Here is a 144,179-nt window from a genome sequence, read left to right on the forward strand (position 1 = left end):
CACCTGCTTTACTATTTCCTCCATTTTCAAAGTAGCTCACAGTAAAAATTTGCAGAAAAGAACACAAAAAACCCAGAACATGAGAGAAGAACAGAAGACAAAGGAAGGCTTTTACGAACTGGTGACGATAGTGGGGATTTTAGCTTCGAACTTGCAATATTGAAGACAACATGTAAGATTTAAGAACACTGACATGGCCGCTGCAGTAGCAGAACTGCAGGAGTATTAAAGGAGAACAAAAATATCCTGCCCCCATTTAAAAAATGGCTGTATGTTCTTCTATATTAATAGGTAAGGAAAAATAAGATAGTAAGTTATCTTAATATTAAGTTGTGAACAGCTTTTGTAAGATTTTTTGAATTATAAAATATTTTCTATAAGATTTAATTTTAAGTTAAGAACCTTGTATTTTATCATGGATCGTCATTTCATTTTACCCTAATTTCATACCCCTAAATACGTTCCACCACTCATATCAAAACATGTGTCGTAATGATTAACACCAAACTAATAGTAGAAGTTTGTTTGTCATTGTTGGAAGCTTTTCTTCTTTTTTTACTTTCCACCTTAACGTTCTTGGGTAAAGAGTAAGTCAACGTTGGATATATATTTTTATTTTTTAAGTATTTCAATAACATTTTTTCAATTTTAATGAATTTACTTTATTTTTTTCTTCTAATTATATCTTTTATCTAAATTTAAAGTGTACTTAATTTTTTAAATTTAAATAATTTATAATAATTTAATTGATTGGCTTCAGTTTTTTTTCATTTAAATTTTAGGTTATAATTTTAAAATTTATTTTCAGAAAATATCTCTAACTGTTGATTATTTTTATTGAATTTAAAATTAATTATTTTAATTCAAAATGTATTTTCATAAAATAGATTTATTTATTAATTATTTTTTATTTAATTTAAAATTAATCATTTTGAAAATATTTTTGAAAAAAATTGAAACTTTATTGCATAATATTTAAAAGCATATATTAAATTTATTTTTATTAAAAAGAAATTAAAAATATAACTCTAAAATCAAAATGAAAAAGAACAAATAAATTTAATCAAACTGAATTAGCATAAATAGTTTATTTAAAAAAAATCAAATTTATTCATAGATAAAAGAGATAATTTAGAAAAAAAAATGGTAAATCAAATAAAATAAATCCACTAAAATTGAAAAACATTATTTAAAAAATTTAAGAAAAAAATTATTAAATGTGCATTGACTTTTTTCTTCAAAAAATTAAAAATAATTTATGAATAAAAAGGAAAATGAAATAAATTAATTGAATTTAAATAAAAAATAATGTTGAAATATTAAAAAGGGTAAAGTACAAAAATGGTCCTCTGACTATGGGGTATTGTTTTATTAAGTCTCTCGATTATTAAAAGTTATAAATTAGTTCTCTAACTATATATTGTTACTTTTTGAGTCCCTTGACTATTAAAAGTTACAAAATAGTCACCTGGTGTTACACCCCAATTTAGGGGCTAAACTTTATTAATTTAAAGCATCGAATTAAAGTTGTAATAAGGGAAAAATTTAGGACCAAATTGTAAAATTTTAAAACTTACAGGTTAGTTTCGAAACTCTGGGAAGTTTAGGAATTTAATCATGAATTTTCTCATTTTTCCTTTATAGTGAAAAATAGCAAAAATCTACAAGTTGCAACTGTGGGGTCTAAAACCCCTGACCCTTGCCTCAAGGGAAGCCTAGCTATGCCCTAACCATTTACGCTAAGGCACTGTTTGAGATATTTTTATTAAATATATAGTATATTAGATTAAACTCGGTTAACTCTAAAAAAGCCCTTAATCAAAACCCCCAAATTTCTTCCCTAGTAGAGCCTGAGCCATCGCACTTGATTTCGCCTTCGTCCGGCCACCGTCGTGTACGCCGTTACCATCATTCGACTCCTCATCGGCCGGTGACCAAAGCCCAAGTTATCGATCGTTAAGATTCACCGTCGATCGTCGTGGAGAGCCTCGCGAAATCTCGTCGAAAAAATCCAAGACCAATTGTTTTTTTGTGATTTTTGGTCGATCCCGACATCTGTTTGTCTCACCGCCACAACCTTTGTACTCCTCGGTGTCTCATGATAAAAAAATCAATCGATGGGTTGCTTCACCGTCGTTTTTTCACCAATCGAAGTTGGGTAAGTTTCTGAGCACTTTTTCGGTTGTTTTCACGGTGTTTTGGCTGGGTTTTTTATATGTTTTTAGTTGATATTGGTGAGTGCTTGAACAGGGAGTAATTGGTAGCAGTCCCTCGACCCGTCACCGTCGTCTCTAGCCACCACGCCCCATTGTACGTGCGTGAGGCTCTTCCCCAGCTAAGGAAACCTTTTGGAACCGATTCAAATGGATCGAACCAGCCCAACCATGTCTCAACTAGGTCAGTTTGACCCAAACCAAGTTAACCTGACCTGAATTTAGTCAACCCGACCCAAATAGTTGACTTTGACCTGACCCGTTGACCGTTAACTGGTCTGACCGTTGAGATTGACCGGTATGACCGTTGACTTTGACAAAAAAAGTCAAAATTTTCAAAAATTATTATTTTATGTTTTTCGACGTCTTGAGTCCGAATCCGAAGTTCGTTTTGCCAAATTCATACCCGATAAACCATTTATCAATATTTTATCTTTGGATTCAATTTGGTTTTTCGATTAAGTTCAGTTTCTTACGTAAATTCGTTTGCTATGTATCCGAGAAATTATTGGACGTTGAATTCAAGTTCGAGGGCGATCGAATGGAGTTTAAATGTTTGATTGGTGGAGCATAAAAATTGAGGTAATACTCTACTATCTTTTATATGCTTTCTGAAACACATTGATAATTGGTAAATACATGAATGAAAATAGTTGATCCATGAGGTGTATTTAATTGTCAATTGGACTTAAATTGAATATGGAATAACGACAAAACACTACAGAAGACTCAAACTGCTCGCAAAAAAATTGGTTGACCGATCGAAAATAATTTTAAATCCATGAATTATGAAATAATAAATTGATCTCAGAATCCAAAATTTTGATTTATTTATTTAAAGGCTAAATGCGGGCAATACATGATTAAGAAATTACTAAAATACCCTTATGAGGTAAAAATGACCAAAATACCCTCAAACTATAAAATGACTATATTATATGACCAAGTTGAACTAAATGGAAGTATCGTAGGTTTCTGAATTATGGAAATGACTAAATTACTCTAGAAACACCGAAGTGACCATGATAACTTGGCTACTAAATGACCTAAGTACCCTCAATGACCTAGAATTAAGCGAGTATGTAACACCCCCACCCGTATTCGACCCAGATCCGAGTCCGAGGTGTCACATCAACTTTTAAAACTTTTACTTATTTAAAAGAATGAAAATTTCTCGTTAAAAAAACTTCATATTATTTCATCATAAAAGTTTACAAACTTATCAGAGCATATACTATTCAAATCATTTATATTACATGCCAACTATATCTAAAAGAATCAAATACATATCAAACATTTCTTTTCTGATCTGAAACATTGTGAGGAAGATGTTGACCTGTCTTGCTCCTCTTAGATTCTCTTCTCGCTTCTGTAACCTACGTGTGAAACAATCACACGCTAAGTCTATGACTTAGTGAGGCATAATTAAATTTACTATAACATACCATTTCTAATTGCTATTATGCATACTTCATAAACTATGGAATGCATTATGTATCAAACATAACTACAGACATATGCATATCAATTCTTTATTTTTATTATAATTCTTATCATTATCATTGATTTCTTTTATCATATTACCTTTTACTCACCATGCATTCACATCATATAACACATATATAACTATACCAATTAACAAACGTATCATCATGAGATTTCTGTAACACACTTAACATTACCAAACATACATATCACATATAGTGTATTTGTTATTATCTCTTGACTAGCCCATGTACACTGTGAGAACTATAGATATGTGAGTCTATTGAGGTTGTGCACTAATGCTGTCACCATAGCTCGTATAAATGCACCGAAGTGCCACATAGAATTGCATCGTAGTGTCGCGTAGAAATATACCGAAGTGCCATATAAGATTGTCCCTAAGGACCACGTAGAAAATTCCTTAATAACCATATACATATACCAAGGATCAAGTATGTGTCTCAAAAGACCTCACACATGTTCCAAATAATACATATATGTCCCAAAGGACCGCATAGACCCTCGACTCTTGGCATGCCAACTATACCTCTAGCTCTCATATCACATAACATTGGCAGTAATAGTTATGTTATCATACATTCACATATACACGTAGTCTCATAGTTCTTTCACATAGCTCATTGTCATATAACTCACATATCACATATACATATAGACACGTGTACTTTCTCTTTCATATATCTCATATCACATAGCTCATATTATTCATTCACCTATCATATGTACTTTCTCTTTCACTTACACGTAGAATATTTTCATATGATTCACCTATCATATGTATTTTCTCTTTCATATATCTCATATCACATAGCTCATATTATTCATTCAAATCATATCACACACATACAATAACATATAGCTCAGACACTCATAGCAAATACATACTCAGCTTCATGAATTCATGCATAACACTATAGGAAATAGACTTATCGCAAGTCTTATTTCCATTAAACATCATATGCTATCTAATATGCACTCACATTGGCCTCACTAAGTTCCAATCCACTTTTATGATTTCATTTCTTTCGATCGAATCATAACTTGATAATCGTTCTAGAACTTGTTCGTGCTCGATATCTACATAAATATACATTTTAAGGTAATGATCATATATCTACACCTTGTAATTTGATGCTAATAACTTGAATGAATTTAACAGACCAATATTCACTTTTTCCTTTAGGGGTGTACCGATGCACTATAGGTGCATCGGTACACAAAATAGCTTCGAAATTACCATGCATCGATGCCTTCCAGTGTGCATCGATGCATATTAAAAATTATTCTTAGTGCATCGGAACACATTCATAGTGCATCGATGCACCTTCCCAGAATCGGTTGTTTTTACCCGAAAATTATCAACACTTCACCCAATTTTCCAATATTAAGCCCTAGTTATGCTACCAAACTTAACTATGATCACTTTAACCAACTTCTATCATTCCAACATCTTATTTTCTTCCATATATTTCCCAAATCCTTAAAACCAAGAATCTTACCCCATTTTCCATATTATCTAAACTTAATTCTAATTCTTATAACTTCTTATTCTCGTAGATGACAAGTCAAAATCGACTTCCAAATTCATTTAAAAATTCTATTTCAATAATTCACTTAAAAACTCATTTTTCTTAATCTCTCATAACTTCTTCATTCTTTGATTTTAAGATGACTTAAGCTTTCCTTAAGCTTAAGTATCACCTAAGGCTCAAAACCTTCTCTTAAAATCAACAAATAATCAATTACCCATAAAATTTACCTTTTCTTTGAGCTCTCACGTATGAGGAAGAAAGAGGGAGAAGAAGAAAACTCTGGAATCAACTTGGCATTTCTTTCCTCTTCCACGTGAGTTAATTCTTTATAAAAGAATTATAAAAATCTTCCTTGAAAAATGACCATACTACCCTTATTATTTTCAAACTTCATTATTAAATCCAACATCAAAATTCTTCAATTAAATCTGTGAACTTTCAACTTATTTCGAAATTGAGCATTAAGTTTTCAAAATTTGCATTTAAGTTACTGACTCATATTTTGGGATGTTACAGAGTAACTTGGATAAGTCTAGAAACACTGATGAACTTACATAATGTACCGTCTATAAGGGTTATGAATCACGAATCAAGCATGCCGACATTTCTTGATATCGTTGCAATATAGAATTGAGATAAATACCATTGGAATTATTTGTTCGTCTCCCTAAGATCCATTCAGCGATGATTCTGAAGATGATCAGTTCGATAATAGTTAACAATATTAAAGTGTAAATACCTTTAAAGTACAACAATTTGACCGGTTGACATATATCACCGTGCTAGGATTGTTCAGCTCCAGTTAACTTGATATCCTGATAAATCGACACTAATCGTAAATACCATGGATCATCATTTTCTTTTTATTAGATCAAATTACTAAGAATCCTCCAAGAACCTAAAGTCCAAGTTGCCCCTGATTTCTTGAATAATGGAAACACTTCTGTCAGATCTAAAATCACAAATAACTCTTATGCATAGGATTCTGAATACCTTTCTGATTACATAGCGCCTTCAAAAAATATCTGAATAATTTATGATCCTGATAAATCATGTCCCAAATAACTGATCAATTCGTTAGCTATCAAACCCTTTTATAGTGATCTCATTTATGAATTTAACCAGTTTACAGAAGTTTCATGGCTCCCTACCTGATAAATACCAAGTACCTTCGAAAAATAAATGGATCCTATAGTGTGTTCCCTACGTACTACATGATTGTTTTATCGGTTTTGAAAATATGTTTCACCGAAGTTTATGATTTACTAATTTACTGATTTACTGACTTATGAACTATGGTTACATGACATGGGCTATCTGGTATCCTGTTTTCACTAGAAAATATAATCGTTTTTGATTTATGAATCATGAAATACATTGGTTACTACTTGAACTATTTTATTGGGACATTATCTGGGTAGGATATTGGAGTATGAAGGTTCAACTCAGTCAAACTGGTAATTCCTTATATAGGTTCAGACATATCGAGCTGGTAATTCCTTGCGGATCTAAGGTGACCATTGGGTAGGCTCCGAGGCTTGAAAAACTTTCTTGGGTAGGGTTTAGGCTCCAATGAGCTCCCTTGGGTAAATCATGAGACTGCATATGGTGTATGAGTGAGGGCATTTATGTAATTTAAATAACTACATGATCATTTTTACTATATATACTGGATCATTATTTTGATAATAAAGTTAATGTTTAATCTGATTTCTACTGAGTACTGTATGGGAGGACTAGAGTATGCAGATTCAGATCGGTCAAACTGGTTATTATTTATATAGGTTCAAACCGATCAGCTGGTAATTCCTTACAGACTTAAGGTGACCATTGGGTAGGCTTCGAGGCCTTGAGAAACTTTCTTGGGTAGGCTCTCAGGCCCCAAGGCACTCCCTTAGGGTGGATTTTTTGCTGTGTGCTTAGGGTAAGTCTTTATGGATGCAGTTCTGGGGAAACTGCATAAAGGTGTCATGTTTGAGGGTTCTACTATGGTTTTTAAAAATATGTTTTAAACTGTTACTTTTAAAAAAAACTATATCTTTCATTGGTTTTTGGTTGAAACACACTAGACATCCTATTCTGATCTCCTGAAAACTTGGTACTCTGAATGTTTCCTATGAACATAAATCTTTATGGCTTTTACTCGATGAAATATTAGTGGAACCTCATCTCATTACGAAAACATGCAGACGACTAAGTCAATAAGGAAAATTTATGATGTTCCTTTTATTTGTATGTCCTTTAGCATCACTCGGTAGTTCTATATTACTGAACTTCCCAAAGCTTACTCTTTTAGTCACCATTTCAGGTTATAGAATCATGTCATTCAGCTATCGACATCAGTAAAGGAGTTCTACCAGCGTTGCTTGCGAAGTACGGTGCATATGTTTGGGGGCATGTATATGGTATTATGTTTTTATATCAGAGTATGAAACATATATGGTTTTAATTATGTTTTTAGTATATAATGATTTCTGAACTTGTATTTTAAGTATAATTTGTTTCATAATTTTACACGTTATAACAAAAATTTAAAATTTTTCGGGATTTTACTATGGGTCGCTCCAGTGGCCCTATTGTGACACCTCAAATCGATCGGGTCACAGCATCAGTCTATTGGTGTTACACCTAGCTATTCATTATGTTCTAAACTCGTCCCTTTTGTTAAAAAAAATTAAATGTCATATGAGCTGACGTTAACATGATGATTGAGATATAATAGTTGTTTGAGATTCTAGGATCAACTTTTATCATATCACAATCAATAGGTTAACGTTAAGCTCATATTATTGTCAATTGTTAACAAAAATGGACGTTTTGGAACATAATGAATAGTCAGGTGACCATTTTGTAACTTTTAATAGTCAAAAGACTTAATAAAGTAACACATTATAGTTATATGACAATTTTATAACTTTTAGTAGTTAGAAGACTAAACAAATCATCACTATATAGTCTAGAGACTATTTGTATACTTTACCCATTAAAAATAAAAAATATTAAATGTTTTTTTGGATAAATCGAATTTTATTATCCAAAGAGCGGAGTTCTGCTACAAAAACAATCAACCAATCTGAAACAAAAGAACTATAGACAACCTACTTACAAAAAAACAAAGATTGGTTAGACTATACCCAAAGTATTGCAAAGGTTATCATTAGTACTATCAATTCTATTAATGTTTATACCCTTAAGTTGGATCCCCACAACTTCTTTAATAGCATTTAGCATGTATTCAATGGTTCTATGTCGACCTTGGAAATTCTGCGATTCCTTTCCTCCCACAATATGTAGATATATGCAGTCCATGAGATCTTCAAGATTGTGGTGAGTAGTGACTTTCCTTTCCATGTTGAAGTAGCCGGACATATCTTCCAAGTTAAGGATACATTCTTCAACCCGTTGAAGACAATATGGAATTCCAGAGCCGAACAACAAGAGGACATTGAGAGAAAATATGGTTTATAGTTTCCTGTTCGATGTTGCAGTCAACACAAGTCCCTTTAGAGATGATTCCCATTTTGAGTAACCTATCTCTTGTAGGAAGTCTATTTAGTAAAGTCATCCAAGTGATCAAGCTGAATTTTGGAATGTGCATGGGGAACCAGATAAGTTTATGCCAGGAAACTTTCTCCCCTTTAATTCGGATTGCATCCTAGATTTCCTTTAGGTTTAACGAACAAGAAGAAGAAAAGAGTGAGTATGCAGTAGCATGCATTTTAAAAATTCTGCTTACAGTCCAACTCATGTTATAACCTGCAACATAATTCCAGACTCTTGGTCTTTAAGAACATAATTATTTAACCAAGAAACCCAAATAGATCCATCACCTGCAAGGATTTTCTTAATAAGGTCAATAATACACGCTTTATTCCAATTTTTAGTGTTCTTCAGACCGAGCCCTCCTTCAGCTTTAGAAAAATAAATAAAATCCCAGCTGGCTCGAGCACCTGCAGCTCCCTTATCTTCACCTTTCCAGAAAAATCTGGAACAAAACTGGTCCACCTTTAATAAGATGGATTAGGGAATGATAAGATGTCTGCACCAGTAATATGAGACATTGAACAGGACTGATCAAATGAGTTCAAGTTTGCCTACATAGCTTAGATTCCTTGAAGACCAATTATGAAGCCTTTGTTTAATTTTATCAATTAGAACTTGACAGTATTTCTCAGATAGTTTACGAGTAACAAGAGAGATACCTAAGTATCTCACAGGTAAACTCCCTTTTTTGAACCCAGTGATTTGTTGAAAAAAGTCATTAGTTCTTGAAGAACTACCAATAGCAAAAAACTCACATTTAAATGAATTAAGATGGAGCCCAAAAATTTCATAAAACTGATCAAGAACACTTAAGACACCCAGAATAGAATCAACATTACCTTTACAAAATATCATTAGATCATCAATAAAAGAAAGATGTGTAAGGCCAATCTTCTTGCATTTTGGGTGGTAACCAAACACTCCTTTTTCAGCAGCCAAGTTTAGCATTTTAGAGAGAACATTCATTGCAAGAACAAATAAAGAAGGTAAAAAGGGATCACCCTGTCTTAATCCTCTTACTCCCTTAAAATAGCCAATAAGAGAGCCATTGATTTTGGAGGAAGAATAAGGGCTTTGAGAATAGAAGATGAAACCCCAATGAAGGGAATCAAAAGCCTTGTGAAGGTCAATTTTCATGGAGCATCTAGGGGAGATTGATTTCCTGCCATAGCCTTTGACAATTTCTTGAGCTAGGAGGGCATTATCAACAATACTCCTACCCTTGATAAAAGCTGTCTGATTTAAAGAGATAATGTCTGGAAGAAATTCTGACAATCTTTTAACTAAAATTTTAGTAATTGTTTGTAAATAGCATAACAGCAAGAGATGGGACGAAAATCTTTAACAACTCTAGGATTGGGAACTTTAGGAATAAGAGAAATGATAGTGGAGTTAAAGGCTGGATTCATGTAAGATTTATGGAAGAAATACTTGATAGCAAAATAACATCTTCTCCCATAATAGACCGGGCTTTCTTGAAGAAACAGGGAGTGGAGCCATCTGGTCCGGGAGCTTTTTCATTTCATTGGCTGAAAATGGCTTCTTGGATTTCTTTGACAGTGATTCCTTAACTAGGCTAGATAAAGCTTCTGGTGACTGAGAAAAATTCAGTAGCTCTTTAAGAATATTAGGATCAATGTTCTTGACTCTGCTATCAACAGTTCCTAGCAGATTACTAAAAAAACTGGTTATTTTCGTAGCCATAAGATCAAAGGATTCCAATCTGTTGCCATTATCATCAATAAGGACTCGAATGATATCTCTCTTATTCTTAAAAGCAAGAATACAGTGGATGAATTTAGAGTTTTTATCACCATTTTTAATCCACTGAACTTTGGCCTTTTGTTTAAGGAACAAAGTTTCAGCTTCTTCAAGAGTCCTCAAATCATTCTAAAGGATGAGCTCTTTTTCAATTCCTTCCTCGCCTTTTAAGGTAAGGAGTTACTGAGATTCCGGCTCTATTCTTTTAAGATTCACTCAGTCAAGAAGATTACTATAGTAGTCTTTGTTAAACTTCTTGAGGCTAGTCTTGAGTCTTTTATGCTTAGTAAAAAGGATAGACATTGGGTTGCCTTGCACGTTGAGAAGCCAAGAGTTCCTAACCACATTCAAGAAGTTACGGTGAGCAGACCAGAAATTGAAATATTTGAATGGTTTAGGTCTGTTTGCAGGATACTCTTTGGAAAGGGAGACAATAGCCATGCAATGATCAGAGATACCAGGGGCAGTGAATTCAACAAAAGAAAGAGGAAAGGAAGTAGCCCAGTTAGGATTAATGAGCACCCTATCAAGCTTCCTTGCAAGAAAAAGATCTTTCTGCTTGTTACTCCATGTAAATGTTGGACCAAAAAAGGATGATCAAGCTTTCCTAGCTCTTGGGTAATGTCTTGGAAGTCTTTCATAGCAGGAGTAAGATAATAACCAAGGATTTCATGGTCAGAACCTTCATGGGAATACAAAAAGATATTAAAATCTCCTTCTAAAATCCAAGGGAAGTGACTGACTATAGAACTCACATCTTTTAATTGCTGCCATAACTGTCTCCTTATAATTCCTTGGTTGCTACAATAGATAGTCGAGATGAAAAAGGGGAACCATTATAGAAGCTCTTAACAGTAATAATTTGGTTAGAAGTATAATAACAGAGAAGTCAAGACCTTTTCTCCAAAGTAACCAGATTATTCCATTAATAGCAAAATCATAGTTAGTACTAACATTCCAATTCGAGAATTTTGATTTGAATAAAGTCTCGAATTATCAACTTTAACTCTAGTCTCCAGTAAGCATAAAACATCAACATTGCTATGAGTAGCTCTATAAATCACTTTGTCTTGTTTGTGAGGACTGTTAAGTCTTCTTATATTCCAGAAACTTAAGATCATTGGGATGGAGAAGTTCCCAGTTGACCTTCAACATTAAGACTTTTATATATCTAAATGATACTTCTTTTTTGATTTCATTTCATTCACCAAACTTGCTACTCCCAAAGAAGCATATCTAACTTTCCTTTGCTGTTTTTCTAAGCTATGAGGGTTGTCATCAACAGAGTTAAGGACATCGAATCTATTCTTTGAACCAGTAATAGGGGCTTTAGAATTATCCTTACTAGGTCTACCTCTACCCCTTTTAATAACTGTTGGTTGAATATTTTCAACCTCTGAAGTATCTTGAACATTGACAGCATCAGGGTCATTAGGGGAAATAAAAGTAGTAACAGGGATAAAATGAACTGACTGAGCTTCAAAGTTAGGACAGACTCTGTCCCTATTAATGACAACAGAAGGAGAAGAATCATTCTGTAATGCTTCTGAAGACTGAAGTGTATTTATATTATTTGCAACATCAGAATCAATAGGGGTAACAGAGTTAAAATCAGGCACAATATTCTCTATCTGGGATTTACTGTCATTAGAAGAAGTAAGATCCCCAATTTGATGAGAAGAATTAACAACAACATTGACTTTATGAGAATTGTCATTACTAATCAAAAGGTCAGTGGTAACTGGATCTTGTAAAGCTTCAATTCTTTCAACAATAGAGGCTAAAGAATTAGAGATAGAAATTCCCTTTCTTTTCCATTCTTGGGAAACTGTATGAGTATGTTTTGATTTCTGAACACACCATTTTTCACTGTGACCAAATACATTACATTTCCTACATGATTGGGGTAGCCATGGAACCTCAACAAAGATCGAGGTAGTAAGACCATCTTTTAGCACAACATCAACATAATTAGGAATAGTATCATTAGCCCCAATTTCAATACAAACTTTTGCATACTCAAGTCTAGATTTAGACGCAGTATAGTATCCATAGATATGGGAACACCTGTGGCACTAGATACGTAGCTAAGAACAACTCTAGAAAATAATTCCAGTGGTACATTGAACAAGTGAATCCAAACATGAATTTTAGACAAATTAAAACTAAGGCTTTTGAGATTTGGTTCCTATTTTCTTAAGATAAGGGCCTTATTATGAACATTCCATGGGCCATTTTCAAGCACCCAAATCTTAGCAGATTCAGAGTAGAATGAGAATATAAACAGGTTACTTCCGGCTGAACTAACCTGCAATCGAGAACTCATCAAAGCTTTACTCCATAAGTTGTTGACGATCCTTTGAATTGAAGCAAAACTAGGAGAAACGCCAAGAAATTGTCCAACAAAAGCTAGTTTCCATTCAGAAATTATAGCTTCTAAGGTCTTCGAAGGAAGGAGTATAGTCGGGGTTCCTTCGCGAGACTTAGGTGGAAAATACTGTAGGTCATGACCTTCTGAGCAGCCAAATAACTTTTTCCAGTCCATCAGATGGAGGAATGTTGGCTTACTGCTTATACAAAAAAAATAAAGAAATATTGAAGTGGAAATAAAGTCGAAAGTAAATAAAGAAGATAAACTTCCAAAAACGATCAACTTCGGTTAGTTTGTTGTTAAACATTATGACACGTGTTGTGGTATGAGTGGTGGGACATATCCAGGGGCATAAAATGGGGGCACAGGAATTCCACTCATTAAAGAAAAATGAAATCTACAATCAGTCGAACGCTTGAAATAATTATTGTCTTTATATATTTTATGGGTAAATTGATATTGGTTACTAATGTTTTATTGTTTTTCACTTTTGATCACTAATTTTAAATTAGTTATTTTTTGATCACTTATATTATCAATTTGTTATTTTATCATTAGATCGTTAGCCATATGTATCTCAGTTGATGTGATACGTTAAAATGAATAATTTCTAATTTGACCTATAATTTTAAATGAAATATTAATTTAATCCTAATTTTTATCTATTTTTTTCTTTATTAATTTACTAGTATAATCTAAAACATAAATGTTGTCGTCTATCACCAGTGTTGTTATCCATCAACATTGTTTTTTTCACCACAAAACAGTGTCTATTTTTCCCCTGTTATCCAATAGCTAAAACTCAAATTAAAAAAATCTACGCACAACAATCATCATCGTTATTAGATTTCCTAAGAACCATTTGAAAGATAATAAAATTAAATCAAAATTAATCATTGAAATTAATCAACGTGACACGTTTATAATTAATAATTACAAGCGATTAAAACTAAAATATAAGCGACCAATCTTATAGTTTACCCATGTTTCATTTGGCTTTAGAGCTTAACAAATGTCACCGTTATTATTGTCTATCTTGTATACCATATTCGCAGGAGTATTTAATGTGAAATTAAACAATAAAAAGATCATTCTAATACAATTTGTCACGCGTCTATTATTTTCTTTCTAAATTATATATAAATATAGATTGTGAAGCATACCCCTTGAAAGACTTCTAAAGCCAAATGAAGCATGTGAATAGTTACAAGTGTTGAAAATATAATTAATAATTACGAGTGATGAGAATATTTTGTCGTTTAAAGCATTTGGGTCGGTTTTAAAACGAACATGTTTCCTAAGAATTGAGAGGGGAAAAGAGTGAGATGCCTAGCTTCAACAGCCATGGATTAGAGGAAAAGAAGGAAGAAATGATAGCGTTTTTGAGTTGACTTTGCTTCAGCTTTTATGAAGGGTGAAATGGAAGAGAGAAATAGAGTGGTGGTGGGGTTTATTTAGAATTCGGTTCTGTTCGGTTTAAATGAAAAAATAGATTACATTTATGAAGCTTTCGAAGAAGAAGGAGAAAAGAAGAAGAAGAAGCACGTGCAGAGGAGGAAGAAGAAGAAAGAATGGAAAAGGAGAAGGGAGAGGAAGAAGAAGAGGTGGATGGTTTTTTATTATTTTAAAATTGTCACATCACTTAAAGTTGATAAAGGTAGATTATTTTATTATTTCAAATTGTCATGTAATCCTATCATTAATGGACTAACGGAAATTAACGTCTTATGAACTTGAATCAAACGGACTGATAACGTTAGGGATTAAACGCACTTAATTAGAGAATAGGTGACTAAAATTGATCAGACCGAAAATATAAGAGACTAATGCATAATTTACCCTAAAAAATAATATCATTGTTAAAGAGACTAAAATCATAAATTGACAATTTTTGAAGGGTAATGGTTAAATAATACCATCACCTTCTAATATAATCATTCTTCACCATTAAAGCTGGAATCAGCCCACCAACCTATGGAATGATATGATGCGTTCTTAATTAATGGGAGACAAAGGCTCTTTTTGTATTCCACCAACAACCTGCTTTCACTTCAACTGCGAAATGATTGGTGAAGTGAACGGGACCCACGTGCTGATATTTTTGGCGATTTGATTAATACATATTAATGATTATTTACTTTTTAGTACAGTTTAATATATATTTCTCGAAGTAATACTCTTTCGGTTGAGTTGGCGAAAGGTGAGTCCCTAGGGATGCATTTACCCGTATTTTCACCGAGTTTGATACCACATGTGGAAGGCGCATACCCGGGGATGCGCCTTTCCTGACTCGACTGCCACGTGTGGAAAGCGTATCCCCGGGGACACACTTCTATTAAATGCCATAAATGCCCCCATCCGTTTTTCTTAACTACCCCTCCTCCTCCCCTATATAAACCCCCTCAACCCTCACTCATTCTTTACACCAAAATCATATTCTCCTCTCTTATATAACTCAAATTCTCCAACTATTTAAGTTTTAAATTTGTTATTAGTGGTAAGAAATTTATTTTTATGATAGTATTTTTTTAAATAGTTATTATATTTTATATTAATATATTTATGTAAATATTATTTTTTTTATTAAAATAATATTTATATAATTATTATTTATTTAGAATTATTAATTTTTTTTTGCTAATTATATTGTTTTGTCTACAGTTAAAATGGAAAATGAAATGCTGTTGCGATTAGATATTAATCATATCTCCAGACATTTTAGCGATATGGTAATATTTTTTATAATTAATGTTAATATTTAAATTTATTTTTATTTTAAAATTATTATGAATTTATATTAATTTTTATTTTTTATAATGTATATTATTTAGGACACTGATCGTATTTTAGAGACTTTTATTAAAAATCCACGTATACCGACACCGAAACGTATTTTGCCATATTTTGCTTCTGCCGGGTTCGGGTATATTGCAACAATTATTGGCGGTTGCAAACTCGAACATGTCCTAATTTCTGCACTGATTGAGAGGTGGAGGCCCGAGACACACACCTTTCACCTTCCATATGGAGAGGCCACAATTACATTAGAGGATGTCTCTATGCATCTGGGGCTTCCCGTCGACGGAAATATGATGTGTGGTATGGCGGATGGTGATTGACAGTCAATGTGCATTGATTATCTTGGAGCTGCTCCACCAGAGTTTAATGGAGGTAGAATAGCTTTATCTTGGTTGAAAGCTAATTTTGAGGTTTTAAATGAAAATGCTTCAGAGGATCAAGCAAAGGCATGTGCTCGGGCATATATTCTACGAATAATTAGAGGAATATTGATGTCCGAAAAATCTCGCAACCAGGTGCATTGTATGTGGTTGCGACATCTGATCGATTTTGATGAAGCTGGAAGATATAGTTGGGGCATTGCAGTTTTGGCATTTCTCTTTAGAGAAATGTGTCAGGCGACGAATTATAATAAAACTGCTATCGGTGGATGTCTCCTGCTTCTACAATCATGGGCGTGGTTCCGCATGCCTTTCTTATGCCCGATCGTGAATGAACCATACGTATTCCCCTTATTGTTGAGGTAATTTTCGAACTAAATTTTGATTTAAATATTTTCAATTAAATACGGTGATATTTAGTTTATATTATATTTCATAGGTGGTCGATGAAAAGAAAGGACCATAAAAGTATACCTACTGGGTTAGAGGAAATTCGTTTACTTATTGATACGAAAGCTGGGTCTGAGGTATGTTTTTAAATTTGTTTAATTATTAATATTTTAATTTAAAATGCTAGATATAATTAGAATATTTTATTTATTTGAATTGTATATTTATATTTCAGTTTCAGTGGATACATTATGCGAGCGATGAAGTGAAAGTTTGCATCCCACCCCACCTTAGTGGGTCATTAGAGGTATGGATATCGGTTATACATCTTATATGTTATGCTATTATTGAGTGGCATCCAGTTGATCGAGTGCTCCATCAGTATGGTTGTACGCAATATATTCCTGGAGCACGTAGGAATTTAGACGACGTGCATAACATAGATAGACGAGGAAAGAAAGATGTTAACTGGGTGGTGAGACACAGAGATTGGATTGCGCTTTGGGAGAACCGATATACACTGTTGGTCCCTCGACAATATTACACTGAAACTGGTCATATGGTTACGGATAACTATATGGAATGGTTTAATGAAAATGGGAAGCCATTTCTACTTTCAGCGGAAGCACGAGGGGTTAACATTCCTGGGCGCCAAGAAAGACGTCAACCGTCTCAATATCATCGTCCCCCGACGCGTGGACGGAGAGAATGTGCTACCAGTTCTGCATCAGTCCCACCACAATATCCTTATCCGTCGATGCCGTAGGGGTACATGCCCAGCCCTCCATTTATGCCAAGCCCACCAGTTCATATGCCATCTCCGTAGGGTTACATTCCGAGCCCGTAGGGTTACATTCCGAGCCCGCAGGGTTACATTCCTAGCCCGCCAGGTTACATGCCTAGCACGCAGGGTTTTATACCATATGGAGGTGCATATACGACTATGTTTAATGATCCAGCATATGGTTCATATGCATCTTATTTGGCTGGTGGTGCTTCTCCGCATACACCTCAATCTCCATCTGGATCACAGACATCGATGCCAATGTTTCCATAGTTTTCACAGTTCCCGGGGAGCGGTGGGATTGTTACTAGCACTCCTCCAGGGTCGTTGTTTTATACAGGCCCTTCAGCCCCTTTAGCGTCATCTACACCAAATGAAGAAAATACTGCTGATGATGATAGTGAAGATGAGGAGACTGAAGAACAAGTTCCACGAAGAAATCCACCACGAAATAGACAACCACCGCCATGTGGAACTCATTCGAGAAGACGACATCGGTGATCCAATTGTATTTTAATGTTATTTAAATAGTTATATTTCAGAATTTTATGTAATTTGGTTATGTTATTTAAATGTTTCATGGTTTTTACATACATATTTTTAATGTTATTTTTTATTCACATTTAACATTAAATGTTTGATAAATGTTTTTAAAATACAAATTATATTATTCGAAATTTAAAATAAAAATAATATTATTCGAAATTTAAAATTAAAATATAAATTATAGTATTCGAAATTTAACATTAAATTTCAACTTAATATTCCAATTGTATTCGAAATTAAAAGTTATATTCCAATTATAGTTCACAATACTTAAATTGAAATTAAATTTATCCATACATATGATTTTATCATTAACATATATATTAAAACGTATACATTAAAATCAACTTATCACTTCACATTTATTCGTAAAAACATCTCGATGCTCATTCCATACAATTTCAATGTCACAATCAACTTATCACTTCACATTTATTCAATTTATCCATAACATTTTATCTAATTTATTCAAACTTCACATAATGTTTTAATTTAAGTTATGAACTTAAATTAATCTATATGTATAATTTATTCTTAACTTGCTGAACTTTCAAAAGAAGTTAAATTTTGGTTATAATTTACCTGATTTCACAATCCATCTAGTGTCCCCGAGGGACATGAGTGACATAATAGGGCAATGATAACATATTCTCTGACAAAATAATGGAAGGTGCGCCCCCGGGAACGCGCCTTCAAGTCCCCTGAGAAATAATAGGTACTGATATGAATAGTGTCCTCGAGGGACATGAGTGACATAATAGGGCAATGATAACATGTTCTTTGACAAAATAATGGAAGGGGCGCCCTCGGGAACGCGCCTTCAAGTCCCCTGAGAAATAATAGGTACTGATATGAATAGTGTCCCCGAGGGACATGAGTGACATAATAGGGCAATGATAACATATTCTCTGACAAAATAATGGAAGGCGCGCCCCCGGGAACGCGCCTTCAAGTCCCTTGAGAAATAATAGGTACTGATATGAATAGTGTCCCCGAGGGACATGACTGACATAATAGGGCAATGATAACATATTCTCTGACAAAATAATGGAAGGCGCGTCCCCGGGAACGCGCCTTCAAGTCCCCTGAGAAATAATAGGTACTGATATGAATAGTGTCCCCGAGGGACATGAGTGACATAATAGGGCAATGATAACATATTCTCTGACAAAATAATGGAAGGCGCCCCCCCGGGAACGCGCCTTCATGTGAATAGTACTCCGATTATAGACACTATTATATGCAACATATTATAAACTTTTAAAAAAAACTTCAGTTCACAAGCTTTCAAATTCTCAAATTCCCAAACTCTAAATTCTCAAATTCTCTGAAAATGAGTCATCTTTCTGCTGTTGTTTTGTATGATAGAGAAATTAAGGAAGCTGAAGAGGAGGTTGTTTTTGAGTCAGATCATTATATCCCCTTAACCTTGAAGAGAAACATCACAATTGAGTAGTTAATCACAAAAATTTCGTTAAGGATTCGTGTAGCAGGCCAGAGAAGACTATCTTCACTTCAGTACAGATTTCCTACTGAACTTTTTCCGCTCACGTATACATTATTTCAGCTTTCAAATGATGATGATGTTTCTATGATGGTTGATGCTCATATGGGGAGTTCACAATCTCTTATTGAAATGTATGCCACTTTTATCGAGGTTCGTACAACTCGTGGTCTCTCATATTCCTCTCACTTTGACATTACATATCAAGCTGATCAAGTTGATAGCCCGACACAACTGATCTGTAATGATTTCACATTATTAATTGCGGATCCAACGCCAGATACCATGCCATCAAGTTCAATAGGAAGGCATTCATCTGCAACTGCTTATGATCTCAACCCACGTGGCTTCACCAATAATCCATATGGCAACATCTCTTCTACTTCAAGGGGCAGACATTCATCTGCCAATGTTTTCGACTTACATATGGAAATGCCAACGAGACGGCAGTCTATTCATATTCCACATGATACAATGGCCTCAAGTTCAAGGGGAGGACACGCAAGCGGGAACTTATTTGACCTCAACATTGGATTATCGGAGGAACCCTCATCTCCACCAGAAGAACCTCTTTGGGAGCCAGGTGCAGATGGTGCTGAAACGGGATTATTCGTTGAACCTGACTCACCACAGTTTAACGTACATTCTGATGATGACGAGGATGACGTTCCGATAAATACAACACCAACCAAACTTCCTGCACATATGTATGAGGCTGATTATGATGCAATGTATGAGCCTGAATTTCCAGATCTTCCTGATGTTGGCAACTATGGACTTCAATCATTAGTCAATGACGGTAATTTACATATTGGAATGGAGTTCGCATCGAAGGAGGAAGCAATGATGGCAATAAAGAGTTACAATATTCGTAACTCAGTTAAGTCTCGAGTTGATCGATCTAACACGGAGAAATATGTCTGCTACTGCGTCCAACGTGACAACGGATGTCAATGGATGGTCCGTGTATCAAAGAGGAAAAGGAAGAACAACTTATGGGAACTAACCAGATACAACGGTCCTCATACATGTTGTGCAACATGTATAAACCAAGATCATCCCAACTTGGACTCCAACATTATTTGCCAAGCAATCATGCCCATTGTGAAGCAAAGCTCTCATATAGCTGTTGCAGTGTTGATTTCTTCTATACAGTCACAATATGGGTACATTGTCTCATATAAAAAAAGCGTGGTTGGCAAAACAGAATGCCATTTGCAAACTTCATGGCGAATGGGATTCCTCTTACAACGAGCTGCCCAGTTGGTTTCATGTTGTGCAAAGACTTAATCCCGGGACAATTGTTGAGTTTGAAACTCAACATCATTACGTGAATGATCGAATGGTTCGTGATCGCTGCCAATTTTACCGTGTCTTTTGGACTTACACTCAGTGTATTAATGCATTCAAGTACTGTAAACCAGTTGTCCAAATTGATGGTACTTTCTTGTATGGGAAATACAAGCAAGTTTTATTATTGGTTGTGGTCCAAGATGGAAACCGCAATATTCTTCCTGTTGCGTTTGCCCTCGTTCAAGGAGAAGACATTGAGTCTTGGTCTTTTTTCCTTAAAAATTTACGTTTACATGTTGTCACCAGGGAACGAGTATGCATTATTTCAGACCGAGGAGCCGGGATAAAAGCAGCAATGGACTCTTTGGGTACAATGTATAGACCTCCACACGTTCAACATCGTTATTGTGTCCGTCATATTGCTGCAAACTATTACGGAAAATACAAGAAGAACGATGAACGTCAGTTAGTCGTGCGGATGGGTATGTTACTTTTTCCCAATTTTTCTATCAATTTCTTATTACTTATTTATACTTCATATTAACTATTACATATTCCTAATGGCTTAGGTTACGAACTCTTACCTCAAAGGTTTGAGTCGATGCTACAAGAGCTGTTTGGCAAAAATAAGAAGGGGTGCGAGTACATTATGGACATCAGTAAAGAAATGTGGACAAATGCATATGACGGGGGGTATCGTTATGGTCATATGACAACAAACTTGGCTGAAGCAATAAATTCAACCTTAAAGGGGGCGAGTCATTTACCAGTCACGGCGTTGGTTAAAACGACTTATTTTCGTTTGGGTTAACTCTTTGCAAAGCTCGGTGGACAAGCTCTTACTTGGATGCAAAACGGCCATATTTACCACCCAAGACTAGTAGTTGATTTACAGAAAAAAGTGGCTGCATCAAATGGGATGTTAGTTACAAATTTTTCTCGCACCCGTGAATTGTTTCGTGTAACCGAAATGCCACGTCCGCTGCAAGGGATTGGAGCTAACTCTTTCAGAGTTAATCTGCAAAAGAGGTGGTGCGATTGTGGTTTCTTTAAAGCACTCAAATATCCATGCTCTCATGTCATTGCAGCTTGCTCACATTCGCATTTGGACTACAAAAATTATGTTAATCCCGTATACCAACTTTCACAAGTATTCAAGGTATATGAATTTGAGTTTCCGCCCATAGGAAACGAAAGAGACCCAAATGAGATTCAAACTTGGCTTACAATTGTACCAGATCCATTGCTATTGAGGGACTCAGGTCGTCCAAAATCTACTAGAATACATTGTGATATGGATATTCGGGAGAAGTCAACAGAACAAAAACGATGTGGGCATTGTAGAAACATTGGGCACAATAGAAAAAAATGTCCAGCTCTGTTATCATCATATAACCGTTAACTCTTATGTAATTAATATTGTATTTAAATGAATGTTTTTGTTTCTAATAATTTAATGTTATTGCATTTATATAATTTGTCAATGTATGTACACCTAAATAATTTTTTTAACTTTTAAATACATAAATATTTTTAATATATTTATTTAATATAATAATTAATATTATTAGTTATAAACTTTTTTAAAATATAATAATAATTACACCTTCTAAGTAGAGAAAAATATTAAATTAAACAAATTAAAAGTTATTAAAAAATTTATGTATACGATGACACATTTCATGTTCTGATTGGAGGATTAAATTTATTAAATTAAATTTTCAATAAGACTAATTTCATAAAATATGCAAGTCTTGAAGATTAAATATGTAATTATACTAATTTATTAACTTATGCATCAATATTTTCGTTAAATATTGATAAGAGATGACTAGATTGATAACATTTAAATAATTAACTGATAAAATTAATAGATCGATAATCAAAATCAAAAATAATAATATAATCATATGTGTTATATTATAATTTCATACATTTTTCCTATAACTACAATAAAATCAAAACTTGTATTGTTCTATTATATTAATGTAGATAATTCACTACACCTTTAACACACATTAACAAAATACATTTAATAATTCTTACATTATAATCGAAACACTTTACATAATATATTATTAATTTATAATAATAATAAAAATAAAATATTTATTATTAAACAAATACGTGACAGTCGAGCTGGCGAAAGGCGCGTCCCATAGGATGCGCCTTCTACACGTGGCATCCAACTCAGTGAAAACACAGGTAAAACGCGTCTCCAGGGACGTATCTTTCGCCAACTCAATCGAAAGGATATAACTTCAAGAAATATATATTAAACTGTGCTAAAAAAAAAGTAAATATTCGTTAAATATGTGTCTGGTCAAATCGCCGATATTTTTGAGCAGGCGTTACCAAAACATTGTTGTATCTGCCAGCAAATATCTGATCCACTGTTTCCACCAAATATCTGGTAGGTACAACTTTCCAATTCATAAGTAGGGTCTAGTACGTATCCAAAATGTCTACTGGTAGAATGGGTTGTTCTAGAGAGAGAGAGAGATTACTCTGACTTTTTTTTCTAACTTTTTTCTCTTTGGATTGATTCCCCTTATTTATGACATCTAAAATATCATCATTAAAATTATATTTTTGTCATAATTTATATTTTATGATGTTAAAATTAATATTAAGGTGAACATTACCTTAAGTATATCACTAAATATCAAATGTGATGATTTATATATTTTCGTTATATATTATTAAATATAGAATGACATAAACGTATAACATCATCTTATAAGTTGTATTTAGTGATAATTAATTATGTCATTAAATAATATAAGATTTCATAATTAATTATTCATATTGTCACTAATAATATAATAATTTAATATTATCAATGACGAAATAATATTGTCATAATTTCTTTATTAAAAATAAAAATCATCAAATTACAATAAAAGAGAAAATGTTTTAGAATTTATAATAAAAGTTTAAACTTTTTAGAATTTATAATAAAGGACAAATTATAATAAAGGATTAAATTTGTTATAAATTGCAATAAAGTACAAAACTATTTATAAATTATAATAAAGTACAAAACAATTTAAAATTACAATGAAATAAAAAACTATTTATAAATTACAATAAAGGATAAGACGGTTTATAAATTATGATAAAAGGAGACAATTTTTTATAAAATACAATAAATTTAGCATAAGAGGTAACCGAAGGTTGATGCATGGAAGGCTCTGCTTAAGAGGGAATTAAATGTTGATGCATGGAGGGCTGATGTCCTAACGGCTCCTGGAATGATTTCTGGAGCTAACTTAGAGTGACTTTGACATTTCCTTGGAATGATGTCTTATTAAGATCAACCTTACATAGGTTGCACACTTAATCTTTCATGGGATTCGTGCTCAAGGATCACTATTTTCCATGGAAGTTGATTGAGATCTTGCCCTATCATCTTCCTAACCAGAAAACAAACTTCCTCAACCAATATCTAACATAACTCGTCTCATTTAATTTATAGATATATTATCTCCTGAAATTAAAAATTCATGAAGAAATAGGAAAACAATGAAATTTAACGAATTTGAAATAAAATAAACATTGGTTTGTAATGTATGGTGAATAATGTTCTTTTTATGTTGGCCTCTCATACATCTGCAAGCACAACAAGAGGATCACTTGAACTTGTAGAAGTAATATTGGCATTTGGCCTCATTGCCTTTTATATTCCAACACGTAGCTCTTTATTCTCACCTCTATAAAATGATTATAAGATTTGGATTAATATTAAACCCTCGCATTTCAAGTTAATGTCTTGTCCACGTTTAAGTGAAATAAACAACAAACCAAATGTGATGATAATTTTTAAGGAAGAAATCTAACCTTAAAAAAACAAATGTATCCAACGACAAAATACCTCCATCCCGTAAGTGCCTTCTTGGTTGACCTACAATTCCCAATTTTATGTGATCCAATTCCTCAAAATAAGAAAATAATTTACTTAATGTTTAGATCCGAGTCTAATATTATTGGTATTGTAAGTATTAAAGACATGCTGAAAACACCACTCGTTCAGAGTAAATCTTTGACAACCAAATCTTGTTTTGGATTTTGCATTGACATGTCATGTGATACAAAAAGTTCAGAATTATTAGACCAAAGAAAAAGGTAGGAAAATTAATATAGAAAGGAAAATGACAAATATTACTTTTTAAACATTATAAAACAACAAAACAAGGGGTTATTAAACTGAAAAACCATAAAAGAAAGGGGTTACTGGATCACCATGGTGGTGATGGATACTGGGAATAGGACACTGATGGAGCACCATAGTGGTGTTATCGGGGTGCCTTGGTGGCCTTGGACAAGGCTGGAGGATACTCAGCGGGGTGGAGAAGGGCGAAGGATGTTCGAGGGGTTTACGATGTGTTGCTGAATAGTGGTTGGTTTAGCGGGGGAAGGTGATGGCTCTAGTGATCGGGCGATGAGAGATGGACGATGATAATGTTGGATGACTAGAGGACGAGTACTAGTCGGTTGATAACGAAAAGGAGAGCAATGAACAAAGATGGCTTTATGAGGACGAGTTGTGGTTGGCCGATGAAAAAAACAATGGCACCTGCTAAAGAATGGAAGAGTTCTAGTGCTGCTGATAAAGCAAACGATGGCTAGGGCTTTCTCTTTGAAAACCTAGCCAGTTGCCATAATATATATATATATATATATATATATATAAGTATTTATGCTTGCTAAATAATATTTATTTAAAATAAGTTATAGTGAATTAAAGTTCAAAAGGTTTTATTGACTTGATGGCTTCGCGGAAGTTTTGGTAAATGATTTAAATTTTCTGAAACATAAGTCAAAATGGTGAAATTTGAAGTTTAGTACTTGATTAATCTAGAGTTTAAATTAATGGCAAAAAACTTTCAAATATTATGAATTGATCACAAGAACTTTACGATTTCCTAATTTAATCTGAATTTCAGAATTAATATATTAAAAGTAAAATTTAAACCCACAAATTCTTTGGCATATATGATTCTATTATTAGTACTCAATTTTAACATGGTCAATTAAAAATTATTTTTTAATGACAAAAGGGTCTTAAATTTACATATAAATATAAAATATTTTTAAAAACTCCTTTTTAAAATATAAGTCAAAATAGTTAAATTAAAGTTTCAATCCCCGAGCAGTCTATAATTCACTTTACAAATTTTCAATTCAATATGAATTTCATAATTAATATCTTAAAATCAAATTTAAACCCAATAAATTCTTTTAATCTCTTTTATGTAGCCAACATATATTATTATCTTATTAGCGATCGACGTTGACATGAACAACGAAAGATTATTTTTAACGGTAAAAAAATCTTAAATATGCATATACATATAAAAACATGTATTAATCAAAACAATCATAAATGTATATATACATATAAATATATAGAACAAACAAGTTTGATAAATAAATAAAAAACATTTGAAGAATAATCACTAATAAGATTTCAAATGAGTGGCATATCTAAGATGTCATTAAAAATTTGCCTCACAAATCCTTTATTTTATTTCTTTGCATAGTGACACAATCTCATGACGTCTTTTATAATCGTCATAGAAGATAAAAGAGGTTGTGAGAAATAATTATTTTCGTCATGTTAAAATTATATTTCGTGACAATAATAAAGCATCACATTTTTTGTGTTATAAAATTTGACGAATCAAATTGTCACGAATAAAATTTATCAGTGACAAATTTACAAAGTCAACAATTAAAATCAAATCCTCATTATAATGAATTGTCACTAATACTGCAATTCTATGATCGGATGCTTATAATCGCATACTAATAGATCACTCCAAGACTACCTCCAATACTACTCGGTAAGCTAGCTATTTTGGAGATCTTATGCTTGAGGACAATTTTATAACGTCGCCATTTTATCTAAATATTGTTAAACATTTTCCCTCGAAATAATTTTGGAGGGAAATTTTGACTCCAAACATACAGTGACAAAAATCAGTGACCATTTTCAATATTTTCATAAAGGATATACCATCAATCACTAAATGTGATGAAAAAATGTCACGTTTATAGTATTTTTGTGCCATTATACATAACGTGATATAGAATTTTTGTCACAAAATGAAAAATTTGTTGTAGTGAAAGGTCATTGATACATGCACCATACGCCCTAAAGCTAAGGATGATGATTTTATTATACCAATTGGCCCTATCACACGAGGCCATACCAAACTTCTTAAAGACAAGCTTCAAATCGCAGTTCAAGCATTCATTCGTAAGGGTTTAATAGCAGCATATTTACAACAATTTTTTGAAGGGGATCCAATTGTTATCCAGTCGACATGTCTTCTGGAGATACAACCTTCTGTCTCTTATGTTTTCAACGATTCTCAAATCGCATCAATCCGATATTGAGAACTCAATATACATTTATTTTATTGAAGATAACGCATGCGGAAATTCCTATACGAGATTAATACGTGATTTTGTAAATATTATGAATTTTCAATATTTATATTGATTATTTGTAATATAATTTAATATAGGATGATGCATTATCTTTTAGGATTAGAGTTATTATTTTATTAGGAATTAAGGTTAAGTTAAAACATTATTTTTAATTATTATTATTTTATTAGGAATTAGAATTAAGACAGTTTAGTTTGTTATTATTTTATTCATTAGTTATTTAAGACCTTTAGAACTCACCCCCTATATAAAGGAGGCTTCACTAAACTTTGTAAATCATATTTCTTTGATTAATAATAATACAACGAGAGATTGTTTTTGTAAGTGCTGATTGCCTTGTGCCTTCGAAGCTTCTTCTCCTGAAGTTCTTTCAAGTTCTTGTGAGGGAGATTAATCTTCACACTCCAATTTGCCTTTTCATTGCGACTAGGAGGGTTGGTTAGAGTCATTTATCGAGTTTACCTTTTCATTGCAACTAGGAGGGTTCGATAAGACACTTATCTATTTATTTTTCCATAAATCTATCCGCACCATCAATCATTTTTACCTTCCACCTTCATAAGGGAGATCTTTTGATTTTTTTATTATCTTATTTTATTTTCAATTTCTTTATATTTTGTTTATTTTGTTCTAATCTTATTGCCTTTATTCCAGCACCTAAAATAAACCCTAAAGAATCCTAGTTGTTGCCGCCACCTTCCCCTATTCACCCCATTTGTTCTTCATCGAGTCTAGAGCTTTCTAGGTTTGATTCTTCAACAAGAGAAACATTCATTAATCCGCCATCACTTCCCTATCAATTGGTATCAGATTTGGTCCGATTCTTGGAAAATACAAGTAATCTTGCTTGTTCTTTCACACAAAATTGTCAAGGTACCCAACGGAGGTAGTTCACAAAAGATTCATCGTTTCAGGTTTTTTTTATTTAATTTTAATTTAGGGTTGATTTTCTTCAGATCTCATACTCATCCTAATAGTAATATCCAGTTAAAATTTCACCCCAATCAGAGTTCATTAGTTCCTTCAAATACATCATTAAAGTTTCATCGGTAGATTCAGTCTAGAATCTTGTCGAATTTCTTGAAAATTCAACAGGATAGATTTCGTGGTGAAAATTTCCAGATTAAAACTGTATATATTGAAGATCATTCACACAAAAAAAGAGAAATTTTGGAGATCAAGAACACCTTCGAACAAAGTGATCACAAAAAAATAGATTGTTTGAGGACTCATTGTTCAAAAGAGTCTACTGGATACTACTGAAGGTATTTGGTTTTGAAATTTTACAGGTAGTTTTAAGATGCATTGAAAGACATTTAATAATGTTTCAAAAAAATTTGGACATCGGTAACCCCCTAAAAAATCTTGCTCAAGTTGACATAGCGTTTTTTAGGTTTCTGGTTTGGCTCTTTTTTTTTCTTTGACTCTTAGTGCTTTAGGTTCTTTTGTTTTCATTTTTATTGTTCTTTACATTATCTAACACAATATCTTTATTGTGTTAGTAGGATTAAAGAGTTTGCATACTTCTTCCTTTTTTGCATTCTCGTTCTCTTGGAGTCTAACCCTTTTTTGGCCTATTAGAGTTTTTAGGTTTTCTTATCACCTTTGTTAGTAATCAAACTCCGATACGAACTGTGGAAGACTACTTGGTAAAGTGAGTTTTAAAAAGTACAAGATCGGCTTACTTGCCTCTCGTTGTGTTACTTTCTTGGAGTGATTTGTGAGGCTTTTTGTTTTGTCGAATTTTCTTTCTTTTATTTTTATTTTACTTTAAAATTTTCTTTTGAGTGTTATGATTTCAGTATGGGCGACAATAACAACGAGACACTCACGACTATCTTAGACATACTTGAACGACTCACAACTCAAAGTTCACGTTTTCAAGCACCTGAACTCTTTGCAAAACCAAAGTTCACGATCCCGTCTTTCAAAGGAGACAAGGATTCGAATAAGTACATCGACTGGAAAGGAAAAAATAGATCTCATGTTCGCATACCATAATTTCCCCCAAGCTGAACAAGTTCTCCTTGGAATTCGAAGGATATCCTCACACTTAGTGGATACAAACAAGGAAAAAGATCGACAACTTCCAAATTCAACCAATCATTTCTTGGACCGAACTCAAACACGCTATGAGGAACCGATTCCTACCGACACATTATACACTATCAGTTAAACAACGACTACACTGACTTCGACAAAGTGAAAGTGTAACACCCCAACCCGTACTGGATACGAGTCCGAGATGTCACATTGACATTTTTAAAACCTTTATTCTTGTAAAATAACTGAACATTTGAATTTATATTAAGAAAATATGATCATATATTGTTCAATTGTATTTGGTATAAAATTTTGAAAATAAAAGCGTATTTATGAACAGTAAAATACGGTATGAACAATACCGTATGAACAGTACCCAAATGTTAAAATTTCCAGATTACAAATAGAAAACCAATACCATTTACATATATATATATATATATACGTTTCAAAACTCGATCAGAGTGTATCCAATACAAATCCTTTTAATTATTACATGCCAACTAAATACTTTCTAATAAAATACATGTAATTCGATCTACATTTCTGATCTGATCTTTGGTAAGGAGAACTGACTTGTCTTGTTCCTCTTTATTTCTCTTTTCGCTTTCCATACCTACGTGTGAAACAATCACACGCTAAGTCGATGACTTAGTGAGGCATATAAAACATATAATATAACCGTATATCATTTCTTATAAACAAAAGGCATACATCTGCAAGTACTATCATTAATCCCTTTCACTTACCATATGCTCATCATGTAATTTCTATAACATATACTCACATGTACATATATCCTTGCAATTTAACATCCTTACATAAATCCTGTGATCTATTACATATAACAAATCGCATATACATATCATATTCAGTATACTTATTAAATCTCTTTATTAGCCCATGTACACTGTTGAGAACTTAAGGTATGCGAGTACATTGAGGTTGTGCATTATTATGCTGTCACTACAGCTCATATAAATGTCCCGAAGGACCAGTCCATAGATTCCGAAGAACCTAGGTAATCAGTCCATATGTCCCAAAGAACATAGGTAAACAGTCCATATGTCTCGAAGAACTTAGGTAAACAGTCCATATGTCCTGAAGAACATAGGTAAACCCTCGACCCTTGGCATGCCAACTATACCCTAGCTCTCATATCACATAACATGGGCATTGTAATTTATAACAGTTCACTTCACTTATTAATATCATTTCCTTTCTGTCACGTACCACATGTACGTGTAATCATTGATCTTACAATCACATATTTCATATAGTCACTTGGCTTATTTCATTTCACATTGGGCATGTCTCATAGCATATATCACACATGCATATAATCATGAAACATATATAATAACCTATATCCATTTCATGTATCCATGTACATATCAAAATCATAAATCAAATAACATTTTAGGTGTCACTTCTTACCATAATAACTCCAATACTGGCTCATCGCAAGCCAATGTTCGTTCAATAACATAAGTACAATTAAAATTGCACTCACCTTAGCCTTGCTTTGATTCGATTATAATCCTTTGATTATTCCGGAACTTGTTTAGGCTATATATCTACATATATATATATATCATTTCAAAACAACTATAAGAAGCCTAAACTTTAAACTTGATGTTAATAACTTAAACCGGTTTAATGAATCAAATTCTATTTTTTCATTTAGGGGGAATCGATACCCCCCAGGGGGAATCTGTTCCCGGGGAATCAATACCTCCCCAGGGGGGAATCTGTTCCCCCTGCACATACTGGAATTTTCGTCCAAGAGGGGGAATCGATTCCCTTCATAGGGTATTGGTTCCCTCTATACAGAAATTGTATTTTAACCCCAAAAAGCATCAATTCTTCACTTAATTCTTCTATTTTAAACCTCTATCATGTCATTAAACTCAACTACCATTACTTAAACCAACTTATATCTCTAAAAATCATCTATAACTTCAAAATCCTATCCTTCATATGTAATTCAAGAATCATACTCAAATTTCAATATGTTCTAAACACAATTCTAACACTTCTATCTTCTTATTCTCATAGATGACAAGTTAAATTCAACTTATCAACTCTATTCCATGATTTCATATAACAACTCGTTTTCTTAAATCTCTTATAACTTCTTCATCTTTTGATTTTAAGATAACTTAAGCTTTCCTTAAGCTTAGTTATCCTATAAGGATCAAAACTCATGCTTAAAATCAACAAACAATCAAGAAATTAGAGAACTCACCTTTGCTTTGAGTTTTCACGTGGAGAAGAGAAGAAGATGAAGAAGAGAATTGCTTTGAAGCTTATCTCTTCAATCATTCTCCACATGGGTATTATAATACCCATTAATTATTATTTAATTATTTTCCTTGTTCAATTACTCATTTTCCCTTTGACTCCTTTAATATTTACTAACAACTTTCAGGAAATATCTCCACATAAATCATTAAACTATTCAACTATTCTACTTTAATCACCATATTCTGAAATTTTTACAATTTAGTCACTAACCCGTATTTTGGGATGTTACAAATCTCTCCCCCTTAAGAAAATTCATCCTCGAATTTTCATTGTACAAATATATGGGTAATTGTATACCCATATCTTATTTGCACTTCTTTGTTATACTACGGATCTACCTCTAACTTATATATCCTTATCATATCTACTTTTAATTCATTTATTAATCAAAATATACAACTATATTCAAATCCACTTCATATTTGATTATCATATCCTGAAAATATCTTAAATTTTACTAATTCTAATATATTTTTCATCTCATAATCTTGTTAGCCAATGCTAACTTTTTCCATCCAGAATGCAAACTCTTATCCATAATTTTACTTATACACAATACTATCCTTTTTCCTCTATGCTTTTTCATGCATTCCATATCATCTATACTTATCATTCTTTATTTCTTTTTAAATTTCTATCAATCCTTAATTTTCGTCAAACATTCAAATCCTTTAACTTTAATACACTCACTTACACACTACTTTATTATCCAACTTATTTCTTTCAATCAAAACATAAACCTTATATATATATATTCTTTCAGTCAAAATAATTCATTAGCTATTTCCTTCACTTATCAAACCTTCATTCTCACTCATCCCTAATACAAATTCTTTGGTTCGAATTCAACCATTCCATTTTCCTTTGTCTTATAACTGATCACTAATATTCATATTCATATTCTTAAACCCTTCCTTGGTCTTTTAATATTCTCCAATTAACATTCATCTCTTTCACTTTATTTTGTCCATGTTGTAAAGAAACTATTCTATTTCAGAACGATAAAGTTCCTTTAATACTATAATTTCCAATCCGTCTGAACGGATTGGCTCAATTCTCTAGCGGGGAATACAACTAATTCATATATGGTTTTAAAGGTGAAAACCAGTATCTCTATCTTTCTTTGATGATGCTTAACTTTATGAAGCACTAATTTTCTTAATCATCTGAGATTTATGTTCTCTAATCCTTTCATTCTGAGCTCTTTCTAGAGCTTTAACATGATTTACCATTTCTTGAAATAAGAACAAATTTAAAACAGTAACACTATTTTGATTTAAGGCGCAAGCCTTAAACAACCAATCACATATATTCTTCTTAATCGAAATCATTTCAGCAATAAATCTACTTAACTTATTAAACTTATACACATACACATGCACGTATAATTTTCTTTCTTCAAGCTCATATATTCGAGATTCATTTGTCTTATGAACTTATTATCGATTTACTTATTCTTGAACTGTTTTATAAACCATAACCACGTCACTTGATCTTTTAATATTCTTATGGTGACTTTCATTCACCATATTTTATCTTTTTCACGTAGTAACGAAACTTCTCAATTTAATTTCTCATCTTTGGAGAAATGAACACCTTCTAGCATTATCTTCATATCATTTATCCAAAGGTCTGTAACAACAGAACCTTTCTCAAATTCACCCTTGAACTCGGGTGCACTTAACTCTATTTGATACATTCATTCTATGAGTTAACAAAGTATACAATTTAAAACACATCAGAATATCATTCAACATCATGAATCATTCTCTAATCTTGTACATGCATTCCCTGAGGTTTTCGCTCTTCTCCCTGCTTGGCTAGGGCAGGTGAATGCTATTACCTTCAGGTTTATCGCCTTGTGCTTCACTTTGGAAGCTCTCATATATTCATGTACTCATATCATTACTTCTATCACATATCACATGTGCATATGATCATCCAATTCATATCATATAACATATGTCATTTGTATATGTTCACATATCATCTATCATATTATATAAACATATATATCTCTCATAACTCATTCTCAGTATTCACTTATCTTATATAACATAACAATTTAACTCTATTAACAAGACATCACACTCCTTACCTTATCAGATCAGAAAATTTTTCACTTTGTGTTGGCATGTACACTTTTTAAAACACTTTCGACTTCGTTTTTAGCCTAGAATCGGCTAAACCGTAGCTTTGATACCATTAAATGTAACACCCCAACTTGTACCCGACCTGGATACGAGTCCGAGATGTCACATTGACATTTTCAAAACGTTTATTCTTATAAAATAACTGAACATTTGAATTTATATTAAGAAAATACGATCATATATTGTTCAATTGTATTTGGTATAAAATTTTGAAAATAAAAGTGTATTTATGAACAGTAAAATACGGAATGAACAATATCGTATGAATAGTACCCAAATGTTAAAATTTCCATATTACAAATAGAAAACCAATACCATTTACATATATATATATACGTTTCAAAACTCGATCAGAGTGTATCCAATACAAATCCTTTTAATTATTACATGCCAACTAAATACTTTCTAACAAAATACATGTAATTCGATTTACATTTCTGATCTGATCTTTGGTAAGGAGAACTGACTTGTCTTGTTCCTCTTTATTTCTCTTTTCGCTTTCCATACCTACGTGTGAAACAATCACACGCTAAGTCGATGACTTAGTGAGGCATATAAAACATATAATATAACCATATATCATTTCTTATAAACAAAAGGCATACATCTGCAAATACTATCATTAATCCCTTTCACTTACCATATACTCATCATGTAATTTCTATAACATATACTCACATGTACATATATCCTTGCAATTTAACATCCTTACATAAATCCTGTGATCTATTACATATAACAAATCACATATACATATCATATTCAATATACTTATTAAATCTCTTTATTAGCTCATGTACACTGTTGAGAACTTAAGGTATGCGAGTACATTGAGGTTGTGCATTATTATGATGTCACTACAGCTCATATAAATGTCCCGAAGGACCAGTCCATAGATTCCGAAGAACCTAGGTAATCAGTCCATATGTCCCGAAAAACATAGGTAAACAGTCCATATGTCCCGAAGAACATAGGTAAACAGTCCATATGTCCCGAAGAACATAGGTAAATTGTCCATATATCCCGAAGAACATAGGTAAACCCTCGGCCCTTGGCATGCCAACTATACCCTAGCTCTCATATCACATAACATGGGCATTGTAATTTATAACAGTTCACTTCACTTATTCATATCATTTCCTTTCTGTCACGTACGACATGTACGTGTAATCATTGATCTTACAATCACATATTTCATATAGTCACTTGGCTTATTTCATTTTACATTGGGCATGTCTCATAGCATATATCACACATGCATATAATCATGTAACATATATAATAACCTATATCCATTTCATGTATCCATGCACATATCAAAATCATAAATCAAATAACATTTTAGGAGTCACTTCTTACCATAATAACTCTAATACTGGCTCATCGCAAGCCAATGTTCGTTCAATAACATAAGTACAATTAAAATTGCACTCACCTTAGCCTTTACTTTGATTCGATTATAATCCTTTGATTATTCCGGAACTTGTTTAGGCTCAATATCTACATAAATATATATCATTTCAAAACAACTATCAGAAACCTAAACTTTAAACTTGATGTTAATAACTTAAATCGGTTTAATGAATCAAATTCTATTTTTTCATTTAGGGGGGAATCGATACCCCCCCAGGGGGAATCTGTTCCCCCTGCACATACTGGAATTTTCGTCCAAGATGGGGAATCGATTCCCTTCATAGGGTATCGGTTCCCTCTACACAGAAATTGCATTTTAACCCCAAAAATCATCAATTCTTCACTTAATTCTTCTATTTTAAACTCCTATCATGTCATTAAACTCAACTACCATTACTTAAACCAACTTATATCCTTGAAAATCATCTATAACTTCAAAATCCTATCCTTCATATGTAATTCAAGAATCATACTCAAATTTCAATATGTTCTAAATACAATTCTAACACTTCTATCTTCTTATTCTCATAGATGACAAGTCAAATTCAACTTATCAACTCTATTCCATGATTTCATATAATAACTCGTTTTCTTAAATCTCTTATAACTTCTTCATCTTTTGATTTTAAGATAACTTAAGCTTTCCTTAAGCTTAGTTATCCTCTAAGGATCAAAACTCATGCTTAAAATCAACAAACAATCAAGAAATTAGAGAACTTACCTTTGCTTTGAGTTTTCACGTGGAGAAGAGAAGAAGATGAAGAAGAGAATTGCTTTGAAGCTTATCTCTTCAATCATTCTCCACATGGGTATTATAATACCCATTAATTATTATTTAATTATTTTCCTTGTTCAATTGCTCATTTGCCCTTTGACTCCCTTAATATTTACTAACAACTTTCAGGAAATATCCCCACATAAATCATTAAACTAGTCAACTTTAATAACCATATTCTGAAATTTTTACAATTTAGTCACTAACCCGTATTTTGGGATGTTACAGAAAGTTCAATTGAAGATTACTACAAGGAGATGCAGTCCTTACTCAATAGGGCTAACATAACCGAAGAAGAAAAGGACACCATGTCAAGATTCGTCGTCAGGTTAAACTCAAACATCACTGATCTTCTTGATCTACATGGGTACGAAAACCTTAAAGATACACTAAAGAAAGCAATGACAATCGAGGCATAAATCCAGAGGAGATTTTGACTCAGAGAACATTATCAAGGTACTTCATTCTCTTACCAAGGTAATCCTTCAAATCTTTCCCCATCTTCTACTCCATCTTCTAAAAAAAATCGAGAGATGACAAACCCAAAAAGGAGAAACAACGACCAATAAAGAATGACATACTTCCAACTCCTAAAGACGACACCAGAGTAAGAGACATCAAGTGTTTTAAATGCTTAGGAAGAGGCCATATCAGTCATAATTGTCCAAACACGAGGACCCTAACCATACTAAGTGATGGATCTTACAATTCTGACTCCGATGACGACATCCCCGACATTCCAGCACATATCGAAACAAAGAAGATAGTGATGACTATGGAAGCGATGAGTACAATGGCACAGTCTTGGTGATCCGTCATACCTTGAACATCCAAGCATCCGACGAATCTCACATACAACATTCCAACATCTTCCACACACGCTACCTAATCAAGGAACAACCATTCTCCATCATTATTGACAATGGTAGTTCTGTCAATGTCATTAGCTCCAACGTTGTTGAATCATTCAAACTTTTTTGCTAATGACATTTGAAACCTTATTGCTTATAATGACTTAATGAGAGTGCCGAGATAAATGTGGTTAAATAATGCCTCGTTAGTATAAACATGGGAAAATATTATGACGACGTATAATGTGATGTAATTCTGAAGCAAGCATCCCACATCCTCCTAGGACGTCCTTGGAAATACGACAACGATGTCATATATTATGGCCAAAAGAACACTTACACAGTTTCAATAAAAGGTAAACCATTCCGACTTAACCCTCTACCCCCAAAGAGATTCTCATTGATCAACAACAAATTCTCAAAGAGACAGGGAACTTGAAATAAAAGGCAAAAGAGGTCACAACCGATAAAAGCCAAACAAATGACCCACGGGTGGTGAGTGACCCTCAATGTGAAAATAAAAGAGTGTCTCAAAACATTTATGCGAGTGCAAAAGACAGAAGAAATATCAATTCTCAAAATAAGTCGTGCATTATAATCTGTTTCAAGGACTCCATTTTATCAACTATCACTAACATCACAGATTTGCCTAGAGTATTTTCTTCTTTATTGCAGGATTTTCAAGATGTCTTAAGCAACCCACTGGGTGATTTACCACCTACAAGAAGAGCCGAGCATCAAATCGACTTCATCCCTGGATCGGTAATACCAAACCGCCCTGCTTACCGATGTAATCATGAGGAAACGAAGGAATTGGAATGACAAATAGATTCATTGTTAAAAAAGGACACATCCATGAGAGTCTTAGTCCTTGTGTGGTTCTCGTCATCCTAGTTCCAAAGAAAGATGTCACATTCCGAATGTGTGTATGTAACATCCCAAACTACGGGTTAGTGACTAAATTATAAAATTTCATAATTTGATGATTAAAATAAAATAGTTGAATGGTTTAATGATTTATTTGGAAATATTTCCTGAAAGTTGTTAGTAATTATCAAAGGAATTAAAGGGCAAAATGGTCATTTGACAAGAAAGATATTTTCCCTTTTATATGAATGAATCACATGAGGGGAAGAGAGTTATATTCTTCTTCTTCTTCATCATCATACGAGAGAAAAAGAGTCAAGCTTGCAAAGGTAAGTTTTCTAATTAGTTGATTATTTATTGATTTAAAGTTTGGGTTTTGATCATTAGATGATAACTAAGCTTAAGGAAAGCTTAAGTTATCTTAAAATCAAAAGATGAAGAAGTTATGAAAGATTAATTTCAAAGTGAAATTTTAAATAAGTGTTTAAATGAATTTGGAGATTGAATTTGACTTGTCATATATGAGAATAAGAAGTTATAAGTGTTAGAATTAAGTTTGGATAACATGGAAAATGTGGTAAGATTCATAGTTTTAAGAATTTGGATGAACTATGGGAGATTATAAGGTGTTGGAACGCTGTAAATTAGTTATAATGGTTATAGATGAGTTTAATAGCATACTAAGGATTTTATACATGAAAATTTTGGTAAAGCATTGATGAATTTCAGGTGAAAATAGCATATTCTGGACATGTGCATCGATACACTATGAATAGGTACTGATGCACTAAGACCAATTTTGAAGGTGAATCGATACATTAAGGGGTGCATCAATGCATAGAAATTTCGAAGTTATTTTGGGTACCGATACATACATAGTGCATCGGTACACCCTAAAGGAAAATTGAATTTTGGGTTCATTAAATTAGCTCAAGTTATTAGTATCGAATTATAAGGTTTAGGATTCTTATAATTGTCTTGAAAATTATATTTATGTAGATATCGAGCCTAAACAAGTTCCAGAACAATTGACAAGTAAGATCGATCGAGGAAAAGGCAAAGAGATATAGGTGAGTGCATATACATAGCATGAATATAGTATTATAATCAGTTCTAGACTTGTGATAAGTCTAGATTCAATATTTTGATACATGATCACATTCTATATTATGATACATGACATGAATTCATATTATATGTATTATGTGACATGAATATGCAGGAAAAGTTATATGAGCTATGTGATAAAGGTATGGAAAATGATATGTCTATGTGATAAAGGTATGAAAATAATGTCTATTAAATACACTATGTGAATTGTGAAAGCCCATGTTATGTAGATGAGAACTATAGGTATAGTTGGCATGCCAAGAGTAGAGGGTCTACGTGGTCCTTCGGGACAATTCTACGTGGTCTTTCGGGACATATATGTATTCTTTGGAATATGTATGAGGTCTTTTGAGACACCTACTTGATCCTTGGTATATGTATATGATTCTTAAGGAATTTCTATATGGTCCTTATGGACAATTTTATATGGAACTACGGTGCAATTCTACGTAGCACTTCTGTGCATTTCTACGCGGTCATTCGGGACAAATTCTACGTGGCACTTCGGTACAATTTATACAAGTTGTGGTGATAGCATAGTGCACAACCTCACAGTACTCACATACCTCAGGTTCTCAGTATTGTATCATGGGCTATTGAACTTATTGATATGAATTCATGATGGATAATTTAATAAGATCATGGGTAAGATACATTGATTGAATATATCATTTCATGATATTGCATTTCATCATGACATTTTCAATATATTTTATTGTCATTATTATTATGCCTCACTAAGTCTATGACTTAGCGTGTAAGCAGTTTACACGTAGGTATCGAAAAGCAGAAAGATCCATTATAAGCTCAGCGGAACAACAATCTCCACTTGAAGATCAGATCATAAGTAAATTACACAGTATGTATTGTTATGTGATAAATAGGTTGGCATGTAAGCAAAGTTTTTAAATTAAGTATTTATGCTCTGATCGAGTTTGGTAATGTTTTAAACATATTTATGCAAATGGTATTGTATAATGATTAACTGTTAAATTTTTATGAGTTTTATATGTTTTATCGAAAGTTACTGTAGCAGTGCATCGATACACAATTTATATTCGGTGTTTTTGTGCATCGGTACACTGTAGCAGTGCATTGGTACACTGTAGCATTGTTCATAGTACTATTCATTACTATTCACGGTAATGTTCATACCATATATTACTGTTCATAAAAAACGTATTTTTCCTTAAATTGTTATAACGAATATAATTCAACAGTATATTATCGTATTTTCTTAATATAAGTCGAAACATTTTGATATTTTGTAAGAATATTGCTTTAAAAAGTCAATGTGACATCTCAGACTTGTATCTGAGTCAGGTACTGATTGGAGGTGTTACAGTGTAGATTGTCGACCTATCAATCGGATAAAAATTAACTATAGGCATCCTATTCCACGCCGAGATGATATGTTGGATGAACTACATGGTGTAAGTATCTTCACCAAAATTGACTTGACGAGTGGTTACCATCAAATTCGAATGAAAGAAGGTGACGAATGGAAAACAACATTCAAGACAAAGTTCGGCTAGTATGAATGGCTTGTTATGCCCTTTGGACTCACAAACGCTCCAAGCATCTTCATAAGATTGATGAATCACGTTCTTAAGGACTTTATAGGTAAATTTGTTGTCGTTTACTTTGATGACATTCTTATATACTCGTCTTCTCTTGACTCTCATGTCATTAACGTTCGAATGGTTCTTGAAGTTCTTCGACGAGAACATTTATGTACTAATATGGATAAGTCTGTGTTTTTCAGTGATAAACTTATGTTTTTAGGCTTTATAGTTAGTGTAAAGGGTATCCATGTAGATAATGAGAAGGTCAAGGCAATTCAAGAATGGCCCACGCCTACTTCTATCACCGAGGTAAGATCTTTTCATGGTTTGGCAAGTTTCTACCATCGCTTTGTCAAAGATTTCTCAACCATTGTCGCACTATTAACCGAGATCATCAAAAAGTCGGCTGAATTCAAATGAGGACCACTACAACAAAAAACTTTTGAACTTCTTAAAGATAAGTTATGTTATACCCCTATTCTTCGTTTTCCCATTTTTTCAAACACATTTGAGCTAGAATGTGATGCTTTAGGCATAGGCATTGGTGCCGTCCTCATGCAAGAAAGACAACATATCGCTTACTTTAGTGAAAAGTTAAAAGGTGCACAATTGAACTACTCCACCTATGATAAGGAACTTCTTGCACTCGTCTGAGCACTCGAAGTGTGGCAACACTATCTTCTCCCTAAAGAGTTTGTCATTCACACAGACCATGAATCACTCAAATGGTTAAATGGACAAGGTAAGTTAAACAAATGACTTGCTCGATGGGTTGAGTTCATTGAATATTTTCATTACATCATCAAATACAAACAAGGGAAAGATAACATCATAGCTGATGCATTATCACGACGATACACACTTATCACTCAAATGCATGCTACTGTTATGGGTTTTGCACATATCAAAGAACTTTATCCTAACGATCCAGATTTTTCTGAGATTTATACACAATGTGTAAAAGGTGCTTGTAATAAGTTTTATCTTGTAGATGGCTTTCTTTTTCACATGAACAGGTTGTGTATACCACTAGGCTCTTTGCGAGAGTTCTTGGTTCACGTGTCACATGCCGAATGACTCATGAGACACTTCGGTGTTCACAAAACACTCGATATGGTCATGGAACACTTCTTTTGGCCATACATGTGCAAAATAGTGGAAAATGTTCGTGCATCACGTGCAAACAAGCAAAGTCAAAGGTAAATTCTAATGGTTTGTACACGCCTTTGCCGATTTCTTCTTCTCCATGGATCGATTTATCGATGGATTTTATACTTGGCTTACCCCGCACTAAGAAAGGATGAGATATTATTTTTGTGCTTGTGGACAGATTCTCAAAGATGACACACTTCATTCCTTTCCATAAAACGAATGATGCCACATATGTTGTTGATTTATTCTTCCGAGAAATAGTCCGTCTTCATGGCATTCCTCGCACCATTGTGTCCGATCGTGACATTAAGTTCATAAGCCACTTTTGAAAGGTATTATGGGGTAAGATTGGCACAAAATTTCTCTATTCCACCATTTGTGATCCTAAAAACCAATGGATAAACCGAAGTAATAAATCGAATTCTAGGATCTTTGCTAAGAACTGTGGTAGGTAAGAATACTCGTAATTCGGAAGAATGTTTACCTTTTGTTGAGTTTGTTTATAATCGATCTATTCACTTCACAACAGGTTATTCTCCATTCGAAATAGTTTATAGTTTTTAACTCATTAACTGCTTTGGATCTCATTCCCTTGCCTTTAGATCATGTTGCATGTTTAGATGGTGAAAATAATGTTGCCCTTGTCAAAGACATTCACTCCAAAGACAAACTCAAGATGGAGAAAACCCACGAGGCTATTGCAAATAGAGTTAAAAAGGGCCGACGATATGTCACCTTTAAATTAAGAGATTAAGTTTGGGTTCACATGAGAAAAGAGAGGTTCCCGACACAAAGGAAATCCAAGATAGACCCATGAGGCGATGACCCATTCCAAGTCCTTGAACGAATCAATGACAATGCCTACCGCATTGATTTTCCCGGTGAGTATAACGTGAGTGCATCCTTTAATGTTTCTGACTTATCTGCTTTTGATATTTCAGATTCGTAGATGAATCATTTTAAGAAAGGGGGAGATGATACATGCACCACACGCCCTAAAGCTAAGAATGATGATTTTACTATACCACTTGGCCCTATCACATGAGGCTGGACCAAACTTCTTAAAGACAAGCTTCAAATCGCAGTTCAAGCATTCATCCGTAAGGGTCTAATAGCAACAGATTTACAATAAATTTTTGAAGGGGATCTAGTTGTTATCCGGTCGACATGTCTTCTGGAGATACAACCATCTGTCTTTTATCTTTCAAAATGTTCTTGAATCGCATCAATAAGATATCGGAAACTCAAGATACATTCATTTTACTGAAGATAACGCATGCATAAATTCATATATGAGATTAATACGTGATTTTTATAAATATTACGAATTTTCAATATTTATATTGATTATTTGTAATATAATTTAATATAAGATGATGTATTATATTTTAAGATTAGAGTTATTATTTTATTAGGAATTAAGGTTGAGTTAAAATATTATTTTTAGTTATTATTATTTTATTAGGAATTAGAGCTAAGACAAGTTTAGTTTGTTATTATTTTATTCATTAGTTATTTAGGACCTTTAGAACTCACCCCTACATAAAGGAGGCTTCACTCAAATTTGTAAATCAGATTTCTTTGATTAATAATACAACGAGAGTTCGTTTTTGCAAGTGCTGATTGCCTTGTGTCTTCGAAGCTTCTTCTCCTGGAGTTCTTTCAAGTTCTTGTGAGGGAGATTAATTTTCATACTCCAATTTGCCTTTTCATCGGGACTATGAGGGTTGGTTAGAGTCATTTATCGAGTTTGCCTTTTCATTGAGACTATGAGGGTTTGATATGACACTTATCTATCTATTTGTCTTTTCATCGCGACTAGGAGGGTTGGTGAGAGTCATTTATCGAGTTTGTCTTTTCATTACGACTATGAAGGTTTGATATGACATTTATCCATATATTTTCCATAAATCCATCTATTTTCCATAAATCTATCTGCACCATCAATCATCTTTATCGTCTACCTTTATAAGAGATATCTTTTGATTTCTTTATTATTTTATTTTATTTTCAATTTCTTTATCTTTTTTATTTTATTCTAGTCTTATTGCCTTGATTCCAGCACCTAAAAAAATCCTAAAGAATCTTAGTTGTTGCCACCACCTTCCCCTTTTCATTCTCTTTGTTTTTCATCGAGTTTGAAATTTTTTAGGTTTGATTCTTCAACAAGAAAATCGTTCATTAATCCGCCACCGCTTCCCTATCTGTCTTAGACGGGCTATTTGCAGGGAAAAATATAGCGGTGGAATTGTTAATTCATTTCGATTTCAGTTCTGTGGAAAAACCATGATTCATTTGTCTCATGCTTTTTTTACTCACTTCTCTCTAGATTTTTCTCTTCGCTTAGGTTCTTCATTTCATTCAGGTCTTCTCCTTTGTTTAGCCAAAGGAAATGGGTTGTTTAGGAACATTCCGAAGTTTGGTGAAAAAGTTTACGTTACAAACCAGTAATTTACAAGAGGAGCCCACTTGTTCTTTCATTCCTTGAACCATTCCACCTTCTCCTGGAGGCTTCAATGTTGTGTTTCAAGACAAGGTAAGGTTACTCAAGTTTTAACACTTTTACTTTATTGTCTTTACAGGATTGCTCCAGAGATTTCATTTTGAAAACGATTAGAGAGAGGGAAAAGTTGTATTCGATGGTTCTACAAAGAAAGTAATGAAAAAATGGGTATGCTAAGGGTTTTAAGAAAATCGTTGCAGAGGATCAAAAAGAAGAAGTTCAACAAGAGACATGGGATCCATCTACACGAAGAAAGGAGATCCAGATCGAGAGCTGCCATTTGTTAAATGATTCTGAAAAACCGAAAGTTCAAAAGAGCTCGGATATCATAAAGCTTCATAACCTTGCTGGACAAAAGAACATTTATACTTTTAGAAATTTAGAGGAAAATGCTAGCTAGTCAAAAACAGGTTGACAACCAAGTCAAATCGACAACGCCAAAGGTACTCTAGCGTGTCTTACACTCCAAAAAAACAAATGGAACAGAAGAACTCAAATCGCGAAAAGGAGAAGTCTCATCGTTAGGAAGTACGCGCCAAAATTAGCTAAAAAAGTAAAAAATGACAACTTAAAAAAAGAAGGTACCAGATGGTTTTGCCAATTATAGCTAAGCCCAAGGTTTAAGAAGGTTTTTTATACAAGGAAAAGTTGATGCTGGTTTCAATGAAAGGAAATGGCCACAATTAATATATAAACTACAAAAAAACAGGTTACTATAATATGCTTAGTCAAAAGAAACTCTTCACTGGTCACATCATCGAGAAGCACATTCGCACCATCCCGAGGTACGGCCTATAAGATATTCTAAGCCTTAAACTTTTACGCCGTCAACCATCCAAAGCTCACTTCCCCAAGTACTTCTGATGCGATCATACATTATCACTTTATGAATGTTATACCTTGTTAGTTATATGTTGTCATTTATATGTATAATTATAATATTTATACATGACTTATTAATTCACATAGTTAATTCAATGCATATACATTCATAGTTAGTTCATTGTTTATATATTTTGTCTAGGTACATTGGATGCTAATAAGACTAATGGCAGCTGAAATATTAGTTGGATAGTTTACGTCAGTCAGATTGATCGTCAATTTTAAACATAGTCCAAATATCTTTCGGTGATTAAGTTTTCTTAACATATAATCCCCTATCTCTTATATTTACAACGCACATTGAATCTTATCAATCCGATAACGAGAACTCAAGATATGCCCAGATTACTGAAGACAGTGCAGGCTGGAAATAAATACAGGATTTGTAACTATTCATCTCCTTCAAAGGACTTATGCATGGGAAACATTAATGGAAACATGCATGGACGAAAAATAATATTAAAATGAATCAGCACATTTGTGAGAAGGTATAAGGATTCATTCAAAGGGTTTTAAGTTCATCCATTCATGCATATTCATGCAAGAAGCCGAATAGTCATGTTCACGCAAGGAGGAAAAAATTTCAGCCAAGATACATTCATGAGCATTCATCCATAGAAGACAAATCAATAAGTTCATACAATGAGGGATGAATTCAGCCAAAAGATGCATTGCATTAGAAGATGAACTTCCATTCATCAAATTCATTCACCTAAGCCATGAATGTTCACTCATTAAAGGATGAACATTCATCCATGAATTTTCACTCATTAAAGCTTGTACGTGCATCTTAGGAATCCTAGGCCTATAAATATTTTATCTTTCATTTTGTAATGAAACCAATTGACTTTGTTTAATCAAATATTTGAGAGTTTTTCTCTTTAGTTCTTAAGTGAACTTTATCGACTTATCAAAGCTTATGCTTGTTGTGTCACCCCTATTTATTTCACCCTGATACTTATGGTTCCTATCTCTTTATAGATAGTGTGTCAAAGTCCTTGTTTACCACCCCTTAAAGAAGCAATATAAAGATTGGATATTTGTTCTTTAACATTGGTTCTTCTTTGAGTTTTCTTTGAGATACTACATTTCATCTTCACCTCCATCACCTTCATTCTACTTCCATTACCATACTTCATCATTTCCTTTAAACATATCACCAAATTATGTATATATTCTGCTGCCATATTTATCTTTCCATTTCATTACTTCCATTTAACTATTTTATTTGAGCTTTCTTATTTGTGTATGATCTTTTTTGCTTTCTTAGATTAAAACAATCAAATGTACAATCTTGATTTCACCATCTATCCAAATGGGGCTAGGTTGAATTGTATTAACTTCTTTATTTGGTGTCTAAGATATAGTACTAGGAGATTTGGTAAGATGATAAATAAGGAAACTCATATTGGACCTAAGTTCCCCCTAAATTGATTTTGAAATGTCAAATCAAAGTTTTCTTGGAGAAAGATTTGTTGTCCTCATTCCCTTTCACCTTTTTTTTCTTATCCCTTCTTTTGGACTTTTCAATTATTTCTTCCCCATAATTGGCTTTACCATATCCACTTTGGTGCTTTTGAGCTCTTCATCGACCCCTCTTATCTTATAATCCCTTTTAACTCTATTAAAGCCTCATCCGATAGGGGAAATTCTATTTTACCAGCGACAATGACTTTAAACAATCCCTCCGATCCTAATGATAATTATGTGTTGGAATTGTCGCAGGCTTAGGAACCAGTAACAATTCAAGAGCTTAAAAGAATGATCTTAAAAAAGGACTGAAATATTTTCCTCTTTTACGAGAATAGACTTACGAAAATAAATCATTTTTTTCTTATCCTCACTTTTGGACTTTTCAATTACTTATTCCCCATAATTGGCTTTACCATATCTACTTTGGTGCTTTTGAGCTCTTCATCGACCCCTCTTATCTTATAATCCCTTTTAACTCTATTGAAGCCCCATCCGATGGGGGAAATTCTATTATACCAGTGACAGTGACTTTAAACAACCCCTCCGATCCTAATGATAACTATGTGTTGGAATTGTCGCAGGCTTAAGAACTCAGCGATAGTTCAAGAGCTTAAAAAGAATCATCTTAAAAAAGGGCCCAAATCTCATCTTCTTTTGCGAGACTAGACTTACGAAAATAAAGCCGAGAGAATTAGGACTAGGGTAGGAATGAAAGTGTGTATTACAGTAAAAAAATTGGACCATTGTACTGGTTTTCTTTTATTGTGGAATGATAAACTGAATGAGAATCTTCGTGGCTACTCTAATTCTCATATTAAGGTGTCTTGGAATAATTTTCACTTTCGTTTGACTGGTTTTTATGGTTGGTGTGCAAGTGCCAGGAAAAAAGAAAACTGGGACCTCCTGAATAGACTTGCTCGGGCATCTCCCTACATTGGATTGTTAGGGGAGACTTCAATGAGATTATTTATCTAAACGAGAAGGTAGGGGAAGGCGAAGATCAATAGTCGATATGAATGATTTTAGACTGGGACTACAATATTCCAATTTGTGGTATTTGAAACCACAAGTAGGTTGGCTTACTTGGACCTTTAGTAGACAAGCTAGGAACCATATTCGGGAGACAAATGACAGATTCGGTTCTACCTCGGAATGAATTCATCTTTTCAAAGATTACCAAGTGTCTACTGAGCTAACTTTATGTTTTGACCATGCAACCATTTTAGTTGACTTTATGGGTCCAACGAGATATTCACCACAAGTATCGCGTGGGGATTATTTTAAATTTGATGCTTGTTGAGTTGAGGAGCAGTGCAAAAAAGTTGTTAGAGATGCCTGGGTTGATTCTTATGGGAATACTCTGGAAAATATATAGGCGGTAGGCTCTCGTCTGGGAGATTGGCAAAGAATGAGGAGGACCAAGATAAAAAAGGAAGAAAGAGTTCTCAAGGCAAGGATTGAACAACTCGAAGTGAATCTAATTTTAGATTACTCAATAGGAAAACTCAGAGGAGAACTCAAACATATTATGGAAAAAGATGAGGCATACTGGAGACAGAGATCTAGAATGGCTTGGCTCAAGGAATGAGACAAGAACACTTCATTTTTTCACGCTAGGGCTAATAGGAGAAAAAAAGAATTGGATCGAAAGGATGAAAGATGCTGATGGCCAATGGGTTGACCAACCGCAATACTTGAAGTTGAGAGATGTGTTACTCCTGAAGACAACTCTTTGCTTTGTTGAGAATTCATTGTCGAGGAGGTCCTCCAAGCCTTCTCCCAAATCCAAGCCTTCTCCCAAATCAACCCGAACAAAGGCTCAGATATCGATGACTTTTCTGGTTCTTTCTTTAGATATTTTTGGGATTTGGTTGGTAATGATCTTATTAGTATTTGTCTTGATTTGCTTAACGGGCAAGCTTGCTTTGAAGAGGTTAATAAAATAGTCATTGTTCTCATTCTCAAGATTAATAACCTTGACTCTATAAAAAAATTAAGACTTATTAGCCTGTGCTCTGTTATCTATAAAGTAGTGTCTAAAGTTATTGTTAATCTTCTAAAGCATGTGATGTCTAATTGTGTTTCTTTGAACCAATGTGCTTTCGTACCTGGTAGGAGAGTTTTCAACAATTTCCTAGTTGCTCATGAATTGCTTCACTACCTCAAAAGCTCTGAAAATAGCCCTAACAAAGGGGCTGCCCTCAAATTAGATATGGAAAAAATGTATGACAGGGTAGAATGAAACTTTGTTCTTAAGGTGATACACCAAATAAGTTTTAATGAAGATTTTGTCTCACTGATTAAGAGATGTATCACCTCAGCCTCTTATCAAATTAGAATAAATAGTCAACTGTCAGGTTGCATCATTCTAGACAAGGACTCCAACAAGGAGATCCCTTCTCCCCGTATCTGTTTCTTTTTTGTGCACAGGGCCCTCTGCACTTCTTAATGGGCAATAGAAAGGGCTAATTAAATGGGTGAGAGCAAGCATGAGCGGCCACCGAATTACCCACCTCCTTTATGCTGACGACAACTTATTTTTCTTCAAGAAATCTCTGACGGAAGCAAAAAGGCTGAAAGATATTCTTCAGTTATATAAAAATCTTCTAGGTACAAAATTATCTTCGACAAATCAAGCATTTACTTTAGCACCAACACTCATCCTGATCACTGGAAGAGCATTAGACAAGTCTTTATTGTTGTAGAAAAGGAGGATCTGGGATCATACCTTGACCTTCTACTCGTTGTGGGGAAAGAAAAAATTTCTATATTTAGTTTTGTTGAGGACAAAACAACTAAAAGATATCAGGGATGGACAAAAATATTCTTTCTTTTGGTGGTAGGGAAGTTTTCTTCAAATCGGTTGCACAAGCCCTCTCCACTTAATTGATGTCATGTTATATTCTTCCGGAAGGCGTAATCAAGGACATTACTACACAAATTAGGTATTTTTAGTGGTCGGGAACGCAGAATGCGAGGGGTTGGGCCATGGTTGCGTGGGACAAAGTTTACAGAGCAAAATGACTTGGAAGATTAGGTTTCAAAGACCATAAGCTGTTTAACCTTGCTTTGCTTAGAAACCAAGTTTGGAGATTTCTTCAAGATTATAACTCCCTTGATTTTAAAGTTTTCACAGCAAAGTATTTTCCTAACTCTTCCTTTTTGGATGCCAAATTTGGAGATAGAGCCTCTTACGCCTGGTCTAGTCTCTTTAAAGCGAAAGAATCATTGAAATATGATTTTTTTATGGAGGATCAGTTTTGAGAGAGAAGCAAGGATGTTCCTGGATAAATGGAGGGATGCCTCCCCTATCAACTGGAACTGCTCTTATCGGGATATCATTGATTCCCCTTTTAAATGTGATGACTTTATGATTCCAAATATCCCAAGATAGGATGAAGCAAAGATTCAATGAGTGCTCACCCCCGAGGATGTGAGCAAAGTCTTGGGAACTCTTATTGCCCCCCACACCAAAAGACAGATTGATTTAGAGTCCTCACAACACATGATGCTACTCAGCAAAGTCAGGGTATAATAGGCTTCTATTGTAAAAAGGTATCCTTACCAAAAATATGGAAAACACTCACCAAATTGCCTACCTTACCAAAAATCAGGATCTTCGGCTGAAGAATGTGTCATAGGGCAATCCCTACAGAGGAAAAATTGATGAAAGCTCAATTAGCTGAGGGGACATGCCCCATGTGTGGTTGCGCATGGAAGCAATGATACATGCTTTAAAGGATTGACCTAAAACTCGCTCAATTCTCTAAATCTATCATTGATTGGCAAGGAGAGTCTTGTGAGGATTGGCTGGAATGGGCTGGTTCGCAGTTGGATTTAGAGGGACTCTCCAGACTTATTGTGCTTCTTTGTAACATATGGAATCGAAGGAACAAATGGTTGCAGAGCTGCAAGAAGATAAAAATGTGGCGGTTGCCACAGGAGGGATTTGTACAGGTTTTGCTGAAGCGAACTCCTATGAAAGTTTACTCCCACGCCATCAGAGGTCGATGGAAATTCACCGTTAGAGCTTTCTTAAGCCAAACTCGGTCAAGATAAATGTTGATGGAGCGTTCTAACCATCAAGTGCCACTGCCGCAGTCGGAATTGTTTCCCGAGATCACAACGGAATGGTCCTTGGAGGTATGTACGACCAAATTGATCCTCCCTTCATAGCGGAATCAATGTAAGCGATAACACTCACTCAAGGAATGAAGTTCGCCATTGAGAACGACTGGATGGACATTATTATTGGAGATGCAATTTCCATAGTGAACACACTTTCCAATCAAAGTGAGGACATTTCAACCATAGGATTACTGCTTGAAGCTCGCAGTATGCTGAACAAGAATCGGGAGCTCAAAGTCTTCTAGGTCAACTGTGAGACGAATCAAGTGGCTCACTCACTGGCATTGGGCTTTGTCGAGACCCAATCCATACTGGTTTATTTTTTATGAACTCGAATGTATTAAGTCTGTTGTTCTCATAGATGCTATTGGAATATAATGATTTAATTTAAAGAAAAAAAAATAAGTATGGTCTAGTACGATACTCAATTTTAGTATCTTAGGTTGGACTTGATTTTAAAAATTATATTTGATTCAACTTAATTCAAAAGTTAATGAGCTTACAATTATTAAATTTGATTCAAGATTAAAAATTAAAATTCGAATTGAGCTTGAATAAAAACTTAAATTTAAAATATTTTTAAACTTAGTTCGATTGAGCTTAAACTTAAACTTGAATTAAAAATGACATATAAATGTTAATATTATTAATAATTTAATTTTAAAAAATTAAAAATTTAATATAGTATTTTTTTTTCAATTTCTAGTTACTCATTATTTTTTCGAATCGAATATCAAATAGTTTGTTTTAGCTCATTAAAAACTTGAGTCAAGTATTGTTTTGGTTCATTAATAACTCGAGTTGAGTCTATTTTAATTCTTTGAAAAAATAATATTAAGTATGATTTTAAGAAAAATAATTATATGATTAAAACTGAAAAAAATGATAGTTAAAATATTAAAAATAAAATGATAAAAGATATCTTGTAGCTTTTATTTCTTATTCTTTGACATCATATGATATATATAAAAATGATTATATATATAAGTTATGTGATTTATAAATAATAATAGGTAAACTATGTCAAAAGTCTCATTTATTTTCGGTCCGACCGATTTTAATCACCGATTTTTTAATTAATTACACTTGGTCGCTTACATTATCGGTCTATTCAATTTAAGTTTATCGACCGTTAACTTCCGTTAACCTATTAACATAAATCTAAATTCGCAATTAAAAAAACGTTGCCTTATTCTTCTTCTTAAACCCATTACTCTTTCAAAAATAAAACAAAAACAACAGCGTCTAGTTTTCTCTGATCGGGCGGACCAATAGTTTACCAACCACCAGTCCACCACCTCAACTTCCTACTCCTCACTCTTTTTTCTCTCTGTTCTTCACGTTTCATTCTCCTCAACTCTTTTTTCTCTGCTCTTCACATCCCATGCAGTGCTAGATTTTGTCCATTCAAACTCAAAAACTCTTTGCGCCATTGTTAAAGACATTAGCATCAATAGACAACCTCATCCCCATCTAACTTCTCCATTTTCAGCGCTACGTCGTCTCCAGCATATTGACTCAAAGGTACCTCTCTTGCTCATCTTTCATGGAGAATTTGAGTTTGTAATCCGAAACTTCATATCGTTTTAACATATGGGATTGACCCTTCAACATATTCATTCACCATAACTCTAAGGTAACTTCTAAATCATTATTGTATCCGGGGCCGGCCCTAAGCATAGGCGAGGGGGCGACCGCCTAGGGACCAGGCTTGGAGAGGCTCATTTTTTAAAATAATTTTAAGTTTATAATTAAAAAAAATTTAACATCATTTTTTTTATTTCAAACACTCGGAAACATGATAATTTAGTGGGCCCCAATAATTAAAAAATATTTTTAAACATAATTTTTTATTTAAAAAATTAGAAAATATGTTAATCTAGTAGACCCCATTTTAATGATTGAGAGAAAATTAAATATAGATCCCACTTATCTTCTTGTCATCACGTCTTAACTTAGGACTCTTAAAATATCAAGACCGGCATGGTTGTACCAAAACTTTGCGGGGAAAATAGTTAAATTGAAATGCATGAAAAATATTTGTGAAGCATTACAGGCACGGTCATTGCATAATAATTTGGAATGCTCACGGAAAGGGTTTGCTTTAAATTCCAAGTGGAATGAAGCTGAGAAATACATTTGCAACTCTTTCTTGGGAGAGTTTCCGATGGAATGTTTTTCAGAATAATGGACGGCCATTTCGAAAACTGGAAGACAAAATCATTGTTTCTGGCCCATTAGTTTACTCGTCAAGGATAGTTCGGAAGACATTGCTAGCTTTAGTAGACACGTGGAGGAGAAGGAGGAGGAGGCGGCATGGGTTCAACGTGTTATTTATTTATTTTTTAATTGCTAACTCATTCTTATGTTAATGGGTTAACGGCCGAATGACTTAAACTGAAAGAAATGATAATGTAAAGAATTAAACGGATTTAATTAAAAAATTTGGTGATCAAAATCGATCAGATAAAAAAATAAAAGAGACTATGCTAAGGATCAATAACGTAAGGGATCAAGCACGCTTAATTAAAAAAACCGGTAACCAAAATCGGTTATACAAAAAATAAATGATACTATTAACCTAGTTTACCAATAATAATATTGTACATTTTATCTGACAAATATTTTAGAAAGAAAACAATAGTTAAGTATTAAATAATATTAAAATGATATTTTTAATAATTTGATTTTACGTTATATCGACCGTTTTAATAGATAGATAAACAGCCTATGATGAAGAGCTCACAAAATTAAACAAAACATTTTAATAACTTAGAAAAATATTTGGAAATAAATTTAAAATAGAGATGGTTAACTATGATCAAATAACTACGGGTTATTTATTATATGAATCCAGAAGGTTTTGTATCATTTAAAACATATGCTGATGATTGAATGAAGGCAAGGCTCCTGATTTTTACTGTACGAAAGAAGATCTTTTCAACATGGTATCGAGAGCCCTGAAACCCATTTCATCGCTGTGCTAATATTTTCTCTTATCGTCTTCTCCCCTTTCCATGGGTGATTTTGAGAGCTCTTCGGCGGCGGCCGTGAAGAAAAGCTTCACCAACAAACGGCTGAGCGTTGTCTTGGATGAACGCTATTACATGTTGTGGAAACAACAGGTATTTCTTGCTGTGGGAAGCTATCGCCTTGAGAAACTTCTCTGTGGCACGATTACTCCCACCTCCAGCGACGGTTGTTCAAACGGATGGTTCCGTTGCTGAAAATGAGTCGTACGAACTTTTTGTAGCACAGGACAGTGCTCTTGCTTCATGGCTTCTATCAACAATCATTCCGAAGATACTTCCTCATCTAGTTGGTGCCGATACGGCGGCGCAGGTCTGGGATACTGTCACGAAGTTTTTTGCTAGTCGATCAACAACCACGATGATGCATCTTCATTGCCATCTGAAGGCTATACGCGAAGGAGATGTAAGTATGAGGGTATTTATTTCTCAAGTTAAAGAGTTTTGTGATGCTCTCGCTGCGTGTGGAAGTCCGGTTCCGAAGTTCGAACAGGTGGCTACCATCTTGAATGGTCTCCTCGCTGACTATCGTCCAGTTGTTACCATCATCACTGCTAGTCGGGAGCCTCTTACCTTGGACGGTGTTATCTCGATATTGGTTGATGTCGAAGTGCAGCAGAAAGGATTTGAAGAGGCCGACAGTCTCTCGATTAGTGCTAATATGGCTCACATGTCATTTGCTAATAGTTCTGCAATGGAGGCTGTGCAATCATCGACATCTCGGACTTCTTCTTTTATACCAAACTAGGGAGGACGTTGTCGTGGTAAGCCACAGATCCAGTTCCAACTGTGTGGCAAAGTTGGTCACCTCATTGAACGGTGTTGGCACCGCTTTGACCAGAATTTCTGTCATACCTCCGTGGGCAGTTGACCAATTGGTTCGGGTGGGCCTTCAGCAAATGTGTTCTCCTTCTCGTCAGCTCCTGTCTGTGGTTGTGCACATTCTGGGCAGTGGGCTGGCAATACTACATCCATGGTAGCTGATGGTGGCTCGCAATCTTCTGGGGGAACTCATGGGCAACCAAAGCAGTCTGGTAAGTGGTTTGTCGACACTGGAGCTACTCACCATGTGACCTCCGATGCCTCCAATGTTATTGATGGTGAAGAATACGTTGGTACGAGTCAGTTAGTTGTTGGTGATGGTAATGGTTTGAGACTTTGAGTATCTCTAAAATTGGCCATTCTGGTTTGCTCACTTCAACTCGTACTTTAAAATTAAAAAATATTCTTCATGTTCCGAACATTTCACGAAATGTGGTGTCGATATCCACTCTTGCTAGGGATAATAGAGTTTTTATTGAATTTCATGCTCGTAGATGCATAATTCGAGTTGAAGAGACGAAAGCTATTTTGCTTGAAGGTCGAGTGAATGGTGGTCTTTATGAATTTGATTCTTCCTTGATGCATAATAATGTTCGTGCTGAAACTAACATTGCTCATGCTGCTGTTGACTTTGCTTTATGGCATCGAATTCGAAGATTAGGTGTGATACCCTTTTTACTGTATGTCGAGCTTGTACTGTTGGTGCCACTTTTGTTAATGAAAATTCTATTTGTGCTGCCTGTCAAATTGGAAAAGTCACTCATTACCTTTCTCTACATCACATACAATTTATGAATCTCCATTTGAACTGATTTTTACTGATTTATGGGGGCTTCCACATGTTTCATCAAATGGGTATCGCTACTATATATATCATTTGTTGATGGCTGCATAAGATATACTTGGATTTATTTGTTGAAATAAAATTCTCAGGCGGTGTATGCTTTTCGACTATTTCAATGTATGGTTCGGGTTCAGTTTGGTAAAGAAATTAAGGAGGTTCAAAGTGACAATGGAGGTGAATTTTATCCGTTTACTAAAGCACTATAGGAAGATGAGATTCGACATCGTCTCACGTGTCTTCACACCTGTCAATAAAACGGTGTTGTTGAGCGCAAACATCATCTTTTAGTTGACACGGCACTTGCTCAATCTGCATTAACTTTGAAGTTCTGGTCATATGCAGTTGTCACAGCCGTGTACTTAATTAATCGATTACCAACGCGAGTTCTTCACAGTCTATCTCCGTTTATGAAATTGTTTGGCAAAATCCAAGTTATGAGCATCTACGAGTCTTTGGTTGTCAATGCTTTCCGTGCTTACGTCCCTTTGAATCTCACAAATTTACTTTTCGATCACAAGCATGTACTTTTCTTGGCTATAGTGTGCAACACGAAGGCTACTTATGTATGGCATCCAATGTTCGTATTATATTTCACGACACGTGAAATTTAATGAAGATGTGTTTCCCTTTGCTGCAAAAACCATTACCTCGGTTAATTTTTCTGGCAACAGTTCCTCACCTCGTGATGACATTGAGGAAGTTCCTAGAGCTTCTCCTTTAGTTCGTAATTGTGTGCCCCCATCTCAACCACAGCAACCGAGTGTTATGGAAGAGGTTAACTCATCAAGTAACAGTGTTATGTCCTCATCACCTGCTTCTATGCCTCACACCATTAAGTTGGTTCTCTGGAGTGTGACGCTTCTACTGAACATGGTTCTGAACAAATTCTTGCTGCTGTAAACTCTTCCCCAACAGTTCCGCATAATGATGCTTCTACAAATGATGCACCGACTGATGATGAACATAACAACACGCTGCCTGGCAGCCTCTCTACTCTTCCATCTAATGTTCACTCGATGGTCACTCGGAGCAAATCAGGCATTTTCAAGCCTAAGGTCTTTTCTATACAAGCTTTGCTTCATCAAGATAAACCGATTACTATTCATCAAGCTTTAGGTTATACATGGAGAGTTGCTGCTCTTGAAGAATATGATAAGTTGATACGAAATGGTACGTGGCGACTAGTACCATTACCTCCAGACAAGTGTGTCATTGGGTGTAAGTGGCTGTTTTGAGTAAAGAAAAATGCGGATGGCTCAGTGGCTAAATACAAAGCTCGGTTAGTGGCAAAGGGCTTTGCTCAAGTCCATGAACATGATTTTCATGATACATTTAGTCCATTTATCAAAACGACCACGATTAAGGTGGTTTTGTCGTTAGCAGTTATGAATGGGTAGAAGCTACGATAAGTGGATATTAACAATGTTTTTCTCAATGGTGATCTTAGTGAGGAGGCGTTCATGGTACAATCTCCGGAATTTGAGCAAGTTTCTCCAGATGGATCAAAGTTGGTGTGTAAACTTGAGAAAGTTATTTACTGCTTTAAACAAGCTCCTCCAAGTTGGTATGCTAAACTTAGAGCATTTCTTGTCAACATTGGTTTTCAAGGAACATAAGCGGATGCGTCTCTATTTATTCCACGAGTGGGTGATTGTTTTCTTTATGTTCTTGTGTATGTTGACGATATTATCACCACAGGCCATAATGAAGACGATGTTGAACAAGTTGTTTCTCAATTGAGGAGTGAGTTTTCGCGCAAGGATTTGGGGGAATTAAACTACTTCTTGGGGTTAGAAGTTCAGCGCAATTCTCAAAATCTTGTCTTCCGACAAAAGAAATTTATTCTTGAACTTTTCGAATGGATTGACATGCGAGGTGCACATCTAGTTCCTACACCTATGGTTGTTACACCAAAATTATGCAAGGAATGTGGTAGTCCGATACCAGATGCTCAGTTTTACCGAAGTGTTGTTAGGGAGCTTCTCTATTTGAATTACACTCAATCCGACATAGACTTTAGTGTCAATAAAGTTGCTCAATATATGCATGATCCTCGTGAACAACATTTGATTACCGTGAAACATATCTTGAGATATTTAGCTAGTACTCCTGATTTTGGTTTGCTTTTTCACAAGAATGGTCTTGAATTATCATTGGAAGCCTTTGCCGACGCTGATTGGGTGAACAATGTTAATGATTGACGTTCAATTTCAGGATTCTGCGTGTTTTTTGGTGGCAATAGAGTCTAGTGGGCCTCTAAACGTCAATGCTAGGTATCTTGTTCGACTATTGAGGTTGAATATGAGTTGCTGATGTTGTTGCTAACATTACTTGGATTCATGCTTTGTTGAACGATATAGGTATGGTTTGTAACACCACACCGGTTTTTTTGGAGCAATAACACGAGTACGGTGGCAATGAGTGTTAATCCCCTTTTTTATTCAAAATCAAAATATGTTTAATTAGATTTTCATTTTGTTCGAAAAAAGGTGGTTGCTGGTACAATTTGCGTTAACTATGTTCCTGCTCAACATCAAAAGGACGACCTCACTAAACCCCTTTCTCGTGCATGCTTCAACTCATTTCGTAGCAAACTGAATGTTTCAACTGGAGATTTGGAAGCCATGGAAATCATGGAGAATGTTAATCATAAAATATGAATGAGCTGGCCCAAAGGGTGAGCTGCAAGTTTCTAGAATCTGTTATAACACATTGTTATTAGATGAATCTGGAAGGTTTCGTATCATTTAAAACAGATTGTTCAAGAAAATATTTTCAACAATTATATATATATATATATATACACATATATTATTAAATTTTTATTTATAGTTATGAAATTATTTTACTCTAACCTTCTAAATTCTTAATTTCTTAAATTTTGCTACCATAATATTCTAAATTCTTAATTTCTTAAATTATTTCACATTAACATTTTAAATTATTTTTTTAAAATATTTATTTTAACTTTCAAACATTTTAAATTTAGTCATAAGTTTTGTTTTCATTTTTAATAAAAATTTCAATTATGTAATTTGATTTTTTATGTGTGAATTATATATTATAAACCTTTAAATTTTAGAAATTTTCTATATATTTTTTAAAAATAATATAATTCTAAAAAATTTAAAAAAATATATAAAACGGGTACCTATGACCCGGAAATACGGGTACCCGAGATTTACGGGTGCCCGGATGTAATGGGTCAAAACAAGGGCCGAAATTTTGATACCCGAAAATTTCGGGTACCCGGTTTTGAACACCCCTAATGTTAGAACTTTGAATGAGTAAAGAGAGTGACTAAACTGTAAAACGTACAAAAGGTAAGGACCCAGATGTGAGAAAATATGTCATTTGTCAAGCGAATAAAATATGAATTCAAACATACTTTCACAATCATCTTCTTTCTCTCTTACATGTACTTTGATATACATAAGTTCATGGCTTATGGTGGGGAGTGTTCGTGGTGAAGTAAGATAATTTTTATTAATTATGAAATTATTGTGATGTAATGGAGATATAATTGACATAATATAATTAATAAATAATATGATATAATTAATGTTTCATATTATTAAGTTAATTGATAATATGATAACATTTAAATCATTAAAATAAATCTAATAATTTATTTATAATTAATTTAAGATTTTAATATTTTTAAACTAAATTTACTGTTTCCATATTTATTTTTTAATAATTATATATATGAAATCATTAAAAAATAATTTAATATTCAAATTATAATTTATATTATATTATAATTAATTATTATATATATATATAATATAATTAATGATAATATATATATATATATATATTATAGTTAATATTCAAATTATAATCATAAGATTGTGACATGTGTCACAATTTGATTGGAGAAATAAATTTATTAAATTAAATTGAAATTAGTACCTAACTAAAAATTAAGAATAAAAGTTGATCTTGGTGATCAAATTGATTAATTCTAAAATCTAGCGGACTTAATCTACAAATTTAATACATGAATGTTAATGCTCAAATTAAGACATTAGACAAACTAAAAAACAAAATCAGGATTAAATTGGATTAAATGAAAATCCAAGGAAACAAATCATATACAAGTAGTGACCAAAATGGAAGAAAATAAAGACGGGTGTCAGTACTGCGAATACATAACTTTACAAGGGTTTGTGTCCTAATTATACCAATTTTTCAACTGCCACGTAAATACATCGGTTAGATGTTAGCGTCGTGTGGTCATTTTGAGCCCATTTAAATAATTTAATGGTATATTTGTCACAATTTTAAAAATGATATTTCGTGACTTGGCCCATAGTTTTGTAATCATTTATGTAGTTTACCCAAATAGAAAATAAATGAATTTTGGAGTTTTAAAACGAAATCATTTTATAAATTGAGGTGCGTCTCTTGGGTTACGCAGAGAGGTGGATATCTTCTTGCTTTTATTATTACAGAAGAATGGTTGTTCAACTATAATATTCACATTTATAGACAACAACAACAACAAAACTCAATTCTCATATACAATAGGGTAAGGGGAGGTAGGGTAGTAGGCTGCCCCAACGCCAGGTTGAGAGTAGCTTCCGTGGAAGACCTCCGGCAATCATAAAATTAAAAATATAGATAAAATGCAAAGCATGTATAAATTAATACATAAATACATAGTTGAACAATATTCATATGCAGTCATAAATATCATTAATATTATATGCGCGTTTGAAATGGGAAGTAATCTCTGCAAATAAATCCCTGCGAAAAAATCTCTGCATATAGACAGAAACGTAAGACCCGACTAAATTTAAAAGTGAAGAGAATATTACACAGAAGTCCACGATAGCAAGCCAAGTTCTAAGCCTTCATAAATACCAATAACAGAAACGTATAAAAAGTAAAATTCATGGAAATTACTACAAAGGCATTAAAAGAAGACAAAGATGATACACCCTAGAGATGTGACTCACACTACTTGACTACCCTAGTCTTTAGTCTCCATACTTTCCTATCAGAGGTCATGTCCTCGGTAAGGGCTAAATCTATCAAATCATATATCAAGCAGTCTTCCCACTTTCGACTTGGTCGTCCTCTCCTTCTGTCACCGTCGACTGTAATCGACTCTACCCTCCTGACCGCATCCGACGGTAGTCGTCTAAGGACATGCCCAAACCACCGTAGTCTTCCTTCCCTCAATTTTTCAGAAATAGACACCACTCCCAAGGACATCCTAATAGTAGAGTTTGTTGTCATATCTCCAGAGTTCTACCATATGTCCATCGAAGCATTCTTATTTATGGAGATGAGCGGCTATGGGCGTCACGGTACGTCACTCGTCCCTTGAACCTGAGCTACAAACGCCATCGACAAAACTACCATCTCTTCCTTTTCACACGCTTCTCCGAATCAAAATCCAACAACGTACTACGCCTGGAACAAAACTGCCTCACCTGCCCAGTCCTACCACCAAAATCAGATTCATGACCACGCTCTCTCCTTCAACATCTTCTTCCCCTTTTCCCAATCAAATCTCCTCATCTCCCCAAGGGGAGGAGTATGGACAGAATCCGCCGCATCATTAAAATCCGATCATCTCGAACGAAATTGCTTCATCTGCTCAAGGGAAGGGGCGACGACATCCGCCGCCTCAAATGTCACCTGCGAATCAGAATCACCGGATTCACAACCGAACTTTCTTCCCTTCAACTCCTTCCCCTTCTCCTCTGCACCGTATGACCTCGAATAAAAATCTGGTAACGTACTACGTCCCTTGGAAAATTGCCTCATTTGCCGAAGCGAAGGCGCGTGCAAATCGGAAACATCAATTCATACCACGATTCATCCCGCTCTTCAGTATCTTCCCTTTCTCCTCTGCATCATATGTCCTCCAATCGAAATCCGATAACGTGCTACGTCCATAACGGAGTTGCCTCATCTGCTGAAGCGAAGGAGCAGCCTCCTCTGTCTCAGACGAGGCATCAAAAACATCGGATTCGTAACCACGCTTTCTCCCGTTCAATACCTTCCTTCTGATCTGTTCCGCCAACGCTTGGGCTAGAGGTGAAAAGGCTTGCTTATGTTTGCCGACACCTCGTTTTTTCTTTATGTGGCTCTCGATTTGGATGTGGCCCGTGCATGAAACTCTGGGGGAAACAGGCTCAAATCCTTCTAAGATCCCATTATTGGCTAGCCTTCGAACCTCCTTCGGAAACAAGGATACTCTCGGATGTGAAATTTTTTTAGTGCCGGGGTTGATCGGCGGGTTTAATCGGAAAGTGAGCACAACCTTCTTCTGTCTCACCGGCTTCACCATTGAAAATAATTGATGAAACCTAAGAGAGAGAGACAGGTATTGACCTTGCCACACAAGATGTGGAAGCATGCAAAACAAGAGCCTCGTTTAAGGAGGGAGTCGATGTTAACTGTCAACCGTTTTGTTCGGATCGATTTCTTAATAAAAATCATTGAACTATTTTTTAGTAATTTAATGTTAACTTATAAAATTAAAAAAATTAATTTTAATTTACTCATCAATTTTAATCACAGAAATTAAAATAAAATTGATTTAAATAGTACCGCTTGTTGTCATTGTAATAATCAAATATAATATTTAATCAAAAAATAATAATCTGTTAAAAATATTTATTTATGTGGATGCCTATTTTTATCTTTTATCCTTATCTATAAGATAGAGTTTTGTTATGCAATCAAGACTAGCCTTGTAAAGATCATATTGTACATAAGTTGAAAATAATTGTTATAAAGCTTATAATCTATGAATAAATAGTTTAGCAAATATTTTATTGCCTTCTTTTAATAGCTAAATTATGAGAACAAAAGTTCTAGTATCTATACCATAATTCACATATACGCATCATGCCAACAAGTTATACTTCTCCTTATGATTGACTTATGGTCAGAAGTCATATATTTCCATTATAAAAATTTTAGTTGTGCATTATATGTTTCTATTGATCAACCATAAATGCATAAAAAATGATATTTGAAGTAGGTTGAGAACATATATATATATATATATATATATATATATACATTGAGTATGAGTCTCACTTTATTAAATCCTTTGAGATTTAATTATTTTTTCATCAGGGGAGAGAAGAATCAGCTAGATGAAAATTTAGATCCTCATACATAGTGATGTGAACCAGAAGTTCATAAGATAATTCATTATAAGTTAACTGTCAGAAATATTTGCTGACATAATGAGAGTAATCAATTCTTATATACCAGTTGAAAATGCTCTAAATTTGAATTGAATTCCTAGAAGGATAACATGTTAGAGCAAAAGAATGTAAATCATGCCCGACACATGATAGTTCCAACAGTTAAAGTTCTCGTAAATGAAAAGTATTATAAGATGGTTATATAGTGGAGGCTGATACTCCTAAAGAAACCCAAGACATAACGAATAATACAACTTTATAAGAGTTTCAGGTACCTGAAAATTGAAAATGAAAATATTGAAGAGATCTCGATAAGTTATGTCATTACAAGAAAATGATGGAACAAAAAAAATAGAAAAGTTGTCGACATCGATTTTACAAAGAATAATTCTATACAAGTAAAGAAATAAAATGATAATATTGAATTGTAATATATCCAGAATTATAAATATGAAAATAATTTGAGATACATGGAAAGACGCTTTCCAAGTGAAGTTAAATCAACTTCCAAAACATAAACAAGTAGTCCAAACACCTACAAAAGGTGTAATACAAGTAAGGTATAAATGAGTAGTCGTAAAATATACAATACGACTTGAATCATAAAGACTTTAAATTCGTGGTGGATGCAATTACTTTATTACTCTGGCCGTCATGAAAATTTTATAGTGCGTCTAATGGTTTGTTGATCCATAAATAATGATGTTTATCCCTGAAGGATTAAAATGCTAGAAACATTTATAAATTCCTAGGAAATTTGTACAAATATATTTGTTTAAATATTTAGATAGAATGAATCGATCTAAGTGTGTATGATATATCTAAATCAATGAGAGCATACTCGCTCATATGTCTTTATAAAGACATCAAGATCAAATTATAATATTGTATACTTTGAATTGAAACTCTTAAAGAGCTTTAAAATATAATTCCCGAAGTGTTTCAAAAGTATTTTGATTGTTTAAAAGAATAATTGAGATAAACAATCTTGAAATCAAGTTTTATCTCGACTTGTAGATCGAGTACTTAATAAATTAGATCAATATAAAAGAAGATACATTAAAGATAACATGTTTTTTTTTTAAGTTTCCTCCCTCGTGATCTTCAAAAGAAAAATAATGTAAATATTTGATGAATTTGTTCAAGTGGTAATTTGAAAAGATCTATTAATTGATGTATTGTTTACTTGAACATTTGAAGATTGTATTCAAGATTAAGTTGTAATACTCAAAGATATTATGTGATATTATCATGAGGGGGAGTAAATATGTGTTGTACTCTTTTGTTGAACCATGTTTTATAATATTCTGATATAACAATTTAAGGCAAAATGTTTTTGAACTTGAATTGAATTTATTCAAAGTTTTTAATGTTTCAAAAATAATTCAAAGTCCATTAAAAGTGAATTTGAGCACAAAATTGATTTTCAACGTACGTAGTATCGATACTGTTCTTACAGTATCGATATTATATGAACATTACCGATACTGTTCATGTGGTACCGATATTGTTCATGTGATATCGATACCCCAAGTAAGAGATGTATCGATACTCTCAAGGTAGTATCGATACTACTAGCTTGCTCAAATTCTAGAATGCAAAATAGGTACCGATACCCAAAGGGTTATCGATACTACTTTACATAGTAGTATTGATACCATAAGCTTAGTATCGATACTGTCGGGCCCAACGGCTAGTAACGACTAGTTTTATTTAAATATTACAAAGGTAGTACTGATACTCCTATAGGAGTACTGATACCCTATGTACTGAGCAGTTTATTTTTGTAGAGAAATCATCCCCAATGGCTCTAGAAACAGCCACAACCTCATTTCAACTTATAAATACAAGTTCAAGACACTTGAATAAGGGTTAGAACACCTATCCAAGCAATCAAACACAAGAGAAGAGCTTTTCACTCTTTATTTCTATTCTCTTGTAAATATTTGTGTTTTTGTGAGCTTTATTTTGTAAACACACTACCTTTAAGAGGTTTTATTGTTTACTTATTTTTACCTTTTGTAAAGGGGATTGGTTCTAATTTAGTCAATTTGAAAAGCTAGGAAGTTTGTAAATGTTACTCTTGATCCTTGAAAAAGAAAGAACAAATTAGTGATTTGTTGGAAAATCCTTAGTGAGGAGTTAAGGTAGTAGAGGTAGACTTAATTGAGAAGTCGAACCACTATAAATCGTTTTGCAAAATTGTCTATCTTTTCTTTCTCCTTACTCCCTAAACAATTTTTGCCAATTCACTCCCTTGTACATTTTTCGGTTGTTCAAATTGAGCTTCAACAATCCTAACACTCTTTTCCCCTTAACCAAGGTTTTTTCCTCCTGGGCTTTCATGGTAAGGTTTTTAACGAGACAACATGTTATATATATTAAAGATATACTCTTTTCCTTCATTAAGATTTTTTTCCCACAGGATTTTTATCTTAATACGATTTTTAACGAGGCACGTTATCTTTATAGACATCAAAGGGGGAGTGTTATGAATATTTATTTATGTAGATGTCTATCTTTATCTCTATCTATAAGATAGGGTTTTAATATGCTTTATTATTAGGACTTTAATATCAATTAAAGTTAGAGTTCTATATGAGATATACTCAATATGCTTATAAATATGGAGTTCAAAGAACACATCATGCACAATTCATATTGAAATAATAATACAATTCTCCCATTTTACTCTTATATCTCTTGTTCTTCTTGTTCCCATTATTGCTTCATCTCGTTTATTTATAACATAATCACATATAATATTAAAAAATGACATAATCTCCTGACCTGAAGAGAGAAAATAACATGAAAAATAAGAAATACCATGTAAATATTATCGTTCAAATTTAGGTCACCATTGATAAAAAATAGCATTAATAATGTTTTTGTGAATAAAATCGATTTGATGATCAAAATATAAAAATAGTAGATTAATGATTACTAATATAATTTATACTATAATTTAATACTTCTGTTTTGAAAAACGAACCAAATGTTCAAAAGTTATTTATTTCCATAAAAACTTTATTTTCATATTATAGAAAATTTAATTTGACTAAAAGAATTATAATTTTCACATCATATTTAATCTTTTGAATTGAAGATCAACATTAAATTAAACACGTTCAAATAATAATCAAACCGAAACCAAATTTAATTAGACAGAATCAATTTGTTTGCTAAGCCCTAGAAAGTAGTCAAAACGAATTAATTCATGTCCTTATTAATACCCCCATATTGGCAGCCAACCATTCATTTCATTCAACATTTTTGTTCTAGATGTTGAAAATAACAATAAGATACACTTGGGTCATTTTAATTCACTAACTACCACCAAAAACAGGTATCAAAGTATTTGTCCCCGATAATAAGAGAAAAATATCCATAGGTTGATTGTTTCAATCTTTGCTATTCCATGGAAACAACGTAAATTTACATACATCTTAAACACAAATATAAATTTTCTTTTGTTTCATTCCACCGGTCCAACAGGCTAGTGCCCATCACAGGAACTGCAAACTGAACAAAATGACCCAGTCAGGTAGCCATCATTCATTTATATTATTACAAACGGATGCTAGGGGTAAACCTATTAAATATTAGAGGGGAGTGAACTTTTTATAATATTTTAGGGGCGGAAACATATTATCAATTGAAAATGCACAAAAAATCTAAAATGTAAAAATTTCAGGGGGGAATAGAATGCTTAATAAATTAGATTAAGAAAAACTGTTATATAAATACCCAGACTATGTTTGGTGGGGATTCAATATTTGCTTAATAAAGAAAATGGCTCCAAGGTGGACGAGACCCCCTTCCCCGTTTTTTAAAATCTTTTGGAAACTTGAATAGCAGCCTAATGGAAATTAACATAACATGAAAAGTGTCATGTTATTGCAATTTCAATAATTGCGAAAAAAATTTAAGAGTGCTAAGATCGAACCATCTTGGCGTATTTACCTTTCTTCAAATCACCTATCGAGCTTTTTCAGAGAGACTGCAAGCCTTATCATTTACTATTGTCATCTTTACGGTCATCTTTGTTGCTTGGAGTGTACTGACCAGTCGAGGATGGTGAATACCCTGGTGCACTGGGGGAGTACCCGGCACTTGGACTGCACAGAAAATTGGAAATATGCAACACCAAACTAGAGCAGAGACTTTAAATTCAACACTCGTCTGCTTACCTGTACTGCGGTGAGCTTGGGCTGTAATCTGGATTCCCTCCAGAATTATATGGGCTGGTTTCATTGAGAATAAATTAGATAACATGCTAGAAGGCGTCTAGAACAAATTTGCATTGGATTCGGTATGAATGTACAACAAATGAAAGCTTCAAGACACATCTCACAGACGAAAACTTCCTAAACCAACCTAAATTATTCAGTCACATAGCAAAAGATGAGAAGTTACCTGCTAGGACTGAAGGATGGACTTGAAGGGGAATAAGATGGAGATGCAGGTGAATAAGATGCTGATGTCGGGCTGCAATACAAAAATAAATATATAATGGCACCAAAAACAAAGTTACAAACACATTACATATCATGAATGTAAAGTAATTAAAACTGAGAAGGGAATGAGCTGAATAGAAGTGACACAATCAAGAGTTATCAGCAGCAAACAGAAAAGTGACTTAGTGACTTAGTGCTACCATGGCTTACCTATAATTTGGTGATGTTGGGCTGTAAGGACTGGAAGGAGACAACCTTGGACTACTTGGTGAGTATGCCAAAGATGGACTGTACTTGGCTGATTGTGGATTGTAACTTGGAGAGGTAGGGCTATAACTAGGTGATGTGGGACTATAACTTGGTGAGGTTGGACTGTACCCTGGAGAAGTGGGGCTATAAGCCGGTGAAGTTGGGCTGTAGGAAGGAGATGTCGGGCTGTAGGAAGGAGATGTCGGACTGTAGGAGGGTGAGGTTGGGCTGTAGGAAGGAGATGCCGGGCTGTAGGAGGGTGAGGTTGGGCTGTAGGAAGGAGATGTTGGGCTGTATGATGGAGAAGTGGGGCTATATGCAGGTGAAGTAGGGCTATATGCTGGTGAAGTAGGGCTGTAGCTAGGTGAAGTAGGGCTGTAGCTAGGGGAGGTAGGGCTGTAGCTTGGGGAGGTAGGGCTGTAGCTCGGGGAGGTTGGAGAATAAGAGGGACTTGTAGGAGAGTAGGCTGGACTTGTTGGGCTGTAACCAGGAGAACTAGGACTGTAGGTAGGTGATGTGGGGCTGTACCCAGGTGAGGTTGGGCTGTACCCGGGGGATGTAGGGCTGTAACCAGGTGAGGTTGGGCTGTACCCAGGAGATGATGGACTTCCATAACCAGGGGATGATGTGGGAGAGAATGCCATCCCACCAACATAAGGTGAGAACTGAGCATCCGAAATGGGTGAGAGACGAAGATTAGGGCTCAGCAAGTAATTAGGAGACATCATGCCTTCATGATAAGGAGTTCCTGACACTGGAGAACGAGCAGGGGTCATGCCATATTCCAGACCTTCCATGTAACTAGGTAGCTGAAGTTCAATGGCATTCTTCAGCATCTCATCATTGAGATACAAGGCACACTCTCCAGTACCGATTGGTGCAAGCTGACCCAACATTATATTCTCTGTCACACCCCTCAAATAATCTGATTCAGCATAAACAGCAGCATCAAGGAGAATGTCAACAGTTTCTTCAAATGAGCACCTCATCATAGGACCTGTATCATTCCGGTTGATGCCATGACGAGTGATGGCCATCAAGTGGCCACGGTATGTCATTGTATCACAGAGGATAGCTAGATGTCGATAGTTCACATATGACCCATCAAATGATATCACAACCCGCAATTCATCCAACAAGGACCGCCGAACTGCTTCAATTCCAAGAACTTCAATCACTTCAATCAAGTGATTGCTTGTGGTTCTCTTTGCATCAACATCCTCATGGCACATGACAGCCAAGAGATTGACACCTTCTGTATCCAACACCCATTCCTCTCCGGTCTTATAACCATCAGCCTCGTCAAATTTGCTTGTTTTACCATGTTTAATGAACACCTTGTTGATGTCTGGGATACCTCGAAGGGCCATTTCTGTCAACATGTTGCTTTCAATCTTCTTCAAGAAAACATCATCTTCAGCAGACTCATCAGTCAATTCACCCTTTGGGGCTTCATCATTCATGATGCGGATACGTAGGATCAACTTCTCTGCATTGTCATCATTAAAAATGCAAGTCAAATCGTCATCGAATTCCTGGTTGATCTTCTCAGCTATGTCAGCCATACTCAACTTCTTATCAATCATCATCTCACGATTCAACTCTATGCGCAGCAGCCAAGGGGATATCTTTTCTGGGGCAACCTCTTCATCAGGCATTTCATAATAGGAGTTAACAAAGTCAATATCTTCCTCAATGAGAGTGCTCATTGGATCCGGATCGTACCATACTTCTGTAGCATGAGTAACACTCCGAAGAGTGGTATATTCTAAAGAACATTGCACATTCTTGGCCTTCTCCTTTGTCTTTCTAGCTTCAGGAGAGAGGTAGACTGAGAGAGAAGGTGTTTTGATTTTCTTAGCTACGTTAATAATTTCCCTCAACCGAGGGACACCAAGGGTAACATTCTTTGCACTAACACCAGCATAATGGAAGGTGTTAAGAGTCATTTGAGTAGCAGGCTCACCAATTGATTGTGCAGCAACACAACCTATCATCTCACCAGCTGCTACCAACGATTGCAAGAATCGCGACTCTATTTCACCAATAACCCACTCAAATGCTTCTTTTGTTAGTCTATATTCCTCCAACACCCTTTTACTGGCCAAAGTACTGCGAAGCAAAATACTAAAAAAGAGGGTGGCATTTTTTGGGCTTCGACACTCAGAGGATCTGTACCTGGAACAACCTTTAACCTTTCCTGGAGCTTATCAACAGAATCGACAATTTCCATAGGATGCAAATCTGACACCCTTCTAAAATCAACTTTAAAAGTCTTCTGTGCATTCCAGATAAGCCGCTTCAAGTTAACAGGCAAAGGCCAATTACTGTCACCAGTGACTGCGATTTCTGTTCCAAGTTGGTATCTATCAGCTTCAAGTTTATTAACTTCAGCATCAAACACATCACGCAATTCTTGGATAGTTCTCAAATCCTCAATATGTTCTGGTAACATATAAGAAGTTGGATTCCAGTTCCCATCATCTATTTTATATCTGAAGACCCTATCGAATTCGGATTTCTTCATCTTCAAAGAATCCAACTTCTGAGACTCTATCCATACAGCATCCATGCCATCTTCACCATAGAGGAACTGAATAACATCCCCCAATGAGTTCCTCACAGTTCCATCATATTTAACCATAATATCCTCCATTGCCTTCACAAGTCGCCTCTGTATGTACCCAGTTTCAGAAGTCTTAACTGCAGTATCTATGAGACCTTCTCTACCACCCATGGCATGGAAAAAGAATTCTTGTGGGGTCAACCCACGCAGGTACGAGTTCTCCACAAAACCACGACTCTCAGGACCAAAATCATCCTTGGTAAAATGCGGCAAAGTACGATCTACAAATCCATATGGTATTCGTTTTCCCTCAACATTCTGCTGACCAACACAAGCTGTCATTTGGGATATGTTAATGAAACTTCCCTTTGATCCAGCAGTAACCATTGCCTTAAGGTTATTGCTTTCTGACAAACTTTTTTGCGCACTGTTTCCTGCATCATCACGAGCTTTATTCAACACCTGTAGAAACAAACCAAATTAACATGCAACGGTAGCAGAAGGATGCCCAAAAAGAGAGATCTTGATCAATTTGGCATCAGGTACCTGGTTAACTTTGTTTTCAAAGGACTCCATCATAGTTCTTCCAGGTTCAGGCTCTAAATCCTTGTTTTGGGCTTTAATAATGAGCTGTTTCACATCCTCTTTGGCTTTAGAAATAGTTTCGTTAATTTTCTCCATTGTTGCTGCATCAGCAATTGTATCTCCAATACCCATACTAAAAGCATTCTGCAGAAGCCAATAATTAACAAGCCATTGTGTATGTCCCAAAAACTTCCGGGCTGCATCTGGACCAACCTCTTCCCTATAAAGAAATAATGTTACAAAACCAATTTTTAAAATATTAATGGATTGAAGAATAAAGCCATATGCACATGTTGGAGGAAGCCATATTCCAAATAGAGAAAGCACATATAATTTTAAAAACAGCTTAACTAAATCATTACATACTCAAAAGGGAAGTAATTCAACAGTAAATTGTTCAGAGTCTTAGTTTCTGATTAGGATTCAGCTTCATTTGATAGAGAAAATATTCAGAAGAGGAAATTATGATAGCATATCCAAAACCTGGTAAGATTTAGAGCTTATCAAACTTCTGCAATGAGATAACTCTCATAATATTTATAATTTAAATCCACATTTTTCCATAAAGACATACCAAATTACATGTATAAGACTCCCTGCAGATGATCCAAGTGTCTTCTTGCAAAGAGTGCCTGACAGAACCTCCCCCTTTTCTATTCTAACTTGAGTATCCCCAGGGGTGATAAACCCAGTCTCACTTTCTGAATGCCAGGCAGATGTTCGCATCAGGTTTATCTGTTTTGGTATGATCAGATTAAAAACCTGCTTCCCTGTCCAAATTGGTCGGGGCTTTATAATTGTAGGAGCTGGAACTTTTCCATCAAAATCCTCCCACCACATCAATATATTCATGAAAACGTCCTGAATAACACATATAAATTAGACTCACATTATAATAACAAGAACTGCATAGCATTTAAATAATCATATTAGATAAATGCAACTATTATTCTCATCACCTTTTCTATGAAAGTATCCCTTTTGGTTATCTTACGACATCCTAGAAGTGTATCCTGGACAATACCCATGACAGGCCTATTTGATTGAGGAGATACAATGCACTTAGGCACCATCATGAGCTCTGCTACCTCTGCTCTTGTCTCAAATGATTGAGGAACATGCATATTCATTTCATCACCATCAAAATCAGCATTGTATGGTGAAGTAACAGACAAATTTAGACGAAATGTAGAGTATGGCATAATCCGGATTCTATGGCCCATGATTGACATTTTATGGAGACTAGGTTGACGATTGAAAAGGACATAATCTCCATCAATTAAATGTCGCTCCACCTGCAGCCATAATTGTGATAGTTAAAACTTAAAACATGGGGAACAAAAAAGCAATGGCCAATTAAAATGTTTCCAGAAAGAGAAGCATGCCTTATAACCAAGCTCTAGGTGATGATCACTGCTTTTCTTCAGGTAACGAAGATCAAGCCTTTGTCCATCATCTCTTATGATATACTTAGCACCAGTCTTTCCCGGTGGAGGATGAGGCCCATATTCCACAAGTTCTTTCAGCCTGTTTCAAAGATATCTCTGGCCTTAATAATTGGCCAAATGTGGAAGAAAATTTAAAACTCTAAGAAGCTACTCACCTCTCAATGTTATACGGAGTCACAGTTTCTGGATATGTGAGATTTAAAGCTATACTCCAAGGCACTCCGAGTTGATCAATGTTGATATTGGGATCTGGTGTAATTACGGTTCGAGCTGAAAAGTCAACCCTTTTCCCCATCAAATTACCCCTAATACGGCCCTCTTTTGCCTTAAGCCTACTACAAATAGATTTAATAGGTCTCCCAGATCTCTGTGTGGCCTACACAAGAAAGAGAAACAAGTTTAAAAATACACCCATATGGAGGAGTTTAAAAATGTGCATGCAAGCACAATACCCTTGGAAGTCCGGGTAGTTCATTGTCAAAATATGTTGCTACATGAAACTGTAACAACTGGGCAAATTCGGATATAATATGTGCAGGGGATCCATTTCTCTCCTGCCTCCTCAAGTTCTCATTGTGCCGAATAATCATAGCTAGTGCATGAGTTAAGTCATCCTGGATTCAGAAAACATGGGAATTCAGATTTGATCTAATAGAATCTTAAATCATAAAAGAAATAACTTCTAAGGCATCAACATAAAAGATACTTGCCTCACTCCTAGAGGAAGTGTCCATCATCACAGATGGTCTCACGGGAGGTGGAGGTATTGGAAGTACTTGAAGAATCATCCAATCTGGACGAGCATATTTAGGATTCAAACCCAATAGTTGGCAGTCCTCATCACTTATCCTTTTCAAGACACTAAGAACCTAGAAAACACAGCAGAACATCAACATGAATTTCTTTGAAATAAAAGGCAATATATACACAAATGGCTACCCGTTCAGCAGTAAGAGTCTGTTTTCTTTCCACAGGTTCAGGGAGTTGTTCCTGATCATCATTCTTCTTCCTTTGGGCTTTATACTCTGCAATGATCTTCATACCATCAATACTGAGCTTTGGCTGCTGAGCACCACAGCCACCACGACTCTTTTTACAGGTTCCTCTGTATCTTGACCTTGAACATCAATCTCATCGCCACCCTCACATTTAGTTTTGTTCTTGCATGAATCTAAGATCTTTCTCAACCTGTTCTTTGGATTCTTTATCTTCAACGCCTGCTTAAATTTATGGTCTTCCTGAAAAAGCAAACAATTGTATTGAGAATGACATCATTCAACCACGTAATTTGCTCTGAAAGTGGTACAATACAAGATGAACAGTGAACACAAGGGACATGCATAGAAAGGAATATATCAAAATAGAGATATGGAAGCATGCTAAATCCACCTTCGCAGTTCGCACGAGACTGTTCAAAAATAAAAGGAAATAGTAATCTCAAAAAAGGTTTTAAAAAAACTCATCTCTAAAGCTAAATATCACTCATTACCCCAACTCCGAATACCGTCAGCTTGGAAAATACACCATCAAATTAAAAACATATCTTCATAAATTTCATGTTCAAAATCTCATATCAAACAACAATGGGCAAGTTACTCGCACTCCTCCAAACGTATTTATGCTCCTGTACTAAATAGCAGCCAATCCGGAAAAAAAAAGTTATAAAAACAATTACAAGAAGTTGTCATCGAGCTAAAAAAACATTTTGTTCTAATTGAAATTAAAAAATGCCCTAATCAAGCCTAGTAATAGTACCTCATCAGCTAGAATTTTGGAGCAATTGAAGCAGACACATCTCATTATACTGAGCACAGTTTTTATAAATCCAATATGAAACATAGGCTTGGCAAGCTCCAAGTGCCCAAAATGCCCAGGACACTCAGCCATGGTGGCCGTACAAGTCTCGCACTTCAGCTTCCGATCAATAGTTCCCAACCGGGGGTCACTTAAGCCTCCAACTTTAGGCTTTCCCCTCTCCGTCGTTTCACTGTGCTCAATATGCACCACAGACATTTGCCTCTGCAGAAACCAATGAAATTAAAAATCATAATTTCCAGGTTAAAAAGGGTAGGAGCAAAGAAGAAAAATGGGAACCGTTGCAACAACTTCATCTTGTAGTTAAAGAAAGAATAATCGCATAGTTGTCAGTTAATGAACAAATTCTACATTTATTTCCATTTTGTCCTATCACGTACAGGCAACAAGACAGACTGCCAGGAAAAAAAAAGAGAACACGAAAAAAACAGAGTTGAGGAAGCGAATTTTACGATTTCGTCGGGACTGAGGATGCCGAACTGGACCATGCGGACCTTGGCGACCTCCGCCGGAGAGAAGGGGAACCGCAAATCCATGGCAATCCAATACGATCCCAAAAAGCCGTAACCTTAAATTCCCACTCGAGTAAAAATATCGATGTTATTTTTCAAAACGAAATGAGATTTTCTTTCCTTTTTCTCTTTATGATTTTATTTTCGAATCGCTGTTTGAAAATTTTGCCGTCTAAATTGAGAGATCTAATGTTTCTCGATCTACAGAGGAATCTCTCCTCAAAAGAGAAACTCCAAAGAAATTGATTTCATCGCCCTAGTGGCTTATTTATAGACAAACTAGAGCAGTCCTAGGGTTTTCTTGATGGCTATCGGAGACTGGGTGCGCATTGCGCAACACGTTAATTATAAAGTCAATATTACCCTTCTTTGATGATTTGTGGTCTGTAATACCAATATCCATACTTCAAATATGTGACCTAAACTATCAGTTTTTACATCTCTTGCAAAATTTGGGTCGGTAATAATTCATTCATTGAAGATAAATAATTTATTTTTTTTATTATAATTATTTTTATTATATAAATTAGAATAATATTTTGAAATAAAATGATTGAACTAAATCAACAAATAAACACTACAGCAAAACTGATGTGTAGCAGCGTTTTTAGCGGCGTTTGGAGAGAAAACGTCACAAAAGTTAAACATATAACAACGTTTACAATCGTAGCGCCACAAATTGATACTTTAGCGGCGTTTGTTGTAAAAACGCTGCAATAGAGTTGACATATAACGTCATTTTTACAACAAACGTCGCAATAGGGTGGTTTATTACGACATTTTTAACAAATGTCGCAATAGTGGTAAATTAGCGGCGTTTATACCACAAACGCCGCAATAGATTAACATATAGTGGCGTTTTAGCCAAAACGCCGCAATAGATCGGTAAATTAGCGGTGTTTATACCACAAACGCCGCAATAGATTACACATATAGTGGCATTTATTCTTAAAATGCCGTAATAGTGATAATAAATAGTGGCGTTTTTAGACAAACGCCGTAATAATGTTAATCGATAGTGGCGTTTTTTTAACAAACGCCACAATAGTGTAATCAATAGTGGCGTTTTTTTTGTATAAACGCCACAAAATGTTAAATATATAGTCCTCATTTTCTCCTACCTGAACCCTAAAATCATTTAAACTCTTCTTCCCTCAAAGCTTCTTCTCTGGAACAACAATAGCTCTCAAACGACTCCTACCGACATTGTCGTTTGTACGTCCCGGCGACCAAATCGGGCCTCTCACCAATGAACTATAACACAACTGCACGGTTTGATCCCTCTTATCATTAATGATCTTTTTCATTTTTTTGGTCTTCTGAAAATGGGGAAAACCCAAAAAGCTAACGTATTTGAGAAAAAAAGAGCAGGTGTTGCCTTGAGTAAGAGAAATTATCGTCGACGGAATGTCTAAGTGGCGTATTTGCTCTGATGATGGATCAAATTATCGTTAGGAGGATATTGGTATGGTCTCGCCTTCGAAACTGAATGATGACCCGAAAGGAACTCCTATTACTCAATACCCTTCCATGGCCGATCTCATTCTTGAAGGTAATAATCTATGAATCTTTCAGCCGCTATAATTTGTTTTTCTACGCTCAGTCAAATTTCATAGATTGTATGCATATAGGATCTTCGAAGCTTATTGAGAACGATGATAGAGGAGTGGATAAATACCCGATGTTTAGAACTGAATTTGGTAACTCTGTGGCGTTGAAAGAATCTTCAATTGCAAAAGCAGTCTCTATCCTCAATGAAGATGAAGTTGCCTCTACTGTTACTCCAAGTAAACATTTATATCATCTATTTTAATTTATTTTAATTTTTATTTAGTTCGCAAGCCACCTACAATCAAGTTTCATACTGTAGGTGGAAGGTCGTTATATGTTTCAAGTGAATCACTGAAGCGCGCAAGGACTCTTTTTGGTGAACCGGAGGTAGGAGATTTATTTGGTGAAATGGATGAAGAGTTTCTCCATATAGAGTTTACACGGAGGAAAAACTTAACGATACGTCGTCAAACAAGGAAAACAACTTTCCTACGTCCTTTTCCCACGAATGAGAACAACTAAATTTTACTGAATAATATGGTGAAGACTGTTTATGCATAACTTTAATGTTTCTAAATTGTAATGTATTTTGTTGCTAAGTATTTTTATGCATAACTTATGTCTTAATTAAAATGTATGGTTGTTGTTAATATGTAAAATTAACTAATGTTTCTCTATATACTGTTTATACATATATCAATCAATTTAGTTGATGTACAATAGAAATGAAATATGTAAAATCAACTAATATTATCTAAATAAAAGGTAATTAGCGGCGTTTGTATCCAGAAATGCCGCTATAGATCTGACATTTTATGGCGTTTGTATCCAAAAATGCCGCTAAAGAGTAATACTTTAGTGGCGTTTTTGAAACAAACGCCGTAAAATGGTTGTATATTGTCATTTATAGCGGTGTTTTTCCAATAAACGCCGCTATAGGTACGTACTTTAGTGGCATTTTTATACAAACGCCGCTATATACTAGTACTTTAGTGGCGTTTCTATACAAATATCGCTATATACTAGTACTTTAGTGGCGTTTTGAATGCAAACGCCGCTAAAGACCCGTACTTTAATAGCATTTTTATATAAACGTCGCTATAGACTCGTACTTTAGTGGCGTTTTGAATGCAAACGCTGCTATAGACTCGTACTTTAGTGGCATTTTGAATACAAGCGCCGCTAATGACTCATACTTTAGTGGCGTTTATATTTACAAACGCCGCAATTTTACAGTTTCTAAGTCCCACGCCCCTTTAACCCTTTTCCATTTTTTTCTCTCACCTATTTTCCATTCCCGCCGTTCTCTAATTTAAAACTCTAATTCAATACGCCTTTTCTCATTCTCTTCCCCGATTTACTGGTCCTCTCGTGGCTCCAACTCTTCTTCCCGCTTCTCAATCTCTGATTTCATCTCAGGAAATGAGGCGGTGGTTGCAGTTAACGTCGGTGCTTGGATCAATAGACCACTGGTGGAGCAGTCTTAACAGTTTGTTTATATGTTTACTGAAATTTGGAATTTTGGGATTCTTATCAAATTTTAGTTTGTCGTCCTGTTTTAGAAAATCACGTCAGTGAGGTTTGGATGCCTTTGTTTAAGCAGTGAAAAAAGGACGATTTGTGTACCATTAACTGCAATTTTTTAGCTGTTTGTGAATTGTGTTATCTATAAATAACTGTTGTGAATGAACTATTTTTTAATCAGAATCGTAATTCATCTTGTGGACAACATAAGGAGGAGATATTTCATCAGCTACATGAACTAGCAAAGTCATAACCCAATTTCAGCTTTGAAAAGGCTAATGTTGAAGCCATTATTGGATTCCAGTCACTGATACCTGATGCTGACAATTTTCAGCCAGGAGGTGTGCAAATAAGTTGCAGAAATGATGAAGATCCTATTCCATTTCCTGCCTTTGAGGTCTGCATTTTCTTTTCCTCTAGTGTTCACCAAGATATAACACATTCTCAATATAGAGCAGCGTTCTTTTTATTATTTTAATTCGAGATCAAATGATGATTGTGACACTGTTTTATTTTTGGCTTTAAGATACGAATCCGATAGCTATGGAAATCAAAAGTGCATACAACATACTAGCATCTGCAGCACGTTTAAGTCTTATTTATTGGCTTTTGTTGCCATTTAGGAGGAATTTAAGTTGACAATTAGATCAGCAAAGAAGTAGATTTATTGTTCCTTTATTTTTATGCCTGGTGAAACAAAATTGTTGTTAATCAAGTTAATGGATTTTGCTGTGAAAAATCTATCAGACATTGATGGCGGATTACAGGATTTAATCCTCACTGTCTCTCAACCAAACCACTGGTGTAGTGACAAAAGGACTTGCATTGTATTCAAGTCTCGATTGACACACTGTTTGATAAAAAAAATCTTCATTGGCATGTTCAAATATAAGCGACTTCTTGATTAACTCGTATACTGAAAATAGAACTGTGTCCTGTTTATGCAATCAAGTCCACTACAGTGCTTCAAAAATAATAATGTAGAGCTGGCAAATCAAGCATTGTTACCCTTTTCACAATTAAGAGGCCATGCAGAGGAAAATGTCGTGGTTCCTAATAAACATGAAGATTCTAGCAGGAATGTCGATGTGAATATCAGCATCAAAGACCAACGGCAACATCAAATTATTTCATGAACCACATTAGTACCTCCAACGGTTGCTGTCCATGAGTTAAATAGCCAGGAGAGGGACTCTGCAATCTCACGTTACAAGGAGAAAAAGAAAACAAGGAGGTCTAGTAGAAGGGTTCATACAAAACATTGACCGTACGATAATTAATTTTGTTTCATTGGAAGATCCAAAGCTTGTTCTTCAACAAACCCCACAATGGCATATATTTTCTGCTTTTGGTAAGTTTTTTAGTTAAAAGAAAATAATTGCAGTTGACAAATTTGTTTTATTTGCTAAATCATGTTTCTGTTTAGGTTCACTCAAGGGTGGTCGAGCTGACTGGCTTGTTGAGAAGTGTACTGTATGTCATTATGTCTAATGGAATTACAAACATTTCTAACTATATATATGTATATCTTTTTATTTTGTTTATATTACTTTTGTTACTATAATGTTTTGTTTTCAACTTTCTAGTAACTGGGAGTTAGTAGTGTAACACCTTTGCTCACTAAACGTTCTTCTACTATCTCTGACAATCGGGTGGAGAGATTGCAGCGTGTCATTTTAGATGCACTTGATTTTACTTATGTTTATGACATTTTCTGTTAATTTTACATTATAAATTTGCTTCGTTAGATGTCTGGTTGGGATATAATATATCATGGTGTTATGTGTTTTTCTTAGCTTTCACTCGATATTAGTTTCTTTTTTGGTTTTCCTGTTTGTTCTAACTATTCAATTAATATTCTTGTGAATGCTGATGTTCTCTACCTTGTATGAATTATGGTTTCTTCTTTTCGGCCAACGGTTGCATGAAATGAAATTGAATCATCCCATGAAGATTAATAAGCTTATACCTCTTGTGAGTTATTCTTCCATTTTAATATTTAAGTGGCTATCAAATTGGTGCCTGGTAGTTCATTTTTTTGTCTCACATTGGTTCCTGGAAGTTCTATTTCATCTCAGCGACCTTTGTGTCTAATTAGTATCTTGCAGATACAACTGTTGTACAAGGATATCAAATTTCCCTTTGTTAATGTGGATGAATGCGTCAAATTATTGCCTACTGTCTGGTTGAGGTAAAAGAGGAAGAGTACTTGGTTCTTTTTTGCAAAGTTGTGAACTAAATTTGTATTTTCATTTCTCATCCATTTCCTTACTTATCATGAATATTTATATATTCATTCTAGAGTTAGTGTTCCTTTCTCTTTTTTTCACTATCATAGAAAGAGAATGAATGCAGTACACTTCATTTAAACTTTACTATATTATTTGTGATAATTGATTAGTTTTATACTTCATTATAAATTGTTGTTCTGTCTTATTGAATCTGTCATATTTCAGTTGGTACATTGAATCTTTTTGTTAATAACTCAGTGGTTTTGTTTTAGTTTTGAAAATTGAGTTGTGTTTCACAAACTGTATTATTTTCCCTTGTTTTGTTTATCGTATTATATATAATATCGTACTAACCAGAGTTGCAATGTTCTAAGTTGTCCCTTCCCCAACAGTTCTTGATGATGCAAGTGCAGCAAATGCACATCAGACTGCTGCTTAACCTGCATACTGTAAAAGTAACCTGTTCTCTGGGGTTGTTCTTGCAAATGGGTGGGAGCCGGATGATTCTACAAACGCATAAAGTTATAACGGTTGGGGTGTGCAAGATTCCTGACCTACATGGGTGAACAATATTTTTTTAATTAAAAGTGAAAGAACCTAGATTAAATTCTAGAGAATAATGTCAAACTACATTACATTTAATTGTAATGTTTATAAAGTTTAATTTATTTTGTTGTTAAGTATTTTTCTGCATAATGTGTCTTAATTAAAATTTATGGTTGTTGTTAATTAGATGAAGCTACATGATATTAAATTTATGTGATGTAGAGCATAAATGAAATATGCAAAATCAATTAATATAAGCTAAAAAATGTAATTAGCGGCGTTTACATCCAAAAACGCCGCTATAGATCTCAACCTTTTGCGGCGTTTGTTCAAAAAACGCCGCTATAGATCTAATCTTTTACGTCGTTTGTTCCAATACACGCCGCTATAGATCTGACCTTTTGCGACGTTTGTTCCAAAAACGTCGCTATAGATCTCGACCTTTTGTGGCGTTTGTTCCAAAAACGCCGCAATAGATCTCGACCTTTTGTGGCGTTTGTTCCAAAATCGCCGCTATAGATCTCGACCTTCTGTGGCGTTTGTTTCAAAAACGCCGCTATAGATCTTGACCAAAGGCGGCGTTTTTGGTTCTCAAACGCCGCTAACTTTAGCGGCGCTTCTTGCGACATTTTTCCAATCGCCGCAAGCGCTTTTAGCGGCGCTTAAAAACGCCGCTATAGGTAAAAAAAACGCCGCAAATGTACAGTTTTGCTGTAGTGAAAATATAAAAGATTTACATATATCTACAGATAATAATATATTTATAACAAAAATTATTAGATAAATAAATAAACTTTTAATAATTTTGTATGTATTAGAATTTAATCAGTGTATATTAATGGAATGATATATTAACTTAATTAATAATATAATTAATACACAAACAATTGAAATTTAATTACATTATTTTTCTATAGGGTAAACTACATAAATGATCATTTGCGTTTTAGTTTTATAAACTTTTTTCATTGAATTCGAAAATATTAGATTTGTTCACTTTCGTTTTGTTTTAATTAAAATGTGATCACTGAAGGTTAATTGTTGTTAAACCTTTAACAATTTACTGACGTGGTAAGGTTAAAATTACATCATTTCCACGTAAATAGTAATCTCATTTGATTTCAATCCGACCAACTTTGATCACTAATTTTTTAAGTAAGTGCATTTAGTCCCTTACATTATAAATTCGTTTGATTTAAGTCATTCAATCTTTTAACTTCCGTTAACCCATAATGGAAGTCTGGGTAAGCAATTAAAAAAAAAACTCAAAAAACACGCGCGTTTCTTCTTCTTCTTCTTCTTCTTCTTCTTCTTCTTCTTCTTCTTCTTCTTCTTCTTCTTCTTCTTCTTCTTCTTCTTCTTCTTCTTCAAACCTGTAAAAGAGGATAATGGATAATGACCAACTCACCCATTGAAACAAAGTATTTGTCTTTGTTCTCCCGTAGCATAAGTCTCCAGTGTTGAATTATACCCACTGTGACTCAAAAACCCTTCGATATAATATTTGTCTTTGTTCTCCCGATTGTTTCACCGATATTCCTTCTCCCTTTTGCCCTTTTTTCAAACCCTTCAGTATCCATTGATTCGGATTCTTTCTTTCTTATCACCCACAAGAAGATTGCTTTTGATTCCTACAATTTGATGGCGATTTGTTCGAGTTGTTCGAGAAAGATTTCGGCTTAAGAACCGAATGCCATGTATAAAACCGAGCACACTTGAGCTAGCTTTTCGTCTAGTCAATCAATCCAAAAGAGTTTCCTTTGGTGTTCGGGTGATACTGATTCCGGTTCAGCTAAGCACAATGGACTTATATACCAAACCTTTTGGCTTCCCTCACAGTTCAGCCAATCAATATAAACTTTTTCCAACTCATAAAAGGTTTTGTTTCTTGTAACCTTAATCCATAGAAACTGAGTCACCATGATTATCTCATCATGTGACTCGGCCCTATTAAAAAGCTTGTCTTCAGCTACAGCTCTGGTCACACTTGAAAAAAACTTGTTTATGCCCAGGAACCCAAACTTTGATGCAAGTTCAAGAGTCTACCATAGGAATTCATCTGACACCATGACGCTCACTGGTTGAACCTGAACCAGAACCCCCAGCTTTGCAGCTTCCTCTTGAATTCTGCTTGTATCAGCTTTGTGGCTTTAAAATGGATAAAAGAGAGTCATCGAAGATAATGCTTCTGTGCTTTCAACACCAGGTAGAATTTCAGGATCATTTTGACTAAAAAAGATTTCGGTAATAGAAACAAATGTAACGTTTTGAGATTTTGTAATAAATTATCGGTTTCCGGTGGTGGTAGAAAGTGTGACCGCTATATCACAACGGATCAAGAGACGGGCTAGGCGAATAATCGGTATGGTGTGGCCTTTTGACATGAAGGGAGTAACAATTATAAATATCCTTCCCTGCAATTTACCATTTTGCCCTTGTTAAACATCCATATTTGCTATATTACCTAAAACAAAATTCTTCCATATATCCTTGAATTTATCGAATTGTTCTAATTTGACCACTGATTTAAGAAGTCCTTACAATTTGGTCACTTACCCGATGATTGGGATGTTACACAAGGTGAGTGCAATACATGCATGACATTATGTATAGATATTTTTGTACATTATCATGAAGACTTGCGATGAGTCTACCTTGTTTATATCAGCATGATATTATGTCAATATTCATAATATTGACATGTCAAAGTGTGAAATCATAATGCATTGATCATTTATAAATATGATATTTTTCCATGAATGTTATTTCGGGTATGAACTGCCCTAACGTTAATTATATGAATATATGTTGCCATGGATGATTTAATTCATGACTAGATGCCTAAGTATGTTATTGAGGTTCAGTGGTATTAATGGAATGCCATAGAGTCTAGCAACTGCAAATTTAAGTAGTACTAGAGTATCCAATGAAGACACATAGTACAAGTTAGGTGGACAATGCCCGACCCCAACACTACAGTGCATTATTAGTGAGTAAGGCTCGACCTCAGTACTATTGTGTAATATTTGACTCCAATACCGAGTTCCTCATGGATTAATAATTTCGGGCTATAGTTATTGGTAAAAATAATTATATTTATATTATATCATTTTGATTATGGTAAAATATTGGTCATGCTAGTAAGGTGATCTTATTGCATGGGAAAAAGACATTTAATTTTCATGCATGAGTTATATTGCACTATTTATTATTTTAATTATCTCACTAAGTATATACTTAGCTTGTGATGATTTTCACGTATAAGTAAGAAGCAAGAGTAGGAGTAAGGAGTAGGAGTAAGGAGTAATGAGAAACACCAGGCATCGAAGAGTAAATTACAATATCAATAAGACATCCTTTGATGTATTTTGACTTAGTTAGTGGTATGTACTTATTAATGTCTTAGTTGCTCTGTTGAACTATTTTAGATATGGTTTGTAATGGTTAAACTAAATTGTTTTACTCTATTTCAATATGGATTATATAAATCAATATTATTATTATAAAGAGATATATTTTATATTAATATATATTTTAAATATTATGCGACAATATTATGTAATTTAATATTTTATAATAATAACTACATTTTGGAAAAATAAATTTTAATCACTTTATTTAGAAAACGTTTTAAGTACTCATGTGACATCTATAATCTGTATTGATATAAATATACGGGTCGTAGGTGTTACATCCACCTCCTCCACCACCACCACTTCCATGATCCTGGGCAAGAAAGACTAGTGCAGACAGTGTAACAAACCGAGAGATTGCCAAATTCTGGAGGCAGAAACACGCTGAGGAAGAGGCTCTCCTGCTGGCAGCCATCAAGGCCGCAGCACGCAAAAGGGCCCGCAATTTGTCGGTAAGATAATATGATACTCTTTTAGCTTTATGACAGTTTGTCACAGAAAACAGTTATCAGCTTACTGATTCATGCTGTTGAGTTGATTCTTTAACAGTTATCAGCAATCAATTAGAAGCTCATGTTTAGCTGAACTGCATTGGCATAAGAAAGCAGGAGTTCGTTTTAGTAAAGTCCCCAGCATACATTCGAGTCACCTTTTTCCATCTTTTAATAAGCGTCACTCGGTTACCTTGTTCAACATCAGTATTGTGTAACGTGCAGGAGTAAGACTACAAGAGTTTCGAGGAGTCGCTGAGCGATGAAGAGTACAACGCTAAGCAGAAAACCATAGCCCCAACTAATGACAGCAATGGCAATGGAAAGAACAATAAGTTCGCGTGGGGATAAAAGACTTGTTAGTAAAATTTCTCTTCAAGATTTTGGCCACTCTGACCATGATGAGAGTAAACATACATGGGAAATCATACTATATACAATATCAGCACCAAATCCCTTTGTCATACAGTTTTCTTAAGGAAACATTAAACTGCAGAAACTTTTGTTTGAGAAATCAGCAGATGAAAATAACATAAATCCTGCAGAGAACTGATACCACAGCAGGACATAGACATGGTCTTCGCATGATCCCCCGATTATATTGAAAAACTTCAAAAGAAAACTAACAAACCGTGTTGGATCATGTCGGTATACAACGAACCAGTAGTAGCTAAGCTAGCTAGTAGTTTAGAACAAGTTATAAAATGCTTTATTCCTTGTACAATTTTGATGGAACTCTAATATCTGCTTTACTAACATCATGTGCAGGTGGACGAAGAGCAAGTATGCATACCTAAACCAACCAGCTGTTGAGTCTACGAACGATCGAAGGAGACGTGCATCCACTTTTATACCGAACTTTCTCAACTATAAACCAGCTCCTTTGTATCCTATATCACTTGGTGTCTTTTAAATCATTGAGATGGAGGAGCTTTTTCAATGTCAACTTTGCATTACCTCATATCAGGAAAATATATTGCTGTGCATTTAGTTTCCGTTTCAGTGAAACCTCCGTTCATTTGTTTGTTTGTCCTTGCATATAAGCATGGTTACAAGGTTATGAGAAAATCCTTGTAGTAGAGCAGACAATGTATTAACAATGCATATTATTATGAAATTTATGTATTTAAATTACAGTTTACTGAGAAAAAAAAACATGTTTAAACCGTCAAGTGACCAAAATAACTTTTATAGGTATCCAAAATGATGTCATTTTGATGTAAACAGTTAAGTGACCAAAATAGAATAATTAGAAAATTGAGTGATCAAACTGAAATTTTTTAAAGTTATATGACAAAAACAAAAATAAAGCCAAAGTTGAGTGACAAAAAATATATTTTTACCCATAAATGAAACCCCTTAAACTGACAATGAAATCACAACAAGAAGACATGAAAGTGCTTTATCATACTTGCTTTCAATCTTATCCCACAATGAAATATTCATGATAATTTTCTTAGTCCACCATCTCCCTCACTCATCCATTTTTTATGGAGTCTTATATGGGAATTGAAGATACTAATTTTTTACCCATATTGATTTATTATTATAATAATAATTATTATTATTATAATTACTATAAATATTATTATTATTATTATTACTATAAATATTATTATTATTATTATTATTATTATAAATATTATTATTATTATTATTATTAAATATATATATATACATAAATAATATTAAAAAATTACAAGCCCAGTTAACCGGCCCAAACTAAACCGAAACCCTAAACATTTAGGGTTTCAGTTAGGTTTCTCTAACCCTAGCCGCCTCTGCCTCCAGCCGCCTCTGCCTCCAACCGCCTCAGCCAACGGTCCAACTTCCAGCCGCCTCTGCTGCCAGTGCCACGCCTCCATCGAAGCCTCCAGAAGACCTAGATGGCCACCCACGTAGCTACTCTAGCAGTGAGTCACCACTGGGAGTCCGGTGACTCACCGAACTCTATTCTTCGGACCGGTCCGAGATGAGCACCGGTGATGGCTATAAAGCCATCACCCAACCTGCAAAGAAAAAAGAAAAGAGAGACAGAGAACAACAGATCCCAGAGAGACAAAAAAACCGAGAGCAAAAGATACAAAATAGAGACCAAATCACAACAACCAGCAATCAAAAATAGAAGAAGAGGGAGGAGAGAAGCTTACCGAGGAAGCCACGACCACCGGAACCCTCCAAACGTCACCAACAACCTTCGAAAACCGAAGGTATTTTCCTAGATTTGCTCCGATTGGGAGCTTTTTAGGAGAAAATAACACCGGAACTGTCCTTAGGACGGTCCGATCTACCCATTAGTGTAAAAATAAATTTTTCGGCCACCGGAAGCGGTGGCCGGCGTGATGGTCACGGCGGCAGACGGTTGCCGTCCGGTGACCGGCTTCCCTCCGATGAGGGAAGCTAGAGAGAGGCCAGAGAGAATTCTGGCTCTCTCTCTGCTTGAGAGAGAAAAAAAAATGAAATGGGCCAGCCATTTTGGACCTTATATAGGCCTTCCCGAACGACGTCGTTTCGGGAAGGACTATGCGTGTAATTAAAGAATAGTTAAATCATTTCCGCAGCCATTTAAACTTGTAAACTTTCCATTTTAGTCACTAAATCAAGTTTATAATACTTTTAATTTGATCTTTAAATTTTAATTTTATTATTTTAGTCCTTTATATTAAATAATATATTTAGGATAAATAACAGATTTAATCCTTAATTTTAATAAATAATATTTTAATCATTAGTTTATATTTTTAATTTATTTTATTCTAAAATCTGAATTTTAGATAATTTTATTTTAGTCACTAAATAAATAAAATAAAGAAATAGCATGTTTAATCCCTATAATTTTGATTAATTATGAATTAGGTTTTTAATTTTACTTTTACTATGATTTAGTCACCTATTTTAAATATTTTTTTATTACTTTTAAATATATAGCTCTAATTATATTTTTTAATTTTACTTGTTTATATATTTAAATATTTTTATTATGTAGCCATAAATAGATATAATAAATAAATATTTATTTTAAATAAATTATTTTAATACTTATTTTTCAATATCGAAGAAAATGACAGTCTTAATACAACTGGATGTCCTATTCTGGTATTTTAAAATTAAAAATTATAAAAAATATTATTTAATTTAAATTAATATTTATCAATATCAAAGAAAAGAGCTGTCTTAAGGCACCTAGAAGTTCTTTTCCGATATTTTTAAATATTTTTTTATAATTTTGAAATAATAGGATTATAAATTAAATATATTTTGAATTTTTTAAATTTATAATAATAGAAACAATTTATAATTAAAAAGTACCAATTTTGGGCGTTGTAGGGGTGCTAATCCTTCCCTAAACGTAACCGACCATGAATCCCTTTTTATTAATAAAAAGAACAAATTTTTGGTTATAAACGCAGATCAGTTCATCTTTTAACTGATGTTTTCTTAAAAACTCTTTTAAAAGATATTTTTTAGGTATTCGACCTACCTAACCCAAAAGGCCGATGGCGACTCCCAAATTATTTTAAAAAACCATTTATTCACATCACTTTTCCCGCCAAGTATAAAAATTCGTGCCCGGACGAAAACCGGTTACGACAGCTTGGCGACTCCGCTGGGGACCGGTCAAACTTTAAAATCAATTATAAATTGTCTCTATTAATTAAAAATTAAAAGTTCATATATTTAATTTTTAATTCTTTCTTTTCAAAATTTTTATATTTACTTATTATTTTCATAATATTTATATGTTTTATTTTATTTGCAAGTATTTTATTTTATTATTTATTTTTCTGTCAAAGGTTTGAGCATTTCTCCTCACACACAACACTTGCATTGCATAACATAAAGCTCTATAATTGAGTTGTCCCTTTTAAGTGGGAGTGAAAGCGACGTATTCGTGAGAATTTATTCTCCGTGTCAGACCTAGCAAGTAACTTTCGGGGTTCATATACTCTATGTTTTCGTGAGAATTTATTCTCCGTGTCAGGCATAGAGAAATGTATCCCCTCGAATTGAACTCGATCCATTTTAGTCTGTGATGGACTAGGATTGAGGGTTAGCAACCCAAGGGGCACTAACAAGGACAATTCGGGTACCTTTATTCTTAGATCTGAAACCCTACATATAAAAAACCCTAGAAACTCTTCCGATCTGAAGTCATGCCGAAATTTTGTCCAAAATAGGTGTACACACAGGAGAAATGAATTCTGACTTTCCTGTTAATTTATTTATTTTCTTTACTGATTAAATTACATGTTTATTTAAATTATTTAAATTTAGAGAAAGCATGTTTAAATAAAAATATTTATGTAAATGTTATTATTAAATTCCTTTATTATGTAAACTAATTTATTTTCTTTTTGTGTGTTCTTTATTTTTCTGTTTGCATAGCATCATACATGATAAAAGGCATTGATCCTTGTGTTAATTGTCTTATTGGAAAGCCTTCATCAATGGATAAAAAAGGTTCAAATCAAGTAATTCTAAACTCAGAAGTAAGACAGTGGGCTGAGGATTTACAAAGACAAGAAGGAGACAGTCTGCAGGATGATTATGTATCTGACTTAGCCAGTTATGCTCCATTTTTGCTAAAAAGAAATGATATGCAAGATTTGCGAAGTATTTGGGAAAGTTGGGATTCAAACAAAAAATTGCGGTTTTATCAGACTTACGGAGACATCCCATATTTGATATATGTTGAAGTTGATGATGAATTACTCAGAGCCCTAATCCAATTCTGGAATCCAGGGTACAATTGCTTTACTCTCAATAAAGAGGACTTGGTCCCTACTATTGAAGAGTACATAACTTTGCTACATATCGAAGGGGCTTTGGAGAATCGAATCTATTCAAAGTCAATTAAAACTCAACCATTTCGAGTTAAATTAGCAAAGATTACCGGGGTACGAGAAGAATGGGTGGCATCCCGTACAAAACAAAAAGGCGAAAGCGAAGGCATTGCTTGGACCAACATTAAAGAACTTATTCAGAGCCATCCATATATTAAAGTACGATTCAATTTATTTGCTCTGGGTATGTATGGTATGGTCATCTTCCCAAAAGTATTAGGATATGTTGAAGCTGCAGTGGTAGATTTGTTTGAACAGCTACCGAAAAAGATTAATCCTGCTTCTGCAATTCTAGCAGAGACCTTCAGATCGTTAAATGCTTGTAGAAAGCTAGGAGGTGGACGATTCTCAGGGTGTACCCAGTTGTTATATGTTTGGATCCGTAGTCATTTCTGGAGGACAGAAAAGGTTTCATACCGACGCTTTAATACGGATTACTCACCATTAAAAGAATTTCTGGAGCAAGAATGGCCGAAAGAAATTAAGAAATATATGTGGATTAATGCCTTTCGAAATCTGCAAAGCAAGGACATTGTTTGGCGAGCCCCGTGGCAAATACAAAGGGAATTCTTTTACAAATGTGGAGATTACAACTGGATAATGCTGCTCGGATTATGGGGAGGAATTGGATATGCACCACTTCTGGTCATAAGACAGTATGAAGGTCGTCAATTTGTACCTGTCACTGCTGGATTACAGTCATTTGAGTTCGCATTCCATAGCAAAAATTATAAAAGAAGTATCATGGAAGCTGTTACAGCTTGGAAAACAACTTTTTGTATCCGAGCTAAAGCAGCAAAAGAAATGCTAACTCCTGATTATGAAGAATGGAGATCTGCCAGGAAAAATGAAAATATTCCTCTACCAGATCAAAAAGAGGATATCTCTATGGAAGATCGCATTAAGGTGGTTCCATCAGAGATTGAAATCCTGAGAGCTGAGTTTGAAGCAGAAAGAGAAGGCTGGTCGAAAGAATTAGAGCAAATGAGACAAGATAAAGCTATTTTGGGAGTTGACATTGATTTTCATTCATCACAATGTGCAATGTTGAGAAAAGATAAAGAAAAAGTTAATGATGAATTCAGAGCATTACAGAAAAATTACCAGGAGTTATATAAATCCCGGAAAGCATCAGGATCAAGCCAAACAACAATACAGATAACCAGAGAATTGAACATCGAGAAAAGACGAGTTGAAGATCTGAAAGGAAAGAATAGCCGTCTACTCAAAAGCCTTGAGAAAGGAAAGCAAAAAATGGAAGATTTTGAGGTTGACAGAAGAGAGCGAATTATAAAACACAAAGCTGAACACCGTGAGATCATGCAAAAAGAAAGGGATCGAGCCAAAGACTTAGAAGAGATGAAGAATGACATCTTTGATAAATTTGAAGGTGAGAAAAATATCATGTTCAAGGGATTTGAATCTGAAATGAACCAGCTGATTGCTGAACTTGAAGTCAGAGGCCAAAAGATGGAAGAATACAATATTGAAAAAGAAAAATGGGAGCTGGAAAGAAAAAACTTCAACACCAGACTTGAGGTAGAGCAGGAAGTGGCTAGAAATTGGATGCAAAGATGCAGAAACAAGGATGTTCAAATCCAGAAGCTTAATCAAAGAACGCAAGAAGCACGAACAAAACTTGAAGAAGATCTGGATCAGTCTAGAAATAAAAACTCAGAGTTTAATGCTTACATTTTGCAACTTGAAGAATCATTGTTTCAAGAAAAGGTTCGTCTAGGACCTAATGATCTCAAAGAAAGTAATGAGGAAAATGCTTCACTGCGAAGACGCATTAGAGATCTTGAAAAAATTCTGCACAATTGTCAAGTCAGAATCACTGAGTTAGAGCAAACTCTTGAAGGAATGAATGAACAATGGCAAAAGTCAACTGATTTCTATGTGGAAAGAAGTGAAGAAAGAAGTAATATGGTGTTTGAGGCCATGGTACAAATGAGCGAAGTTGCTAGATATGTTGGGGAACTAGCTGTTGAAGCCAAAATAATTGAGCATCACGTTGATCCAGTTTCTAAGTGCAGAAAGAAGGTGTCATGGTTAATTAAAGAAATTATAGAGCTTAATAGGAAAGCTATGCCTTATCTGTAGTTATGAATTATTATAAAGAAACTTTTGTATGCCGATGAAAGTTGTTCTATGACAGTTAACTTTTTGGGATCAATACCTTTTTGCATACATTCATCATTAATTTCATAATTTTCTTTATGAATAACTTTATTGTTTTTATTTTATTTATTAAGATAAAATTCATTAATTAAAATTTGGAAAAAAATAATATTAAAAGATTTTTCAATCGCAGTTATTCTGGCCAAAAGAGAAATACAACATCACTACGGTACTAGACAAGCTACTAAGAGAATTATGGAAGATAAAATACAGCGTATTGAGGAACATCATAATAAAGAACAAGCAGAAATGAGAATGAAGCTGGAGAAAATTGAAGCCAATATTGCAAATTCACAAGACAGTATGATGCAGAAAATAGAGGACATGTTTAAAAGGCAGGCAATCATTGGAAAAATGCATGAAAATCCTGTATCTTTCGATCAAGAACCTATGTATCCTCTAGGTTTTCCACCAGAACCAATTTATCATTCTGGTACTACACCTATACAAATCAATGCTCGTACATCTGCATTACAAGAAGCCAAACCACATGAAAATCAACAAGTGGATCCTGCATCTTCAAGCAAAAATCCGCTTATATCAGATGTGAAAATAGGGGATCTTAATACTGAGCATTTAATTCCAGATTTGAATGAGCTGAATGAGAAACAAAAAGTAAATGAAGAATTGACCAGACAGATCAAGAGCTTAGAAGAACGAATGAAATCCGTGGAAATAACTGAATCATTCTATGGGTTTGACGCTAGTGAATTGAGTTTGGTTCCAGACTTAATCCTCCCCATCAAGTTCAAAGCTCCTGAATTTGATAATTATGACGGTACTACATGCCCTTCATCCCACATTACTATGTTTTGTCGCAGAATGGCAGGATATGTGAAGGACGAGAAATTGTTAATTCACTGCTTTCAGGATAGTTTGACAGGACCGGCTTTAAAATGGTATACTCAATTGACCAAAGTCAACATTAGATCCTGGAAAGATCTGGATAAAGCATTTTTAGAGCAGTATCACCACGTAACAGACATGGTTCCTGATAGATAGACTCTCCAAAACTTGGAGAAAAAGAATAATGAAACATTCAGACAGTATGCCCAGAGATGGCGTGATACAGCAGCCCAAGTTCAACCACCTTTGTCAGAAAAAGAGGCCACAGTAATATTTGTTCATACATTGAAGGCTCCTTATTTAAATCATCTAATGGGGAATGCAACCAGAAATTTTGCAGATTTGGTCATTTCTGGAGAACTCATTGAAAATGTCTTGAAAAGTGGCAAAATTGAATCAAACGAGGGGTCTAGTTCCAAAAGACCTATGTACCGGAAAAAAGAGAATGAAGTCAACAATGCAAATTCTTACAACAAGGATTCATCGAAAAGTGTTACAATAACCCAACCAAGGGTTAAGAAAGAGGAAACAAACACTAATCGAGCAGATTCCAGAGGATCTCGAAAGGAAAATGAAAGGTTGTCTTTTACACCTTTACCAGTACCATATGCTGAGATCTATGATTCACTGTTAAAAGCAGATGTCATACGGCCCTATCCTTTGGTTCCCATGCAACCACCATTCCCTCCTTGGTATGATACAAAGGCACACTGTGTTTACCATGAAGGAATTACGGGGCATTCTATTGAAAACTGTTTGGCATTCAAAAGGGTGGTCCAAAATTTGATCAATACTGGAAAGTTGGAATTCAATACACCATCTGCATCAAATCATCCATTGCCATATCATGGAGATAAAAACGTGAATGCAATTCAGGAAGAGAACAAAAAGAAAGCAAAAACTGACATTTCTGAAATTAAATCTCCTTTTGTTTGGGTATTCCAACAACTCTCTTTAGCCGGTATAATTTCACAACAATTCAGGCCAAAGCAGAATGAAGGCAAGAATTATTGTGAATATCATCAGGAGAAAGGGCATAAAATTCAACTATGTCCTGAGTTTAGGGATTTGGTGCAAAAATTGATGAACAACAGAGAAATAGAATTCTTTGAAGAAGAACCAGGAAAAAAAGAAGATGATGTTTGCTCATCAGAGGATTCTAAACCTAATCAAAGAATAAATGATCCTGTGATCATTAATGTGAAATCATCTACGGTGATTCCTGCACCAATAAAGCCGAAGGTAGTCATTACCACTCCTCTACCATTTCCATACAAAGATACCCGCAGGGTACCTTGGAATTATACTACCAATGTTTCAATGGTAGGAAGATATGTTTCTCCAGAAAAAACAGAAGAGAAAAAACAGAGTTTAGGTACAACATCGAAGTCTGAAGCAGTGAGCGAAGTCGGTTTCTTTACAAGAAGTAGGAGATGTTACTCTCCCGAAACATCCAATGCTTCAGAACAAGTGAAAACAAAAGGAAAAGCCATGGCAATACCTCATAAGGTATTTGAGGATGAATCCCCTCCAGTATTCAATGAGCCTGTGACAGAAAAACAAGCTCAAGAATTTTTGAAATTCCTGAAACATAGTGAGTATAGTGTGGTTGAACAACTACACAAACAACAAGCGAGAATTTCTATTCTTGATCTATTGATGAATTCAGAAGCACATAGAAATGCTTTGATAAAAATTCTCAATCAAACATTTATCCCTGAAGATATATCCCTCAATAAACTTGACAGAATTGTGGGACATATAGCCGCTGACAATTACATAACATTCACAGATGATGAAATACAAGAAGGCGGAATGGGGTCAGTAAAAGCTTTGAACATCACGACACATTGTCATGGTCATGTGTTGCCAGGAGTATTGATTGACAATGGATCTGCTCTCAACTTGATGCCTCTAGTCACACTTCAAAGAATGCCTGTGGATCAATCACACATGAAGAGTTATCAGAATGTAGTGCGAGCATTTGATGGTACTCAAAAAGAGGTGCTTGGGAAAATGGAAATACCGTTGTTAATTGGCCCAGTCGTGTACAATATTGACTTTGTGGTGATGGACATCCACCCTACATACAATTGTCTATTAGGGAGGCCATGGATTCATTCAGCAGGAGCCGTTCCTTCTTCATTACATCAGAAATTGAAATTTGTTGTTGATGGACAACTAATATGCGTAGGGGCTGAAGAAGAAATCATTGCGTCAGTAACAAGTGATGTTCCATATATAAAAACCAATGATGATGCTCTTGAATGCTCTTTCCGAGCTCTTGAATTTGTAAATGCAACCTTTATTGCAGAAGGAAGCAAAATTCCATATCCCAGATTGTCTGATTGCACCAAGATGACGGTACAACAAACTTTAGGCATCAGAGCTAAAGCTGGGAAAGGGTTAGGAAAGAATCTTCAAGGGATTTCAGTTCCTGTCAGTATAAAGATGAAGAAAGATCGTTTTGGGCTTGGGTTTAAGCCCAATTTTCAGCAAAAGAACAAGAGATGAAAAGAGATGTGAAGACAGAAAGGCAGGGTTGAAAGGGAGAGAAATCCTTTGGAAACACATGTCATTCCCACAGTTGAAGACCATATTCAGATCAGGGGGAACAATTAATGTAGAACAGCAACTTGTTGAAGTCTTTAAAGAAGAAAAGTTGACGAAAAATCAAGACATAGTTGAAGAAGCTATGAATGGATTATTTATCAACATGATCATGAATGACAACAAGACTGGCAAGTACTTGGATAGGATTCACCCATGTTTTCCTGGAGAACACTCAATAATTGGACCACTGAAGATCTTCTATAGTTTTTAATATTAACGCAGAGTAATATTCAGAACTCTTTATGTTTAGCTCAAAAATATGAAAACTTTTTGTTATCTTGTAAAAGAAATTATGTAAATATAAGAATTTTTCTTTAAAATTTTCAGATGGCAATCATTCTTTACATTTCTTACATTTTTACATTATTTATTTCATAAATTTACTATATTCTTTCGGAAATATGTCCGACTTAAATTGCAGGTGTCCCATGTTAATAGCATGTTATTCCTAAATTTAATCAAGAGATAAATTAGAGCAACCTATATGTCTGAAAGAAATCAATGGGTGTGAGGATGAACTGGAATGTGTGTTCCTACTGAAATATTAAGATTGGTAGAAAAAGAAGACAAACAAATTCTACCCACAAAGAAGAGATTGAGACTGAATTTGGGAACAGATGAAGAATAAAAGAGGTGAAAATTGGTACTACTCTGACAATCCAGATAAAACAAGAATTGATAAATCTCCTTCAAGGTTCAAAGATATCTTTGCCTGGTCTTATCAAGATATGCCTGGTTTAAGCACAGATATAGTAATACACAAGCTTCCAATCAATCCAGAATATAAACGGTCCAACAAAAGCTCAGACGAATGAGGCCAGAAATGTGTTGCAAATCAAAGAAGAGTGATGAAACAGATCAATGCAGGTTTCCTAGGCATCTAAATACCCAGAACGGATAGCCAACATGTTCCCATACCGAAGAAAAATAGAAAAGTTCGAATGTGGTGGATTACAGAGATCAACAAAGCTAGTCGAAAGATAGCTTTCCATTACCCCACATAGACACATTGGTAGACAATACTGCAGGACACGCATGGTTTCATTCATGGATGGTTTTTCAGGATATAATCAGATAAAAATGAATCCTGAAGACATGGAAAAAACAACATTTGTAACCATGTGGGGCACATTCTGTTATAAAGTGATGCCATTTGGATGAAAAATGCAGGGGCAAATATCAAAGAGCCATGGTAACTTTGTTTCATGACATGATGCACAAAGAGATTGAAATATGTAGATGCCATGATTGCCAATCCTGAACTGAAGAAGAACATATTCAAAATCTGAGAAAGCTTTTCCAGAGATTGAGGAAGTATCAATTAAAGCTCAACCCCGCAAAATGCACTTTTGGGGTAACTTCTGGGAAAACTTTTGGGATTTGTGGTCAGCAAAAAGGAATCGAGATTGATCCAGATAAAGTAAAAGCAATTCAAGATCTTCCACCACCCAATACAAAAAAAGAAGTTCGAGGCTTTTTGGGAAGATTAAATTATATATCTCGGTTCATTTCTCAATTAACTGACAAATGTGATCCAGTGTTCAATTACTTCGAAAGAATAATCCTGAAGTCTGGAATGAAGAATGTCAAGAAACTTTGGATATTATTAAGAAATATTTATCCAATGCCCCCATTTAGTATCACCAATGCCTGATAGACCATTAATTCTCTACTTGACGGTCTTCGAAAATTCGATGGGATGTGTACTAGGACAGCATGATGAATCTGGAAGAAAAGAAAAAAGCTATTTATTATCTGAGCAAGAAATTTACCGATTGTGAAATTCGATATCCACCAATACAAAAATTATGTTGTGCTTGGTGTGGACTACTCGAAGACTCAGACAATATATTTATACCATACTACTTGGTTGATATCAAAACTTGATCCTTTGAAATTCTTAATGGAATCACCAGCTTTGACAGGCAGAATGGCTAGATGGCAGATGTTATTATCTGAGTTTGATATTGTATATGTCAACCAAAAAGCAATAAAAGGAAGTGTAATAGCTGATTTTCTGGCCAGTCGTGTATCAAATGATTATCAGCCTTTGAACTTCAATTTTCCCGATGAAGATTTGTTGTTCATATCCATGAATGAAGAAGTCAAAACAAATGCATTTGCAACTTGGAAGCTTTACTTTGACGGAGCATCCAATGCTTTGGGACGAGGAATCGGGGCAGTGTTAATTTCTCCCGAAAATGTTTATTATCCCTTTACAAGTAGACTGAAGTTCTTTTGCACCAATAACATGGCAGAATATGAAGCTTGTGTCATGGGATTGAAAGCAGCTATAGAAAGAAAAATCAAATGTCTCAAAATATATGGAGATTCATCGTTAGTGGTGTATCAATTGCGAGGAGAATGGGAAACAAAAGATCCCAAATTGTTGGAATATCGAAATTTTACCCTTGAATTAGTGAAGGAATTTGAGAAAAATACCTTCAATTATCTCCCTCGAGAAGAAAATCAAATGGCAGATGCTTGGCTACATTAGCTGCTATGTTTCAGGCAACTAAAAAAGTTGATATGATGCCAATCAAAATGCAAGTTTATGAAATTCCTGCACATTGTTATAGTGTGAAAGAAGAGGTAGATGGTAAACCATGGTATCATGATATTCTGCAATATATCAAAAATCAAAGTTATCCACCAAATGCATCGGAAATTGATAAAAGAACTTTGAGAAGAATGGCTGCTGGATATTTTCTTGATGGAGAGATTATGTACAGAAGAAGCAATGATCAAATGCTATTGAGATGTTTAAATACCAGCGAAGCTCGAAGCATCATTGAAGAAGTACACAGTGGAATATGTGGAACACATGCAAATGGTCTTTCCATGGCCAGAAAAATAATGAGATATGGATATTATGGGCTACATGCACACAGATTGCATTGATTATGCAAGGAAATGTCATAAATGCCAGATATATGCAGACAATTCATGTACCCCCATCTCCTTTACATGTAATGACAGCACCCTGGCCATTTTCTATGTGGGGAATAGATGTCATTGGAGCAATCACACCAAAAGCATCGAATGGACATTGCTTCATCCTTGTGGCAATTGATTATTTTACCAAATGGGTTGAAGCTTCTTCATATGCCAATATTAAGAGGTCCACAGTCTGCAAATTCATAAAGAAAGAGATAGTTTGCCGATATGGTCTACCAGAAAGGATCATTACAGATAATGCTCTGAACCTGAACAACAAAATGATGACCGAACTTTGTGCGCAGTTTAAGATTAAACATGCAAATTCAGTGGCATATCGTCCAAAGATGAATGGGGCAGTTGAAGCAGCAAAATAAGAACATCAAGAGAATCATTACAAAGACCACTGAAACTTACAAAGATTGGCACGAGAAGTTACCTTTTGCTTTATATACCTACCGAACTACTGTTCGAACATCTACTGGGCAACACCGTTTTCTTTAGTCTATGGGATGGAAGCAGTCTTACCAATTGAAGTTGAGATTCCATCGCTTCGAATATTGAGAGAAATAAAATTGGATGAATCTGAATAGATCCAAGCTAGATTTGATCAATTGAACCTTATTGAGGAGAAAAGATTGAAAGCTATTTGCCATGGACAGATGTATCAAAAACGGATGATGAAGTCTTATGACAAAAAAGTACATCCAAGAGAATTCCAAGAGGGTGATCTAGTACTAAAAAAAATCTTGCCTATACATAAAGATTTCCATGGGAAATGGATGCCTAATTGGGAAGGGCCATACGTTGTAAAAAAGGCCTTTTCCGGAGGAGCATTGATCTTGCCAGAAATGGATGGAAAAATTCTGAGAAATCCAATAAACTCGGATTCTGTCAAGAAATATTATGCTTGAAGAAAAAAGAAAAAAAGAAAAAAAAAAAAGAAAAAAGAAAAAAGAAAAAAAAAAAAGAAAAAAAGAGAAAAAGAAAAAAGGGGGGTCAAGGTGAAAACTCGCAGAGAGCATCTTGTAACCAAAGGAAGGATTTGAGTTGAAAACCTGAAAAGGCGGCTCAAATGCAGGTTGATATTAGGCATCTGCAATTGAACCCTTTTAAGATTTTGACAGTTTGGGAGAAACTACACATCTACAAGCATTTTGACAACGTTTGAGATCTTCCAGACAAAAGCTTACATCATTTCTCTAAATTGTGTCAACTTGATTAATTTAGAAATACTTATGCTAATAATTTGTTGAGACATTTGAATTTTTATCAATCTTATGTTTGTCATAACTTTGAATACAATTCTATCTATTTCAAGTTCAATTTATTTGAGATTCAATTTATTTTCGAAAATTCAATTTATTCATTTATATGAATTAACATAATTTTGAAATGAGTTAAAGATTTCTGAATATCACTTTATGTTAATACTTTTAAATACATGGAATACAAAGTAAGCAAATCATCACCATCTTAAAGCCATGAACAACAAGATTGTTACATGGGATGTTACCGACAACAAGGTCGAATCCACCAATATACTCATCAATTGCTCCAACCGATCATCATCAGTTCTTGCACATCTGTTTTCAAAGATATACTAAGACAGTAGAAGGTGACCTTTGCAGCACTGATTCCAGCAAAAAAAACAAGACATTGATATCACTGGGAAACATGTCTCTATACAGATTATTGTGCATGGTTTTTTAGAGAAACCTAGAAGCATTTCCACCTCATCAGGTTCAGGTGGAGCAACTTTATTCCTTCCACCCATACTAGATTCCATTTTCAACACTCATTAAGAACATACTTATGGGCACTCGAAGGTGGCTCATTGTCATAAGCTTCAAGAACCTTACAGATCATTTCTGTCAATTTGGCACTTCTTGTACATGTTTATAAACAGTTCAACTTTATTCTTGGATCCCAGGAAGGCCATCATTTCTTTGTCAATGGAAAAGCATCAGCACATGGAGGAAGCAGAATAAAGAGAAAATCTGTTCTTAATTGGCAGAATTATGAATATAACCCTTGTCAGTGTAGTAGCATGAAAATGTTTCGAATCTACAAATTATGGCTTTACATCTAATAAGTACTGTGATATCCCAATCCAAACATTAAATGGAAGATGAATTTGCTCATAGCATCTTCTGGAAGTGTTCTTTGGGTTATCTGATCTGGTTTAGCTGAACCAATCATTGAATTTGAAAGATGAATTTGCTAATAACATCTTCTGGAAGTGTTCTTTGAGTTATCTGATCTGGTTTAGCAGAACCAATCATTGAATTTGGAAGATGAATTTGCTAATAACATCTTCTGGAAGTGTTCTTTGAGTTATCTGATCTGGTTTGGCAGAACCAATCATTGAATTTGGAAGATGAATTTGCTCATAGTAGAAATAAGGAGACTCAATAGCATCTTCTGGAAGTGTTCTTTGAGTTATCTGATCTGGTTTGGTAGGAACTACAGAACCAATCATTGGAATTAAAAGATGAACTGCATGATCGTCTTCATTAAGAAGCTTCTTTTCAAGCTTCTTTTGCTTATTCCTTTCCAAAAAAATCATAGCCCAGGTTTCGCCTTTTCTTGTAATTGGGATCATCACATAATGGCTTCCCATCTTTTACCGGAAGAAGTGCGTTAGCATCTTTAGTCATTTGAGCAGCACATATAAAATCTATCAATTTTGCAATTGATGAATCTGGACCACATTTCTCCAGAGCTATTGAAGTTTCAGCCTCTGAGAATCCCATTTTTGTCAAGTATAACAGTTTATTCTCCTCATCAGAATAAGAATTCAAGATTTCTCGATATTAAAAGAACTATCGATATCTGTGAAATCATCTGAAAAGGTCACTTCATAATCACATGAGTTGTTATCAGAATCAACATGTTACCTGAATACAAGCTTTTCAAGAGCCTATACTATTGAGTTTTATTCTCAAGAGGTTTTGTGACATTATATCTACATCTACATTTGTCAAAGATGATAGATTCTCTGATTTGAAGGAGAAAGATCTATTGGGTTTTTACAATTGAAGAAATACTCATTCACCAATATGAAATCAAATAACTTAACATTCATGCATCATATTTAGGTGTTTGCAAAAATAGGTGCATTTTCATTCATTTTCATCTATGTTGAATTTTTAACAGGAATTTCAAAGATTTTAGCAAAGATTCAAATCTATCATTTGATAGATTGACATTTCCAGAAAAAGTTCATAATGAGAAGAACTCATCTGAAGAAGGAAGAAGAAGTTCATAATGAGAAGAATTTGTTCAACCTTTTGCCTGAATTCATCACTTGATGGATCAGCTTTTCCAGAGAAAGTTCATAATGAGAAGAACTCATCTGAAGAAGGAAGAAGAAGTTCATAATGAGAAGAACTTGTTCAACCTTTTACCTGAATTCATCAATTGATGGATCAGCCTTTCCAGAAAAAGTTCATAATGAAATGAACTCATCTGAAGAAGGATGAGAAGTTCATAATGAGAAGAATTTGTTCAACCTTTTGCTCAAATCTATCACTTGATAGATTAGCTTTTCCAGTTCGAGTTCATAATAAGAAGAACTCATCTAAAGAATGATGAAGAAGTTCATAATGAGAAGAATTTGTTCAGATTTTTGCTCAAATCCATCACTTGATGGATCAACTTTTCTAGAGAAAGTTCATAATGAGAAGAACTCATCTGAAGAAAGAACTTGTTTAACTTTTTGCATAATTCTATCACAGAAGGAGATAGATTAGCATCAGCCTTTCTAGAGAAAGTTCATAATGAGAAGAACTCATCAAGAGCTTATTCAACCTTTTGAATGACTCTATCACAGAAAGAAAGAGGTCAACATCATCCCCAGTGGAAAGTTCATAATGAGAAGAACTTATTTGAAAGAAAGAGAAGAATTTATTCAACATCTCCATTATGATCAAGTGAAGCCAATGGATAAAAAATTTATTATCTTTTCATCTTTGCCCTATTCCTGTTAACACAAGAATGAGCAAAGAGGGCAGCTGAAGATACTAATTTTTTACCCATATTGATTTATTATTATAATTATAATTATTATTATAATTACTATAAATATTATTATTATTATTATTACTATAAATATTATTATTATTATTATTATAAATATTATTATTATTATTATTATTAAAATATATATATATATATATAATAATATTAAAAAATTACAAGCCCAGTTAACCGGCCCAAACCAAACCGAAACCCTAAACATTTAGGGTTTCAGTTAGGTTTCTCTAACCCTAGCCACCTCTGCCTCCAGCCGCCTCTGCCTCCAACCGCCTCAGCCAACGGTCCAGCTTCCAGCCGCCTCTGCTGCCAGTGCCACGCCTCCATCGAGCCTCCAGAAGACCTAGATGGCCACCCACGTAGCTACTCTAGCAGTGAGTCACCACTGGGAGTCCGGTGACTCACCGAACTCTATTCTTCGGACCGGTCCGAGATGAGCACCGGTGATGGCTATAAAGCCATCACCCAACCTGCAAAGAAAAAAGAAAAGAGAGACAGAGAACAACAGATCCCAGAGAGACAAAAAAACCAAGAGCAAAAGATACAAAATAGAGACCAAATCACAACAACCAGCAATCAAAAATAGAAGAAGAGGGAGGAGAGAAGCTTACCGAGGAAGCCACGACCACCGGAACCCTCCAAACGTCACCAACAACCTTCGAAAACCGAAGGTATTTTCCTAGATTTGCTCCGATTGGGAGCTTTTTAGGAGAAAATAACACCGGAACCGTCCTTAGGACGGTCCGATCTACCCATTAGTGTAAAAATAAAATTTTCCGGCCACCGGAAGCGGTGGCCGGCGGTGATGGTCACGGCGGCAGACGGTTGCCGTCCGGTGACCGGCTTCCCTCCGATGAGGGAAGCTAGAGAGAGGCCAGAGAGAATTCTGGCTCTCTCTCTGCTTGAGAGAGAAAAAAAATGAAATGAAGGCTGGCCCTTCGGGCCAGCCATTTTGGACCTTATATAGGCCTTCCCGAACGACGTCGTTTCGGGAAGGACTATGCGTGTAATTAAAGAATAGTTAATCATTTCCGCAGCCATTTAAACTTGTAAACTTTCCATTTTAGTCACTAAATCAAGTTTATAATACTTTTAATTTGATCTTTAAATTTTAATTTTATTTATTTTAGTCCTTTATATTAAAATAATATATTTAGGATAAATAACAGATTTAATCCTTTAATTTTAATAAATAATATTTTAATCCTTAGTTTATATTTTTAATTTATTTTATTCTAAAATCTGAATTTTAGATAATTTTATTTTAGTCACTAAATAAATAAAATAAAGAAATAGCATGTTTAATCCCTATAATTTGATTAATTATGAATTAGGTTTTTAATTTTACTTTTACTATGATTTAGTCACCTATTTTAAATATTTTTTTATTACTTTTAAATATATAGCTCTAATTATATTTTTTAATTTTACTTGTTTATATATTTAAATATTTTTATTATGTAGCCATAAATAGATATAATAAATAAATATTTATTTTAAATAAATTATTTTAATATTTATTTTTCAATATCGAAGAAAATGACAATCTTAATACAACTGGATGTCCTATTCTGGTATTTTAAAATTAAAAATTATAAAAAAATATTATTTAATTTAAATTAATATTTATCAATATCAAAGAAAAGAGCTGTCTTAAGGCACCTAGAAGTTCTTTTCCGATATTTTTAAATATTTTTTTATAATTTTGAAATAATAGGATTATAAATTAAATATATTTTGAATTTTTTTAAATTTATAATAATAGAGACAATTTATAATTAAAAAGTACCAATTTTGGGCGTTGTAGGGGTGCTAATCCTTCCCTAAACGTAACCGACCACGAATCCCTTTTTATTAATAAAAAGAACGAATTTTTGGTTATAAACGCATATCAATTCATCTTTTAACTGATGTTTTCTTAAAAACTATTTTAAAAGATAATTTTTAGGTATTCGACCTACCTGACCCAAAAGGCCGATGGCGACTCCCAAATTATTTTAAAAAACCATTTATTCACATCACTTTTCCCGCCAAGTATAAAAATTCGTGCCCGGACGAAAACCGGTTACGACAGGAATCATTCGAGCATGTATTGCCTTAGAGGTTCATATATTAATCCACGTACGTGGTCCTTAGATTAGTTGCTTCAATGAAACAAATTTATTCCTCGGAATCTAGCACCGAATTAATAAGAACACAAAGATGGGAGGGGTAAGGAAGAACATAGACATTACGTACGGATGTAGAATTTTATATTAGAGGGCCGGACTTATAAAATTTCAAGGACGAAAATAGATCATCCATAAAAAAAATTAAAAATACTTAAATTATATGGAAATTTTTAAATTTTCATGTGAACGACTGCCCCGTCAACCCCTCAGACCGTCTTGTACGTTGTGATTACATGTCAGCTTTGAACCGGAGAACATGTAGATTCTATTCCCCTTCTTTTTTTCTTCCAACAATGACATGAAAATTTTGTTGTATTCTTTGGCCTATGTGCCGTCTCAAGAGAAGACCAAGTCCATGATAACATGGAGAGGGGGCCCTGCATATAATATATAACAGATAGGAAACAACTGATAAAGCTTACTTTCTTCTTTTATACTATGTTCATCCGCCATGGAATTTGTTCAGATATCACAAGAAAAGTAAACCACATTCTTCATGAAATGATTTAGCAGTTTGGTGTGGGACATTTACTCATTCCATCACATGAATGGCCAAGAGATTTCATTTGCTAGAGGATTCTCGAACACATGATCATCCCCATAGTCGTAAGCAAATGTGGGTGATTCCTATCATTGCCATTTTAGCTGCCTTGCTGTTGGGATCTTCCTTCTTGTTCTTTGGCAGATGACAGAGATGGAGCCGTAAAGGTAAAGGTTTAATCAAATCTGTAGATTCATTCTTCCATTGAATTGCTTGCTCATCATTTTCGTGAAATCTTTGTACAATTAGGAAGTCTGAATGACGAGAAATTGCGGTTGAGGCGTTTCCAAGTCGAGGAGCTCGAAAAGGGTACCAAAAACTTTAGTGCAGACTGTTTGTTGGGGTCTGGTGCATTTGGCAATGCCAATAAAGGAACCTTTGAAGTTGAAGGTACATTAGCAATCAAGAGAGCTCATGCCGAATCATACCAAAGCGTTGAAGAATTCAGAAATGGTAAGCAGCCTTATGCAGTCAACACTATAATTGAGTTTATTTACCACAGCTCAAGTAGATTGACTTGTTTTTTATTGATTTCTTGAAACAGAAGTTAGGGTTAGAAAGTAAATCATCCAAATCATGTAGGTTTGGTTTCTGCGAGAACCCGGTACGTATATTGAGCCTCAAATCATTGATTAATTAATCGTCTAGGGTAGTGATAAGAACCCAAGAATTTTTTACTTCGTTTGAAACAGGACCAAAAGGTGCAAAATATTGGTTTATGAATATGTACCACATGGTTCTTTACTTGAGTATATCATGGGTAGGTTCGCACTTGAAACACCTTTAACATAGACAAGAAATCAATTAAAAAACACTCAGTTCTGCTCATTTTTGGAGCGTAGGAAGGGGGGGGGGAAGCTTGACATGGAGGCAAAGAGTGAACATAACCATTGGAGCTGCTAAAGGTAAATTTTCTTTTTTTATTTTCTTACAGGAATAGCTCATTTGCATGATGGGATTAAGCCAAGCAACATCTTAATTGGAGAAAGGTTTTAAGGTCTCAGATTTTGGACTTGTGAAAATGGGACCTATAGGGGATCAATCACATGTTAATAGCCAGATCAAAGGAACACCCGGGTACCTTGATCCTGCTTATTGTACAAGTTTTCATTCGAGTCCTTTCAGTGGTGTTTATAGCTTTGGTGTGATACTTCTTCAACTTACTGCTGCCCGGCTGGCCATGGATTCTTCTAGAAGTCACCCTAATTATCATATCATTGACTGGGTTAGTTTATTTATCAGCCATAACTTTGCCATACTGTTGTTAATAAGCTGCCAATTCAGACATTATACATGTGCTGAAGCGAGCCATTGAAAACGCAGATGAGGCCTAGTATAGAGAGGGGCCACATCGAAGAAATACTTGAAACTATTCTTTTATCCAGACCTTGCAACATGGACATGATGCTGACAATGGGTGAACTTGGTTTAAGACGTGTGGCGAAAATGCCAAAAGACCGTCCAACGATGACTCAGGTATGGCAAGAACTAGAAAACACACTGTATTCACTCGACAACTTGATCGACAAACAGCCTTTGAGAAGATCCAAACCGACCACCACCCCCATGTTTCCTCGACCAACAGAACAAGGACATCATAGATCATTTGACCAGGATTATTCCCAAAGCTTTGTAAGCATAGATGGTGTTGGATTTCAGAAGTTCCATGTCGAGTTGGATAGCATTTCATCTAAAAGCTTAAGATGTTTCGAATTCGACAGTGCCAGTATTGACATGATAAGAAGAAAATGAGAGATTAATCAAACAAGTAATCATATGTTTTCTGCTTTAGAGATCAAACAATTAAACAATGATCTCAAACAGTTACAAATCGTTGAACTGTAACTCTCTTTAGCATCAAACTAAGATCATTAATACTTACAAACAGCTAATTAAACTACAATTAGCTAATTAAACTACAATTAGCTTTCCACAAATAAGATTTCCCGAGCGAGCTGCTTAACAAGACTTATTTATGAAACTCCATACCTGAGAAATGCAAAAATATAAGTCATGATATGACCAAATTATTTTCCAGGACTTCTTGTTTCACTTCAACCCCAGAGATGAGAACTCATTTCATCTACATAACTTGGTTCACTTTCATCTTCCTTCTCAGGATCCTTAGAACTTTAACATCGAGTCACAATGTCAGCATACATTTTTACAGAAGCCTTTGAAAATTCAACCAAGGATTCAAAAATGGAATAAAATCCTGTTTGGAATCCTTTCACGGTTATCTGCTGCATCTCTCCCATGAGAGTTTGGTGTTTTAACTTCTCAGCATCTATTCTTTCCCTGAACTTATCCAACAGATTTTTTCTCTCTGCGAGATTCCGAACATTTACTTCTAGTTCATGCTCATATAGTTTTGTACCAAGAACCTTGCTCTCTATTCTCTGGAATGCCAAGACCTTCCTCTCAAGTTCCTTGGCAAGTCCATCAACCTTCCTCTTCTGTTTTTGCTCTTCTCCCTGTTGAACCCAAAGTGCGTGCATATCCTTTCCAAAGCTTTTTAATGCACAAATAACAGCTTCGTTCGGCAACTTCTCCAAGCTAGCCAACCATTCACGACAAGTTGCGAGCAAAGGTGGTCCATTGACTCCTAATGCCGGGGCAGAACACCTCTTCTTGGATCGTAATTCTACCTCAGGGGCAATGAACTTGGAAAGCCACTCACTGAGAGCTTCAATGTATGCCTTCTGTGCAGATAAATATGCAACAAAACAAGAGCGCCAATTATGAAGTTCTGCCACAAGCTGAAGTGTTGCAAGACAGTGAAAGTCGTTACAAAACTTTCCATAAGTAGGACAGTTGAAATAGGTAACTTCGAACATGATTCGGTTTTGGGTTTCGTGTGATTCCATCATTATCTTCCAGTTCCTCATTAGGCTGCAGAAGGAGAAAGAAATGAAAGATTATCACAATGATAAATCTAACACGTCTGAAATATTGTTTTTGTCATTTGCTTTCATACCCATGTAGCAGCTCTATTAGTTGTGGTTGCAACTCTTCATCCCTCAGTTTTTCAATTCTTTCCGAGATTGTTTCAGCACTTCGTATTGCAACCAAAATTCTGCTATGCAAGTCTTTCACTTCATCTCGGGTTTTGTCACCAGAGTAGAGGCCATCTCGTTTAACATTGCAGTTTCTCGTTTGAGAACATTTTTGGTCATAAGTTTTCCTGGTCTGGTCTGCTGCCTGATTATATGAATTCTAATATGTTAGGAAGCAATGACAAATGCTTAGAAAACATGGTTTTTCAATGCACTCAAAATCTGGTTGTTTAGATGAAAATTCAACATTTCAAAACCACATCGGGCTACTTTTTCGATTGAATGATCAAGGGAAATGAAGATTTTGTAACCGACAACACATAACTGTGACGTTATGAACCATTGTGAATAATGCAAGAGTATATAAGTAGATCAAGCAGAACATCAAGATGAAAGGAATTGTTTACAAAGGATTGAGCGCTCAAGAAATATCAAGAGACAGTTCCCGTTTTCGGACCAGTAATAGATTGTGTTTAAGTACCTTCACTTCCTCATAGAGTTTCTTTCCCAAGCATACAACCTTCCTAGGGTCAATGAGTGGCTTCCAGATTCCATCCCCCCATAATCATCAAACATATCAGTCTTCAATCCTGTCCAAGTAGAAGAACTTCTGGAACTACATGAAACAAGACTTTTGCAGGACGAAGACCGTGATCACGGAGACCGGCTCCAAGTAATTGACCGGATAAGTTTATTTGAGCTCTCTGCAGCCAGTCAGCAAGTTAAACAATTATACAAATCAACAAATGGAAAAAATCGGCATGCACAGACCATCAAGGAAATAGATTGGACATTCAATCAACCTCTCCTGTTATATGACAAATCATCAATCCTCATTCTTAGCCTAATTTGCAACAACATATTATACACTCAAAACAACTAGATGGAACCTTTATTATTCAGTTTGCAAGAGGATGATACAAGAACAACTAAATTTGCTGAGAAAAACCCATGAAAATTACAAGCATTTTCAAGAAACAGAAAACGATAAAGACAAAGGAAAATACTTAAGGGAAAGAAAACATGCCTTTAAGTTCTTCTAAACTAGATTGCAGCTGAACTCTGTTGGCCTCTAGCATTCTACAGACATCCAAACCAGATTCATATGCTCTGAGAAAATGGTCCTCAACATCCTTTAGAGCTTCCAACAACTCTCTCTCATTAGTAGCTGTAGGTGTCTTAATCATTCTGAAACTATTCTTTTCACCTTGGCTCATATTAGCATCATGGACATCCCCATTAATACTCGAATCTGTATTCTTATTTTTACTCTCCTCGTCACCATCATCAGCATTTGTTACATTCTCAACCTTTCTCTCACTCATATCTCACACACCATCTTCTTCCAGGTTAGGAATTCCCCCTCTCTCTCTCACCGCTCTCAATTCCTCCTGCGAACTGTCGTTGAAGCTGCTCACTATCCCTGTCCTCATCTCATCGAAAGGGTTGAAGAAATCCCAGGTGAACTCCTTATCTGGTGATGGCATTGTCAATGGAGCTTCTTCACCATAGAAATGCTCGCAAATAGCATCTTCTTCTTCTTCCTCTTCCTCTTCTCTCTCTTGCTCTTCTTCTGAGGACTGAAGACAACCCTCTTTACATTCTTCAGTTCTTGGAACTTCATCTTGTCCTTGATCTTGATTCCCTCTCTTCATAAAAACTGTTGCAAGAGATGAGTGACAAGGAATGGTCTCATGGGTGGGCTCAGTTGGTTTTTGCTTAAAGAACATGTGATTGGTCATAGGGGTCTGAGCAGCCTCATCAGTGGAAGTAGTTGCCTGGAAAGTGATGAGGAAAGGAGAAGGAGAGGAAAGCCTTGCAACAAATAACCTATTGGCGGCTGCAACCGCATAGAGAGACCGATTATACTTGCATTGAGCATCCGCAAGAGCATATCTACGCTCCACGGCCAATTTCAGGAGGCGTTTTCTCTCTTTACACAGTGACACCACACCATCCTCCTCTTTCTTTGAAGTAGCACACCCCATTTCTTTCTCTGTGTCAATCTGCTAAATCCAAAGGTGATTCCTTTTAATGAAATCTAAAGTTGGTTTCTTGATTAGACCATATAATTAACTCTTTTAACAGGAAAAGACTAGGTTTTGGCTCTGGCATAAAGATGTCTCGGAAAAGTTACAGAGAATCACATCAGATAAATGAAAAAACAAGAGCAAAACTGAACTGCAAATGGGCTCACTGCCCCGTGTCTGATAATGGGAGATGATTTGAGTTTCAAGTATAGCTTTAACTATAATAAAGCTGATTAAACCATTAGGAGAAATGGATGTTGAGTATGTCAGAGGAAGAGACGAAGTAACAAGCTTGTCTTTTTGCTACAATTTTGGTATTTTGAGTCTTCTTTAGACAGGAAAGAGAGTTGAAATCTCAAACCATTGCCTTGCTTGTTCTGCAATAACAATAAATGAAGATTGCTCTCTTAGGTGTATGTTTCCTGCAAAGAGCTAATCTAACAAGGCAGCTATTTCCGTTACTTTTTCTTTCATTTCTGCAAGAGGGAAGAAATAGGAGATACTCCCGTTCAGCAGCCTTAATAAACAGTAAAAAAATATTATTTTATCGATTTTGTTATTATTAAACATTTTACCGGTATTGATAAAGTATTATCGGTTTTGTTATTTTTTTATTGATTTTATTATTATTAGACACTTTTATTTGAAATATTAAAAATTTGATGTTTTAAGTAAAAATAATAACATTTTATATAATTTTTTATCGATTTTATTATTTAAATAATAATAAAATCAATATCATCTTATTTTAATCGTATATTAAAGTGTTACACTGTTAAAATTTTCAAATAAGAGATGGGTGTACATGGCTGAGATCCTCTTTTAGGGTAGTTCTATTATGACAGTTTAAAGAAAGTTATCTAAAATATTATTTTTTATTAAAAAATATTAATTTTATTATTTAATTTTTTATAAAAAAATTAACATTTTAAGTAGCGTTTAATATTAATATTTTCAGTAAAAAATATTTTAGATAGTGTTTTACTAAAAAAGTTTAATATTTTAAGTAGCAACTAATATTAACATTTTTGGTAAAAAATAATATTTTAAGTAATGTTTTATCAAAAATATTAAAAAAATATTAACATTTTTTTATAATTTCTTTCCTTAACTATATATTAAGATTATCTTACCTGAGACGGAAGACAAATGCCGACAACCAATACGTGAAGCGAGTCAAAGCCTAACCTCGATGCTTTGGTAAGAGAGACAACTTCTACTAAGCACTAGGAGGTGTGCAAAAAATATCCGACCCGTCGACCCAAACTTAAAAATTTGGATAATTTTCTAAAAAAAATTATTTGGCCGGATCGAGTACCTGATCCGAGAAATATCGGGTCAGACTCGGGTCACAAAATTGAATTTTTCTGGGTACCCAGTTACCCAAGTACTTGGTTAGGGATTTTTTTATGGTAAACTACTTATTTGGTCACTTATATATTATCTAATTTATGTTTTAGTCGTTCGATTATTATTTAGGGTAACTTACCTATTTGGTCATTTGTATATTATCTAATATAATTCATATATTTTTTTATTTAGGGTAAACTACATATTTGTTCACTTATATATTATCTAATTTATGTTTAGGTCACGGATTATTATTATTTTCAAAATTATACCTAACGTTACGTTTTGATTCTGTTTTGGTCACCCATATTTAAAAATGAACAATGATGCTAACATGACAATTTTTTAATTATGTTTGGATGTTGGACTAACATTTTTTAATTATGTTTGGATGTTGAATTATGTAATTCGAAGTTTCGAACATTTAAATTTATATATTTTTTTAATTAATAATTTGAAAAAAAACCGAGTATCCAAGTTCCTGCAAAATCTGGTTATCCAAAAATATCCGAATCAAAACAGAGATCAAAAAAATCAATTACTCAAAAATTCGAGTACCTGGCACTTCAAGTACCCGAAAACCTGATACGGGGATTTGTACACCTCTACTAAGATCTGTTCCTTGCTATGTTTTACTGTCGCAAGCCATGGTCAAGCCCACTCTCACTAAAAAGGTCGTGACCACCACTGTCAAATTCCATGGACTTGAACATGGAAGAAAGATATAATGTCACACACGTACGGTGGCAATGGCTTATTGGCCTACCAAAGGGCTGGGTACCCTTTTGAAATGATATGATAATATAATAATAAGGGAAAGAACTGAACTGAACTGAAGAAGATATTTAGGGGGGAACTTTTACTTCCAGTTTCCCTAGGAAGCCATAATTGCTCTTCACTTATAGCTTATAGTAACGTAGAAACTTATCCATCTGGGCTATTGTAGCCTTTGGATTGGATTCTTTTATCAGATTACAGCCGTTGGTTTAAAAAGCAATAGAAAAATCTAACTGCAGACGTGAGAATCTTCATGGTACAAAATCATATAAAAAAGCATTCCAAAGTATATTCTTTCACAAGCTTTTTATTGTTACAGAGTCAGTAAGATATGGACAAGAACAAATCTGAGGTAATATATATGGGGAAGTTAATGCTTTTTATTCATTCAGTAAATTAATATTTGGACTGTCATTATTATATTTATTGAGCCGTGCTATGCATACTCTCCCTTCAAGATTAATTTGATTTGGTTGAGAAATGGTCACATAATGATTGAATAATCACATGTAGATTCACATTCTTGCAACTTTTAAGCTTTGCTGGAGGAGATAATGTTTAAAAATAACAATAAAATAAATGCTTGTGATTTCTTCAACTTATTAAATGATAAGAAGTGTTGTTCTGTTTATGTCTTGGTTCAGTCAGTTATATTTACTTTATTAATAATTAAAAAAATTATAAATAAATATTATTTTATAATCACATTAAATTATTTTAAAAATATTTTAATTATATAACTATGTACTAAAAAATGAGTTATTTTTTATTTGTTGACCTTTTCATTGATAGTTATCTATGAATAGTAATATGTTGGGTTAGGTCGAATCTTTAATTGACCTAAATTTGACCGAAGAATTATACCCCTCACTTGATATTCAATTCTGATTGAGAAAATTCACTCATTTTGAATTTTAGGTTAAAATATTGACCCGACTAGAATATATATATATATATATATATGATAAAATAATGACTTAATTGAAAAAAATATAGAGAATGATATTATAATAATTATACGTAAATATATAAAGGTCAATTATACTATTATTTATGATTCAAGTCGAATAGTTTTCATCTTAAACTCAAATTCGATCTCATTCTTCATAAAACTCAATCTACCCAAACCCAACCCAAATTTCAAAAAAGAAAAAAAAATGGCCATATAATATCGATTCGAATCAATATCAAATTTAAGTTAAATTATCATCCCTATAAACTATAGTTATCCTTTGTCATCATATATATATTCCACCCACGTTGCTCGTTGAGTGACCCATTCAATGTTGGTTCTATCACTTGGTTCTCATACATGTAATGGGATAAGTCGACAAAATTATAAGATGATTATCTTTAATTTAAAAAATTGTACAAAAAATATTGTGAAGAGATGACAAGTTTTGTAACGTCCTAAATCCAGGATTAGTAATTTGGATTGACCCAAAACGGTTTTGGACCATTAGCCTTAGAGGAAGCCTTGATCCAATTTGAGTTGATTTTGGCTTGGGTTGAGCCTAAATCGCAATAAAAAAAAGTATTTTTCAATTATGTTTAAAGCATAAAAGACCAAGGGAGTAATTATACCTTTTAGAATTTAAAAGGTTGAATCATATTAAATGGAAATGAGGTAACGACTAGGAAAGGGGAAACAAAGCTTAGCATTTCATTCTTATTTCCTTCATTCTCTTGTCCTCTTCCTTCTTCCATCACTCTTCATCCTCCATAGTAAAAGTACTTAAAGGAAGCATCTTTATTGTGCTGCACACTTAGACTGAAATTTCCAAGGTAAGAATCCTAATCTCCCCTTAGAGCTTTCATTCAAGCCTTCAACCTCAAAGTTTGACCATGGTGGCCATATGAGGGGTTTTAGTGGGGTTTAGACACCCTTAGCAAACCAACTAATTTTTTGTGTGGATTTAAACCTTACTAAGTGTTCTTAACTACTTTCCAAATTCCTAAGTGAGTTAGTAACTCATTTATTTGTCTTTTGATTGGTAAAAAAAGTTGGAGAAAGCTTCAAAGGTAAGGGGAAAAAAAGCTTATATTTGGGTGAGTTGGGGTTATTTCTCAGTAGCGAGGAGTAAGGTAACACATTTTTAACTCACCTATACCACTTGTAAGTCATTATGAGTGTTTGATTAAGTAGTATGAGTTCATAGAGCATGTAAGTACATTTATGGTGAAATGTGATTATGATGTTTTTGGTTATATTGTGACCCCCTTTTAACTTATATAAGACTTGAATAATATTTAAGGGTCTTGGGGAGTCTTAGGGGTGAAGTTGCAATGTCATTTTCGGATAAAAGATAGTATTTTTGGGTTTGAGTATCGATACTGGATGAACAATACCAATATTATTCTTTAAACAACCAAAATAAGAGGTTTTGGCTGGGTAGTATTAGTATTTTGTTCACAAAGTATTGATACGGTTCTTCGAGTATCGATACCCAATGATGGAGTATCGATATTATCATTTAGTTTTATATTCTAGTTGCCAATTTTGGTATGGGTACTCGGGAGTACCGATACTAACCAAAGAAGAAGTATTGATACCCTAGGTAGAAGTATCACTACTAATTGATTTTCCAAAACATCAAATCTCATTTTAGTATCGGTACCCAGGAAAGTATCAATACCCTAATAGAGAAGTATTGATACTCAACATAAGGGTATTGATACTAGTCAGAACATCTAATGTAAATCTGACATCAATACCAAGGGGTATCAATACTATTAAGTCGATATCGATACTAAAGGGCTTAGTATTACTGAATTAGGAAATAAGCCTAATTTTTTGTTAAGGGCTTAGGAAAAGGTATAGGACCACCAATACTTTAATAATTTTACAACTGAAAATAACAATTAAACACAACAAAAGCTTGAGAATCTTATGAAGTAAGATGTCATAAAACTTTTGCCCTTGTGTGACACTCGGGAAACAATAAGGACACATGAGTTACTCTAGTAAATATTATAGGTAAACTAGCTCGGTGTACATCTCTGGTATAAAATTTTTGGATTTCACCCTAGATACCTAAGGGTATCATAGGTTGACTAGCGGGGTGTGAGCCTCAAGATGCAATAAACCCTCTTACTACACCATGATGACTACCCCATCTTGCGTGTTTAGTATTCTTGTATGCTTATATATATGTCTGTTAGCATAAACATATAATGAATTCACGTAGTATAGTAGAGTTATTCATCTGGCACTGAGCTTGTAAGCTCACTGTTTAGAATTTTTTTTCACGTGTAGGTTCTTAAGAGGTATATTGAGGAGTTTATCGTTGATTCGTGGTTCTAGATTTATCAAGGCATCAGAGTACTTGAGACTATTTTAGAGGGGACTATCATAGACCCTTGTATGTTTGAGTCGTAACTCTATTTTGATACGATTATTATATTATTATTTCTGATGTATTCGAGAGCTACTCGCTTTTGTAAACCTAGTATACTTATATTTTTATACACATTTTCAAATTTGGTGTTTTAATAATGATTTGATGATGTTGTAAATGAAAAATTTTGGGTTAGTCATTTTTATGGTTTCATGTAGTGGTGATGCATTTTATGATATTTAATTATTTATTATATGTGAGTAATTAAAATTAAATTTTATTTTGGATTCAGATATCTAAATATTCTATCTAAACATTTGAAAGTCCAAAAATTCAAATATCTGATTTTTTTTATTGGATACAAATTACTATTTTAGGTATTCAAAATTTTTGGACCAGATCGGATCGAATATTTGAATTTACACACCCCTAAAGAAAACCCGAGTTACTGTAGTAAGTACAACGATAGTCTTGTTTGATTAGAATATCATGTTATATCTTAGCTAGTGTCAAGACACTTATCTTTGCTAGTGTCAAGACACTTATCTTTACTAGCTAGACGCAGATGTCCCAAGTACTCCAAGGGGTAAGATAGTCGAGTGTATATTTTTTATGTAGAAATTTTAGATCTCACCCTAGATACCTAAGGATATCATAGCTAGGCTAGAGGGATCGAATATTTGTGTTTTTAAGAGGACTATTGTGGAGCTTATCGTTGATTCGTGGTTCCAAATTTATCGAGGTATTAGAGTACGTTATAAGTTTATTTTAGAGGGCATGTAGTATTCATATACCCTTTTATATTCTAGTCGTAATTCTATCTTGATGTGATTATTATGTGATTATTTTTTATGTATTTGGGAGTTCTCCACTTTTGTAAACTTGATATACTTATGTTTTCTATACACACTTTTAAGTTAGGTGTTTTAATGATGATTTTATTATGCGTTGAAAGAAATTTTTGAGTTAGCCATTTTGATGGTTTCGTGTAATGCTTTAATCCTTCAATCTTCAAATTAGACTGAATTAAAGTGTTACATGTTACCTTTAAATTAAAAAGAAAGACATGCTAAGTAGTCTAAAATGACAATGATTTTTCCTTAGTCCATCTTACTATGTCCATCATCAACTATGATTTTTAGGTCACTTTTATTAAAAAAGCTAAAAATTCATTTATCGGAAAAATAACCCCAACTGGCATTAATTGAAAAAATAACCTCAAACTGCAACGTAAAACTACCTAACATCGTACAAAATGCATGTAATGGATCACATTCTATAGGGCGCGATACTCTTCCAATGTGGAAATACTTTTCAAAGAATACAATTTAATATTTACATAAATGACCTCGCGTTCTGCGTAATGCGAGGTCCCCAAGAATTTGAAGCGTCCTTGAGAATTTGAAGTGTTGCATCTTTTGAACGGACCTCGCGGTTTGCGTCACCGAGATCATTTAAAGAAAACCTCACGGTTTGCTTCATATGAGGTCATTTATAGAAATAATAAAAATACTATCTACTAGATTAATTAAGTTAAATTAATAATTATATTTTTATTGTAAAGTATATAATAAAATAATATAAAACACTAATGTAATAAATAGGCAAAACTTGTTAAAATTAAAATTCATTCTAATGTAACACGCTACAAAATAAAAATGATATATTTCCAAAAACAAAACCATAACAAGTACATAGGTTGTTACTTGGTTGATAACCTCATTTGATTAAATTACGCGGACAATTGTCATTACAATTGCAACCTTCGATTAGTTCTAGACAGGCAAGGTTGTGACGACTCCATAACATTAAGCCTACAAACACATTGATCTCTGAATGAATAACTTTTAAATTTACTTTCTTAAAATTAACAAGATTGAGATCTTTCACGATTCAAAATGCTTCATCTCTTAATTCACCCCAAAACAAATTAGAATAATGCCATAGACATATATGACCTTGATATTACCTTTATCAATTTCTCTTTTCAAATAATGCAGACCGGACTTTAAATTTCTTCCACTAAAATAATTATACATGCCTCATCGATTTAACGTATTGTGATTATTACTAGCTTTGCACATTTCTTGAAAACTTTTCTCCATTTGAGTCTACATAATAACATGGAAATTCTTCATTGAAACATTTTCAAAGATGTAATTATACTTCAAGGCTTCATGAAAAGTCTTGCAACTCAACCACGTATTGAGAAAATCGACGATAGAATTAGGTGGCACGTGCATAAGAATTTTTTTATAACACTTCTATTATGAACAACTCTACAATATTACTAAATATTTTTTTTCCATTTTTTATATATATATTTAGAAACCCCTCCAAAATGGACCCCCTATTTATAATAGTACTTATACCATTTTTGAAGCAAGGAATCGATGTTTCTCGTGTTTTACAAGACTTGAGGTCTATTGAAAAGATGTGACTTTTAATTTGAATAAAATCTAACGTGTCAGAAAAGACCTCATGGTCAGCCCATAATTTACTTCTTCATATACATATTCGAGGCATTTTCTCAGATCGTAAACTGGAAAATTTTCATAATTTATAAGATTAATGGTGTAGTATTAGAACTTATCTTTTAGTTGAGTATAATATTTACACATACGAGACAATATAAACGGGGTAAAAATCACATTCAAAATGATTCAAAAGCTTGGTTTGTGCATGAAGAACAAACTAAAATGACTTGATAAGCATGCTTGTGGAGTATTTTTGGGAAATTAATGAAAACATTTGTGTAATTTTTTAGCTTAGAGGTGTAGTATTGCAACTTATTTTTCAATTGAGACCGATATTGACAAATATGATAAATTTTAAATGGGGTACAAATTGTTTTCCAAATGATTCCAAATGAAAAGAAATTAAAAACTAATGAACATATTTTTTTTAAAATAACTTGCAGTGGCATAAACAACTTCAAAAATTATCTGAAGCTATTGATGCACTTATCGGTACATATCTTAGCACAATAGAAGTAGATGTTACCACCAAAAGATGATTTCTTTTATAATAAACTTTGTCTTAGACTTGTGTTCTTGATATCATTGGTACAAAATGCAAAGGAAAAAGCTCAGTAGATACTAACACGTTAGAGTTTCTCAAAGGGTGTTCGTTTGCCCTAATTGATAGAACGAGAAGTTTCTCAAAAATCCCAACCAAAAAACTAGATACCACCAAAAAAGGATGCCACCAAATAATATATGAAGCTGTTGAGGCACTTATGGTGTTTATCATAACACGAAGAAGAAAATAATGCCACCAGAAGATGATGCCTTGTATAAACGGATACAAACACGCTAGAGAAACACAGATGACATTCGTACAAAATGACGAGTGCATGTGTCTTATTCATCGGTAGAAAATGAAAGGTTCTCAAGAAGTCAAAGGGAAGAAGAATATGTCAACAGAAGATGATGTCTTTTATAAACTACAAGTTTCCCAAGAAGGGATAAATAATTTATAAATAATGAATAAGGTTTCGGTTAAGTTTGGTGGAACAATAATATTTAAATAGGAAAGAACCTTGTATCGTGCAAATTCTTATTGACGTGATGTGGCAAGGAACTCGCGCCATGCATAACGCGAGGTCTATGTCATTTCACATCAACTTGCTACGTCAAATTAGTTGCTGCTACATTTGAAATCTCTGTAAAAATTGTGTTCTACAAATCGTAAGGTCTTTGTCATGTCAAGTCAGGAATCTTTACAGAGTTATGTCTCTGTCATGTCACGTCAAGAATCCCTACAAATCTCTTTTATTGAAAAAATGTAACTTCCATTAGAATAATTATTTCAAGAAAGTGAAGGCAAACCAATAAACCATATAGAAATGAAGGCAAGGACAAGGGAAGTGATCAACAACTATTTTAATCGTAAGTTTATGTGATGTTTCTCGATTATTACATAGTTTGAAGTCATCACAATTTTGCTAATGTTTGTTATTCTCTTTGCATGAACGTATATATTTTCAAAATATGTCAAGAAGAGGAAATATTACTACTTTGGTATACTACGATGGAAAAATGATTTGTGATACATCTCTCAGTGTTGTCTTCCAGTCCGTATATATTGTAACGATAACGCTGTCGAGGAAATTAACGTATAAGAAGTTGATGAAGTAAGTAAATAACAATGTTCCACGTGGTCGTAGGAAAAAATTGAACCGATGAAGAATCAACTACCGATGTTGGTAAAACCATTAACCTACTTAATATATAATGTTGAGGACTATGGTAATATGGACATGATGTTTGAATCCCATTTTTAGTATTCATTAGGAGAACCCATTGAGCTATATGTAATTTTTTTATGATAATGATGCTACAAATGTCCCAAATTGGGGACGAGTAGATTTTGACTTTGATCGTAATGTTCAGAGTCTGACAGCTAATTTACGTAACGACTTCAACTTATTATGTACACAAAGTAGACGCAATGACTTGGGTAAATCATTATCTTCGATGTAAAGGCATTCTTGTATAGATAGATTTGACTTTGACTAGAATATGCCATCAACGTAACATTTAACGTATAATTCATATAGTATTGGTATGACTATATCATGTTCTAAGCAAGACATGAGGTTGCAAGACCATGAAGCGTTTAACCCATTCGATAATTTCTCAGTACCTATAGGGAAACATTATCGTACTTGTGTAGTCGACTTTGATTTTGGTAATACTATTCGTGAATATTCTCGTAATTAACACATAAATGTTATTCATGTTATCCCCATATTCGATGATGGAGAACTATTCAGATTTTAGACATATATTTCTAATGAATAACTAGTAAGGGAGACTGTCCGGATGGTAATGAGGTAGGCCCTTTCAATGAAGAAACAGAAGACATTGACATGTCAGTGGGAGTGGATGATAATGACATTCAACATGCTGCGACTCATGTTTCTTTTTACCAGCCACCATCCCACTTCACAACAGTTGATATGGAAGCTTTCAACACTCTAGAATTTTCATAATTCTCACAGATTGAGTAATACAACCAACTTGTTGATAGTGAGCTCTATATTGTAATGACATTCAGAATAAAAGAACTCACTTTGGATGTCATTGAGAACTATAATATACGCCACTCAGTTATGTCAATTATGAAAAAACAGACGCATACAAGTACATAGATGAATGTGTCCATAAGTACGAGAGATATAATTGGAAGGTTCGTGTATCATGTCTGAAAAGGATGAACAACCTATGGAAGTTGACAAAATATGATTAAACTAATACGTGAACCATCAGTAGGCTCGGTCAGGATCATCCTAACTTGGATGTGTACGTGCTTTGTGATGCATTCATTCCACGGGTCAAAGTAAATCCATGTATAACAATTTTCAGTTGTATTATTGTAATTACATATCAATATGACTACATAGTTGACTACCATAAAGCATGGTATGCTAGGTATCGGGCTTAACAAAAATTATATGGCCAATAGGAGGAATCGTACAAAGAGTTACAACCATTGTTAAAATTGATACAGAAACACATATTGAGAATATTCATGAAACTGAAAATTATACCAGCGTACGAAAATGATCTTGTCATACAAGGTATGTGCCAAATCTACATACTATTTTGGACATATCTTGTAACATCCTCAACACCGGGTTAGTGACCAAATTATAAAACTTCAGAATTAGTGACTAAAGTAGATAAATTGAATAGTTCAGGGACTTATATGGAAAATTTTGTGTAGGACTAAATAGATAAAAATGATTAATGGAAGGGCAAAGTGGTCAATTGATCAATTAATGAATTAATTATTTGATATGGTGAAGATATATTCACGTGGATTTGAAGGAAAAAAGAAGAAATATCCAGAGAACTCTCTTATTCTTCTTTCAGCCGTGAGTTGTCATAGCAAATGTGAGTTTTCTTATGAGTTGATTTTTAGATTGAATTTAAGTTTGGTTTATGATCCTTAGATTATACTTAAGCTTAAGAAAAGCTTAAGTTGTCTTAAAATCAAAAGATGAAGGAGTTAGAAAGCATTAAAGATAAAGGGTTTATAAGTGAGATCTTGGATAAGAGTTAGTAAGTTAAGTTTGAAACTAAATTTGACTTGTCATCAGCTAAATTAAGAAATATGAAGTGTTAGAATTGAAATTAGAACATGTTGGAAAATTGATAAGATTCTTGATTTCAAGACATAGGATGAAATATGGAAGATGAGGATGTGTTATATGAATATGAATTGATTTAAGTATGTGTACTTGAGTTTAAGAGCATGATAGGAGCTTAAAATGGAAGGTTTAGATTGGTATTGGTAAATTTTTGGGTTATAAAAGTGAAATATGGGCTATGAGTATCGGTACTGCTTCATGCAGTATCGATACTTTAAGGGTAAAAGAATGCAATTTGGAGTAGGGGTATCGATACTCGTTGAACAGTATCTATACCATAAGCCCGAATTTGATAAGTTATTCATGGGGTATCGATACCTAAAGGGTAGTATCGATACCATAATTCAAGTACCAGTACCATTTTGAAATAAGGATTTCATAACCCAAAAAGGGTATTGATACCCAGGTTTGGTATCGATACCATAGCTAGGGAAGTATCGGTATCATACCTTGAGTACTGATACTACTCCAAGTAGAAATAGAATTAAGGCTTTCGTTTAGTCTAAGAAATTAAGGATCAAAATATGATATTTGGAATACTGATATGCATATAATATGTATGATTATGTAGATATCGAGTACAAGCAAGTTCCGGAACGACCGAAAAGTTAGGATCGATCAAGAAAGAGAAATTAAGTCATTGAAGTGATTGGGATCAAATGAGGCTAAGGTGAGTGCATACTATAGGTGTAGTTCAATGGAAATAAGAATTGTGATAAGTCTATTTCCTATGTTAAACCTTCATGATCCAATAGTTATCAGCATGCATATATTATGATAATTATAAACACATGCATAAGTAATATATGTTTACATATTTTGATACATGTTATATGATACATGAGAACATAAGCAAATAACATATGTTATATGATATGAAATGGATGGTTACATGTACAAGTATATGTGATCAAAAGAGAAATGATATGAATACATGAACATATGATGAATTAGTGATAATATGGAACATATAAATAATTAAGCCCATGTTATGTGGTATGAGAACTATAGGTATAGTTGGCATGCTAAGAGTCGAGGGTTTCATAGGTCCTTTAGGACATATACATAAGTCCTTCGGGACATATACATAGATCATTCGGGACAAATTTCATATGCCACTTAGTGGATCTTTATACGAGCTGTGGTGACAACATATGTGCACAACCTTAAAGTACTCACATACCTTCAGTTCTCAATAATATACATGGGCACATAAACTATTTAAAGAAGTTCACTTTCTTATAAGATATTATGTTATTATTGGTTGATAATAGATCATATGTGATATTATTAAATATTGACTTTATAATTGTGATAATACATGAACTGATTTGGATTGTATGATCATATATATTAGGAAATGCATTATTGTATTTTATGTCTCACTAAGTCTATGACTTAGTGTGTAAGCGTTTTACACGTAGGTATTGAGAAGCAAGATGACCAGACTTAGGACCTGCAGGACAACATACCTCCACTAGAGATCATATCATAAGTAAATTATATAGTATGTATTTTCTTGTATTAAAAGTGTTGGCATGTAGACAAATGTGGATTTACATATGCTCTGATCGGTTTTTGCATTATGTTGAATATACTTATATAAATTATTAACTTTATTTAATGAAAGTTTGGAATTTTCATGATTTTTTTATAAGTCTTAAAGGTTTTGAATAGTCTATGTAACACCTCGGATTCGTATCCGAGTCGAGTACGGGTTGGGGGCATTACATATCTAAAGTGCGTTAATACATTTTGTCACTGTAATCTAATGGTTCAGATCAATGGTACTTGGTTATACGGCTGATGCACACAAATACTGTTGTTGGTAGTTGCATAAGACGACAATAGGAAAATATTCCTATCATCTTCATAATAGTCAAAAATGAAGACATAGACTCTTGGGAATTCTTTCTAAATAACTTACGCATACATGTTCTAAAACATGTTTTGCGTGACAGAGTTAAAGGAATATGTCTTATTTCTGACAGAGACGCTATGATTAAATACGTAATCCAGCTTATGGAACTGTCTTGACAACCTCTCAATATTTATCATCGGTATTATTTACGCAACATTGTTGCGAATTATTTTCAAAAGTTTAGGACCAAAGATTAACGCATAATGGTGCTTCAAATGGATACGTATTTTACTCTTTTAGGTTTAAGATATTTTTTTCATTTATTTTTTCTAATTAACTGTTACAATTTTAATGGATGGGCTACTCGCATTCTATATGTGAGGTTGAAAAACTGCTTTTAGAATTAAGAGACAAGAATGAACAAGGCTATAACTACCTTTATAGAATCATGATGGAGAAATGGCTTTGATCATTTGATAGGGGTAGAAAATATGGTCACATGATAACGAACTTGGCTGAGGTAATCAATTCATCTCTAAAGGGAGTACGACATTTCTTTATCATTTTTTTTGTCAAAGTGACATATTATTGGTTGACAACCTTGTTTGTAACCTTGGGAAAACAAGCATTTTACTGGATAGTAGGTGGCCACACAATCTACCCAGACCTTCACACAAATTTGCAAACCATCATGCAGAATTTAAACGAGATGAATGTGATATGCGTCTCTCGCGAACAAAATAACTTCTGTGTTTTAAAATATTCGAGGCCATTGAAAGATATACAACACAATGCATATGTGGTTAATCTACGAGAAAGAATATACGACTATGGAGTATTCCAAACATTCACATACTCGTATGCGCACGCCATTGCTATTTATTTTTCTATACGGATTCACTACATACAATTTGTTGATTCAATATACTTACTTGAAACTGTATTCAATGTTTATCAATTCGAGTTTTCTCTCATTGGAAAGAAAAGGGATACGGATAAAGTTGATGAAGAACCTACAATATGGCCATATTTTGTACTACGACTCAAAAATAAAGGTTGTCTTTGATCAACACAGATTTACTATGACGGCTATTTGGTTGAACATCAAGAAAGAACCAGACAAACGAGGCTATGCACTATCTGTAGGAATCCCAGACACATGAAGAACAAATGTCCTAATCGATATCGCCCTCATATTGATTAATTATGCTTTTTCATTGTACTACTTTCGTAATTATCCAAATATATACGTTAGTTTTCAATTTCATTTTGTTTCAAACCATTTTCAATGTGATTTTTACACCGCTTAGAATGTCTCGTATGTAACGAAACTAGCCTCAATTTGAAACATAAGTGCCAATATTACACCACTAATCTTCTAAATTACATAAATTTTCAAATTAATTTCCCAAAAATACTCCCCGGACATGCCTATCAAGCATGTTAGCTTCTTCTTCATGCATAAAAACCAAGTTTTGGAACCATTTTGAACGTGATTTTTACCCCGCTTACAAAGTCTTGTATGTGTCGATATTGTAACACCCCAACCCGTATCCGACCTGAATACGAGTCCAAGGTGTCACATTGACTTTTCAAACGTTTTTCTTTACTAATGACAAAATATATTCAAATTTATAATTCAAGAAAATGATTCTTTACATTAATTAAAAACAATTGATTTTATAAAACATATCAGAGCGTATTCAACTCAATTCTATTAGTACATGCCAACTATATTCAAAAGAACAAAATACCTATTAACCATTACTTTTTTGATCTAGATTTCGTAAGGGAGATGCTAACCTGTCTTGCTCCTCTTAACTTCTCTTCTCGCTTCCAAACCTACGTGTGAAACATTCACACGCTAAGTCGATGACTTAGTGAGACATATAAATAACAATGCATGAACACTTAATAAGCTAATATTATACACAAACATATAATCTTTCATATAACAAATACACACATGTACATGTATATCATTCTCCTCACACTTAGCAATATTGTCAATCCTTCTTAGCATATGATCTTTATTCACTAAATGTGTATATCACATATATAAGGTGTTTGTTGTTATCTCTGTCTTAGACCATGTACACATATGAGAACTAAAGATATACGAGTACATTGAGGTTGTGCACACATATGATATCACCATAGCTCGTATAAAGGTCCACTAAGTGGCATGTGAAATATGTGTCCCGAAGAACCTATCCATATGTTCCGAAGAACATAGGTAACTGTCCATATGTCCCGAAGAACATAGGTAAACTGTCCATATGTCTCGAAAGATATAGGTAACCCTCGACTCTTGGCATGCCAACTATACCTCTAGCTCTCTTTTCACATAACATGGGCATTCTCTTTCATATTATTTCCCATATTCATATAGACATATGATTCACTTTCACATATTACATATAATTTCTCTTTCATATATCTCATGTCTTATGATCATGTAAGCACATTACTTATTTTCATATGATTTCACATTTATATGTCACATATCACATATACTTATACTCATAGGGTTCGATATCATTGAACTTATTTCACTTTTCCATATTATCACACATGCATATAAATCTTCCTTATATCTCTTATATTATAGTTTGATATCATCATTTATACTCAAGTCTCCTCACTAATATATTGTTCTCATATTATTCTATAGTCTAATCTCATTTAACTCATCTCACTTCTCATTTAGTCATATAATCCTTTTATACTGATTCCTATAATTGATCACATATATTATGTAACATGTATGTTCACCTATCATATATTCGTACAACTCCTTATATCCCTATCATATAACTTATTTCATATTCTTATATAATCATATATATCATTTGTACTATTTCACATGACTTATCACACTAACATATATTTGTACATAAATCATGTAACATACACAACAACATGTCAACACATATATTCATGCACACATATAAATCATAACAAATACATTATTCTAATTATGAATTAGTGTATTTTACTATCGGAAATAGACATGTCGCAAGTCTTATTTCCATTAAACATCATGTACAATTAATATGCACTCACCTGGCCTTACTAGTCAATATTGTTCCCTTATCTCTTCTTGATGGCTATTACTTGACACCTTGTCCAAACATTGCTCTCGATCGATATCTACACAATCATACGTATAATATACATATCAACATTCTACTTGGCATAATCTAATCTATCACTTCTTAGACTAAAAGAAAGATCTATTTCTATTTTCCCTTTTAAGTGTATCGGTACACACTATAGTGTATCGGTACATTCCTAAACGAGTGTATCGATACACTAGCTATGTATCGATACACAAATTACATTCAAAAGTTTTCCTATTCAAGGGGGTATCGATACACTCTTTAATGTATCGGTACACTTTGAATATTTTCTACATTTTTCTCTTGATGTATCGGTACATGTTGAATGTGTACCAATACACCTTACCCAGAAATCATATTTTGAGCTCGAATATTCCCTCAATTCCTCACATATACTTCATGTTTTAACCCTTTACATATTCATAACTCATATGTACATGCTTAAACCCATTTCTACTCATTCATCCACATCTTAAACCTCAAAATCCTATCCACCATATGGAATTCAAGAATTAAACTAAATTTTTAACATGTTCTAGATTCAATTCTAATTCTTTAGACTTCTTAATCCTTCTTATGCCGAGTCAAAAATCTCATTAAAACTCTAAAACCCCAAACCATATCAAAATTCATCTTAAAACTCATTTTACAAATCACATCCTAATTCACTCATCTTATTGTTTTAAGCTTATATAAGCTTTCCTTAAGCTTATATAAGCTTTCCTTAAGCTTATATAACACCCAATTACTCCAACCCAACATATAAATTCAAGGAATTAACAAGTTGAAATCAACTTACCTTTATAGCTAGAGCAACGGGAGGAAGAAGAAAGAAATAGTTCTGGACAATTCTCATCCCCTTTCACGTGTAAATATCTTATTAAAGGGAATTAAAAATATATTTTACACTGAAATTACCATATTTTCCTTCACTCTTTTCATAATTATAATTTAATCAATATTGAAATATTCCTAATTAAGTCATTGAACTTTTTAATTTTCCTTAAATTAATCCCCAAATTTTAAAAGTTCTCATTTTGGTCACTGACCCGGATTCCAGATGTTACAAATCTACCCTCCTTTTAATAAAATTTGTTCTCGAATTTTCATTGCACACATTGATAAGAACATATCTTCTAATGTTCTCATGTTGCCTCTTTTATTTAATCTTTCATTCCTTTAGTTCTTCAACTACCTTTTTCCCTTATTCATTCATCTACTGTCGCTTATCATATAAACAGTAACCTCATCCATTTATGTCTTTTCTCTCATTTGATTCTACATTTTCCTTTGACCTTTCTAAAATCCATATAATTTCACTCATCACGTAGACAGTAACATCCATTTTCATCACTCAATATCATAAATTCATCTATAATTACCTTATAACAATAACCAAACTCTTATTCCATCCTCATTTGACCAAGAACACAACCTTAAATCTTCTTCAATTGTGATTAAACATATACTTTACAGAATCAAACAATCTTTTCACATTACCTTGCACATTTTTTCTTACTCTACTTTTCAAACTTGGACTCTTACTCACACACAGTAATATTCATATGTTCCAATATCAAACGTTCTAACTTTCTTTGTCTTATAAACTGATCGTCGATATGCTCATTCTTAAACTTTTCTATTACTCTATATCTTATCTTAAACATGTGAATCCTTATATCCTTCACTACATCATATTTATATAATCAAAATATACAACTATATCCATATCCGTTTCATATTTGGTTACCTTATCCTGACAATATCTTCAAATCTTTGTAACTTCAATACACTATTCATCATATATCCTTATTAGTCAGCATCAACTCTTTCAATTTAGCACGCAAACCCTTATCAAATCCACATTCTTAACTATACAATATTATTCCCTTGTTTCAAACTCATAAACTCTTGTTTCATTTATCTGATACGCTTATCACTGATGCACTTATTCTCGAACTCTTCTACAAATTCTCACTGCATCATTTGATCTCCTAACGTCCTTATAGTGACAATTGTTCACCATATTCTATCTTATCCACGTAATAACAAAACTACTCCATATAATTTTTCCGATTCAAAACATTGAAGACCTTCTATCACTATTCGAATATGATTTCAACTTTCTGAAATCAACATTTGATCATACAAGGCACTTTCTGAGGTGTCCGCTCTTCATCCTGCCTGGCCAGGGCATGTGAATTTGGTAAATAACACAATTTAATATTGTTACTGTATCGGAAAAATGTCTCGAACTATGATTCTCATCCAATCGTAACATCCCACATTCTATTTTACAACTGCAAAAAGTAAATAATACAATAAAATTTCATAAATAATTAAATATTAAATAAATATAATATATAAAAAATATTTTATCTTTTAAAAACTATAACAAAATCTATTTAGCTTAATAGAAGGAAGAATGTGAAACTAATTTTGATATGGTTTGTTATTTGGATTCGGGTGAGGGGATGGGGATGAGTGGGTGGGCGGAGTTTAAGAGTGTTAGGTCGGGTAATAATTGAACGGGGAATAACGGAAGACATACCTCTGCAACGCGCCTTCTTTGTGTTAGAATTTCCCCACGAAGGCGCGTCCCCGATAACACGCCTTTCCACTATTGTGTCAACTCGGACAAAACCCACCGAAGGTGTGCCTCTTGCAACGCACCTTATTAGAAAAGGTGCTAGATCAATAAAATTTTAGGAACATATATCTAACTTGTAATATTTTATTATTATGGTGATTTTTCGATAAAAATGGCTTGCAAAATCAAATCCCTAATTAATTCTAAACCAACCTCATTTTCCCATGCTATTATATTCCCTATTTTACCTGAAAATGAGATAAATAAACCTAAACAGTGAAGACGGGGCTCTTCAAGGCATTGAGACTTGTGCCAGTAAAAAGAGATCAGGAAGAGGACAATTTGGGGGAAGTAGTGGGGGCCTTTGCTTTGAAAAATGCAGTAGCAGGTGAGGACAAAAAGGCATCTCTCTCACTCAAGTAAGATGTTATTCTACTTGTATCATAAACAGATGGTTCACATAAAACTAAAGCTCAAGTCTAGAAAGTGTACATACTGAATGATTCAGGTGTCTTTCTCAATCTTCCAGGGTACACAGATTTTAAGTTAAGAACTAAATTAACACACAATTCTTTCCTTTTGGATATTTATTACGTTCTGCACTTGTAATCAGCAAAAACAACAGTCTTCATCTGTTCTCCTCCTCCTTCAAGTTGATCGATACTACCCTTGAATTTGGCTAAATAATTTTGATATTCATCCATAATTATGTCAAAAAGGATAACTGAATGAATATCAGATGAAAGAAGCTCTCTTTGCACTTCTCTTTGTTCACCTCAAATCATTCTATTATGTTTCCACTTTCCTCCCTTCTTTTAAAACTGTGCTTTAGTTTACAGTAGAATAATGTAACTAACTCGGCCAAGGTTGACATTCTGGTAAATTTGTGGGTGTCAATTGTCAAACACCGTGCAAATGCTGAAATTCTGCTTAACTTTGAGTAGCATGTGTTGGTAATGCTCAATCCCACATAGAGTTGGAAACACTAGTGGGAATGATATTTAAGGTTCACATTCTCCATTCCTTGTTGAGTGTTAGAGAACAAAGCGTGGTAATATGTGTCTTTGACACGTCCTCACGGATACTATTTTTTTAGAGAAATTTCGTAAGGAATTTTTCTCTAAAATATTAAATGAAAAATGTGAAAGATTCATCTGATATTTATAGGCTACTGAAACTGTTAAAGTTTGAATATTTCAGATGATAACAGTTGATTATTAGTTGTCTGAAATTAAATAAATTAAACAATTACTTTTCTAAATTAAATCAGAACATAAGATGTATCTGGACTGATTTCTAGTTTTGTTCATGGGAGAGACAAGCTGTTAATATCAGGAGTTATAACTGTTGAGTTTTTATGCAATGAACTTGGACTCTTTTTGAGATGGATTCATAAAGATATTTCAGAGTTACAAAAGGGTTTAAATTCAGAATTAAAATCAAATTTAATTTGATTTTATTGTTAGATGAATTTACCCTTACTTCAAGCCTATAAATAGAGAGCTAAATTTAGCTTCTCAACTCACTCAACATTCTGAATTCACTCTCTAAGTGTTTTCTAAACTTGTTCTCTGTGTACTTTCCAATCAAAAGTGTAATACCACCAGCAGTCCACTCCGATTTTGGGTGTACGAAATTTAGAGCGACCGTGTTAACCTCGGGGGACGGGCCGCCTACTGCAGCGATTACACACATCGGGGCGAATTTGTTTCTAAGGCAGTGGTTAATACCACGATACGGTTAATTGGTTCTTTATTTATATATTTCAGTATATATTTTTCCAGTCAATGCTAATGTCTCATTTTGTAGCAGTCTATTTTACCAACAATTTAGAAACGAATTCCACGTATGGTTGCAAAACGCAATAGAGTTTCAACTATTTATTGTTGAAAATAAAAGTTCAAACGAACACATGTCCAACAAGTAATAGAAAAACCGTTGGATTCGATAGAGGCTGGTGAATTGCAATTTCCGTTGGGATTGTTGGAACCGCAAAAGAGTTGTTTGTGTTTCTGATGAAAAGAAAAATTGTCGAACGTCTGTTATGTTACTTTGATTATAGTAACAATACTATCAATTTAATTGGTAGTTCAATTTCATGTTAAAACCATTGAAAGTCTTTTAAGGCGTGGAGTTTTTATTGCATAATAATGCATACGTTTTATTATAATAATGCATAATAATGTATGAGGTTTAAAACCATATGCACGTTAGAAATTAAAGCCATTAAATATTGTTTTTAACATTGGTTTTAAAAGTGATAAATGCATGATATTAATGCATTAACGATGCATGGATTGGAAATGACATGAAGAACAATGATTTGTTTTATAATTTATTGCAATAAAATTATGAGAGAAACGTTTAAATTAATGTGCATTAAGAAATGTTATAAAACGTTGTTTATTATAACATTAAATGATTAATGTATAGAAACATTTAAGCATGAATCAAGGTTATTCATGATTAATTCAATTTAAATGCAATAAAGTTGTGTATTAAAAGTTTACATGAAATATACGTGAAAACATTTTCTGTTGGTAGTTTCATGACATTTAATTTTATACATGAATATTGATTATAGCCATTATATAATCTAAATGTTTCAAGTTTCAATAGTAGGTTGAACGATTTATTAAATAGCTATATAAATATTTGTTAATAGCTATATAAATGTTGGTGTTTTTTAAACGTTCAATTTTGAAACTTGCATGCTATAATCAAGAAGTGACATGACTATAATGTTATGAACATTGACATTTCGGTATGAGAGATAATGCATGTATGATATTTGGTTCATGTGGATATGAGTAACTATTTATTTTCATGTTAGGGTAAGACTATTACGTTTCTAAATAGTAAGTTGAAAATAAATGTCAACTCTATTGGTCGTACTAATAATTTCTTGTGAGAAATTTATAAAGACAACAAAACAGTTGCAATTTTGGAGAATCATGAAGATGATGATGTTGAACGAGAAGATTCTTCAAATATGGTGATGCAAAGAATGAAGTTTTATGCATTGTGAACAAGTCTATTTGGAATTGTGATTCTACCTACGAGGTCAGATTGTTTAGACTTGTTGCATGTTAATTCATGCGTTTTAAATAATGAATTAGATTGCATGAGCCTTTAAGATAGTATTTAAAACTCAGTGGATATTATGAAATGAGATAAAACCTCTAGTAAAGATTAAGGTAGTACTACTAAGGCTAAGGTAGTAGTTTGAGCCCAAAATATATATGCTTAATAAAATACTATTGTGAATAAAAGTATCAAGCATAAATCTTTAAGAAGCCTTAAGAAAGAGAAAATCTATAAATAATTTATTGGAAAGTAGTGTGATGAGTATGAAAGTGTGTCTAGGATTGGTTCTATGAAGACTTGGCACTTAAGTGTGCCTAGTGCACCACCTCTCTTTCATAGAAACCTACATGGTGCATTGTTCATTACTATGCTCACTATTCCAATATTATGAACTTATTGAAGAAGTTAAAAGAGTATAGATTAATTTGGTTAAGTGGAATACCAAATTTAGTCATAGTAAATAAAATATATGATGATCTCTTTAAGGCTAATATGTTGAATATCATGAATGAGAATATGATAGACACTATTGCTACTAAAAGTGTCTTGTAGCTATTAAATCTCTTTAAGTGATTTTCCTAAGTAGAGGAAAGAAAAGAGATTATCTATTTCAGAATTTGTGCTAAAATCTTTTGTTTTAAACTTGAGATCATTTTTCCTGATGTTAGGAAAAAATAGAAATTCATTTTGAATGAGGAAAAGTCATAAAGAATTTCATATTGGTTTATGCATTTTAATCTAAATGATTTGTAACTTCTCAAAACTTTGAGAATATAATTATGTGTAAACAAAACTTGAGTTTGTTAAAATATAGTTTTATGGCTAGAACTCATAACAAACTTTATTCTAGTATGATTATTTGTTTACACGTTTTACAAGACACTTATGGATATCCTAAAATGTTAGAAATGTGGGGGTGTCTTAAAATGTAGATTAAATGCATAAACTCAAATCGAAAATATTATATCCACTTCTTCTAGTATTCTTGCTAGGTTTTCTCAAGAAATTGATTTCGAGCCTAGAAGAAGTAAAAGGCTATTTGGACCAAATTTTATCACTTCCTTTATTTCTGAGATAAATGATTTAGACTATCTTTCTGATCATATAGCTTAAATATTATATGAGGATCCTAAAAAAAGCTATAAGATCTATCGATGCTAGTTTCTAGAAAAACGCTATTAATGATAAACTAGAATCGATAATGTCTAATCATACTTGGGATTAGTTGACTTGCCTAGAGGATTTAAACCAATCTGTAGCAAATGAATCTTCCGGAAGAAAATGAGACCAGATGGTTTGATCCAGTGGTACAAGGCAAGGCTAGTTATCAGAGGTTCACTCAAAAGTTTGTTTTAGACTACTTTGATTCTTACTCTCCCGTTATGAACATCTCAATGATCCGTGCATTATTTGCACTAGCCTTCATTCATAAGTTGCAAGTACATCAAATGGATGTTAAGACTGTATTTTGAATGAAGATCTAGATGAGGAGATCTATATGGGAAAAATGGTACAAGAAATTTCATAAAACTATATTTAGTTTTGGTTTTGTTGTGAATGGTTCGGATGATTGTATGTATTCGAGGATGTTTGGTACTGATTGCTTCATCATAGGTTTTGTATGTTGATGACATGTTGATTTTCAGTTCTAACATTGAGTCTATTAACAAAACAAATAGTTTCTTGTCCACTAAATTTGAGATGATGGATCTGGGAGAAGTCAATGTAATCTTAGGAGTCAAAATTACCAACACTGAAAAGGGTTTTTCTTTAAGTCAAGCACACTATATTGACAAAGTGTTAAAGAAATTTGATAGTTTTGATGTCGTCCATGTTCGAACCCTTGTGACCCTAGCATTATATCTCTTTAAGAATAAAGGAAGTAGCGTTTCCCAAATAGAATATGCTAAATTAATTGGAATCTTAATGTTCTTAATGAACTATACTCGGCCTAATATTGCTTATGCTACGAGTAGACTAAGTAGTTATACTCATAATCCGAGTGATGAATATTGCATTGCTCTTAGACGCTTACTGAAGTATCTTAAGGGTACTTTGGATTGGAAACTTGAGTTTGTTGGCTATCCTGCGGTACTGGAAGGATATTGTGATGCCAATAGGGTTTCTGATAATGATGAGGTAAGCTCTACGAGCGAGTATATTTTTACTTTAGGTGGAGCAGCAATCTCATGGAAATCATCAAAGCAGACTTGTATTGCTCGTTCTACCATAGAGTCAAGTTTATAGCTCTTGACCTAGCTAGGCAAGAAGTCGAGTGGCTCAGAAGCTTGTTAGCAGATATTCCGTTGTGGGGAAGATTGACTCCTACGATTTCTTTATTGTGTGATTCACAAGCTATAATATGTGTACAATGGTAAGAAAAGACACATTTGCATAAGGCATGAATCAGTTAGACACTTAATAAAGAATTGAGTGCTCTATTTATAGTATGTAAAGTCGGAAAGGAACCTAGCAGATCATTGGTCCTAGATTTGTCGAGGGGGATGGGCCTAAAGCCTATTGGTTGAGGAATTCATGGTGGATACCCAACTTAGTTATCTAAGTTCCATGTGGTTAAACGAAACCATGGAAAGACTCATAGTGCACATTCATATTGCCTATCCCTATGATGAATAATGTGCATGCCCAAGATGAGCTTAAGTGCTCTTAATAAATTCATAGTCCAGGCTTTGGGTGGTCTTAGTGAGAAAAACTTGATGAATTTATCGATTTTGGCTGAATATCTATTCTTAATAAGTTCATAACCCAGAGTGAGTGGGTAGTCCTAAACAAGAAGGAAATAATACCGACAGAAATGTTGAGTTTGTTAAACTCTTAATAAATTCAAATCCAAGAATTTGGATGGTTCTAGTGGGAAGGACTTATTGAATTTACCGATTACTGAGGTTGAATATTTATTCTTAATGACTTCTTATCCCAGAGTTTGGGTGGTTCATTAATAATGAACTTGAAGAAAATCACCATACCCTTTGTGAGGTTGAGCTATTATAGAAGCTCTTAATTATTTCATAACCCTGTTAAGGGTGGTTTATGTCGAGATAAACTTGATGAAATAACCTATGTAAGTGAGAAGGGTTAGCCGCCTTCTATGAAAAATGTTGGGCCATTTTTCTAGCACACTTACTAGAATCCTGAGGTAAGATGGCTAAATATATGCTTTTGTATATATATATATATATATCTTACACATCGAGGACTGAAGTGGATGAAGGGGTTAGTTGTGTGTTATGAGTTTACCCCCATCTTAGAAAATTCAAGACTAGTTTCACTTATCAAAGAGAAGGAGTGCTCATCATCACTATGTACTAGTTCCAGATACGTTCACTAGTGCTTAAGCTACTAATCTCGCTATTGCTCTTCTGGAAAGATTATTTTTGAGTTTCAAAAGAATTCTTTCGCATTAGTGGGGGAATGTTGGTAATGCTCAATCCCACATAGAGTTAGAAACACTAGTGGGAATGGTATTTAAGGTTCACATTCTCCATTCCTTGTTGAGTGTTAGAGAACAAAGCGTTGTAACATGTGTCTTTAACACATCCTCACAGATATTATCTTTTTAGAGAAAATTCATAAGGAATTTTTCTCTGAAAGATTAAATGAAAACTGTGAAAGATTCATCTGATATTTATAGGTTACTGGGACTGTTAAAGTTCGAATATTTCAGATGATAACAGCTGATTATTAGTTGTCTGAAATTAAATAAATTAAACAATTACTTTTATAAATTAAATCAGAACTTAGATGTATCTGGACTGATTTCAAGCTTTGTTCATGGGAGAGATAAGCTGCTAATATCAGAAGTTACAAGAGTTATATGATTTAATTTCAGGAGTTATAACTGTTGAGTTTTTATGCAATGAATCTGGACTCTTTTTGAGATGGATTCATAAAGATATTTCAGGAGTTACAAAAGGGTTTAAATTCAAAATTAAAATCAAATTTAATTTGATTTTATTGTTGGATGAATTTACCCTTACTTCTAGCATATAAATAGAGAGCTAAATTGAGCTTCTCGACTCACTCTCAACATTATGAATTCACTCTCAAAGTGTTTTCTAAACTTTTTCTCTGTGTGCTTTCTGATTAGAAGCGCAATACCACCAGCAGTCCACTCCGATTTCGGGTGTACGAAATTTGGAGCGACCGTGTTAACCTCGGGGGACGGACTGCCTACTGCAACGATTACACACATCGGGCGAATTCGCTTATAAGGCATGGTTAATACCACGACACGGTTAATTGGTTCTTTATTTATATATTTCAATATATATTTTTTCAGTCAATGCTAATGTCTCGTTTTGCAGCAGTCTATTTTACCAACAGCATGAAGACCATTTAATATGGATTAGGTAAAGCTAATTTAATCTTCATGCATTTGAAAACTTTGCTATTGGATTAACAGCCATTTGATTTTGGCAAAAGCTGAATACTTTGGAACAAAATCTGGGTTATTGGGAAAGTCAGATTTCAGGTAAAGAGCAAGCAGATAGGCACGTACTCCCTACAACAGGCCGAATAAAAGACCGCAAATTCTGATCTATTGGGTAAAATGAGTTTCTTTATAGGGTAAATTACTTATTTAGTTTCTAAACTATCAATTTTAGTCTGTTCTAGTATCTAAATTTTTTATTTTTTCAATATCATACCTAAAATTTAGCTTTTGTTTTATATTAGTACTGCCATTAAAAATTTTAATTTTTTTCATTTTAGTACATATGTTTAAAATTTAACATTAAATTTTGAAAAACTAATAATTTAAGTACTAAAATAGATCAAAATTGATAGTTTAAGTACTAAATGTATAAAGTTTACTGACAGATACTAAAATGATATGAAAACTAAACGTTAAATATGATTTTAAAAAATTTGAAAGTTTATATTAAAATAGACTAAAACTAATAATTTAAGTATTAATTAAATAATTTACACTTTTTAATATATGTAGACCCAACTGCAACAGGACCCATATTCTAAAAGCCCATCGTTTTGATTTCTTAGTAGCTTCAAGATGACATTTCATTTTCCTGGTTTCTTAATTCTAAAGTTCATCGGCTTAAAGGGTAGGCCCCAAGAACCACCCACCAGTGCACATGCAAAAGCTACCGTAGAATACATGCAAAAGCTACCGTAGAATACATGCAAAACATTTCATTTAGACAATTTCCTGGTTTTCAAGTTAGAATCGAATTGAAATTTTGAGTTGCTCGAAAAATAAAAAATTTATCTAAATATTTTGATAATTTTACGATTTAGTCAATGATTTCATATTTCTTCAATTTCTCATTTATTTTATGTCCATATTTTTTACCAACTTTTAATTACATGCTCCTAAATCATCGTAAAATACATATGTAATCTCAATTTCTATTTTTGATAAAATTTTTCTATTTTTCAATTTAGTCCTTCAATTGTTCATAATTTTATTATTTCTTCAATTCACCCTTTATTTTAAGTCATTTTTACCAAATTTGTACTACATGCTCATATACCTAAATAAATATCTATGTAACTTCAATTCTTACTCTATTTTTACTAAATATGTACTTTTTTTTAGTCATTTAACTTTGTATTTTACTCTATTTGGTCTTTTGACTACAATTGCTGCAAGTTCTTTATTCCCATTAATTTCTAGACTCATTTATATTCTAATCAATATTTTACTCTCAAAATATTTTCTTTAAAATATAATATTATGAATATATTTTATAATTTTAGATTGTATTTTATATATTAAATAAAATTACAATGTGAATATATATATATATATTATATGGTAAAAAAAGTAAAAAAATTGGAAGAAATCCGCCATAATATCATAAATAATTATAATAAAATTAATATAAAAACTCAAATAACTCGACTTTAATTTTTTAAACTCGATCGACTGAAAAATATTAAATTAAATTCAAATTATAAAATACAATTCATTAACTAAAATAACTCAAAATTTATCGATTCAACTGACTTCATCAAATGTTAATCCTGTCTGCTTTCACTTCGTCAAAAAAATTTACTGTTTTCACTCGTACGGTAACAAAAACAAGAACAAGAAGCAGCACTGGTTATACAGATCCTCTGAACACCAAACACTTGCTGAAAATAAAACATATTGTTCTACCTCTTATTATCATTTTCCCGTTTTCAACTTAATTCTCCTGTAATACTCAGTAATGAAACTATTAAAGACTTTATAAAAAAATAATTGATTTAGTGAAATAAGATGTAATACCTCTAAATTAGTAGATATACTAAATTAATAAATCAATAAATCGGATACCACATTAATTAAAAAATATGTTAAAGATTGTCTTTTTTTTTCTTGATATCAATCTGGGTCTTCTTTAGCTTCAGACTCGGCAATGGACGCATCTTCACTTTCGAGATGCACCACCGTCTCTCTGAACCCGTCAGGAACTGGTCCAACTCCATTGGAAAACTCTCGAATTGGCCTTTGAAAGACTCTTTCGAATACTACGCCGTTTTAGCTCAACGGGATCGTCTCTTCCGCGACCGCGAACTCTCCGGTGTTAATGCAACCCTTTCTTTCTCCGATGGCAACTCCACTTTCCAAATCAACTCTTTAGGATTCTAAAGATCTTCTCTCCCCTTATGTTTTCTGGGAAGTTTTAGATATAGGGTTTTGGTGATATTTTATTTCTGCAAATCTTGATTGGGATTTTTATGGGGTGCAGTTTACATCACACAACGGTTCAATTGGGGACTCCGGGGGTGAAGTTCATGGTGACACTTGATACCGGGAGTGATCTTTTCTGGGTGCCCTGTTAATGTACCAAATGTGCTCCAACTGAAGGAACTACCTATGCTTCTGTATGTTTTTTTCTTATTTTCCTTTCCCTTTTTACTCTTAAATTCTAAGTTTCCTTGGCCTTTTTCTTCATGTCTATAATGCATTTTGAAAGATGAAACTCTTAAGAATGCACATCAAGTTTCCCCCATAAATGCAGGTCTATTTTAAATCTGTTCATAGCAAAATTTTGCAGTGGCGTTACTCTTTGTTCATTCTAGAAGTCATACGCAGTTCAAAGAATCAGAGTCATATATTTAAGAGGAAAAAAATGTATCTCATTTTTTTTAAATTGGTCTGCTCTTAACTTCTTGCCCTTGTACTGATGGCAAACTGTGCACTCTTTTTGGTGACAGAATTTTGAGCTTAGTATATATGACCCTAAAGGATCATCCGCTAGCAATAAGGTTGCCTGCAGCAGTAGCTTGTGTGCACAACGTAACCAATGTCTCGAACATTTAGTAATTGTCCTTACATGGTATCTTACATGTCAAACTTCTACCTCTGGGGTTCTAGCGGAGGATGTTCTTCACCTAACAACTGAAGATGGTCATCCGGAATCAGTTGAGGCAAATGTCACATTTGGGTAAGTTCTCTTAATATTCAGCTTAATTGGTTTGCATGCCTTATTCTATAGTTTTTCTGAAAGGCTCTGCACAGGCCATTATTTGTTTCCAGGCGTTTGTCTAGGTTCAGATGAAAATACAATATGAATTGTGCAACTGTGGGCAGGTACAAAGCGGATCATTCCTCGACGTTGCAGCTCCCAATGGTTTATTTGGGCTTGGCATGGAGAAAATAGCGGTTCCTAGCATTTTATCACATGAGGGTTTAACGGATGATTCATTCTCCATGTGTTTTGGAAATGATGGAACTGGATGGATCAGTTTTGGAGACAAAGGGAGTCCAGACCAAGAAGAGACGCCGTTTAATGTTAACCCATCACAGTAAGTGATAATTTTCTAATTTTCTTGATGCTGATCACTGTGAGTTTAGATCGATGTATTTGCAGATTGAACGTTTTATGTTAACATCTAGTTGCGATTTATCTTGCAATCCGACGTATAACATTACTGCAACCCAAATCCAGGTGGGGACAACTTTAATTGATGGTGGTTTTACAGCTCTTTTTGATTCTGGGACCTCATTTACATACTTGGTTGACCCAACATATTCAAATCTTGCATCGAATTAAGTAATCCACATCTTAAAACCGATGAAACTTGATGCTGCGACTTAGTAATTTATATTCTTTTACAGTTCCATTCTCAAGATAGTCGTCATTCGACTGATTCAAGGATCCCTTTTGAGTACTGTTATGATATGAGGTTCATTGTCGAGTCTAGTTTATATCTTCTATTTCACTGCTTAGGTTGAATTCTATACATCTTATGATTTTGATTTGTGGCATGCAGCCCTAATGCAAATACAAGTTTAATACCTAGTATGAGCTTAACCATGAAAGGCGGAAGTCACTTTCCCATGTACGACCCAATAATTGTCATTTCGACTCAGGTAGTGTACTGTGCCTCGAGTTTTTTCTTTCTTTCTTTTTTGATATTATTGCAACTAAACAATTTACCTCTAATGATTTGCAGAGTAAATTTGTATATTGCTTAGCTGTCTTCAAGAGTACGGAACTGAATATAATTGGACGTAAGTGTTTCTCATTGTAGGCGATTAGTTGATGCTTCTGCTGTGTAATTAACTCAAATGAATCTAGTTCCTTTGTTGAATGACTATCGGCGTTAATTGACGTTTTTTCCTAATGGTTTTTGTGTTCGCTTTTCTGGCCGTTCGTTCATCGGAATAGAAAACTCTATGACCGGCTACCGCGTGGTTTTTGACCGAGAAAGATTTGTCTTGGGTTGGAAGAAGTCCGATTGTAAGCGATGATTTTGTTCATAAACGTACATTTCCATTATGCTCTAATATGTCAAACCTGGTTACCTACATTTTTCGTTTGCTTTAATACAGGTTATGAAGTTGAGGAATCGAACACGTCCGAAGAAGAATAACATCCTGTCTCTGCACCCCCTGCCATTGCTTCCGGAATCCATAATTGTTCGACTCCGGGATCAACGAAAGATATAAAGACAAACAACAACTCTCACACATCAGTTGCCTTGCCATCCTGCCATCTCCATGCTTCTCTCCTGTCGATCTGCGGACTCATCTCCACATTGCCTCTATTCTTGTAGTACATTTTTGGGCTACTTTCTCAAGCTACACCCTCATGTAATCCTTCATAGACATAACGATGAGAAAATACCTTTAGACCATCGATAAGCAAACCCTATCCGAGCGCATTACACTCGCTATGTACGATTGTACCATTGTTCATTATTGTTGTATTGTCGATGTATAGCCGCAATACAAATTTAGTAGTATATGTTTATCTGCGTTCGAATTTTCAACAATGCAATGACATTGCAGCTTCCTCTTTGACTATCCTTATGTCTTATTAATGAAGTAATCAATAATTTCCGGTTTTCACATGCGAAGACTTAAAAGCTACAGCTAGAAGCAAAGTAAACTCTGTTCCCTGCCTACGTCACGGCTTCTTTTACGACATGGAGTCCAAGTGTGCTTCGACGGAAATTTTACAGTATGACATTTTAATATAATGCTAAAATAAAGTATAATCGATTTTGTTATTGTTTAAATAATAAATCGGTAAATAAATTACCTAAAATATTAATTTTACCTAAAACATCAATTTTTGAACATTTCCGGTAAAAGTGTCCAATAATAATAAAATTAGTAGCGCCTAATAATGTTTTTGATCATTTTTTACCGGTTTTGTTATTTAAACAATAATAAAACTGATAGCGCCTTTTTTAACCGTATGTTAAGACCGCTGCACCTGAACATTTCCCGTGCTTCGTTGATGTTGCCGTTGTCTCTCACTTAACTTTCGGCTCTAATTTTCTTACTAGAAAATTGAAAATGCAGTATAATCTAAGATTAATAAATTATAGAGAAAAGATGTAATTGAAAAAAAAATTATATAAAAAAATAACATAGTTGGTTGAATATTATTCTTTTAACATTTTTTGATTGTGCCTTTTTTATAACATTTTTTATTGTTAATCGAAGATGTATAATATTTTTTTCAATAAAAAATTTTAAAATATTAATATTTTAGATTATGCTCGATTGTAAATTTTACTTTCTATAATATTTTTGATTGGATTCACTTCGTACTATTTCATATCCTTAAATGTCTGTTTGTTTCAAGTAAAATATTTTTTGGAAAATATTTTCCTCATTTCCTAGTGTTTGGTAGGAGAAAGATTAGTCAACGTAAAACATTTTTCTGGTCAACAATTTTTTTTTTGTATTTTCTAGAAAATGACTTACAGTCTAATTTTTCGTAAGTTATTTTTCGAACGTTTCACTTCAAAGAATAAATACTCAAAATAATTTTATTTTATGAATTTAGTATTAATAAAATATTTTAATATCATTTTAATCAAAATATTAATTATTAAAATACATTTATTAATATTTCTAATAATATAATATTATATTTTTTAATATTATAATAAAATACTCAATTATATTATAATAATATAAGATATTATATTTTTATTTTAATAATATATAATAAATTATTAATAAAATTTATATTATATTTAATTTCATAAAAATAATATTATTAAATTACTAATAATGAATAATATTATTATTTTTTTGATTTGCACAGAAACCACTAGGAAGAATCACACAGCCTCCATCTGTTCCTTCAGCAACATTGTTCGACAGGGCCAAATGCAAAAGCGTACCAACTGGTTCATGCCCACCAAGGGCGGCCATTTTATCCGCAAGCCCATTCTGCTCCATACGAATATGCGAAACTTTCACATTCCAATCCCGATCACAAAGCTCATGTCACTATTGCCCATCTCAAGCTCAATGTTCCTAAAACCCAATCTCCAAGCATGCCAAAGGACATCAGGAGACGCCCATAACTCGGCCATAAGAACGGAACAACGTCCCAAGCATCGAGTGAAACCAAAAACCCAATCGCCATTATGATCCCGAAGGGTGCCTCCCGCCGCTGCCTTATTATCAACCGGATTGACCGCACCATCCGAATTAGCCTTGATCCAACCAACCGGTGGTCTTCTCCATTATGAATAATATTATTTATGTATTTAATATTAATATAATAATATTTTAATAAAGATATTTAAAATATATTAATTAATACTTTTTAAATATAATATATTACTATTACTTTAATAAATAATTAATATAATTTAATATATTTTTATTTCAATAAAATGTATTAATATTTTTATTAATAAAAAAATAGAAATAATATTTTAATAATAATAATAAGTTATTTTAATATTTTAAAAATAATAATATCAAATTTTATAAATAATATTAGTTACTTTATTTAACATTTGTAATAAATAATTTTAAAAAATCTTTAACTAGTGAAAAATAATTTATGTAATATTTTTAAATATCGTAAAATATTTTCTAAAAATATAATTTATTTTTTTTAAAAAAAGTAATGAAACAAACGACCGCTACTAGTGTGGTCTTAAATAGTTTAATTAATATTCATAAGTATTTAATTGACGTGAAAAGGCCACGGGTGATAATGACTCTGTACACTTGGAGCCGTTCCGTGTGCAACGTGGCCAAAGTTGTGGCCAAAAACGGTTGCGGGTCTTCAACGTTCCTAAATATAGTAAAGATTGGTTAAAGTTAATAAGAAGCCCCTAACTATATTTAAAACTTTATTTTAGTCCTTTTACTATAAAAAAGAATATTTTAATCTTTGTACTTGTCCTACTATAAAAAAACGTTCCTAAAGATAGTAAATTAACAAATCTCAAAATATTTAAATACAAAATTAGTTTATATCCTAACTCCAAACTCTGTTGTCTACGCTTATAATAATATTACAATTACAAATTAAAACGTAAAATATATTTATAATAATTAATTGAAAAATATACATTGAATTCTATTTCTCTTAGGGGGTGTTTGGTTCAAGGAATGTGGGATTCCCATGGGATGGGAATCCCACATTCCCATGTTTGGTTGGCTGGGAATCTCATTCCCGGTAATGTTTTATTACCAATAGTAGATTTTTTGGGGTATATTACCGGGAATGTCATTACCTCCCTTCCCTTAGGTATTGTAACATTACCGGCGTTTTGGACTAAAATGCCCTTAAATTTTTATTTTTTTTCAAAAATATCCTTCTTCTGTCATTGAATAATAAAAATTCTACGAAGGTTAAATTACAAATTTATCCTTAAATTATTTTAGATTTACAAAAAAGTCTATATTAAATTTTATATGAAGTTTAGGGGTTAAATTTTTTTTACCCTTTCATTAAACATTTTTTATATTTTTAATTTTGTAAAAAAATTATATAAATATTATGAATTTAATTTTTTAAAGAAAATATATAAATATTTTACAATTTGTAATATTATACAAATATATAATAAGGACAATTTGGTCAAATATACATTCCAATAATCTTTTATTCCTTTGACCAAACACGGTAATCTTACATTCCTGCTAAACCAACCAAACACAAAATACAACATTCCCAGTAATCCTATTCCCTGGTAATCTTTTATTCCCACTGGTAATCTTACATTCCGTGAACCAAACGCACCCTTATAGTTTTTAGATTTGAAGTGAGAGGGTTTAATTGAAAAAGAATGATGAAAAAAAATCTAAATTTTTTTAAAATATCTTAAAAATTTAAAATTATGAAAAATATTATAAAAGTATATAATTTTTATTTTATTAAAAATTATCAAATAATAATTTAATACGTGTTATGTATTGACGAAAAATATCATCATCCTCATAAATCATCTTCATTTACTCAATTTTAAAATAAAACCTTGAATACATTATTCTTCTTTTCTATGAGTTACCATACAAAAAATGCATCGTCAAAAGCCAATGAAGAGCAGTCTACTCATATTAGTAAGCTTGAGTGAGAGAAAATGAATAAAATAAAATAAAATTAGATTAGGATTTTTATTTGAAGTTAAAGAATTGGTCGATCAACGGATTTGGTAAATGGTCGATGGTCAACTTCAACTTTTTATTAATTGTTATAAATCAATAACATTAGTAATAAATTTGTTACAAATCATAACGTTAGTGACCGATCTATTACTTTTTAAAACTTCAATGGAGAAAACACAAAATTACTCAAATAATAGTAACCATCTGTCTAGTTTACCCTTTATTTATTCATTGA

The 144,179-nt window shown here is 33.8% G+C and overlaps 3 protein-coding genes, 1 long non-coding RNA gene and 4 pseudogenes across 4 annotated transcripts; 3 read left to right on the forward strand and 5 right to left on the reverse strand.

Annotated features, from left to right (window-relative positions):
* Positions 1–139, reverse strand: part of LOC120216256 — a 3,716-nt pseudogene extending 3,577 nt beyond the window's left edge.
* A 60,579-nt stretch (positions 140–60,718) lies between these two features.
* LOC120216258 lies at positions 60,719–61,304 on the reverse strand. Its single transcript, XM_039213738.1, has one exon. The coding sequence runs from the start codon at positions 61,300–61,302 to the stop codon at positions 60,811–60,813; it is 492 nt and encodes a 163-aa protein (XP_039069669.1). The 5' UTR covers positions 61,303–61,304; the 3' UTR covers positions 60,719–60,810.
* Positions 61,305–65,544: 4,240 nt separating this feature from the next.
* Positions 65,545–74,021, reverse strand: LOC120216257 (DNA-directed RNA polymerase II subunit RPB1-like). The gene is given in 17 exon segments (XM_039213737.1): positions 65,545–65,695; positions 66,137–66,291; positions 66,364–66,417; positions 66,590–66,661; positions 66,841–69,031; positions 69,034–69,907; positions 69,992–70,250; positions 70,605–70,891; positions 70,990–71,325; positions 71,416–71,557; positions 71,634–71,854; positions 71,931–72,092; positions 72,189–72,347; positions 72,418–72,575; positions 72,578–72,716; positions 73,234–73,497; positions 73,746–74,021. Coding segments are annotated over 16 exon segments (5,508 nt in total). The 5' UTR covers positions 73,830–74,021; the 3' UTR covers positions 65,545–65,695; positions 66,137–66,185.
* A 7,040-nt stretch (positions 74,022–81,061) lies between these two features.
* LOC120216175 lies at positions 81,062–82,708 on the reverse strand (annotated as a pseudogene).
* Positions 82,709–83,353: 645 nt separating this feature from the next.
* On the forward strand, positions 83,354–84,602 carry LOC120216196. Its single transcript, XR_005525033.1, has 3 exons — positions 83,354–83,522; positions 83,787–83,919; positions 84,330–84,602. It is a non-coding gene; the product is annotated as an uncharacterized LOC120216196 (long non-coding RNA).
* A 19,137-nt stretch (positions 84,603–103,739) lies between these two features.
* Positions 103,740–105,484, forward strand: LOC120216176 (annotated as a pseudogene).
* A 380-nt stretch (positions 105,485–105,864) lies between these two features.
* On the reverse strand, positions 105,865–107,605 carry LOC120216178 (protein ALTERED PHOSPHATE STARVATION RESPONSE 1-like). Its single transcript, XM_039213674.1, has 3 exons — positions 107,270–107,605; positions 106,710–106,933; positions 105,865–106,624 (listed from the first exon to the last, which is right to left on the reverse strand). Exon 3 carries the CDS (start codon positions 106,618–106,620, stop codon positions 105,865–105,867), a length of 756 nt encoding a protein of 251 aa, XP_039069605.1. The 5' UTR covers positions 106,621–106,624; positions 106,710–106,933; positions 107,270–107,605.
* Positions 107,606–127,897: 20,292 nt separating this feature from the next.
* On the forward strand, positions 127,898–140,291 carry LOC120216179 (annotated as a pseudogene).
* Positions 140,292–144,179: the final 3,888 nt, after the last annotated feature.

The sequence above is a fragment of the Hibiscus syriacus genome, unplaced genomic scaffold, assembly GCF_006381635.1.
Source record: "Hibiscus syriacus cultivar Baekdansim isolate YM2019G1 unplaced genomic scaffold, ASM638163v2 tig00110159_pilon, whole genome shotgun sequence".
Classification (NCBI taxonomy): domain Eukaryota; kingdom Viridiplantae; phylum Streptophyta; class Magnoliopsida; order Malvales; family Malvaceae; genus Hibiscus; species Hibiscus syriacus.

Excerpts from the sequence above, each read along its gene's own strand:
- LOC120216258 (XM_039213738.1), bottom strand. The coding sequence starts at position 61,302 with ATGGTGAAGCCGGTGAGACAGAAGAAGGTTGTGCTCACTTTCCGATTA.
- LOC120216178 (XM_039213674.1), bottom strand. The coding sequence starts at position 106,620 with ATGAGGAACTGGAAGATAATGATGGAATCACACGAAACCCAAAACCGA.